Source organism: Heterocephalus glaber, unplaced genomic scaffold (genome assembly GCF_053883595.1).
Source record: "Heterocephalus glaber isolate CG9 unplaced genomic scaffold, H.glaber_assembly_v1.0 deba00001555, whole genome shotgun sequence".
Lineage (NCBI taxonomy): Eukaryota > Metazoa > Chordata > Mammalia > Rodentia > Bathyergidae > Heterocephalus > Heterocephalus glaber.
In genome coordinates, this window is record NW_028258346.1 from 7,297,458 (window position 1) to 7,441,636 (window position 144,179).

At 43.2% G+C, this 144,179-nt stretch overlaps 2 protein-coding genes and 1 pseudogene across 15 annotated transcripts; 1 reads left to right on the forward strand and 2 right to left on the reverse strand.

The window, feature by feature from the left end:
- Positions 1 to 10,039: 10,039 nt before the first annotated feature.
- On the reverse strand, positions 10,040 to 38,791 carry Ankrd46 (ankyrin repeat domain 46). Of its 2 annotated transcripts, XM_021262696.2 has the most exons (6): positions 38,685 to 38,724; positions 36,203 to 36,294; positions 19,690 to 19,784; positions 17,210 to 17,547; positions 15,900 to 16,058; positions 10,040 to 11,693 (listed from the first exon to the last, which is right to left on the reverse strand). In XM_021262696.2, the coding sequence occupies exons 4-6, from the start codon at positions 17,518 to 17,520 to the stop codon at positions 11,477 to 11,479; spliced, it is 687 nt and encodes a 228-aa protein (XP_021118355.1). In that variant the 5' UTR covers positions 17,521 to 17,547; positions 19,690 to 19,784; positions 36,203 to 36,294; positions 38,685 to 38,724; the 3' UTR covers positions 10,040 to 11,476. The 2 variants fall into 2 exon arrangements, with proteins under 2 accessions (XP_021118355.1, XP_004850224.1); XM_004850167.3 differs by lacking the exon at positions 36,203 to 36,294 and having other exon boundaries at positions 38,685 to 38,791.
- A 553-nt stretch (positions 38,792 to 39,344) lies between these two features.
- Positions 39,345 to 108,467, reverse strand: Snx31 (sorting nexin 31). Of its 13 annotated transcripts, XM_021262701.2 has the most exons (16): positions 108,311 to 108,335; positions 108,142 to 108,216; positions 101,930 to 102,065; positions 98,674 to 98,788; positions 94,983 to 95,047; positions 91,792 to 91,866; positions 85,984 to 86,094; positions 81,252 to 81,342; positions 80,311 to 80,398; positions 77,318 to 77,387; positions 70,463 to 70,555; positions 67,095 to 67,298; positions 60,644 to 60,757; positions 57,165 to 57,242; positions 53,001 to 53,057; positions 49,267 to 50,315 (listed from the first exon to the last, which is right to left on the reverse strand). In XM_021262701.2, exons 3-16 carry the CDS (start codon positions 101,945 to 101,947, stop codon positions 50,220 to 50,222), a joined length of 1,275 nt encoding a protein of 424 aa, XP_021118360.1. In that variant the 5' UTR covers positions 101,948 to 102,065; positions 108,142 to 108,216; positions 108,311 to 108,335; the 3' UTR covers positions 49,267 to 50,219. The 13 variants fall into 13 exon arrangements, 12 of the variants coding, with proteins under 12 accessions (XP_021118357.1, XP_021118356.1, XP_004850225.1 ...); XR_015442851.1 differs by lacking the exons at positions 60,644 to 60,757; positions 101,930 to 102,065 and adding an exon at positions 39,345 to 40,551 and having other exon boundaries at positions 41,341 to 50,315; positions 108,311 to 108,467; XM_021262698.2 differs by lacking the exon at positions 101,930 to 102,065 and having other exon boundaries at positions 49,264 to 50,315; positions 53,001 to 53,054; positions 108,311 to 108,467.
- A 7,732-nt stretch (positions 108,468 to 116,199) lies between these two features.
- On the forward strand, positions 116,200 to 119,818 carry LOC101720778 (ferritin light chain pseudogene; annotated as a pseudogene).
- The last annotated feature ends 24,361 nt before the right edge of the window (positions 119,819 to 144,179 follow it).

Here is a 144,179-nt window from a genome sequence, read left to right on the forward strand (position 1 = left end):
TTGGGCCTCGATGGTGACATAAGAAGGGGGGAATGTGAGACCTAAGTGACTCCATTCTAAAATTTGGTGGCATAAATTTCAGTTCTAAGAAAAATCACAAGATGTATTTTGAACACCTGCATGTGATAGTGTTCAGCCGTCCCCTAGCAAGAGCTAATCAGTAGTTAGCAACCGTTTGCAGCTTGGGTGCGCAAGGCACAATCAATCAGGTTTAATTGCCAATCTAGAACCTTGCTGTAACCACTATAAAAACCCCTGCTGATTTGGAGTTGGGGCTCTCAATCTTGACAAGCTGCGGCGGTGATGGTTGGGAGTCCCTGCTCGAGCTTGAATAAACGACCCTCATGTGTTTACATCAGAATTGGCTCCTTGGTGGTCTTGGGGACTTCGAAATCTGGGCACAACATTTGTGTTCTCAGGACCATAAGGAAGGGGCCTGTTAACTCTAGGAACTGATCTGAGGGTGGAACTAAGATGTGGGAAGAGTTTCAAGGAAACACTGTGGAGCTGTGACTTCCTGGAGGCTGGGTGGGGGTGGGGTCCAGGGACACCACAGGAAAAAGGGAAGACCAAATGAGTGGCTCAGTGACTGAAATCTGGAAGCCATGATGGAAGGAGGGGTTGAGTTAGGGAGACTTTCTCCCATTGTCCAAGATTCTGTAATCTTACCATACTCTTTTTATATTATTAAATCCAACATCTCTTGAAATTGCTCCTGGATCTTAGCTCTCTGCCCCTGGTCTTTCTGGGCAGTGACTGTCCCTCCCTGGCTCAGGGCTGAGGCTCGGAGCTAGGAGTTACACTCAGAGCTCTCATGGCCAGCTTAATAGGTTTCACCCTTGGCTTTCTGCCTCTCTCTCACTGTGCTGACTGTTGAGGTGGAGTAAGAAAAGCAAAAAGGGATTCATAAGACATCACATGGCTGGAAATGGAATAAGAAATGAAAACAACAAAGCAAAATGTTACTTTTAATTTATTTTACCAGCAACTCAGAAATGCAGGTCAACCATTTCAGAGAGGAAAGTGGGCATAATTGTGCTGGCTGCTCCAGGAGGGACTCTGGGCTGGAGACAGGATTCAGCCAGGGAAAATGCGCTCCCAGCCAGCTTGCCCTGGGTATGGAGAGGCTCTCAGGGAGGAGGGCAAGTGTTGCCCATCTTGCCCGAAGTAAGCATGTGTCCATCTGCTGGGGAAGGAGGCAGAGCTGTCTGGCAGTGGGTGGTGGGAAGGGGCCCAGCCTCCCAGAGGGAGGTCCTTTCCTCCACCCCAAAGCCATTGTCTGCCAGCGGGTGTGGCTTCCATCAGCTCCAACTGTATTTATGGTTTTACGGAATTTTCCAAATGAAGTAATTTTTTCCCCCCCGACCATTTTCTTCACTTCTGAAATTGGATCCCCAGTCCTTGGAGGCAAGCAGAACAGCATGACATCACCAGCTGCGAGCTGTCATTTCAGACCCGATTGTGCTGGTGTTTGAGATCAAATGGATGTGATCTGCCTTGTGGAGATGGCACCCTGCCCAGGCAGTGGGGGACTTGGGAAGCGGGAGGCAGCAGGTACCAGGGCCACCTGCAGGGCTAGGCAGAACAGTCCCTCTGACCCTAACTGCAGAGCTTTGGAGATGGTACACTGTTACACCAGTCAGGACAGTGATAGCCCCGGAACCCCACCCCGACAGATGTCTGTGTTTCCTCTCTCCCAGCCTCTGAGACTCAGGCAATAGCAGCCAGGTGCAGAGAACTGACCTGGAGGTTACATGGCTGGATTGTTTCTATCTTGCCTTGATAAACTTCCAGGCTCAGTTTTCTTTTCTGTAAGGAGGGGGAGGGAAAAAAATTTCAGTTCTCCTATCTTCCAAAGATGTGCCAGCTGTGGGGCATGGTGGTGCATACCTGTAATCCTAGCACTTGGGAGGCTGAGACAGGAGGATCTCTGCAAATTTGAGTCCAGCCTGTGCTACATAGTGAGTTGAAGGCCAGCCTGAACCACATAGCAAGACCTTGTAACAAAAAACAAACAACAACAGGGCTGGGGATTTAGCTCAGTGGTTTCACCACCTGCTGTGCAAGCACAAGGACCCGAGTTTGATCCCGGTACCAAAACAACAACAACAACAACAACAACAACAACAAAAAAAAGGTGTGCCAGGACCAGGTAAGATCATAAGTAAATTGAAAGAAAGCACACCCTGCTGATCCTCTTCTCACTCTCAGCTCTCTCTCCACACCGGACAGGGAAGGTTCTGTGGCTCCTCAAACATCCTTGGCTTCCTACAAGGGTGGTTTGGCAGTTAGCAGGGACTGTGTTCAACATCCTCTCAAGCTAACAATTATGGCATTATTTAATGGAAACTCAAAGGAAAACTGAAGCCATCTGGGAGCCCAGTCAGCCAGAGCTCATGGCCCAACCAATTACAAGAAAGCAGAAGTCGTCCCATCCTGTAAATAAATGCCTCTTAGTGCAGCATGGGGCTGTCCAAATTCCAGGCAGTGGTCTCCAAAAGGGGAAGGAACCACACTGATACTGTTCATGGAGGTTATTAAGCACCAAGGCCTGCATTTGTCACTGGCTAGCATGGGTCCTTGCTTCAGTGATAATGGAAATCAAAACTAAAGCATGAATTTGCAAAAAAAAAAAAAAATTCCTCAGCTTAGGTGTTAGCTACAGAGGGCAGACTCTGATGAAGTGGTTCACACAGGGCCACCCGCAAAAGCAGGCGGCCAGCTTTTAGGAATTAGTGAGGTGAGTCAGGATCCACTCAATCATTACTTTTGTAGTTCAGGTTGAATCCTTCTAACTTGTGAGCAATTCGGTTCCTAGGGGAGGAACCCTTATCCTGGTGTCCTCTGCCTTGAATGGTAATGAGACAGGTTAATTTTAGAGCTAATAAACTTTGCTTTGCCAACTTTTAGACAGACATTCTCTGAATGACTAACATGCCTATAGACAGAGCTGAGAAAGATTTGACCCAGAGGTTCACAAAATGAAGACTAAGCTTTGTTCTACTTTTAGTTACTTATTGGTTATCTGCAGACTCAAGTGAAGAGTCATTTTAGCAAAAATAACTTTGAGTTCCTGAAGAAAACACAAAGCATGAGCCTGATGGATGAGTAGCCAGTTAAGGGCCCAGGAGGTTTTGTTCTTTTGTCCTTATTGACATCTCAGTCCTGACTGTCACACAGCATTTCACATACATGATCTCACTTGCTCCTTGGGGTAGTGTAGCTGCTCCTATCTGGCAAATGATGAAGCTCAGGCTAGGGGAGAAGCTGGAAGCAGCCTGCTCCAGGCCAGCTGTCACTACTGGGCGTTAGGGGCCCACGCAGGTCTGACTGATCCCAGGCCCGTGTGTCCAATCGCCACACCTTTCTGACTCAGGGACGCAGGCAAGGTGTCTGTGAAAGGTGGCCTCAAGCACTTTGTTCTCACCTGGACCCCACACACAGTGAAGCGGAGACACTGAGTTGTGTCTGTGTGCTGCTCTTAGAGTGCTGAAGGAAGGGCATCTCAGCTGTCTTTTGTATCCATTCCTGTCTCTCAGAAGCACTGCGTTGACCCTCTGTTACAACTTAATTTTAACCAAATTCAATGATCAGGAAAGATCACATATGTTTTAAAAGGCTGGAATTGAGGGGCTGAGGATTTAGCTCAGTGGTTCCACCACCTGCCTTGCAAGCGCAAGGACCTGAGTTTGATCCCTGGTACCAAAAGAAAAAAAAAAAGGCTGACATTGAAACAAGTTAAATGGTTACATTTTTCCACATCTGGGCATGATATTTGGGAGCTATAAAGCAAAGGACTAGTTAGGCTGCTGAGTCATTAGGACTCCATCAAAGATGACAAAGAACTTTAATCAGCAGGACAAAAGGAGCTCAGGCACATGAGTCTGGAGTTGGAGTTGGTCTCTTCCACTAAGAAGGAGACTCTTGACTTAATAGAAGCTGTACTCTGAGAAGGTTCTGGTTAGTAAACGGGCATCATAACCTTGGGCATGGGGAGCTCTAGGTCCCTCCCATTTATTCTGAGCCCAGGGCAGGGAAATAGGTAACTGTTTATTTTCCCAATCTCTCTTCCTGCTGCAGCTCAAGTCTGTGGCAGGGCAGGCCTGGCCTAAGGTATACACTTTGTCAAAGGGGAAATAAGACAGGACAGAGTTCCTCTGCACTGAGGACTGGGGCTGCCACTTTCTGGAATGGGAATTCTGGAATCGTGACCTGACCACGGCTGAAGCTTGGTTGATTGAGGATGTAGGGCTTTCCCATTTTGTGTGATTAACGCAAATGCTCTATCAGTGAACTATACCCCCGGCCCCCAAAACATGCTTTTTGAATTTAAAATTTGTATTTAAAACATTCTTGTAGTCAGGCAAGACGAAGGATGGCACCACACTCTGGGGTTTTAGAGTGCCATCATAGTCACGGATGTAAAGGGTGTAAGAGGACAGCCTCGTGCTTCCTAAATGGAAAAAAGATCAAGCACAAAGAAAATACAAACTTCTAACAAGTCTCATTTACTCCGTTATCTCTAAACGTGGTGCTACTGGAGGAAGACCTTCATAGCAAATGTGACCACCAATATCTGAATCTTTTCTCATGGAACTTAATCGAAATCACTCTCTTACAGAGTATGTATTTTGCATTTTAAAACTTCACAATTGGTTGAAAACTATGCGCTTCCCTGCTCAATGCAAACCTGAGATTGGCCAGTTTGGAGGTTATGAGCCTGGGCATTTTCTTTCTCCCAGCACCGGGGAGATCTCTGGCCCCTACTGACGATGAAGGGGCCCCTTTACGGAGAAGGGGTTGATGAGTTAACGAGATGGTGCCTGGCAGGTTCCATAGTACATTCTAACATATTACTTACATTATAACATATTATTTATAATAAATATTATAATGTATTATAATATGTATAATTTATAATAAATGTTTATTACATTTTCATTTTCATTGCTATGAAAAACCATGGAAGGTTTTGCAAATAATAAAGCAATGATTAAAACTTCCTGAGCAAATCAGAAATTTTGGGATAGTATATAGATCTGTTGAGCATAAAAGGCTAGAGTTTGGTCAATAAAATACATAATTTATTCTGTCAAGTCAGGGAGAAGTAACATACGTTGACATGCTCTGAAGTACCAGGTACCTGAATAGGGATCTTATCCATCAAAAAAAAAGCAGGATGGACGGCACAGGAGTTAAGCACAAAGTCAGTGGAGTTAGACAGGTTTGTCGTCTACTCTATGACCACTCCATGACACATTTAACTCTTTAACCTTCATTTTCTGTATGGGGATAATTACAGTTTCAACCTTTGTTGAGCCTGGAACACACATAGCACTGAAATAAGGGAGTTCATATTTTTATTATTAATTATACTAAATTTGAGGTTATCATTTCTGGTTTGCATATAAAAACATAGGTTCAGAAAACATAAAATATTTGACCACAGTCAGTTCATATTAAGTAGGGTGGGGAGCTGTTAGCACCAGGTCTACATGTTTCCAGTATAACCACAGCCAACAGGATCTGATTCAAAATTGGAACTTACCTAAAATAACTAATGATAGTGTACTGTTCAGTAATGTGAAACATGGGTCTGATATCTGGCTAAATATGCTTCCCCTCTTCCCAAATCAGGGGATGTACCAAAATAAAGGCGAATGCTCCATGCTTATGCTTATAAAGTAAGAATGCAAAAGCACTTTTTGGGATAGGGTTACATTTGGGGATCCCTATATTTTACTTTCTCTTAAACTTGAATCACAGTCTAAAAGAACAGCTTGTGCTGATAGAATTGTACCAACTAGGACCACTCAGAAAGTTACAGTTTTTTGCCAGCTTTCTGTGCCAGTGACCTAGAAACTATTTCAAAACATTTTTTATTTCGTAGGGGCTGAAATTTCAGTGACACAGTCCTGAGAACTCCGACCCAGTCTTCAAATTTAGAAACTAATCCCCAAAGAAAGGGAATCCTTTCTATCGTGTCAGAAAGTCAACATTTCACAGCTTGACTAGAGGAGGAAATAACTCTGCGACCTAAGTATTTGTAATTTATAGTACAAAGATTCAAGACAATTAGGCTGGCAATTTTTCTTGAACCTTCAAAAAAAAATTTGGGCTATGAACACCCACAAATGCATGAGGATTCTATAGTTAATGTTCCGTATCATAAAATTTTAAATACCCATAGAAGGATACCTTGAAAAGGAGAGGAAAATAATTGAAGCTTTCTGAAATATATCTACTCATAAAATATTACTGTATTCCTTAATTTGTAATAATTCAAGTAAATAATTTATCTTTTAAAAAATCTCAGGAAACATACTACTGTGTATCTCAAGTTGGAATTTCCCTAGGTGGGGGCATATTTTAAAATTGATATTAAAATTAATTCAGACATTAAAAATCCCCAAAACTCATGTTAACAGCAAAACGCCATAATAAATCTTTACGGAGAAAAAAGCAAGAGGAAATTTACTGAACATCCTCAAATGAGTGATTTCTAAGCAGAGACAGTGAGTATTGTCATTGTCGTAAGTGTGGGCTGTTCTATATCCACCCAATCTCACTGTGGGGAAGCACACCCAGGAAAACACGGAGAAAGGCTCATGACACCTGGCAGGTGAGAGGACCAGCCAGTGAGTGGTATTTTCTCCCCCCCCACCCCCCGCCCGGGTCTTTTTCTTTCTTGCAGCACCAGAGGCTTCACACTGGGCTATATCCCCAGTCCTTTCTCACTTGGAGACAGTGTCTCACTAAATTGAACTTGTGATCCTCCTGCCTCAGCCTCTGAGTGCTTGGATTAAGGCATGTGCCACCATGCCTGGTTTGAATGGTATTTTTAGAACCATCCAACAGCATTTTATAGTCCCAGGGCTTAAGTCTACACATGTTCCTGTACCCCCTGATTTCCTAACTCAGTGGTGGCGAACCTATGCCACGCATGCTGCAGTGGGCTATTTGTTACCGTTGAAAGCTCTAAAAGGTTCGCCATCATTGTCCTAACTTGCATCAGAAGTATGTGGCTCACAATAACCCTAAAGAAATAGCTGCTCTTATAATATGCAAAGTGCTGTGACTGGCCAGTGGAAGAGCTGTCTGTACTGAAGCTCTGGAGCTATCTGCTTAGCATCCTGAAAGAATTTTCACGGCAGACAGGGCTTTATAGAGAAAGTCATGTGGATTTTTTTTTTATGTGGGAAGATTTCTTAAGAGAAATTGTTTAACAAGAGATGATGATAGGTTTATGGTGGCTCTCCTGCTGATAAACAAATTGAGACTGGGTTACAGGAATGTATGTTTGTGGCTCATAAGGCTATCAACTTGATAACTAGGTCATCAAGACTATTAATGTATACAGAACCCTATGGAAAGAAAGCCCATCTTCATCTCTAACACCAGACACTTGTATTTAAAAATAATATTTGGAACAGCATATTGGGGTGGGGGATGACGGAGACATGGAAAGGGTGATATGGAAAAGAACACATAAATGTTTCTTTCCTAACTGTGGGGCCAGGGTCATTCAGTCCCTCTTGGCCCCCATCCCCCACCAAGAATGACCTCTAATGTCCCTCCGTCATTAACTTTGTTAATGTCTATTTTTCAACTTTGACTCAAATCATCCATCAGAATGCTAGAACAAAACCACCTAGGACATTTGATTTCCACGGTTTAGAATAACACCCACTTAGTCAGCTGAACTTAAATCTGTGTTGGAACAAAGACACATAAATAAGGTAAAGTGACATTCTCAGGCATGCCAGAAACCATAATTGCATTTTAAATAGGTGGCAACAAAGTACTGTTTCCAATTGCAAAAGGTCAATTTATTTTTCTCCTGTTACAGTCCAGAAAAAAAAATTGGGTAGTTTCATGGTAGTCCTTTCAAGTCATACTAAAAAGGATACCTAAATATCCACCCATCATGATCTAAAAAAGAGAAATTACACAGAATAGCTTACATAAAATAATAAATCACTGTAATGACCTATTTACAATTGCTACTAGGGGAACCCAAGTTTGGTGTTAAATTTTCAGAATCCAGGGTGAAAAAGGAATTCTACCTGATCAATTACACAATTCTTGGGTAACACAAGGTGAAGTAACTGCTCAGCAGAAATGCAGCTGTTTGTGGTTTTAGGAAGCAAAATTCCTCCTCAGGGGTCTTCATGAAGCATTGTGCCCACAGCATTCTCAGTAACTTTCTTTAGGACACGGAGGCATTATGGTTTGTATCTAGGTGTCCCTCCAAGCCTCATGTGACCATACCTGGGCTTTTGGAAGGTGACTGGAATTATGGGAGCTTATAGCTGACTTCCTGTTAGGAGGTGGGGCCTGTGGGAAGAGGCGGTCACTGTGGGCATGACCTGGCTTAGATCTCCCTTTCAGGCTCCTCCCTTGACTCGCTCCTTTTCCTGGATGCCATAAGATGAGCAGCTTTCCTGTGTCCAAAGGCATAAGATGTAATGTTAGGGGGCTGGGGATTTAGCTCAGTGGTTTTGCCACCTGTTGTGCAAGTGCAAGGACCCGAGTTCGATCTCCGGTACCAAAAAAGAAAAAAAAAAGATGTAATGTCAGCCAATGAAGCACAGGAATTTTGCCAGGGGTTTCCAAGCAGTCTCCTACGAGGAAGTTATAGAAATGATGGTTTCTTCTCTACATGGTTATCAATGGATGTGATGGCTGAAAATTCTGTACTCATCTCAGAGCTACCTAGGGGAGGGGGCCAACAGGAGGGCAGGGCCCACAGCACAGGACCAAGCTGAAGACCTTGGATTAGGTCACCTTTGGAGTCTATCCTCCCATTGGAACCAATGGTTTAAGCTGCTTCCAATTTAGACTCTGGTTCTTGCAAATGAAAGGACTTTGACATACACACAAAGAAGTCAAAGATAGAGGGCAAGTTAAAACACACACACACACACACACACACACATTAAAAATATCAAAATAACGATGAAGGTGAATGTTGCTCCTGGATGTCTACACCAACTGGTAACTGCCACAGACCATGCAGCGGAGGGCCCAGTGCTCCTTAGGTAAGGACTACACAGCACCACCCTGCAGAGCTTAGGGACCAAGTGGCAGCCACAATGCGGGACAAAGAACACCAGCACAGTTCACACACGCAGCTTGTTAGGGGAACAGTGGAAGCAAAAAGCTGTTTCATTTGAAAATAAAAACATATAGTGACAGGTAAAAAAACAAAAGTAACTTTCCCTTGTGTGCAAAGAGCTCTACAGGACGCACTGTGGACAGACGGGGCTTAAACAGAGACGAAGGCTCTGCTTTCATGAAGTTATAATTGGAGACAAATAAAAAGATACAAATGTTTAAAATACATATGTTTACAGGGGTGCAGACCAAGAAATGAAAAAGTAATCACACTGAGTCCATTAGGTAGTAGGAACAGATGGGTCGGAAAGAGGGAGGGCCATGGTGAACTGTGGAAGGTTTTGCCAGGGTTTGAAGTTGAACATTAAAAGTTATTACACTGGGAGGACGCTTTAAAAAGGAGCATTACAGAGGCAGCCACAGAAGTGGAAACTTTAGTACTCCCCACTGAGATGGCAGCAGGCAAGGCTCTAGCTAAACACTACACGGTTGCCAGGTTCGTGCCAGACAGCAGGACAGTAGGACCGAGCCAACTGCTAAGTGGATCAGAGCCTCAATCGGGGATCCCTGCTCCATCACAGGCTTGCTATGTGAGCTTAGGCTGGACATGTTACCCAACCTTCCCTGAGTCAGTTTCTCATCATGCGCAATGGGAACACGTCCTGCCCGAGGGGTACAAGGATGAAATGAGGGGAGGCATGCCAAGTGGCCTGCTCATCGGGAGGCGCTTGCTCTTCATCTCACAAGCAGTTCACCTGAACTAGCTTCAGAGCACCTACGAGGCAACCACATCAGAGTCTATACATATACATTATATCAGGTTTGAAAACAAGCTTTCCTTTTTTAAATAGCCAATTGCAATCTATTATAAAATTGTAAAATTAAAAGAAAAGCTGTGATACATTAAGAAAACAGATTGTGGTTAAGGATTTATAAATACATTTATTGGTGGTATTATAGAATGATGAATGCAGGCAATAGAATACAAAGAAATTGCACTTAAAAGGGAACATTAAATCTTAAAAAAATACAACATATTTAATAAATTAATCAATTTGCATATTTGTTTAGACTTACAATGTAAAGCTAATTCCAAAGCTTTCAAACTGATTTTTTTTTCTTTTGCTGTAGTTATATGAAATACGATTATTTTTGGTTGTACCTAACCTAAAAGCAAGAATCTGAAAGGTGATACTGAAGCATCCAGTTAATCAGAAACTTTACAGGAGCTCTTCAAGAGGATAAAGCCACATGAAAGAAAAAAGCCTCACAACCACATAAATAAATACAAAGAAATACCAAGAAACAAAAGGATCATAGATGTATCAATTCTAGTGTAACTGCAATTTCTGTCTAGCAACAATTCAACTAGCATTTGTTTACATACCTGTTTCAGATATAAAACCATCAGTTTTCACTACAGTTTTCTGACTTTACTCAATGCACAATTATTAAGCCTTAGTATGCTTTTATAATAACCTAAGAATGTGATTTATACATTACAGAATTATTAACAAAAGAGTCCTTCAAACCCTGTTGAATGCTGCAATAAGTTTGGAGGCCAGATTTCAATTTATATAATGCTATCTCCCATGAAAAGTTTACAACACAAGGACAATACAGTTCAGGGCTGTTTATTCGGAAATACTGTATCTTTTCCTGGTGTCAGAGAATTACTGATCCCGTAAGACTCTTAATGCAAAGTGTAACCGCGCTCTAAATAAGACTATGCATCAAACAATTACAGCTGTGGCCACACAGTTAGCTTATGGAACCGATAATAAATAGGGCTATAGACTGTAGCAACAGTTTATTATAAGAATTAAATTACCCTAAGATAAACACCAGATCGACTTAAGCAGTTCTGGAGAAAGCGCAGCTCATTTTCAGAAGTTTTGTTTGATTTATAATTAGACTAGAAAATGTTGCAATTAAGTCAGAGGCTAACTACTAATTTGGCACAGAGGGTTTGAAAAAAGTACTTCAAGTTTTAAGCTGAAAGGTTTTGCTCTCCTCTCCACAGAGAATGTAAAGACAAAAGGGGCTTTAACAAAATTAAAAACAAAACCACTAACAACATCAAATCATACAAGAAACCCTTTTTCTTCAGTCAATTCCATGTTTTTATCAAGGAGGCCACGAACAGGTTTCTGTGGGAAGTCAGGCTGAGTCAGAGGTAGCACTAGGACGCAGTAAACTTGACCACAGCATGAAGTTCAGACCCTGTACTACACGGGTTACAAATGAAAAGATAAAAATGTACAGCCCTCACTGCCTTGCACTGAGAAAACTTTTGAGAAATGGAGAACCAATACTGGGTGCCAGGAGATAGGTTTTGGCCCATCTCCCATGAGCCCCTTTAATGCACCAGTTCCGGCTGGTTTTCCACGAAGGGCAGCACCCCGCTCACATAGTAGGCAATGCCGAGAGACAGCAAAGCAATGACAAAGATCAAGAGCAAGACCCTCCAGAAGCCCAGGTCCTCTACAAACTCCTGCCATGTGGTTCGAAAGCTGGAGAGGACTCCTTCACCCTGCTGGAGGTTGGGATTGAGGAGAGAATGGCTTTCCATAGCGCTGTGAACGAAGGAGAGAAAAGGAGGGGCATGAAATGACACGCTGCATCCACTGCAAAGAGTCAAACAACAGGAGCTAAGCTACCTAGAAAAGGCCAGCCTTATCACGCACACTTATGAGAAGAAAATGGACTCACACAGATGCCCCAGCCACCTGTGTGCTGATTTACATATCCTCAAGTGTCCGATCTACTTTAAACTACACACTCATAAACCATAATGATTATGTTTCCTGGGTTAGAATTTAGCTGAATCAAATTAAAAGTCCTAGTCTTAAAATAGCTCAAATGAGTTGTTGTTTCTATCAAGGTACTACAGGAAAACATTTTAAATTTTGAAGATTCAGAATAAAAATTCATAATCTGAGAATTCACATTAATGAAAATAAGCAAAATGAGTAAATTTTAAAAATCATTTATATAAAATGTGTGAAAGTTAAAGTAAAATTTTTATTAATTCAATCATGTGACTAATGAAGGCATTCCTTCTGTTAGTATAATCTTCTAATCGCAGTGTGTCGTACAGGTGGCCTGGGGATTCACTGAGAGTTGTTTGTTTCTTCCTGCTCATTTTGGTTCTATCTTGGGCAGTAAGACAGAAGGAGTATGTTTCTCTTCCGCACAACAGCTGAGTCAGGTTGAAAGCAAGGTAGTATGAACACTATAAAAACACCGACTGCAGCACTCTGAGCACTGTCACTGGGCACATGACCACCACAGAGAGAAACAGGATCTCTCACTGTAGCGTCTGCGACGATGCTGTGACACAATGACAGCTTGAAGGGATTAGCACTCACCGTTATGTCACAACAGGCAGACTCGGTCACAGGGTGTCATTTAGATTAAAGCCACAAAGACCATAATCACAGGTATCATCTATCTGTTGGTTGTAAAAACTCATTCCTGCCCTTCTTAAACTCTTCTCCTCATAGTCTTCAATGAAAACAGCATGAAACAACGTCCTGGAGTCTCATTTACTCTGAACTACGCATAAGCACATACAAACCTGCCAGTTATTTCTTGCCCTACATCTATTTTCCTTCTTCCTTTCCCTTGAGGCATTTTCTTGCTACACTGTGCAGGCCAGTGTGGAACTCCAGAGCTCAGGCGCTGCTCCCTCCAGGGCCTCCTGAGTGCTGGGACACAGCGTGTGCCACCACACCGGCCTCTGTGTCTCAGTACTGCTCAGCAAAGGTCCTTCAGCCTCTCCTAGTACAGTATGTCTCCTTCAGTCATGGACAGCTGGTCCTAGTGTGCTAGTGTGTTTAACATCTGAACTCTTTTCAAGTGAAACAATGGTTACCTGAATAAGAGAAGATTTTTTTCATGGGTATCTATAACAATACAAAGATTTAAGAAAACTTGAACAAATTCTAACGTACAATTACAACTTTGAGAAGGCCTAAACAAACAAAAACATAAATAGATAAAGAAATTCAGAACGTGTTTACTTTGAGCTATTTGAAATTTATTGACTATGTCTGAGCTGAGATATGAGATACTCTCACACTCAAAGATGTTAGGTCTAAAATGAGAAGAATTCAGTGATCACTCATAAAGCTCTGCCAGTCAGAATTTTTAATAGAGGTTTTATCCAGTAAAATGCTTTCTGCTGTCCAGGGAATACCAGACTCCAGCATAATGCTCTGTGTGTGTGCACGCGCATGTGTGTGTATGTGTGTGTGTGTGTGTATGTATACACATACGAACACACTTTTTCTTTTCAAACATGTCATCTATATTATTCTATCATCCTATACCTACATAATAAAAATATAATGAAAGGGAACTAAATTAAACTTAGGATAAGTAGGAGTGGGGAAATATTTTTCATCAACTTAATTTATAAGCCTTTACACAGAAGTTAGGCTGTCTTGGGAAATCATGAGGAAGACATGGCAGTAAATGCATTTAACATTTTGTGTTATCTTCTGGTCTTAAACAGGCTGTCACTCAGCTAAGCCACAATACTGTGTGCTAGACAATCCTTTTAACTTCTTTCACTTTTTTTTTTTGGTACCGGGGATCGAACTTAGGACCTTGTGCTTGCAAGCCAGGCACCGTGTCACTGAGCTAAATCCCTGGCCCACATGTGTTTCTTTTTTTTTTTTTGGTACTGGAGATCGAACTTGGGACCTTGTGCTTATGAGGCAGGTGGCAGCACCACTGAGCTAAATCCCTGGCCCTCCACTTTTTAAATTGAGATGACTCATATGCCATAAAATTCATCTTTTCAAATTGTACAATCCAGTGGCTTTTAGTTCATTCACAAAGTTATAGACCATTTCCACGATCTAATTCCAAAACACTTTCATCACCTTTAAATTTCTCCGTTTCTCCTCTAACACCATGGCTGTCTGTTTTTTTGCTTACAGCCATCCTGATAGCTGTGAGGTCTATTCTGCTGTGGTCTGCTTTGTGTTCTCCCTAATGATGCTGCCTAGAAACTCAAGCCTTGGCTATTGTACTTCTACCCTGACACTAAGGGGCAGGAGTAAGATAGAAAAAATGATATGATATTTAAAAATAAATGAGTACCATTTATAGTACCAACTCCCCACAATGAATGTAATCATTCTGTACCACAAACATGTACTAATAATAAATTTTAAAAATTTAAACATAAAAATATACAAGTATTAATTTTTCAAGAACAGACATTATATAAAGCTGTAAATTATCCAAATTCTTTATGCTGAAGCCAAATGACAGGTATTTGAAAAAAGCCAGAGTAGCATTTGATACTGAGCTGCTCAAACAACTAATCACTTCTTAGTTAATGAGTAATCACACCTGCGATAAAATAAAGCTAGAAGTATATTTCTAATAAAGAGGGACCTAGGAACTGGCTATTATCAGTATTAAAGTCCCCAAAATACACACAGCAAAAACATGTTCTTGGATATTTTTCATAGTAAAGAAGCTTAAAGTAATTGAATGGTATTTTATAGAAAGACGGAAACACATTTCAAGTTATCTGGAGTGGTCTGTAACGAATATTAGCACTGTGAGAGCGCTCCTGGCATTCTGACTGTCAATGCCGAGGACACAGCCAAGAGAGGGCTTGCAAAGTGCATCTCTGACTTCCTTTTTGCCTTAGCCACATGTCAGCTTTCGGTGATAACTCTTGAGGAGCATGAACCATCTAAGAAATGACTTTTGCATTTCTTTAGGACAACGATAAGTACTTAAAAAGTATTTACACAAAACAGTCCTCAGCTTGAGAGTGGAATTAGTGGCCCCAGGAGTATACCAGCCAGCACATGGAGGAGGAGGAATCAGAGGAAGGACAAACTATGAAAGACATTTCAAGCAGAACTCATGGAAACTATGATCCCAAAGGTCTAGGGGTTTGTGTAATCCCAAATTCAAGTCCCAGTCAATCAGATATTGGGTCAACAGCTGATGCTGGCTCCTCTTCGCTCCATCTCTATTCTACTGAAGAATGTGGGAAGAGGTTACAGTAAGCTCATCCTCCTCCTCTGCATTACCTAGAGGCAGAAACTCCACAATGGTCCAACAAGCTGTAAGCCACTAACAACTAGGTGACCTACTGACTCTACCTGTGGAGCTACATGGTCAGACCAGAGAAGACAGCTGCCTCCTTTCCAGAGCTCCCTGAACTGTGTTCCCACTGCGTCTAGATGAAAAGCGGTGAGATGTGTAGGGCCTTGTCAGACACTAATTATCAGCTTCAATTACGTAGAGAAGCCCAGAGTCCATTAGTTCCAACTTATGGAAAAGTCACTTTCAATGACTAAATTGTGTGTGTGCTAAATGTTGTCTTAGTTTCCCTCTCCTGTTTATTTCCCAGCATCCTACTTCCCTATCCTTGAAGTGACCTTTACAATCTTTCCCATCCTGTCCAAGTTTCAGCCTATTTTCTTCCTTTCTTGAAATTCCATTCTTTTTTCTGATCTGTACTTAAAATTCTCAAGCTTGTATGTATTTCCTTCCCTTGGTTCAGCTCTTAGCTGCCTTTTCTCCTTTGTACTGCCAACACAGCTGGTGGTTAAGGGCACAGTATGTATGTGGCACATAGAACTTTCTGTGGAGAGCTTGTAATCTGAAGCCACTAAGGACCTATCTGGAGATCAAAGCCAGTATCAAAACTCCACACATTAAAGGAAGGATTATAAAGTTTGCAAAGTCACCACAAAGGACCTGGTACTCAGTGACGTGCCCCTTAAACATTACATCTCAAGTACCTTTCACTCTCAGCCGTTTGCATGGTCTCCAGTTTTGAGTGGGTTCCTCTGTTAAATCCTTTCACCTCTTGTTCTTCCAAAGATTCCAGCAATCGGATCACATCTTTATTCACACCCCTGCGCTTTGCCAGAACTAAAGGAGTAGCACCTTGATGATTGCTAAGAAAAAGTTCATAAAATAAAGAGACCATTATAACAGCTAAATTACACAGTTAATGTCCATTTGTATAGATCTCAGTGAGGAAAGCATGAGACCAAATGAGTCAAAATTAAGACCCAGAGCAGAGACAATAGTCAAGCTAGAAGCTGATGCTTGAATTAGCCTATCTTTTTCTTCCAGGGAAAAGGAAAAAGAATGTAGAAAAGAGGGATAAATGAGAATAAATAAAAAAAGAGATAACATCTTTGAGATTAACTGGGAAGTTCAGTTCTGGTTTCCCTCTTATTCAACAATTCCTATGTTTTATAGGAAGAACATATATATTTTAAAATCTTAAGAATTAAAAAAAAAAGCTTCCTAATTTACATATCTATTTAACACTAGTAACAGGACAGAACTCAAACTGTACTGAATCCTGCAATCAGTTCCCCCACATTCTGTTCTGTGCTAACAGAGCCCTTTACTGTCCTGTTCAGATTCAAAGGCACTACAACAAAACTCTCTCGGCAACAGGGAACTGTAATTTAAATCTCAAGCTCAGTTTTAAAGGTGGCCTGACATCTTTCCCATTCAAGATATGGGATATCACTAAATCAAATAAGAAACCTATGACTTCCTCACACTGTTCAGTCTGAAAGGGACTTGGGCCCCAGAGAAATTATGTGACAGAAGCCACGTGAGCTTGGGAGTTAGTGGAACTAGGCTCAAATTCCCACTCTAACCCTTATAAGCTATGTGGCCTCTTATCTCTGAAACCTCTCGTGTAAAATGAAGATAGCAGGCTAACTCCAAGAGCTGTTCGTTCTGAGGATAAAACAAACTAACTTAAGTAAACATGGTCCGACTCACAGTAGATTCTCAACAAATGTTAGTTCTTTCCTTCTTTTTCCCTTGTCTTACACTACTCAATTAATTAGCATAAACTGGCAACTATTTTCACAGAAAAAAATTACAATGCTTCAGCATAAATCTAGAAGTTAATGTCTTGTTCATTCACTTTCGTAATAAGATTTTATTGTCTTCAATACCTTTCTGAATTTGTCATTACAACTCATCGATGGAGAAAGAACACCAAGACTAAAATTAAAGGATTAGTTGAAGGACGAGTGGGAAGGAATACTTAAGACTTGAAAACCCACAAAGGACTTACCAAATATCAATTTTGAGTCCATTGGAAACTAAAAACTGGATGGTGTCCACGTGGCCACAGAGGTGAAGAGCTGTGTTTCCTTGATAGTCTGTGGCCAGCAGATCTGCACCAAATTTATGCAACAGCTGGCAGATGTCTACGTTCCCTCGGGCAGCTGCAAGGTGAAGGCCGGTTCTCCCCCTGCTGTCACGGATATTTGGGTCAAAGCCACTCTCCAAAAGCCTCTTGGAATAGTTAAAGTCCCCATCAATACAGGCTTGCAGCAAGGGCACATTAGTCTGGGAAGAATCATTTACAAAAACGTAGGACATTTCTCCGATGTGACTGGTGGAAGGTGCCTGTAACAAAATACGGGTGCGTGAGATTTGATGCAGCCCAATTAAATCGAGACAATGAGGTTAATCAGAAAAGCATTATTTCTTACCCTTCTTTGCCCCCTGCCTGTAACATACTCACTACCTTACCAAAAAGAGACAATAATGAAAATATCAATTATATCTTATTTTCCATTAAAATATTTTATTCACATCTGCTGGACTGAAATTACAATTAAATTACTATAAAGCTCTTTTTGCTTTTCATCATGTAAATGGATTAAGAGATATTTTTAAAGGTAAGGAAGATATAATGGCTAAAGTAAATTATACTGTCAGAAGACACAGATAACATGATCTTTAAACATCAAAGAAATACATATATATATGTGTGTGTATGAATGTTATTGCTGGTATACATTTTTACTTTCATATAAAGTAATTCTCTTTCATGTATTTGCTTTTTTAGAAGTTATTCTATACTGTAAATAAGTAAAGTTACCTGCAGGGACAGGAAAAAAAGATAACTTAATTGGCCTTCAATAAGGACCTGCTAGAACGTTGTGTTTATAGCACTGGTTTAAAATTTTTATTCAAAAAGTTAAGTAAAAACAATTTAAAAAATTGGAGATATCACGAAATCAATGTAGATTACCTTTCTTATTACATATTAACCCTATTCTGCAGTATTCTGTTGTCCTCTCAACACACGCTTTCGCCAAACTTCCACTCCTGAAGACAAAGGAGGAAGAGCCTGCCTGCCTGGGAAGAGAGAGCAGGACGAGAGCAGCCGTGCAGCTGACATCGCCTGGCGTACCTGCTCTTGGACTCCTAGCCTGTCTCCAACACTTCCCTGCCTGGACCCTCAGGACGTTCTGCCTTAGCAAATGCAAAACCTCTTTCCTTTGGTTCGGTTAAGAAAAAGACTATCAAAAGAAACTTTACTAGGTCATCTGTAGAGAAAATAACCGAAACGAGAAACTGGAAAGGCAGACAGTGCTGCTGTCACAGAGCTGGCTCTTTACTGTACAGGAACAAAGGCTTGGTCCCAGCCAGGCTCAGCTCACACGGCTTTTCAGGTGAAGTCCTTTCCAGAACACTAGCGAAGTGAGTACTGGACCAGGGCACTCACGAAAGCAGAACACAGGGCTGCTGAGCTGGGTGGGGTTCTTGTGGTCCTGGGGCCCCTTCGCAGCACAGCCATCCTCCCTCCAGCCCTGGGCTGCATATTAATTGCTTTTCCCCAGAAGTACTGTGTTTTGGCTAAGTCACACCAGGGCTCTGGAGCCGGCCTGGGGTCTGTGGGGGAGGGGGAGGCCGAGGACCTGTTCTGGCCAGGCACCCATCAGAGGGTTTTAATGAATTTTACCTCGTCTTCCTAACAACTCTATGGTAAAGTTTATTTTCCTTGAATTTCAGTGAGAGTCACTGTAGGATTTTTAAGCCAAGTAAACAGCAGTCACATCAGGCATGGTAGAGAGAGAGGACTCCCTGGAGAGGGACACAAAACAAGCAAGGACTTGGTGGATATGAAGGGCAAGCAGGAGCCGACAAAAGAGAATTCCAAATCAGGGGAAAATCTGCTTATGATTAAGAATTACAGAGATCAAGATTAAAAAAAAACCCCTCCAGATTATAATACTGATACTTTAGAAAAAAATTAATTCCATGAGAATTTACTCAATAAGATAGTCAAGAACTCTTTTAGTTAATTTCCCCCTTTCCCCTACAGTATGCATGGATTGCATCATAAAAAAGATCCAAAGTTTATCACAAACCTTTTTAAAAATAAAATACCACATATTGAGTGCTTTTTCAAAAAGTATTATGTTTTGGCTAAATTCTGTAAGGACGGTGAAAAACAATCTCATTGGTGTTTTGATCCAAACACAGTAAGAATTCTTGTGGGCCGACTGGGAGTTTTCTGAAAGTTGGCTCCGTAAAAATGCAAGCTTTGTTGTCTCCTCTTAGGTGAGTAAGTGTTGTGAATTTCGTCAGTTTCTTTGTCCTTGAGAAATTGCTCACCTCACCCCTGTGTTTAATAAGCCCAAAGCCAGACAGCACTGCTCATCTCAACACAGAACTGAATCTGCCTGAACATAGGGCCACCAGCCACTGAGGGTTTCACATCCGGTACAGGCGTCCACAGCAGAAGTACTCACGTACCTTAAGATCTGATCTTCCCTCCGGGGTACCGAAGCACTTTCTCTCAATTCTTAAGCAGCTTCAAGAAAAACACTCAGTAACGTGCCAGCAAGGATCTACAATCAAATGAAAACTCAGTTACAACAAAGGTGTGGTGTGAAAAAGAACACGCTGTTCCCTTACATACAGACAGGCCAGCAGGGCTTGGAAATGTTCTCCAGAAAACCGAGGCAGCGACAAGAGGCCAGGGAAGAGAGGAGGCAGCGAAAAGCAGGAATGGAAGGGCTCAGGGAGCTGCTCTGTTGCCCACAAACAAGCAAGCAGGGAGAGAAAAGAGAAGAGGGGGAATCGAAGTATGTGTCACCAGTAAAAAACAAACCAAGTTCTAAAAATTCACTCTCTGTCACTGTCTGCAGTTCAAAACACTTTAGTTTTCACATTGTAAATGGAAGCTAGATCTCATATTGTCCACCAACGAGTCTGTATTTTATCTGTGGAACTAGGCTGGAACCCAGGGCCTTGTGTGTGCCAGGTAAGCACGCTACCACTGAGCTCCACCCTGCCCAAACAAGAGCATTCTTAGAAAAACTACTGCTTCTAAAACAGAAAAAAAGCCATATTTGAACCAAGCAGGATCAATTTAAGAAAAAATATTTCTAATCTTCCTGGAATGCTAATATTTATTTATTTATTATTATTATTATTTTTTTGGTACTGGGGATCGAACTCAGGTCCCTGCGCTTGCGAGGCAGGTGGCGAAACCACTGAGCTAAATCCCCAGCCCCCAGAATGCTAATATTTAAATCTCCTCCTGAGATTACCCTTCATCCTCTTTTCAGTGTGAAAGGAAATCTGGCCCAAATCTAGCTGCAGTCCTCTTTTCCAGCCCTTGCTTCTGAGCTGGGGTGTTGGTCCACCACTCTCCTTCCACGGGGTCCCCTTGAGTTGCTCCTCTTTGTACTGAGGGAGACTCTGAGAGGGACCCTGGAAGCAGGGTCATGAGCAAGCAGAATGAACAACAACAACATTAATTAACTGATTAATTAAACAAACACTGACTATATGCCTGAAACATGCCATGCTAAGTGGTGGAATATAAAGTCAAATCCCAAATTCATGGTCAGGGTGAAACTCATGTTAACCTTTTACTGGTCATTCATGTTCATTTTTACCAAATTACTTCAAATTATATAGAGAAATAATGGCACTTAATGAAGATTCATTCACAGTGTGTATGTCAGGTTGTGGCATAAAGGCTATCAGGGTTACTGATGACAAACTGGACTCGAGGAGCATTCCCACAGCAGTGTCAGTAAACGCCATGAAAACAAGGTACCACACAAATCATCTACCTTCACCCATTTCCTAGTGATCTGTGATTCCATAATACCAGTATAGACAAACTTTATATCCCTAGGCCACTTAATTCAATTTTTTGAACTAGGAACTGAATTCATTCAAAGCCTAGCACTTTACCTATCTCATTTTAACCACTGAAATAGAATCTTCACAATTAATGCCTCTCTAGTATAGGATTTTGCTTCAAATTTCAATGTTAAAAAACTGCAAGGGGTTTATTCTAAAGGTAACAGAGTTCATACTATGAAAAGAATAAGTCTGCTTTCATTTGTGTTGCTCTCCTTTAGCTGTACCTACTCCTTTCTTCTTAGACCTTGGAAACTACTACTTTCCATTCTATTTCTAATTCTCTCCTTTCAAGAATGTTGTATAAATGGAACCATATGGTATGTGAAATCTTATTCACATACCTTATTTACTCTGCATAATTCTCTGGAGATTCATGCAGATCGCTGTGTTATTAATACATTGTCACTTTTTATTGCTAAGTAGTATTCCATGACATGTTCACCCACTGAAGGACATCTGGTTTTCTCTAGTTTTGGGCTATTACGTTAAAGTTTCTAAAAAACATTGTGTACAGATTTTATGTAACTCCTAGTCTTCATTTTTCTGGGATAAATGGTTTGGAGTGCAACTGCTGGGCTATCTAAAGCCCTAAGGATTTTGACTAAAAGACTGTTAGACCAGAAGGTATCTGTGTCCCCAATGCAGGAAAGAATGTAAGGTTATTACTAGAGTCGTTTGTCTGGGTTTAACAAGTTCAGGATGGGGCCGTAAGTTGTATGTCTCGCTGCTGGGTGGCTCTGAGCCCACCAGTGGGATATGCATACTGTCCCATTGGGTGCTTGTACCCTCCTGAATGTACCACCAGGGTTTAAGCTGGCGGGAATGAATGTGTTAGGTTATTTATGGAAGCACTTGTGGAACCAAGCATTTGGAAGGACACAGGTGGGTGCCCTCAAGTTTGACAAAAGAGCACTTATGAGAACTGCCACCTTCATACTCAGAGGCATTAGTAGGTGCATGAGCAGTGAGCTAGTATCTTTCAAAATTCACCAAGGGCTGAGGTAGTTCCGCTGTGAGTGGATGTAAAGGCTAAGCATCATGAAGCCGGCTTTTAGAGGTGGGAAGAGGGGCAGGGAGAGAGATGTGATACAATCTAAGTCTCCTGAGGACTACTGTTGGCTTTCCTCCTGCTGGAGACTGTCAAAGAGCTTGGCTACTCCACTGCGTATGTGTGCAGGTGGGCTATCTGGGTCTGACCCTCAACTCAGCTACTCACCAGCTGTACAACCCAGGTACAAGGCCTACACTGTTACCCGCCTGAGACTGAGTACAGTACTCTGCAGGACTGAAGAAAGCTTGCACAGAGCAGTGGCCCCTTGGTAACAGAGCAGCTTCCAGCTGTGGGGTGACATCTAGTGGAAGAAAAGCTCTCCAGGAAAGACAAAGAACTGATTCCTGGCAGAGGAAATCACCACAGTGAGTGCCACAGGAACAGTTCATGGTGGAAGTAGCCAAGCCCCAGAAATCATGATGGTTGTTCCCGAGGGCCCTGGTAGGTTCCAAGGAAGAAAAGTTAGCAATGTCAAAGCAGAGGCAAGTCTTGGAGATCTGGTGTAGCCTGACACCTAAAACTCCCCACTCGTGTTTAGCAGCAATCTCTGACGGCCTCCATCAAGTCGCTCTTCCTTTGGGATGAGGTGGCCACCTACATCTCAGCAACAAGTGCTCCAGATGCCAAATAGCACTGTCTGAACCCAAACAGCAAACCAACACGGAGACCTTAGGAGCCCCTGACTCGATGTTCAGTTCTAACATTCCTTTCCTTTTACATCTCAAACTCTGGTTCCACAATCTTAGGTCAATCTATAAAACTCTAAGGTCTTATTCCTGGTGGTGAAGAACTAACAAAGACATTCTATTTTAGTATTTACTGTACTTACAACTAAATTGGTCTTCTATATCCAATACCAACAACCATACATAATATATTGATTTATTTTTTTATTTTGAAAGGTCACTTTCAAAATAAGACTAAGTGCTACATTTTTGGTCCAAATGGACTGACATTCCTATACAGCAATTTTAATCAGAGATCAAAGCAGCAGACACTTCAGCAAAGTGCAAGGAAAAAATGGCACAGCTGGAGACTTTATCAAATCTTGCTGCCAACAATTTCCAACGTCAAAGGAAAGTTTACACACAATGACATAATACTCTGCCATAAAGAAAGATAAATGAGTCATTTGTAGGAAAATCTTATGTACATGTACCAGATCCACAAGGAATGTAAACATTATGTACTGCAAACAGGTACTAAGAAAAATTTTTTTTAAATACGATGAGATAAAAAAGTACTAAAAGTGAGAAAATAAATGAAATTTAGTAAATGGAGCCCCTAATCTATACTCTCTATATCTCATTTGGTTATTCTTTTTAAAGAATATAGTTGTTTCAACATATACAATAACCTCAAAGAACCATGAAACAAGAACTCTCAGTGAAGTCATTAAACCCTAAATTGTGGTACTTTAGAAATGACTACCCTTAAAATCTAAACTGAGGAGCTGGAGGTATAGCTCAGTGGTAGAGCACTTGCCTTCCATGCACAAGGTCCTGGTTCCATTCCTGACACCACTCAAAGCCCAAATCAAACCAAATCCTCCCCCCAAACCCTAAGCGCTACACAAATCCTTAGTTCTTGGCCAAGGGAAAAATGTCTACAAGAAATCTAGCAGTATTTCTTTAGCCTGCTTATCTTCAGCAGCTGCATCTCTCTGGGAGGGTGATTTTAAAACTTCCAAGGTCTAGAGAGATTCTTGAGTCTGTGGCCACACTTCTGCAGGAGACACAGTGGGGCACATACCTGGTCTATAGTATTTCCAGTGTGCCATGTAGTTTCCATAAAGTTATCGAGATAGCCAGGGGAAAACAGTTCATGTAAAACTTGGTTGCTTACTCACAACCACCCTAAAATTTCTGCCAGGCCATGTTTCTAGAAGGCAGGAATTGGTGCCATTTGTCACCCACTTTGTCACACACACATCCTGAAAAACTGCACAGGGCCTGGCACGTTATTTCTTGAAATCTAGACAAAGGAGAACCCAATAATTCTTTCCCTACTGTACACTCAATGTCATAAGAATTTAAAGTAACATTCTTTCTTATGATTAATTCTGCATCTCATTATACGTATTTTTAGTTTAAAAGAAAATAAACAGAAAATAAAAGTTACTCTATGCCTACCAACTAGAAATCACTACTAATTCTATGTGGTGCTACGGTCCTCCAGTTTTTTCTTTTCCATATATGAACACATATATTTAATTCCTACCACATATACCAATGTTAAATTTTATTGCTTGCTATACTGTGAGCATCCTTCTAGGTTACTGATGTTCTAAAACAATGTTTAATGCACAAAGAATATTCTACTCATCTAATACCATAATTTTCTTACTGAATTTCTTAGCACATGAAAAAGGAATGTGCTCTGTATTTTTCCTGTTCATAAGTTCAAATTCACAGACATTTTAAGCCAATCAAAATGAAGTAAATATAAGAGAATTGTAAAATAATCTTGGAAAAAACCGGACTCTCACATGGGTTCTCAGGCAATGCCCTGGAGAGAAGTGAAAGGCGGAGGCTGACAGGGCTTCAGGTTGTGGGGCCAGCCTCCGCGCTCTGGGGCCGACAATCCCACTGCGACAGTTATCTTCGCGCAATGTCCTCTTTGCTCATCTAAAACACCCACGACTGTGGACCATAGCTCATCCTAAACTAAGCTGGTTTTAAGATCTTTATTCACCTATTTTTTAAAACACTGCAATTAGAAGGGCTGGGAAGTAAATTCCTACTGTGATCACATGGGTAGGATTCCAATTTCTAAACCTTGAGTTATCTGTCCTATGTAAGACAAAATATGTGGATGTTTGCTTTGGATTCTCAAAAGGGAAAAAGAGCACTGTCTTTCTAAAAGAATGGTAACAGGTAAATTTAAAAAGTTGTTGAGAATCCTATCCTTTCAGAACATCCCAGGATCATGAAGAACATCAAAAGGAAGAAGCGTTTAGGTAGAATCTTCTGAATTGTACTTTCAAGATATAAAACATTAAAAGTTCAAAAAGACTAATTTTTCTTTTTCTTTTTCTGTTTCTGAGACAGGGTCTTGCTATGTAGTTCAGGCAGGCCTTGAACTCACTACCTAGCCCAGGCTGGCCTTGAACTTCCAGCAATCCTCCTGCCTCAGCCTCCCAAGTACTGGGATTACAGGTGTGCATCACTATGCCTGGCTAAGAGTAATTTTTTTTATAGATCTGCATCTACCACAGATAGATTTTTATTTTATATCTAGATTTGTGGAGAGTTCATGTTTTGTGCTGTTGCTAACATTTTAGTCAAATTTGGTTGTGTCTAAAATTCCTAATTTCGGGCCAGGGATTTAGCTCAGTGGTTTCGTCGCCTGCTGCACAAGCGCAAGGACCCGAGTTCAATCCCTGGTACCAAAAAATAAATAAATTAATTAATTAAATTAAATAAAATTCCTAATTTCACGATTTCTTCAATGTGAAGCTGGCAATTATATCATAATTAAATTTCATTAATAAAGATTATTTTGAAATGTGAACTACTGAGTGATATGTTTAAAAAGCCCAGTTCATTGTATTTAACTTCATATATTAAAACTAGGTTAGTCCGTTATTATTTAGCAAATGTTTTTAGGAAACTAAGCTTAAAGAAAAGAGAAAAGTATTTTGTTTGCATGTCTGCTAGTACTATGCAAACAACTGCTTATAACATTTGAGAAACATGGTACTTGATATTTACTAAATTATACCATGGAATTGTTTTTCCTGTTAACTGATTTAATACTCACAGGACTCCTATAAGATATTATCATTATCCTCAATGTGTGAGTGCAAAAACCGAATCACTAAGTTTGTTTCCTAAGATTTTTTTTCTTACATAACAAATTAGTAAACCTTTTCATCAAAGATTACATAAGGGAAATGATTAGCCTATGATACATATCACAAATTAACTCTTCATAATCATTTCATTCAAAATGAATTTCTTTTCAAATTGCAGAAAAATATCTGAAAGTGTCTCTTATGTTACAGGAAATAGTCTAGCATGCACATTTTGAAGTAACTCTTTGTAATTATCTCAGAGTTGTTGTTTTTTTTGTGGTACCGGGGATCAAACTCAGGACCTTGTGCTTACAAGGCAGGCATGGTGCCACTGAGTTAAATCCCTGGCCCAGTTTCTCTTTTTTGTTTGTTTTTTTAATGTGGGAAAACAACAATAAAATATTTTGGAAATCTCTATTTTTCAAGAAGTGACTAAATCGGGCCGGGGATTTAGCTCAGTGGTTCTGGTACCTGCCTCACATGCGCAAAGTCCCTAGTTTGATACCCAGTATCAAAAAAAAAAAAAAAGAAGTGACTAAATCCCTGGACATACTATTCTCTACTATTCTCAAGTATTTTTTACTGGTTGGAATAACAAAGCCTTATCTCAATTTTTCTTTCTCCATTAGGAAATCTAAAAACCCCAAAGAAGTTCTTTTTTAATATTTCTGGTGCTATTTGTATTATTTAAGTTTAGTTACAAATCAACTTTGAGAAAAGATATTTTGATATAAATCAAAATTAATTACTTATAAAACCAACACTGGCTGCTTTAGATATTTTATTTTATTCTAATACATTCAATGTTCTTCAGAATCTTCATTGTATAACTTTGTCATGTTTAAAATTCTTAGCAAAGGACTCCTCCCCAGAAGTTTCCAGTTTATAACTACATAATGAAGAAATTAAACGGTCACTGGGAGGTCAATCGGAAGTCTTTCGTGCACATGTATTACTCTGTGATAAAGTTATTTGATTTTTTGAAAAAACCTTTTTCTAGCTTTAGCCCTTAATCATCTGGCCTAACAGTGCCACCTTGTGGCCTGCCTTGTTCTCAAGTTCAGTGTCAGCATCCTGCACAGGATATAAAGCAGAAGGGGTCCTTTGAAATGTTTCATTTCAGTTATTTACCATCCATAATTCTAATTGTGAAAATTCAGAGTTGGGACAAAGTTCAATTTTTCTTTTAAAAAAATGTTTACCAAGGACATTAATAGCACACATGTGATTCCTGGTATATTTCAAAATCTAAACCTCTTTAAACCTAAAATGTATGTAAAATGTTAATGGCAACATTATTCCTTTGTTTACTGTTATTTCAAAATATAAGTACTACAAATCCTGCAAAAATATTTATCTTCTAAATAGTTGATAAAATTTAAATCAGACTTCAAATAGTTTGAAGGCATGAGATTATATTCTTAGGGAAAAAAAGCCTAACTATTTCTGTGAAATTTTTAGAGGTAGAAAGATCACCCAGGGTCATCTAACACAGTTGGTTTATTTTACACAAGTATGGATACTGTGTTAATCAGCTTTCTGTCACTGTGACAAAACATCTGATATAAACTCACAGGAGGAAAGGTTTATGTTGGCTATGGGTTTCAGAGGTTTTAGTCCATGGGCTAGCTCGTTATCTCTGGGCCTGTGGTAAGTAAGGTGCCACACCATGGCTTAAGGGCATGTCAGAGCAAAGCTGCTCACCTTGGGGCAGTCAGCAAACAGACAGAGAGAGGGTCCAGGGACAAACTACACTCTTTAAGGGCTCACCTCCAGAACCCACCTCTTCCAACCAGGGCCCTCCTTCTGAAGTTTCTACCACATCCCAACGGTGCCACTAGCTGGGGAACAAGGGCACACTCCACATGTAAACTATAACAGATACTAAGAACCAGAGAGCTGTAATTTTATGTTACCAAAGCGACCACTTCCACCCCCCACCCCTAGTTTCTACAACTATCATAACTTGTGGTAGAAATACAAAGTACATCTCCTTCAACACAACAGTTTGTTTTTCTAAATTCTACTGCAATTTGTCCCCTTCCACACCCTAGTATGTGCTAGATGGGTGCTAGCATGTGCTGTATCTTCCATGCAAAACACCATCCTAGCAACGATGACGAGGGCCCTCCTCCCTAGTTTATACCAACCCAGGGAGGATTTAGCAGATGTCTCTGAGCTGTGGCCTGATGGAGTATGAAGCTACCCATATTACTCTCCCATTACATTTATGTTTAAGTAGTTCCTTAAAATTCAGGAACTCCTTATGTAACTGTATTGTACCTACTTCCCCAACCTTCAGGAACCCTTGGAAATAACTAGGATGTACAATACAAAACAACTGCAGACTTCATGAAGGAACCAACCTGGCCGAATAACCTTCTACAATGGCATGTGGACACAAAATGACCAAGAAATGGTACGGTGGTTCATGCAGTTTTAGATGTTTCCTCTTTCTTCCCACTGGATATAAGACTTCAAGATGAAACCTTTGGTGGGAAGGGAATAAGTGGCCTAAAATAGAACAAGCTGAGGAGAAGCTGAGGCTTTAAAAGGAGGTCTTTGGTTCTTTTCCTGCTTTGAGCTGGAGTGATCTATTTGGGGGAGACATCTGAAATCTAGAGAAAAAGAAGGTAGTATATGCTTAGAAATGGCTCTAAGACCAAAGATGAAAAAAACCCATAGGTTTCCTAAGCCAGATTACGGTGATAAAAATAAGTAGAGGATTACCGGTAGACTTGTATTTTTTGGCTGAAGCTTTCCTCATGCTGCCTCTTAGGACCAAGAAGTAGAAAATGCCAGTATTCTCTTTTTTAAGGTTCCTTTTACTTTATTTATTTATTTACTTACTTACTTACTTATTTTTGGTACTGGGGATTGAACTCGCGACCTTGTGCTTCTGAGGCAGGTGGAACCACTGAGCTAAATCCCCGGCCCTGCCAAAATTCTCAAGCAGAGCAGAATCAGGAGTTCTGACAGCTTCCTCCAGAGAATAATAATTTTGAGTGAAAGAGCAATGAATTGTAGCAGTTTTCTTTCTGACTGATACTCAGCCCTCAGCCTCTCCTACTAAGACAGCAGTCCTATGAGTCGGCACAGTTCCCATCTATAGACTCAAGACAGTTTTTGAGGAATCTTTCAGAAATGGGAACAGAGGCTGACAAATCCCGTAACCAGTTGTCCATGGAACTATTTTTACAGACTAAGAGACCCACCAGGCCACTGTGACTTTCGTGCGACAGACGAAGTGGTTAGTGACTCAGGGTCACATTTTAGCAGCCCCATGGCTCTTCCAAACCTGTTTTCTGGGAAAATCTTTTCAATCAATTGTTTTGGGGGGGGTTGAACACTGCCAGTTAAAACTGCTTGCTAGTTTTGGGAAATACAGCATCATTTTCCCTCTGGTTCTTATTTTTAATCTCTCAAAACTATGTAATACTCATCCTAAGGAGAATGAGTTTCATATGGTAAATGCCTTCATTTTTTTAAAAAGTTCTGTATGACCTGTAGTGATGACAAACCACAAAATTTCAGGATGCTTTTTAAGTCTGAACAACTGCTACTTTGAACTTCTGTTCTGGTATTTGAGAACCACATTGTTAAGAAAAGATAATTCCTACAGAAAACTGTTCTTTAAAATTCTATCAAAAGATGATGACTCCTTCACAGGCAGGAGAATAAGTTTCTCATTTTTAAATAGATGGAACAAATTATCCACTCAGAATTTGAAGATTGTAGATTTGGGAAGTGATATGAATTTAGTACCTTAATCTGTAGAGAAGTATAAGACACAGATAAAAACAAATTAAAGACAAACTTTCAGACTCAAGGTAACTATTAAATTTATCACTGATATTTTAGCACATCTCCTTCAGAGATGTTTAACTGACAGCGTTCAATTTAAATAGATCTAAAATCCAACACAATGTCCTTCCATACCACTTCTGTCTTCTCTGGCCCAAATTTTAGTTTGTAATTATATTTTACTGGATAGTTTTAGCTACATAAATCACCAATTAAAAAACACGAAACATGAGTTCCACAAACTTCTCACTTCAGAAATCTCCAACTCACTCCACTTACGTTAGCTGCCCTCACTTGAACTCCGTGTACCTGGAACTTGGTTCCACCATCCAGATCTTGACCCACAAGTACCTTGGGATCTTCCAGCTTTCCCACTCCCTCACACCTCCTGAAAATTTCTCATCTCTCAACCTCTTTGTTGGCCCCACTTGTGGCCACCCCAGCCAGGAGGAATTCTGTCTCCACAACTATCTCTAACTCTCTTCACCCAGTGTCTAAGGATCATGACAGATCACTGAAATTAACAATATGAAGCTTTTTGGTTTCTTTTACTGTGGAATATGGATTTAAGTTTCTTCTATTTTTCATAGCTCATTTTTCTTTGGTGTTGAATTAATAGTGCACTGGATGTACCTGTCTGTATCCATTTACCAACTGAAGGACATCTTGGTTGCTTGTGTCCAAGTTTTGCACACAAATGCAAGGACAGTTTTTTGCAAGTTTTCATGTGGACATATGTTTTTAACTCCTTCTGGTAAAACAAGGAATGACTCCTGGATTCTATGGTAGAATATATTTGATTTTATAAGAAACCACCAAACTGTCTTCCAAAGTGAGTATATCATTTTGCATTCCCACTAGCAGTGAATGAGTTCCTGTTTAATTTGCATTTACTTTGTAGCATGTGACATGAAGCATCTTTTCATACACTTGTTTACCATTTCTATATTTCTTCTGTAAAGTGTTCAGTTCTTTGGCCCATTTTTCTATTGGGTTGATTTCTTACTGTTCAGTTTTAAGAATTCTTTATGCATTCTGGATAACAGTACTTCCTCAGATTTTTATTTTGCAAATATTTTCTCCCAATCTGTGGTTTGTCTTTCCATTCTCTTTCCAAGAGCAGAAAATGTTTATTTTAATGAAGCCCAGCTTATCAACTATTTAAGATTGTATCTTTTGTGATATAGCCAAGAAGTCACTGCTTTGGGTCTACTGACCCAAGGTCCTAGATTTTTTTCTTTATTAACCTTGTATGTTGCAACCTTGTTATAACCGCTTATTAGTTCCAGTAATTTCTCGATTCTTGCAGATTTTCTACATACGTGACCATATAATCAGCAAGCAAAGATGGTTTTATTTCTTCCTTGCCAACATTTATCTTGTCTTGCAGCACTAGCTAAGACTTCCAACACAACATTGTAAATAAGCTCCTTGTTGCTGATCATAGCAGGAATGCTTCAATTTTCTCACCATTGTGTAAGATGCTGGCTCTAGGCTTTGTGTAAATATTTCTTACTGCACTGAGAAAACTTGCCTTCATTCCAAGTTTACTGAGGTTTTTGTTTTTTATCATGAGTCAATGTTGAACTCTGTTAAATGCTTTTTCTGGATTTAAGAATATCAGGTGAATTTTGTTTTTTAGCCTGCTGATGTGATTAATTACATTCACTGACTTTCAAATGCTGAACCATCCTGGCAAACCTGGGATGAATGCCATGGATGTTAGTGCATAATTCTTAAGATGGTTGGGTTTTGCTAAAGATTTCTTCATGTACATTCATGAGCAATACCATCTTATACTTTTCTTGTAATGTCTTTGTCTGGTTTTGGTATTAGGTTAATACTGACCTTGTAGAATGAGGTTAGTATTTCCACCACTTCTACGGTCTGAAAGAGGCTGTAGACAACTGGTGTAACTTCTTCCTTAAATGTTTGATAGAATTCACCAGTGAATCCATTTGGGCCTGGTACTGTTTTAAAAGGTTAATTTTTTTTTCTATTTCTTTGACAGACGCAGCCGTATTCAGATAGTCTATTTCTTCTTGTGTGAATTTTGATAGACTATACCTTTCAAGGAACCAGTCCATTTCATCTAGGTTACAAACTCTATGGACACAGTTATTCACAGTATTCTTTTATTATTCTTTTTTTTTTTTTGGTACGAGGGATCCAACTTGGGTCCTTGCACTTGTGCAGCAGGCAGCGAAACCACTCAGCTAAATCCCTGGCCCTTTTATTAGTCTTTTAACATCCATTGGCTCTTAAGTGGTGTCTTGTCATTTCTGGTATTAGTAGTTTGTATACTCTCTCATTTTTTCCACCTATCTAGTTTATTGATCTTTAAAAAAAACAAACAACTTTTGGTTTCACTGATTATACTGATTTTCAATTTCTTTGACTTTTACTCTAATTCTTATAAATCTTCTCACTTTAGATTTTACTGTTCTGTTCTCTAGCTTGAGGTGCAAACTCAGATTATTGATTTTATATCTTTCTTTTCCAACACATGCAATCAATTTCCCTCTAAGCACTGCTCTTGCTATATCCTACAGACTTTGATAAGTTGTGTTTTCATTTTCATTTGGTTCAAAATATTTATTAATTTCTCTAGAGGCTTCTTCTTTGAGGCACATGTTACTTAATCTCCAAGCTTGAATTTGAGGATTCTCCAGCTATTCTTTTATTACTGACTTCTAATTCAATTCTTTAGTGGTCTGAGAGCAGAGAGTATTATTTATATTCTTTCACATTTGTTGAGGTGTTTTATGGCCATGGTTATGGTGAATCCACCTTGACGACTGTTCCGTGTAACCTTGGGAAGAATGTGCGTTCTGCTGCTTTGGATGAAGTAGTCTATAGACAGCGATTATATTCAGTTGATTAATGGTGCTGCTAAGTTCAAGTAAGTCCTAATGATTTCTCATCTGCTGGATCTGTCCATTTCTGATGAAGTGCTGAAGTGTCCAACTAGAATACATTCATCTACTGATCCTTGCTATCATACCAGTTTTTGCTTCACTCATTTTGATGCTGTTTTGGGACACATATATCTTAAAACTGTTAGGTTTCTTGAAGAATTGTTCCCATTTATCATTACATAATGTCTCTATCCTTGTTAACTTCCTTTGCTCTGAAGTTTGCTCTGTCTGAAATTAATATGGCTGATACAGCTTTAAAAAAATAGTGTATCAGTTATGGTGTGGACCAAAAATGCCTCCCAAAAGGCGTATGTGTTCAGAGATGGGATTTTCGGAAGATTAGATCAAGAGGGTGCTAACCTCATCAACAGATTAATAAAACCACTGGGGTTAATAGTTGAATGTTAGCTGGGGCCTAGTGAGAGAAAGCTAGTACGTGGCGTGGGGTGGGGGTGGCTCTGAAGAATATATCTCTTCTTGAGTTCTTTGCCTCTACTTCTCGCTGCCATGAGGTGAACAGGCCCACCATGATTTTTCTGCCTTGGAACCAGCAGGCCATGGTCAGAAATCATGTGCCAAATAAATTTTTTAAGTTGTATATGTCAGGTATTTTGTCTCAGCAAGAGAAGGTGAAACATCCATTTACTTTTAATCTATTCATGAAATTAGCTTTAAACTGTATTTATTGTAGATAACATATAACCGTCTTGTTTTATTATTTTTTGAGACATAATATTTATATATATATTTATGAGGTACAGTGTAGTTTTGATTCATGTATTCATGGGGGGTCATGCTTTTTGATACGTTTTGACAATCTCTGTACATTTAGACCACTGACATTTAAAATGCTCATAGCTGTAGTTGGGTTAATAAGCTAGCATATTCATTACTGTTTTTTACTTGATGCCCTTATTCTTTGTTTTTAACTTTGACATTTCTTTTTTTGCTTTTTGTGATTCGAATTGAGGATATTTTTTTCCATTTTCTTTGCTCTTTTAGCATACCAAGTATTTTTCTAAACTCAGGTGAACATATTTTTTGTGAAAATTTTTCAGGCTGCTGAAAACTCTATGTTAACTAGAAGCAACATAATAGTACTCCAATTCTACATCTTCTGATTCCTTCATCTTCAAATGTTCCATCTCTTTCTTTAGGATCTTTCTCTCTCATTACTTCTTTATTTTTGCAGAAACTACAATCTTACCGATAACGAGCATTAGCTTTTGTGTCAAAGAAAAATTTCCAATTTCATCTATTAATTTCAACAGGATTACATGAATTAATATCAGTATATCCGATTTGGAACTTTGCTTGGAAAGTCTCTGAGCTTTTGTAATAAAAGTTTTGCTTTGACAATTCTTTCTTGAGATTATGGAAATACAGAAGAACACTGTTAAGCAAACATAGGCACCCCAGCAGATAAAATATTTAAGATTTAAAAAAATATGCAACCCCAACAAAGATATATCAAAAATACTTAAAAAACAGTATTAAATACCAGAACATCAGAGTGCCGAGAACCAGTGTTTCCATCATTAATGCTAGGTACAAAATAGACATATGGGCAGTACATGCCTATAATCGCAGCACTTGGGAGGGTGGGGCAGGATGATCACTGTGAGTTCAAGGCCAGCCTGGGTTACACATGAGTTCAAGACCAGCCTGAACTACATAGTGAAATCCTGTCTCAAAAAGCTGTAACAGAAAGCTATATATGGTCACAGCTACTATACTGAACAATGTAGCTCTAACACAGCTGTTCTGTCCATCAGTCTATGGGATATATATGTTTCAATAGCAAACTGTCTTAATTACTTTTGTTTTACAATAGTCCTTGATGTCTCATATGGTGAGTCTCCTTAATCTGTTCTTCAAAATCACCTTACCTACTATTTGCCATTTTTAACTCCATCTAGACATTAGGATTACTTTGTCATGTGTCACACAGACCCTACTAACATTTTTGTTTACTACACTGAGTCATCCCACCCTTGAACATAAACATATGCGTATTCTTTGCTATCTTTTAATATTTGTTTTTCCATGAAAGTATCAGACATTTAAAAAATTTTTATTTTTAAGTAACCTATTGCTTTTATATTTGCTACAATTGGGGTCTTTTGAAAAATTCAACTTTAACTTGGTTACTACTAAATGAATGCACTTATGTTGATTTCACATCAGCAACCTTGTTGAACTCTTCACTAGTTCTAGGAATACAACTAGAGGTTCTCTTGAATTTTCTATGAACTACTCATATCATTAGCTAAGTACAGTGTGGGGATTAAAAATATGCCCACAGATTCTTTGATACACTTCTCTTCAAGAGGTAGAACTTAAATCTCCTGTCTGTATAGGCTGGACTCACTAACTCATACCTAACATACAAGTTAATTCTGCATTATTATTACCAGTGACTTGCTAATATAGTCCAAGTTTAGCTGCTAAGTAGCTTAAGTTAGAAATAAAAATTTACTGTGGAAATGATTACACTGCTTTCAAATAATTTCTATATAAAAGATTCAGTTAGTTTTCCCCCAAAGACTTGCCCAATATTTGCAATTTTCAATTCCACTTGGAAAAATCTTCCTTCGTCCCTCTTCAAGCTATATCAGTCTGGTTTTTCACTTCACCGTTCTCTTGAAAATGCTCATGCAAGGTGACCAATAATCTTCCTGGTTAAGCCCAGTATCACCTCCTCGTCTCCATCCCACCTGGCTTGTGGAATCCATGGGAAGCAATATGGTTGATCACTTTCCCCCTGGAACTCTCCCTCTGGCCTTCAGCACTCCACAATCACACTTTTCCCTTCTCCCTTCAAAAGATTCTCCTCCTCAGCCTCCTCTGAGGCTCTCATCACACCAGCTTCTGAATGCAGAGAGCCACACACACGGCTCAATCCTCATTTTCTCTGACTAGATCCATAGTCCCATGGCTTTCTTCTAACAATTCCCAAATTTCTATTTCTACTCAGACCTCTCCCTTGAACTCATAACTCCACAGCATATCAGCCCTAACTAAACTAAACCGATTCCTGCTCCACCCACCTCCCAATGCCTCCCCACCCTCAGTCCTCGCCATCTCCCCATCAGCAATGGCATTGAGGCCATGAGTCCAGCCCCACTCACTTTCTCTTGCCCAACCACCCATCAGCAAATCCTGTCTGATTCATCCAAAGTAGGACAGTCTCTTACGATAGTAGGCCTCCCTTATCCAAGGTTAGTTTTCCTATTGTAATAACCCAGTCCATTGCAGTCTGAAATATTAAATGGAAAAGTCTAGAAATAATTCCTAAATTCTAACTCAAGCACTATTCTGCATAATGTGATGAAATTTCAAGCAATCTGCTCCGAACTGGACACAAATCATTCTTCATCCAGCGTATCCTCTTGGTATACACAACCAGCCCTTACTCAGAAGCCTTCTCAGCTATCACTGGGACTGCAGTGCTGATTCTCAGGGAACTTCTGTGTAGCAGCTTGCATCACAATGCTAACTGGTTTTTTTTTCTCTCAGGTCTCTCTTGTCACTTACCTGTGACATTCACCTGCTTCCTCTCACCACACAGACACTGTATCATCTCATACCATCACAAGAAAATGAGGAGTGCAGTACAATAAGCTGTTCTGAGAGAAAGCAAGAGACCCCATTCATATATGTTTTATTACAGTATAATTGCTTTACTTTATTACTGTTAATCTCTTACTATGCCAATTCACAGTCAATTCTGTCCTAGGTATGCATATACAAGACACACAGGTATGCATATACTGTACACAGAGTTCAGAACTATCCAAGGCATCTACTGGGTGTCTTAGAACAAACCCCCTGTGAGCAGCGGTGATTATGGCACCTCTGTCACTGCCACCATCATTGCACCAACCTGCTAATGGGTCTCTCCTTCCATTCTCGAACTCACAGTCCATTCTGGACACAGCAGCCAGGGCGATCCTTCAAAGATCTGTTAGATCTCCTCATTCCTCTGCTCAAGTCCCTCCAACCACCTCCCTTTCTGTCAGGGTCAAAGTCTTTGCCAGTCTTTACCCTTTAGGTCTCTGGCCATATTCCTCCCTCCTGCTCAAACCCACAGGGTCCTTGCTGGTTCTCCTCGGTCAGCAAGGTACCTGGGTTTGCACTTGCCTGGTCTGCTCCTCCTCTTGATGACCGCAGGCGTCACCCACTCCTTTAGTATTAAGAGTGCTCTCCACGCACCATTCCTCATCTACAACCGCATCTGGCACTTCCTATTCCCCTTCACTGCTTTATTTTTCTTCTTTGCAATCCTTACAACTGGACATATTTTAATTCTTTTTTTTTTTTTTTTTTTGGTACTGGGGATCGAACTCGGGACCTTGTGCTTGCGAGGCAGGCGGCAGAACCACTGAGCTAAATCCCCAGCCCCATATTTTAATTCTTAAAAAGTTATTTTGTTGATTGTCCTCACCTTCCTCCAGTGGAATGTTAGCTTCATGAGGACAAGGACTTTTGTTTTGGTCACTCGTATTTCCCTAGTGCTTGGAACAGCACCTGCCCAGGGAAGGTAGAGTGCATACATATTTGCTGTGTGAAGACTGAATATGCAAACTGTTAAATCCTGATAAAGTGAAAAGAGTTGGGACACTCATGATTTCACGGCCATTCTCCAATGCCTTTCCTATATCCCGTAAAATATTAACTTACTGCCCTGGAAAAATCTTGGCCTTCCCTTTGATGCTGCTAACAACACTGCAAAGGTAAAGTGAGCTCACTAAAACAAGCTCACAAGTAATGATGCACGTTACAACCAACCACACCAGTCTCTACTTCAAATTAAACTAGACTGATGTAGTGAGGACCTCAGTACAATTTTAACTTACTATCACTATAATCCTTAACTAGTAAACTTTTTTTTTTTTTGCTAGTTCAGGTCTCTTGCATACAGCCATGAACATTATGTCTGAGAGCAATCAATTCAGGCTACAAGTCAAATTAAGAAAAAAAAGTTGCACAGAACATGACCAAGTTTGGATAGGTAACAGTAGCAAGGAGAAAACAGAGAAATGAAATGAGACTCAAATCTAGCTCATCCTCTCCCTGCTGTCTGACCTTGGACAAGTTAATTTTGGCTCTCTGTGCCTCAGTTTCCTATTCTGCAAGCTGGAAATGGTGCCAGATACGGCTGCTGCAATGATTAAATTAAGGTAGTAACATTTAAATCACATGACACAATGTTTGAACACAAAACAAGCACTAAAGACTGCTATTCCTGTAATATAAAAATCATCCCCCACACCAGCTCTTCAACAAGGGACTAGATAACGCTGTTACTTTTTTTTTTTTTTGTACCGGTATCGAACTCAGGACCTTGCTTTCGAGGCAGGCGGAGGAACCACTGGGCTAAATCCCTGGCCCCTGCTGTTACTTTTTGAGGAGTTGGAAGTGTTACTGTTCAATGGTTTTGTTTTGTTGTTTTTTGAAAGTGAGTCTCAGGCTACATAGTTTAGGCTATCCTTGAACTCATCATGTAGGCCGGGCTGGCCACGAAATCGCGCAATCCTCCTGCCTCAGCCTCTCTTGAGTGCAGAGATTACAATGGTGCCGCCACCGCGTCCAGCTTTCAGTGGTATATCTTTTTCAGTTATTATGTTCCAAGGCCAATTCTGAACAGAGCGCGGGGCGTGCTAAAGAAGAAACCCTTTTTCTCGAGATAGTGCTGGAAAACCTGGAGAGAACCGATTTGCGTCTGGGCAATGCGAGGCCTCAGTGCAAGGTGTGCGAACCCCGCTGTCACCACTGCACCCTGAGGCTCCCGACGGCGCCCAGGCCCCGCCCGCCCAACCGCGGGTCCCCGGAGCGACCTGCCCCCGCCGCGCTGTCCCCGGCCTCGCCGCCCGCTCCGCCCGCGAGGACGCCACCCAGACCCGCGACGGCCTCCTTGGCCCGGCTGTCCCCGCGGACCGACCAGGCTCTGCGGGCCTTCGGGGCCCGCATCCGTGGCGCCCACCCAGCTGCTGCCCACGGGCCCCGGCCCAGGTACCTGCGACCTGAACAGCGGCGACGTCAGGAGCTGCACCTTCCGGGCGGCGGGAGAGGAGGCGCCGGCCACAGAAGCGCGCGGAGCCCCTGGCCAGAGCGGACTCGCGTCGCGGCGGTCGGCGCGCCCCCTGCAGGTGGGAGGCCCGCCCAGCGGCTCGGCCGGCTCCAGAGGAGGCGAAGTTCCCAGCTAGAGAAAAAAAAGACAACCTGCCAAGGTTTTCCGTTCTGAGCCCAGGGAGCATTTTGCGCTTTTCACCTCCTTTTCTACATATACGTCCTACCCACTTTCTGCTAAATGGAGGCTTCAAAGGCAAGGGCAGTTGTATTAGGTGCCATAAACATCAATTAATAGCTGCTGGCTGCGAGGCGGATCTAACAGGGAACCCAAACTGACATGTTAGCGATAGCAACGAATGGCTGGCTGCTCTTATTCCAAAATATGACCCTGGGTTTGTTTGCAAACAAATGTTCACGCCCCAATTTGTAGGACTGTTTGACTTAACTGCAACGTGTGTACAGTCAAAACTAAAAAGTTTATTTACTGCAGCATTCTTTCGTGCAAACCCTTTTTCTGTTGTTAGTTTACCAATTCGCCCCCCCCCCCCCGTGACGTCCCCTGCACAACAGCGACCATCGCTCCTCCGATTTGAGGCCCCCTCACCCCACCAAGCCGCCCTCGGGGAGTCTCTCCATCCATTCTAGGGCCATTGGCCCAGTCTAGCTTGTTCTTGATGAGGTCATGTAAGTGCTTCGACTGTTGCCAAATTTGAAGAAATCTCTATCACATTTCTTTCACATGAGAATTATAAGGCTTCGGGGAATTTTGGGTTTTTTATGCAGTGACTAATCCCAAACATTACCCTTCAGTTTGATGACACATTAATCCATCTGTCATTGAGGTCAGTGATGACTCTTTGTGGTCATTATTTTTAATATCTCTGCTGATGCCTGTAAACTGTATCAAACCAGCAGGGAATTAAAACCTTTCCTCATTGTGTTTATACAATTTATGCTTCATCAGTCGGGTTATCGGATGATCTGACAGTCTGTTCATCATTTCTCTGAAAATTTATCTCTTCCTCTTCAACAAATACTGCTTTTGTTCACTCTTTAAAAATTAGGGACGGTGATGGCAGGTTGTTTTCTTCCAATGAGAATGGGAATGAACTGCCTGCTATGCATATTTTACGATTCCTTCATGTCAACCACACCTGGGGACTCTGACACAGCGGGCCCTGGGGATCTTCCTGGGAACTATTCTTACACTCCAGCAACATCTCCATGCTGCTTGGAATAGACCACATGAATATATCCCACTAAATGCAAACCAAAGTATCCCTAACTTCTCTGCTTAGCCAGGACCCAAAAATGCCCGTGGTCACCTAGTGCTGCTCAAGCAGAGGAGGACATCTCAGGAAGTCTGAGCAGGGAGAGGCAGCTATCTTCATCGATGGTGATTAAAATATTTTAATTTTGCAAAATTTACAAAAATATACAATCACAAGAACACATTTGAGGGATCTTGGAAGTGGCCTATACAAGGAACTGCTTACATTTGTTTCCTCTTGTCACTATAACAAACAACCACAAATTTATTGTCGCTGTAACAAACTACCATGAATTTAATGACTTAAAACAATGACAATTATTTAACTTACAGTTCAGGAGGTCAGAAGGCGACAGTCACTTTTACTGGACTAAAATCAGTGTGGGCATGGCTGTGGTTTCTCTGGAGACTCTCAGGAGCATCCGAGTCCTTACTTCTCTGGCTTCTAGAAGCCACCTTGGTCCCTTGGCTTGTGGCCCCTTCCTCCCTCTTTCTGGATTCTGCTTCCATTCTTGTATCTTCTCTAACTTTGATTCCCCTGCTTTATAAGAAACCTGGTGTTTACACTTGGCACTGTGGCTAATCCAGGATAATCATCCCATCTCACAATCTTAATCGTATTGGTAAAGCCCCATATGTTGACATATTCATAGGTTCTGGGGACAAAGACATGGATGTCTTTGAGGGATGGTGAATCAGCCTTCCATAAAGGCCTTGAAGCTTAAATTTCATTCTCTTCAGGCAAATCTGTCTTTGTTCTCATTCCAAAAATCTATTTGGTCCCAAGTTCTGATTGTGAGATTTCCAGTAGAGAGGCATAAGCTTAATTGCAAGTTGGATAAAAGTTACTAATGGAAAGAAGAGCAATACTCTTGAAAGCAAACAATTTGGGACCTAATTTGAATAAAAAGGCAACAATATCTTTGAATAGTGAGTGAGAGACTGAAGGAAAGAAAACATTTGCTTGGAGTAGAAGTTTTTTGGTTTTTTGGATTTTGTTTTGCAGTGCTGGGGATTAAACCCAAGGCTTCACTCATGCTAGGCCAGCACTCTACACTGAGCTATATCCCCATCCCTTTTACAATTATATTGTGAACAAGTCTCACTAACTTGCCCAGGCTGTCCTCAAATTTTCGATCTTCCTGCCTCAGCCTCCCACACAGCTGGAAATACATGCATGTGCCACCATGCCTGGGTAGAATTTTCACTTAGGAAGTTTTCGTTTTTTAGTTCTCTTCTTTTCAGTATACATATATTCATATATACTGAATATATGTTCTTGTATAGTCTCAGAAAATACAGAAGACTTTCAAAAACATTGAACACTTACCAGAAGAGACTCAAAGCAATCTAGCCATTATCCTGGTGTAACTAGTTGCCTCTGCAGAAAGAGATGCAGAAAGAAGAGATAAAACATAACATACTTGGGCTGGGGATTTAGCTCAGTGGTTCCGCTGCCTCCCTCCCAAGCGCACGGTCCCGAGTTCGATTGCCGTTACAAAACAAAAACAAAAAACAAAACCCCAAAAAACCCCACAAAACACGCCATACTTGCAAAATAAGAGGAATGAATGTCCTTGTTTTTGAGCTTTATTTATTGTCATGTTCCAGAGTGTATGTTGTTTCTTTGTAGTACTAACGAATGACCACGAGGGGGAGACATGCTCCAAAAAAGTACAGCATTCAAGGGTCTCCCTTCTCAACCCAAGACGGGTGAGTCAGGAGTCTTTGGGCCTACCATAGCTTCCTAGCATAGCCCCAAGCTGCTGGATCTGCGGCAAGTAGCCCGTATTTATCTTCACCAGCGCTAGATTCATTTCAGTTCCTTAACAGCTGTAAACATTTAAACCACCAGAAAAAAATATGACACGTGTGTGTGCCAGCCTTCATCTTTGCAAAACTATTAGAGGAAAAACTGAAGCCTAGGAGAATAATATTTCCCTCCTGCAACCAGCATCACTAGGAAATGTTCAAGCAAAACATTCAGAATGGGCTCTCTCCCTTTGTTAATTGCAAAACAAACATCTTAGATGCCGAATTTTTGAAGCTACTAAGAAAAAAGCTGGAGCCCTAGGAGGAGGAAGGGAGCTGGTTCTGTCTGCAGAACCCTTTGTTGTTTTGGTTTGCATGCACCCACACATGCCAACACCACAGATAGAAGAAACAATGCACTTGACAGGAATAGACAGAATGCCTCACCCCAATTACCCTTCCCCTCCAAAAGTTAAGTAACTCATCTTTGGTAAAGGTTTTTGCAAAGGTTTAAGCAATGCTGTGCAAATCCTTTAAAGATGACTGTGAAATTCTGGGCCTGGGCAGGGACATAGTATAGTATAGTATAGGATGTATATAGGATATATATAGTATAGGATGACAGATTTGCACCTTACATGACTGTGCTAGGAGTCCCGGAAGTGAAGGTTTGGGGGGTGTGGAAAATCAATAAAAAGCCACAGGCTAGTCTGTCCGAGGAGTCTGGGAAGCCAAACCTGGTTTGACCTCACTGAAGTAGGAGCTGTTTCGTCTGTAGCTACTACTGCTTCTAGGGTTCTCCACCAAGTGTCTGGTGGCAGGCCTGAGGCTCTCATGTTCACCAGAGCCAGTAGTCAAGAAGAGCTGGATGTAGGGAGGGGGGAGTCAAGGACAAACTGGAAACTGCCTGGTATCTTTGCATCTGTGTATCACCCTGTGATTGTGAAAAGACCTATAGAAAGTAATGACCCTTCTCTTACTCTATCTTTGGGCCAATTCTAAACTGGAGCCATTTAGGAAAGAGGATGCTGGGAAATGTAATTCCCAATTGTTTTGTTCCCTTTTGCATCCTTGGAACAAAATACTTGACACCCACAACCAAAAGGGGGAAAGGTTTATTTTGGCTCATAGTAGTTTGTAGAGGCCTCAGTCCATCATCAGCTGGGCAGGACAGCATGACAAAGGAGCATGGTGGCAGGAAGTAGGGTGTGAAGGGAGGAGTCAGGAGGAAGATAAACCCTTCCGGCCTAGACCCCAGGGACCTGGCTCTTTTGACCAGATCCCACCTCTTAATAGTAAGTCTGTTAGCCTGGATAATCCAATCACCCTTCAAAAACCCCACCTCTGAGTGCATGAGACTTTGGAGGGATAACTAGATATAAACAATAACACCAATGTAGCCAATTTTCCAAGGAGAGCAGAACAGTGCAGCACACCCACAGGCTCTTACCCCACTTGGCCTGTGAGAAACTGAGGGCCACCTAAGTTAGGCAACTTTCCTGGACTCACATTGACAGCTAGAGGCAGAAGCAAGTTTGGGATTCAGGTCAGGGGATAATGAGGGCCAGAGGGATGTTCTCCCATCTCACTGCCATGCCTTCAGCTTGGGTGGAACTTAAACATTTAAGTATTTCAAGCGGAAATTGTATAAAATCTCCATGCCTCACTTCTGAGTTCTCCTCCTAGGCTAAGAGTCTGGGGGTAGTAGTCCGTGTCCCCTCCCTATGTATAAACTACCTTGGTTCCATACTCTCTGGCTCTTCAGTTACAGGAACTCTGGTGAAAAGATAGGCCTGTGCCCAGCAGATCTCAAAGTAACTGAACAATGGGATATGAGTTATTAGGCTGCTGAAAGTAGAATTTTGCTTGGGATGCAGGATATTTGAGAACTTGAGTTCCAATGCTCCTAAGAAATAGTCTCTTTGAAAGCATGTGCAGATCACAAAAAATGTCAATTAAATAACAAAACAAAACCTCTCCTAAGCACATAAGAAATGATGGTGTCCACATCTTTGGTCATTCATTTTTAAAACATGCCCAGAAACTGAAAATCAATAGGCTTATAAATTTTTTCAGAAGCGAGCGAAAAAGGAAGGGCAACAGAAGATAATATGGGAAATGCTCCTGGTCCAGGCTGGTCTTGCCTTTTCTCTGTTTCTTTCTAGCCTCACATTTTCTCTCAAGCCCTTTCAAAATTCTGCTCCTTAGAGACTGTGACAGTTCAGGGCTTGTTAAGTCTGGGTACAGGAAAAGCTAAGGGTTCATGCTGGTTCCCAGAAGCCTGGGGAAGTCTGCTCAGACAGATAATGAGCAGCTGAGAAGATTCCCATCGTCTGTGTTGGTAAATAGCTCATTTCAGCTTTCCTGTGAGGCTTAGGTCACCCTAGGGACTCAAACTCTGCTGCAAATTCGGGCTTAGAGGGATCTTAACTCTCTCCTTCATCTCAAAATGAGCTCCTGGTGATCATTCAGATGGAAGCAAAGTGCGCCTCTTTCTCATGTTAGACCTTGCCTCAATTCTGCTCTTTTCTCAGAATCCTGTGCTTTCATTTCCACCTGTAGAGAACTGTGCAGCCCATGCCAAGGCAGAGCTCGAGGCTACGGTCCACTGACCTTGGAGGCTGGGGCCCCACTGAGAGCCATTCCTGCAAATGCAATTGCAGTAATCCATCGTCTGAACAATATAGCTCCTGACGGCCAGGAAAGGGGACTGCTGACATTTCTAAAGGAAAATCACATGGATAAGTAATGGAAATTGCTTGGAGCCTATGCATTTGTTTTAAGACAGCCAGAATGAAAAGATTCTTAAGGACTAGAAATGATTTTAATTTTTAAAAACCTTAAAAATATTTTTTACATGTCTATCTTCTAGTTTACACAGTCTCTTACAAAACGAATTGAGTTCATTGTAGCCAAGGTCTTGAAAGGCCAAAAAATTGACTTGTTGAAACTTATTAAGAGCTGTGACATTTAGGAAGAGGTTAAGCCACAAGGGCAAAGCCCTCATGGACAGAATCATCACCTTAGAAAGGACTTGCAGAGGTGAGCTTTTTCCTTGAGTGTCTTCTGTGGCATGAAGACGCAGCAGTCTCTCTGCTCAGGGGACACAGCAGCCAGGAGCCACCTCAGAAGCAGACAGCAAATCCTCACCTGGTACCACACAGAGGGCGGGTGCTTGGTCTTCGGCGTCCCATCCTCCCCAACTGTGGGAAACAAGTATCTGTCGTTTATAAACCACCGAGTCTTGAGATGTTGTTATAGCCACAGTCTGAGATAGCTGCCTTTTGTGCTTTGGCTTCGCTAATCATCCACTAGATTTTTAAAAAGTCTCCGGTAAGGGTGTTTCCAACAGAGCAGTAAGGCTTCAGGGTTTTCCTACAGTGAATTCACTGCCTCATACCTCCTCTCTATCTGCGTTGGGAGCCCCCAGATCGCATATCATCTGGCTTTTGATTTTGATAAACAAAAAGAGAAAAAGGATGAAAAGAGGGTAAAGAGCATCCATGACACATTAAACCCATAGTTAATCGCAAGAGTAACTAATACTTAGGGGCCAGGGATGTAGCTCAGTGGCACTGCGCCTGCCTGGCAAGCTCAAGGTCCTGAGTTCAATCCCTGGTACTGGAAAAAAAAAGTAACTAATACTTAGAGGACATCAGGATAGGCATGCAGTTACCTGTAAGAATCTGAAGTTTAACTGCTGCGATACACATTCGGCTGATACACAAAAATAAACTTTGATCTAGAATTGTATTTTCTTCCCCTAAAGCGATGATGTACCCCAGCGATGGTGCGGCAGCATCTTGGGTCAACAGGATCACTGATGTTTAAAAGTACTTGTCTCCAGGCAGTCGACTTGCACAACATACATAAGAAATTAGTAATTGTCACTTTACTTCTTTCTTTTTTGGTTCAGGGAATCAAACTCAGGACCTTGCGAGGCAGGCGGCAGAACCACTAAGCTAATTCCCTGGCCCATCACTTTACTTCTTTTAGTCTTCATTTATCATCTGTGGATGATAAATGGAAAATCAAGTTCTGAACTTCCTTTGATTGGGGCCAAGATACAGTTGATTTCCGTTATCTCTTCCTCTACCAATAGACCCCATTCATTACAAAAAGGAGCTCCCCAGAAATTCTGCTGGGACCCACTTCCAGCAAGAATAAGAGCACCCCTCAGCCAGCACTCTGGGAAGCTGAAGCAAGAGGACTGCAAATTTGAGTCCGGCCTGGACAACTTAGTGACTTACTGAGATCCTGTCTCAAAATTTAAAAAAAAATTAAAAAGGGTTGGGGATGTAACTCAGTGTGAAGCAGACCCTGGGTTCAATTCCCAGCACTGTGTGCATGTGCACGCACACAAACATACACACACACACACACACACACAAGAGCAAGAACCTGCGTGTTCACAGCAAAGCTGCTCACCACTTCAGCGTGCCGTTCCACGGGCCTCCACCCACACAACTGCTGCCAGCTCACACTCATCAACTACACATTCATGTTCACAGCTGGAAAACTCATTAGCAAGTCCAGCCAACTCTGTGTCCCACATTCCTGGGAAGAAAACACACTCAGTTGTTGCAGAAGTGGTGCAAAATCACTCAGGTCAGCACCATCAAATCAGCTGAATGACTAAGCCCTTCCAAGGCAACACCACGTAAAGACCATCCAGGAGCTGAGGACTGTGCCCTCCTGAGTGAGGATTAACCCGAACCCAAGCCTTCCAGCAACATCGTGCGCTTTTCGATAGCTCTGGAACATTGTTAAACAACGGATTTGCTTCATCAGAATTTAACTACTAGCTATTAAAAGCAACTTAAAAGCAAAGTACAATTATACTTCAATAAAGTGGGCAAAGAGGACAATTACAGGGCCTTCAAAGCTATCTTTTAAGGAATAATTGGTTAGTCAGACTTTTTCCAACTCAGCTCATCTTATTTTTGGTGATAGCACAATTTACCTACCTGTTTCTTGGCAATTTCCTCTCACAATCCTGGGTCCCCAAAGCCACCCCTGCACTGTCACTGAGTCTTCTTTTTGGTTTCCTTTTGCTTTGTATTTTAGGATCATTTCAGCCACGGTTTTCTCACCAAAGCTCAGCACCTATTTGCTTTTCCACAAAGCAAGGTCACGGAGCCCTTCTCACCTTTGTTTTGGGGTGATCTTAAGGTCATTTCTAACCAAAATGTTTTACATAAAATGTGCTTAGCTGTCCATGAGGGGATGTGGGCCAGCCGTAAGGTCACCACACACTGACCTGGATGGGGACCCGGCCCGAGCAGGCCATCAGCTCTGCAAGCTCTGCCAACAGAGGCCAAGCCTGCTTCCCTCCCCAGGAGCCACAGGCTCAGACAACAGGGCTGACTGCAGTTCCATCAGCTGCCTTGTTTTTTCTCCTCATGATGATTTTTGTGCAAACTTCACACTCAAGTGTGCTTGTCTGTGGGCAAAGTGCCTCTGCTAGTCACTTCAGAATATAAACAGCAGTAAAACCATATTCCTGTCCAGTTTCCAGAGGTGATGCTGGTGAATGCAGTGCCTCAGGAGAAGGTGCAGGTGCCTGGGGACCTTTTCTGCAGGTGCCGGTGTCTGTCAGTATCTACAGGGCATCCTGGGTGGCAACCAAAATCCACGGAGGCCCAGGTCCCTGGTATGAAATGACGTCGTGTCTGCAGGTGACCCCCCCCCGACTTCCTCTGTACCCTTTGCACCATCGCTAGGTTACTTATATTATCCAATACCATATAAACACTACGTGAGTGGCTGTCATGCCACATGGCTTAGCAAATGGTGATGAGGGGCAAAGTCTGTACGTTCAGAACAGACGCCATCACTGTCGGCCTAACTACATTTTCAATCCACAGCTGGTTGAATCCATGGATCCAAAACCCACAGACACACTGGATGTGAGAAGCAGATCGCTAGACAAAAGCATCAGGCTCATCATATCTGAAGCCAGGCCACGGCCCTGCAGTTACCAGAGGCCGTCAAGAGGGCCTACAGACTCGCGGGCGGATGTCTGCTCCTGCACTGGGGTGGCCGCTCTGGGGGAGGGACCTCCCTAGACTAATGAGGGTCTCTCGCCATCTCCTGCATCCATGGCAGAGAAGGTCACTCTGGCAGTCGGGCTTCTGACTTTACCCAATGCTCAAGTGTTTTGATCCAGAAGTGACTCATGCTCCCAAACTCCTTCCAGATAAAAAGAGGCCTAGGAATCCACAAAGGGGTTAATGCAGTCACCCCTCCTGCCATCACAGGTTTACCGATCTATGTCATCTTGCAGATGAAGTTTGGAATCTTATTCCCCACTCCCCTAGTTCTTTTACTCCTCATGCTGTATACTGTAGAATGCGTGTCATCACTTGTAGTCTTCTTCTCACGTTCTGATATTGATGATAATCTCAATGTTTTGAGAAAAAATAGTTGAATACAATGCTTTTGTTTTTGCCATTCTCAATTAAGGGCTAACTAAACTGCTGCTCTCACATTATTGAGATGCTCCCTTGGGGTACGCAAGGGTACCTCATCCCTCTTTTCTCTCAGCTTTATCTGCTAACTGCTCCCTGCACCGCGAACTTTGCCAGCACAGAGCAGGTCTGCTTGCAGCTCCCGAAACATGAGCCTTGGGCCAGGGATTTAGCTCAGTGGTTCTGCCGACTGCCCTCGCAAGCGCAAGGACCTGAGTTCGATCTCCAGTACCAAAAAAAACCCCACAAAAAACCACAAGCCTCACTTTCCCATCTGGGGTGCCCTTCCCTCTTTCTAGGGTGTCCCCTCTTGGACCACCCATCTCTACTCTTTCCTCCAAGGCTCTCTTCCACTTGAGGCTTTCCTGATGGGCCCCAACTTTCTTTGACACATAAACCCACACTATACTTTTGATGCCAGCTACTCATCGTCTGTGGCTACTCATATATCAAGGTGAAACAGGAAATGGGCAACATGAAATGGTTTTTCTTACCTACAACGACTGCAATCACATATGGTTCAACTCTTCCAAACATCTTCTAACCCCCATAAAAATTCTCTTTGCACTCTTAATTTCTACAACAGCCCCTCATATTGTAGATGTGCTTCCTTTTAAGAAGAGAGACCTGTGGTGACATATGCCTGTAATCCCAGCACGCAGCTTCAGGAGGCTGAGGCAGAAGGATTGCCGCAAGGTTGAGGCCAGCCTGGCAAAATAGTGAGACCCTATCTCCAAAAACAAACAAAAAAAGGGAAAAAGTTAATCCTTGGCTATTCTTAAATTGGCAAAATAGTACGTAAGCTTCCATTTTAATCTAAAATGCTCCTAACCCATTAATATACTCTCTATGGATGATCTGGGATGTCCGTGAATCCCTCTGAAAAACATCTACTACAAAACATCTGAAAACATCTACTACAACCTAAAATATAAATATAAAACTTTAAGGTACTCAAAGTTAGGCTATAGGCACTGATTTACAGATATTATAAGGTTTTAGTGGATTCTACATTTCCAAAGACCATCCACAGACTTTTCATCAATCAATCCTCTTCAGTAGAATATAGTTCATATTTATTATATCATTATGTAAATCAGGAAAGAATATTAAGATATTGTACTTTTTCCTAATTACATTAGCTTCCTCTGTTCCTCTTCTTTATTGTGGGAATTATTGTATACCCAATTCTATAATAATTACATTAATTACCATAAAATAATAGAACTCAATAAGGAAAAACATAGAGACAAAATACACACAATTTTAAAGCAAAGGGACTTAAAAGGTATTTGATGTCAAGTACAAGGCCTTACTGCTTTCCCAAATAGAAACATTCAAAACAGCATGATGACCAGTGAACCAAATTCAATATTCTAAGGGCAGAACACAGTCTGACCCACAAAGGTCAGCAGCACATGACGCTGAGGTCACCCATGCTGGCACCTCCGGAACTAGGTAAGGAAACAAGTCCACACTGCACCCCTCCTTGTTACAGCTCTGTGGACAGGTCAGAGAAGTGTGGGTTTCTTCCCCAGCGATTCCTCTTCTTCGACAGAACCCAGTTTTTCTCAGCTGATGAATCACTTCTTTAGGACTCTGCCCCAAATGCACTGATAACATGTCAGAACCAGACTTTCATTTATGTAATACTAGAACACGCAAAAGACTTCATGAAGCCAGGTAAGCATCTATTCTAGGGGGAAAAAGGCAGTGACTTTCGCATTTAGTTGATTTGAATCTGCCACTTGTGATTTATGAGCTGTTAAGAACAAATTCTATGACTTTAGTTCTTATGTCTTTTTAATCTTGAAATGTACATAGAATGCTGTGGTAGTCTTGATGACTATAGTCTATTTTAATGTCAGAAGATATAGGAAGAAGTCAGGAAATTTCCCAATGGTCGGAAGCCCATCTCCAGTCCCCAAGCTTTTCCACTCACTGTCTTCAGATAGCTTAGGGGACATTTCAAAGGTGAGACTTTTCTTCAAAGATCTTCTTCCTTTATGGTTCCAAAAACACAGTCACCTTCAGCTCTCTTAATCTTGCTTTTTCTTGATAGAAAACTAGAATACTGTTTTTGCTGGGAAGGAAATGGAAAGGTCAGAAATGTAAATGAGAGGAAATGATTTCCATAATAACAATAACAAAAACTTCAAGGAGGTTAAACTAGTATGAAAAGGACAACAGAAAGGGAGCACCCGTTTGAACATTGGTTATTTTCAATGGTTTTATCCTGTGAAAGCTTTAATTTTGGGTCAGGTGCCCATTTGAAAAACAATCTGGGGCACCTCGCCAGGCAGACAGGCTAAATATTTTTTCTGTGAGAAATTTTTCTGGATAGAAAATCCCTGTGGCAGAGGGCTTAACAGACAAATTTTATTTGTCAACCATGAAGACTGCTGGGATGCAGAAACTGGCTCCTTTGTGCATCCTGGAGCAAGTTATGTAACTTTTCTGTCTCAGTCCATAGGCCATAAACCAAGGATGGAAACAGTAACAACTGGGTAATTATGAGGATTAAATGAGTCCCGCAGTCACCTTGCCATATCTAGGGGTTCTGCATCCATACATGTGACCAGCCTCTGATGGAAAATATATTTTTAAGTTGTATCGGCACTGAACATGTGGGCTTTTTCATGTCGTTACTTACTCCCTAAGCAATTCTGGATGACAATCACTGACACAGCGTGCATGCTGTGTTAGGCCTTAACAGGAACAGAGAGGATTTACGGTACGTGGAGGAGGTGAGTAGCTCTATGCGATACTCTGCCGTCTTTGACGAAAGGGACTGAGCACCGAGGCTCCCAGCATCCTCCGGGCGGTGAGAGGCCTGCAGACGGGGATTCTGGCTGTGGAGGCTCAGGCTGGGCCTTGCGAGATGAGCTGGAACGCAGCGCAGGCGCAGCGGACCCTTCTCCCGGCCGCCTGCTCAGATATGGGGAGGCTGCCGCAGCGTCCGTCGCAGTTACACTGCATGTCATGTCTGTGTGCGGGATAGTGGCTCTCACACTGACCGTGCAGCCTGCTCATGTGGAGGCCTTGGTGAGCACAAACAGCTGGGCCCCTCCGGTAGGTTTGGGGCCCCTAGATTTGCGTGTTCTCATGGGACGCTGACCTGCCTGGTCCAGGTATCATGACATCTGTCCATCAACAGATGAATGGATAAAGAGAATGCGGTGTTTACAGACCGTGGAGTACTACTCTGTCATAAAGAAGGACAGCCTTGAGTCATTTGAAGGAAAATGGGTGCACCTTGAGACCATAGGTTAAGTGAAATAAATCAGACACATAAAGCTTGAATATCACTTTGTTTCTCTTATGTGACAAACCCAAAATATAAGTAAAGAGCAAAATGAAAGATAATAGGAAGCAGGGAGACAGATCTTCTGCAAAAAGGTAGAGGACTAAGAGATGGAGGGAGTGAGAAGGGAAGGGAGTGTTAAAGAGAAGAAAGGATTAAAATGTGTTACATACATGCACCACCTCCCATGATGGGCGTAATCACTGTGTATACAAACACGTACTAATTTTGAAAAATTAAAAAGCCCTTCGGGAGTCCCTGGTGCACAGAGAGGGTTTTGGTCTGCCTGAAAACACACAGCCAGTAGTGGTGGAGCTGCTGCCTCCCGTCTCTGACCCGGCCAGCCAAAAACGTCACTGTTACAAAACAAAGTTTTGCACTGATGCTGTCTTGTTTTCTTAGCTCATTCACTCACGCGAAGGACCCGTGTGTCTGCATATTATAAACACTTCATCCCCACACCAGGCCCTCTGTGGGCATGAGGTCAGTAATCAATCCCCTTCCAAGGCTATTTAGAGGCCACCTTTCCTTCATTTGCCTACACTGGAGTTTGGACATAGAAAAGAAGAGCCAGGTAGTAAAGATCACAGTCCTGGGCTGAGATTGCTGACCTCCTGCTAGCACTGATTACTGTTCAGCCTTGAGGGAGTCACTTAGCCTCTCTGTACGCTGCTTCGCTCGGTGGATTCAGAGGATCATGGAGGGGACAGATGTGTTAATTCACATACCAGTGCTTGGAACGCTGTCTAGCATGATGGTGCTCAATCCTGTTACTGTGTTTTTCTACATTTATTATCGGCACACACAACTAAATGCTCCAAAGAATACTTCATAAACTTCAAAGTTGTTTTATATTGATTATACAGCACTGCTGAAAACCCATGAAACTAAAACATATCAGATATACTAAAATGCTCAAACTAGAAAGAGGAATTTTTAAAAAATGCATGGGTGCAGAAGAAAATCACCAAAAAAAAAAAATTTATGTTCTTGGAAACGTTTAACCTAAAAATGCCCTCAGCCTGGAGTGGTGTCGCATACCTGTCAGCCCAGTGCTCTGGGAGGCTGAGGCAGGAGGGTCACCAATTCAAGCCCAGCCTGGGCAACTTAGCAAGACACTGTCTCAAACTAAAAAAAAAATAAAAGCAAAAGGGATGGGGATGCAGCTCAGTGTAAAGGCCCTAGGTTCAATCAGAGAGAGAGAGAGAGAGAGAGAGAAAAGAAGGAGGAGGAGGAGGAAGAGGAAGAGGAAGAAAAGAGGAGGAAGAAGAGGGGAGAAGGGAAGGCCATGCCAGGCCCTTAGCCTGCTGACAGAACAACAAAACTACTATACTCCTGTGCCGGTCTCCAACTGGCCCAGCCACAGAATTCCAACTCACTCTTGGAAATAGGCCTTGGTTAAAGGGGCCAAGGGAGGAGATTTATCAGAATTGTGATACATCAATTATATAACTACTCACAGACCTTGCTTTGTTGAATGTGGTATTTTTTGCTTTTGCTTTTTCCCGGAACTTCAATCTGCTAAATAGATGAGTAAAATGTCAGTCAGCACCACCCAGAGGAGCCAGCACCCAAGTCACCCATTTAACCAGCATATTGCTGCCTGCAAGGTAATCCTCTTACTGGCCAGGCCACCTGCTTGTCAGCTGCCCATTCCCCTTGGTGGGCCAGGGTCTACGTGTTACAGAATCGAGTCCCCAAAAGTGAAGCAAAGCTTTGTGTTTAACACTGGTGGCTGCCTATGGATTTTGTGATTGAAAGGCCTTCACACAAAATGAAATGCACTCTACTTCTAAACCTCAAGATAATCCACAGAGCCCCAATCCATACGGGGAGTCATAGCCAAAAGGGGCTTTGCCTCATCAAAAGGCACCATTAATCCAATGAGGAACCAAACTGCAGTTCAAAGACACTTGACTACACCTCAGGTACGCAAGGTAAAAGTGATTCCAGGCTGGGGGCATGGATGCACAGCACACTCCTGGGTAAGTGAAGGCAGTATTTAAACAGGGCAGTTGAACTAGCATTTAATGGGGGTTCAAATCCAGAGGGGCTGCTGGGCCCCAAGGGGCTGCAGTGAGGGAGGGGGTGGGTGGGTTCTGGCACCTCCAGGCCTGCAGGGGTGAGAGGGACAGCTGTACTGGGACCAGAGCAGCTGTGGCTGAGGGTTGTGGGCCAGGAGCCTTCAGGACAGGAGGTGAAACCAGAGTCCCTGGAGGGCAGGAGCTGGAGAGGCGACTACCAACCTAGTTCTCCCCCAACCTAGTCCTCCCTCCACCTTCAGTCTCCTGCTGGGGTTCCCACTGGGTGACCCCAAGGAAAGCAAGGTCACAGCACACACAGGTCAGTCCATGGGGCACAGAGCAGGTGGGCAGAGGTGTCTGGCACACCCAGTAAACACGATGTCACCAGGGTTGGGAGACAGAGTGCTTAGACATCTCCCCAGGGAAAAGGGCCCTTAAAGAGCTCAGCATTCTGTGCATCTCTCCAGCGAGCCATGGGACACATCATGCCGTGGTCATAAATGTCTCTGTCCCAATTGCCTTTCTCCTCCTTGTCGCTGGATCCTGGGTTGCTAGCCACCACATGGCAAATACGGGCTTCATAAATGACAGAACACAGGGGTGAGCTGATCAGGCTGCCCAGCAGTGCTTATTACTTGTGAAAGTAGACAGTGGGAAATTTAACAAAAAATGGAATAAATGACATGACGCTGCAAACGAACATTATCCTTTGACTATGGTTAAATTAATTTTGCTGCAAAGTCAGTTGCTTTAAGGGAATATACGGTACTCTGGAATCCTGCTAGGTTAGGGTTTTAAATAGAAACGTTCACATATTTGAAGCCTATATTTCAGTAAGGTAAAAAGTCTTTGTAAATGAGAGGTTAATGCTCTGATGCCACATTTTGCTATTATTTTTATTGTTTTACAATACTGCATCACAGTTTATGACCAGGTGCTATGAAATACAGAACATGGGGGGAAAATCATAACAATTTTTCTTTCTCTTACTCTCCTTACTCTCCCAACGTCATAATAAATAAAATACAACCCACTGAAAATGTGAAGTGACCTCACGTAATCAGTTTCCTTGACCTACTGTAGAACGTCTTGAAGTGCTTTCTGCAGCAGGGGCAATAAAGTTGGGGAAAGCGAAACCTGGTTTCCCAGCCCAGTTCTCCTGCACTTTCTCTTCTTTCTACAGAGTGGTTTCTGTGAATGTGATCACTCAGTTCTGCATCTGCATCATTACTTCCCCCGGGTCTGGAACTCTGCTGCCTGGTGCACTTGGCCCATCTGTAACCGCTGTCGTGCCTGTGACTAAGACACATGCTTTGTCTTACTTTCTGTTATATGGAACTGAACCTAACCCTGACTAGTGAATTTTATTTTCAAGCAAAACAAACTTTTGTAATTTTGCTCTAGTTAAAAGCAGCAAATATTAACAAAATATTTCCGCTTTTGTATAGGGGTGTAGCTTTAAGAAGAATGTTACATCCCCTTTCACTTCTTGTATGTAGTTAATATTGCCTTTAAGTATTTAACAAGAAAGTTTTTATTGTGATTGTGTGTTGCAGCATTCTTTACCACATTTATTTTACTCAAATTTTAGTGACCTCTTCATAAACAGTTCAAGTCTTATCTTTGAAAGCATTGTCTAAAGCTAACTAGGCCAATTAACTTTCAATTAGTGCTAAGTTTCTTCTTCCCTTCATTTCATATCAACAGGAAAACCCGGTATGATTTAATCTGCTTCTGGAGACCATCTACTTTATTTGGGGGGCTCATTTGGTTACAGATTGCTCAGTTTCTCCCATTGATCCAGATTCTTCAAGATTATCAAAGTGCAGAATGCGTCTGGATGCAGAATCTGCCTCGCGGAGATGTCTGGGTCCTGATCCGTGCACACCTCCTACAAGTGACTTCCTGGTTGAGACTATGTGTTTGCCTAGAAGAAACTGAATGTCGCCATCTTACACTTACACAGCTACTTGAGGGCTCAAAATGGCGTTAGTTCCCCGTCCTTTGTGGGGAGGCCCAGCACTTGTTGTGAGGTCTAATGGCTCATCTGTTCCATCCTCCCCAGGGGTTTTGTAGACAAAGTTCTAGATTGAAATGCAGACAGACTACCCCTACAACACGCTTTGTAAACTCAATTTTCAAGAGGAGGAGTCTTAACTTTTCTTTCCAAGAATCCAAATGAGCAAAGAAATAGTTTGTGGAAATAAAGCTTAGTGACTATTTGGATAAAGCAATATAAAAGTGTTGACTAATATGCTGATTTTCTATTAGTCACAGTGGTAAATGGAAGACTTCAATTCGTGCGCAAATCTAGGGAATGTAGCACAATTCTTTTTCTTAAGGACTTTAAATAGATTATTACCTTCTCCATTTTATTGAGCTAATTCTTTAGCTATTCATTGTTCAAATATTTCCTGCATCGAGTGGCTTAGGTTTTACCTAACCACATTTGAGGGCACTTCTTCCCTTTAATGAGGCTACTTCAGTTAATTACTTTTCTCTTCCTTCTTTTTATATATATAATAATCAAAGCCTAAGAGGGTTCACCCTGACTAAGAGGTTGGATTTTATGACTCCTTTTAAAAAGAGCCTGCTTCATTTACTACTCTCCAGAACATTTTGAATTGTTCAACCACCAAGAGGCAGTGAATCTATTTTCCCTGGGAAGATATTTCAGTTCTACAAGAAAGAGAAGTAAGTATAAAACTCAATTATTTTCTTAGAAAAAAAGCTGTAAAGTCAAGTAAAGATTAAGGTTAAACTAAAGACATTATCGATCCTTTTTATAAAGGACTAAATTTAAATAAAAACACTAGGGAAGTTTCCAATTATTTTCTGTTGTATTTTTTAAAGATTGGTATAATATTAAATAATGAAGCTTAAAAATGTCAACCAGGCATTAGTACTTATAATCATTTTTAAAACATCAAACTGTACTATCTTATCTGGGACATGATTATATCATGATGGGGACAAGGTAATTAGAAAAGTTTGAAATCTCAGTAATTTTTGACTTTACAGCCTGCCCACCAACTTTTTCAGTGAGTTTCTAGTAACTGGGCCTCCAATAAATAAATGTAGTGTAGAAAAATAGAGTTAAGTTTACAGTGAGGAAAAAAAAAAAAAAGACTTGAGAGTTTCTTCTACTCTCTGGCTTCTCCCATCTGCTAAGGCGTTTCCACTTGCCACACCAGAAGTATCAGGAGGCTGTGGATTCTTTCTAGAGAAAACCAGAGCTTATTCATCTCCGCTCTGTTAAAGGTCCTGACTTTGTCATAAAGGTTTTATGATAAATCTGAAAGCTTTTGTTTAGAATAAGGCAGAAATAAAATAGTGTGACTAGAAAGTTATAGGTTCTCAGTAATCCAAAGAGGACTTTTCCCTGGAAAAATGGCTTGAATTCTAAAGACAGACTTTTTCCTGGCCCACGATCCTGACCACAGAGCCCCAGAGACCGACCTGAGGAGTAGATTTCTTGTGGGCTGGATTCTTCCCCGAGGACCAGACCTGCCAGCCCAGAATGCTGCGGGGCAGTTTGGTCTCCAGGTGTTGTTCCTCGTGGTGGGAGCTTAAAGGGGCAGTGTACACAGGTAAGAGCACTTACCATTTCTGTATTCTCAGCAGCTAGCTTTGCCATCTTCTCTGAGACCATCTTTTTCAAGCAGCTACTCAGCAAAAATGCCTAAGAAATCCAGAAATAAAAAAGACTCTGTGCTCAAGAGGTTTTCATTTTCTTCCTTCCCTCCTCATGGCACAGAACAGATTTTGAACTCTGCTTAAAATACAATAGCACACTGTTAAGAATTTAGATTTCGGGCTGAGGATTTAGCTCAGTGGTTTCGCTGCCTGCTGCGCAAGTGCAAGGACCTGAGTTCAAACCCCGGTACCAAAAAGAAAAAAAAGGGCTGGGGATTTAGCTCAGTGGTTCAGGTGCTTGCCTTGCAAGCACAAGGTCCCGAGTTCGATCCCCGGTACCAAAAAACAAACAAGCAAAAAAAAGAATTTAGATTTCTTCTTTAACTTTCAGAAATTTGCATATAATTCAATTAGCAAGTAAACATAAATTTTCTCAATTACATGGATATATTTACAGTAAAATTTAAAGACAGATAAAAAATGGTCAGAATCTTATTACCAATCTTTTTCTCCTTAAAACTCCCCACTTGCATGCCAGGTTTATTAGTTTATAGGCAGATCATGTTTTTTGAGCAATAAATAATACAAAGTACTTATTAGTATAATCAAATAAACTGATGATGGTAAATCCTATAATTGTATACATAATTACTGAGAGACTTATTATATTAAATAGTAACTGTCTGAAAGAATATATTAGCATCTTATTGCTTTTACTGAAATTTTAGAAAGTAATTGTTTTCTTCATTTCTTATTTTCCCAATGTACTTAATCATTCACTAGCAAGATGGATAGTTGCTTGCAGCTTAACTGGTGGCTTAATCATCATTGCCAGTCCCAAGACACTCACACTGGCCACACAAAGACAGGGGCTCTCTTGTTCCAAGGTCTGTACCCCTATGTGCCAAATTTAAGGTGCCCTATGATTTTCCCACGTGCTCTTCTTCCACTCATCCTTTGTCTTTCTCATCCTGCTCTTATTTCTTGCCTTGCTATTTTCTGACCCTATTAAGGTTTGAGACAATTAAAGCTCAAGGCCTGAGGCTCTAAGGCCTTAGGATAAGACTGTGTTCACGGAGGGCATGATGGAGAAGAGGGGCAGGAGACAGAGAGAAATCCAGGCCAGGGCAGTGGCCGAAGTGGAAATCTCTCAGAAGGTGGCACACAGCAGAATTAGAGGGAGAATGGTTGACATAAAGGTGACATCTTGCCATCTTTCAGGGGTGTAGAGCATGACAGGGATGAAATGTCCTTAAAAAAGGAGGGGGGAGAGGAAAAGTGGGGTCACCAAATCAGGAAAAGAGCATATACATGATATGTATACCCAGAGTTTGACTTCCTAGCATTGCTAAAAACATATATCTGCACATATATAACCTACAAAAAACCACAGTATGAAACAGTTAACCAATAAACCCTGAGATGATGCAGCTAGGAAAGGACGCTTAACAGTGTATTCCTGGAAATGCATATTGATCCCCTTTTCTTCTACTGTGTATACAAAAACAAAACAAAACAAAAAACAAAACCTCTCTGCTATAAACCAGGTCAGGTTTACTAAATATAAACTGAGCTTTTGTTTAAAAAGCATAGGAAAAGAGTTGAGCCCAAGCCTTCACTTGTATTTGCAAGGCATATAAGTCACATTTCTGCCTTTTGGAAAAAGGTGCACATCAATAAAATGTTCCAAAGGAAATAAGATCTTACTAGAAATCCTTTAAAACAATGTTTACTGTGCCTCTCTCTGCCATGGCTTAAATTCATTCACTACTGTTTAGATTTAAAAAATCATAATACAATTTGGATGTATTTAGCATTCTGAGGAGGGAGCAAATGAGCAATTAAAATGAACCCAGACTGGGTATGGTGATGCACATCTGTAATCCCAGCACTCAGGAGGCTGAGGCAAGAGGCTTGTTGTGAGTTCAAGGCCAGCCTGAACTATATAATGAAACCCTGTCTCAAATCATTGGCCCTCCCAAAGTGACCCTAAGGACTCATTTCTTTAACTAAGGATTATAGTTTAGTACTTCGTGTTTTTCAGAGGACTTTGATGTCATGACCTCAACTGTATTAGAATTAAAGTTAAAAGGGGGCTTTGGTTACCCAAAACAAGAATGTTCCATGAAACTTAGTAGGATTCAAGCTGAATATAATGAAATTTTGACTCCATTTTAAAACACCTCTGATTCTGACTCCAATTTGAAATAGCTTAGGTTCAGTAAAAGGTTTTTTAACTGGATTTGATATTTTTAAAATTAATTATTTTAGGACTTCCATTCCTATTTTAATTATAAGCCTGTAATAAATATGGATAGGTAACTATTCAACAGCCATCACTTTCTTCTTTCCTAAAAGACCTTGATTTTGTTTGGGATAAGAAGTGCTCAGCCCAGGCAATGATTCATGCTACCTATAAGTGAATCATAGATTTTGCTCCTCTTTGCTAGACACTCAATTCCCAGACTCCCTTGCAGCTAGGGTGGTTGGATGGTCCAGTTTTGACTGATGAGACAAATGAAAGTTTACTTGGAGGTTTCTGAGATAAAGCATTTGTTTTCCAAATGTGAGGGACAGTTTTTTGTCTGCTTGGAAAAGGCCAAGGGAATGATAAGGATGCCAATCATCCATTTTCAGTATTATTAGTAAGAAACAAAAAAACCCTGTATTATCTAAACCAGAGGTCAGCAACAAATCTAGCAAGCTATTTTTGTAAATAAAAGTTTTATTAGAAAAAGGCCTGTTTAGGTATTATCTATGACTTCTTTTAACAGAACTCAGCAGTTGCAACAGTGATCAAAAAGACCTCAAATCCTAAAATATTCATCATCTGGACCTTTAAGAAAAAATTTTCTGATCCCCATTATAAGCCAGTTAGTTCAATCTCCATTACTTGGTAACCATTGTGGTTTGGATATTAAATATCCTAAAAAGCTCACATGTTGAAGGCTTGGTCATAGGGAGGTGGTGAAAACTTTAGAAAGTGGGGCCTACTTGGAGGAAATTAGGTCATTCACTTGTGTGTGCCCTTGAAGGATATATTGGAACTCAAGCCCCTTCCTCTCTTTTTGCAGCTCCCTGGCTGCTGAGGTCCACAGCATTGCTCTACCATGCACTATCCACCATGATGTGCAGCTTCATGCAGGCCCAAGAGATGGGACCAAGAAACCAGGGACTGAAACCTGAACAAAAATAAACCTTTCTTCTTTTCAGTTGATTATCAAAGATATTTTGTCACAATGACAAAAAACTAACATAGTTAACTAAATTCATTTCTAACTGATGTGAAGGTTTTGGTGACCAATAAAATAAAGAAAAGAAAAAAGAAAAAAAAATTCCCACCAGTACCCTGTTCTAGCTGGCTTAAGATGATGCACTTTGTCCATCCCAGCCAGCAAGATGCCATTTCAGCACAAAAGGTGCTCATGTTCTGCCATGAGAACTCACCTGTTTGGTGTAAATGATAAACCATTGCCAGTGACTATCTTCACTGTATTGAAATCTGAGTTCTAAATTCTGGTTGAGAGTTCGCTGGGGCCCATCCATATCCAGCAGAGTCCTCTACAGAGGAAAATATATTATTTGATATTCAACAGAAATTGAAGTGCCTCTTAATGTGCTGGGCAAAACATCAAAATGAGCAAGACCATCCCTGTACCCAAGATCCTATTAGTCTACTGATGGGCCACAGCAGTGAATCACCACAGTGTTGTAGCTCTGGTGTTATTGAGGAAGCACACATAGATCTATAGAAGGAAAGAGAATGGACATGTAGGCCAGGTTAGGAGGGAAAAAAAAGGCTTCCTGGAGATTAGGGCACTGAAGCAACAGTAGGAGTATCTGAGTTTGCTGCGTGTGTGTGTGGGTTTTTTTAAGAAAGGAAGGTGAGAGGTGATTTCTGGTGGCGAAAATAACAGGTGCAAATGCACTGATGATGCCTGAGGAGCCTGGAGTCATGTTAGAGACGCTGTGAGGGATGGGGTGAGTCTGCAGAAACAGCTCTATTGTATGGATACTTGGGAGAGGGGCTCAGGGAGACGAGGTAGGGCCAGATCCTGAAAGCCTAGCAGACTTTTGTGCTGAAATTTGTGCTATACAGCACCTATCCCTCTTTCCCCATGTGAAAACCATTCCTCTTCCACTGTAGGCTATCTATGGAGGACTTTCAAGGAACAAGTCAGAGAGTGGCATATGGTCCACACTGAGGGCAACTGGACAAATACTTTCTGGGCCCCTCATTTGACAGTTGAGAGACCCAGGGAACAGTTCCAGATGGAGTTTTTATCTCCTAGACAACCTGAGCTCCTTTAGTTCCTGACTTTTTGAGGTCTCTGCTTTGGCTTTTCCTCTGAATTTGTATGCTATTCCATATCCTTCCAATGGTTTCTTTCTTTTGCTAGAGTCAGACACATTGGTTTCTGTTGCTTACCACCAAAAAGCTCAATTCTCATAGGCTTTATAAGATAGGTTAAGAATGTCAGACTTTATCCCGAGGGCAACAGACTTTCACTAAGCAATGTTAAAAGCTACATAATAATACTGGACTTATATTTTAGAGTGATTGGTCTGAAAGCATCAGTGTAGAAAATGAATTGAGCAATGGCTGCTTTCAGACATTGAATAACATGTAATGCCAAGGGCTGGGGATTTAGCTCAGTGGTTCTGCCGCCTGCTGTACAAGCACAAGGACCCGAGTTCGATCCCCGGTACCAAACAAAACAAAACAAAACAAAAACCCCACATAATGCCAGAGGACAGGAAAACAAATGAGATCAGCCCACGATTAACCCAGGTCATTACTTGAAGGAATTTCCAGGAGGTAGCACAAGGAGAGGGAACCCAAACAGAGCCCAGAGCTTTTTTTGAGTGGAGGAGAAAGAGAGAAATGTTGAAGTTGTTGAGATTAAAACGTATGGAGCAGAATACCACAAACTCCAGAGAGTTCCTCTCAACTCTTTGGCTGAATAATGATCTGGGCATGTGTGCAATGAAACTCCTTGAAGCCAGGAAAAGAACCATTGAAAAGCAGTGAGCTGACCAATTTCAGAAGTTTGGAAACAAGGCTGGAAAGAGCTTATGTTTCCGTCAGCCAGAGAAGAGAGGCCACACTGGGCGAGAGATTTTAGGGTGGAGTCAGAAGAAAGGCAGCTGATAAGAAAAGGGCTAAGTTAGCTCCAGACTAAAGATTGCTCTGGACCTAACTTAAGAGAGCTTAACAGAAATCTTTAAACAAACGAATAGATCAATAAATGCAATCCCAAGTAACTTAACTGCAAGGTAGAACAAAATCTAATCCTATTTAAAGGAACACAAAAAAATCTGGCATTCAACAATATGAAATGTACAATGTTCAGTTACCATGAAATACTACCTGGCAAGCAAAGGAGAAAGACATATGAACTGTAAACAGGACAGCAATCAATCAATAGAAACAGACTTGGAAGTAATAGAGATGAAGATATTAGTAGCAAAAATATTAACAGTTACAGTCATGCATCATTTAATGATGGAAATATTCTGAGAAATTCACTGTTAAGCAATTCTGTCACTCTGTGGCGATCATGGAGCACGCTTATGCAGATCTAGATGGCATGTCACGTGACATCGCATTCTTTGTGGGGAGGGGGGAGTTGCTGGGGATGTAAATCAAGGCCTTGGACATGCTGAGCACACGCTCCACTGCTAAGCCACACCCCCAGGCCCCCAAGTCAGCTCAACGTGGCCTCTTGATATAAGCAAGAGACACGGTATAGACATGAGATTATGAGGCTGTTGCCTGTGTAACACAGAGGCCTGGTCCACAGTAACCTTTGTTTCAGAATTTAGAAGTGCACTTTAATGATAAAAATTATAGTAAAATAAATACACAGGCCAGTAACATAGTCTTTTATTATAACTCTCAAGTATATAACTGTATATGCTATTTTTATATGACTGGCAGTGCAATAGGTTTATTTATACCAACATCCCCACAAACATGTAATGCATAGTGCTCTGATGGTATAATGGCTACATCACCAGGAAATAGTTTTCCAGCTCTGCTACACTCTGATCAGACCTCCACTGTATACACAATATCACTGTACAATGCGTGTGAGGATACAGTGAGTGTGTGGACACTTGAGAATTTAGAGAGCCAATCATGTAGCATGCACATATAATCCCAGCATTCAGGAGGCTGAGGCAGGGGAACTGCTGTGAATTCAAGGCCAGCCTGGGTTACAAAGTGAGTTCAAGACCAGCTTAAATTATATAGGGAGACTGTCTCAATAAATCAAAAAGTGAATGAATAAATATAAAAGAATTTAGAAGAAAAACTAAGCACAAGGAAGGAAATGGAAGATATAAAAAGGACCCAAATGGAACTTTTAGAGATGAAAAATACAACATTAGATGTAAAAATGCACTGGATAGGATAAATATTAGGTTAAAACAATGCAAAAAAAAAGATCACTCAAGATGAAGCTTATACAGAAAAAATAAAACTGAAATAAAGAAAATCATAATGAGATACCACCTCATACCATTAGGTTGGCTGTAACTTTAAAAATCAGATAAGTACTGACATGAACATGGAGAAACTGGAACCCTCAGTGTCTGCTGGGGAGCCCAAATGGTACTGCCAATCTGGAAGACAGGCTGATAGTTCCTCTAAAAGCTAAACACAGAATTCCCATTTGACCCAGTAATTCCACTTCGAGAGGTACAGACCCAGGAGAAATGAAAACATATGTCCACTCAAAGCTTTTACACAAATGTTCCTTGCAGCATAATTCATTACAGCCAAAGGTAGAAACAATCCAAATGTCCATCGAGGCATGAATGGATAAATACAATGGTATATCCAGATAGTGGGCTATTATTTGACCATTAAAAGCAATAAAGTGCTGATACATACACAATAAAGATGAACTCGGAAACATTACACTAAGTAAAAAGCTAGTCACAAAGAGCAGAGACTAGGATTCCGGTACCATAAAATGTCCAGAACAGGTGAATATAATCTATAGAGACAGAAAGTAGATTAGTTGTTTCTCAGTGCTTAGAGATAGGGCGGTGACAGCTAAAGGCTGTGCAGCTTCTTTTTGGGTGATGAAAATGCTTTAAAATTGACTGTGATGATGGCTGCGTAACTCTGTGAATAAATTAAATCCTAACCAATCCTTCACTTCATATGGGCAAGTTACATAGTATATTAAGTTATATTTCAATAAAACTGTTTCAGAGGAAGAAAAATATTATGTGATAGTGGTGAAGGAATAGACAGATCAGCAGAAGAGAATAGGGAACCGGCACAAACATGCCTGACTAATTTTTTGAGGGGTGTTAGGAATCAAACCCAGAGCCCTGCACATGCTAAGCACATGCCCTGCCACTGAGCTATACCCTTTGTCTCTGGAGAAAGGTACAAAAGCAGTTCAACTGAGAAAAGAAATCCTTTTCAACAAATGTGCTAGAGCAACTGGACTTCCAGAGGTGAAAACTGAAAACTTATCTCAGTTTCTGACCCTATACAAAAATTAATTCACAGTGAATCATAAACCTAGATGTAAAATACATAACCACAAAATGTAGGAAAAAAATCTTCATGGTCTAGGGTCTGGCAAAGAGTTCTTGGACTAGAGAGTGAAAGCATAATCCATTAAAAAAAAAATGATGAACCAGATTCAACAAAGTAAAAATCTTTTACCCTGCAAAACACTCTATTAAGAGGATGGAAAATTACAGAGAGAAAAATATTTGCAAAACAAATGGCCAACAGAGGACTAGCATTTAGAATACAGAAGGAATTCTCAAAACTCAACAGTAAAAACAAAACAAAGCAAAACAAAAAGAAAATGGACAAAAGAAATGAAGAGATATTTCACTGAAGGTAGACAGGTGACAAATGAGGACAGGAAAAGATGTTCAACATCATTAGCCACTAGGAAAGTCCAGATGAAAATCACAATGAGATACTATCACACCTACCAGAATGAAAGAAAAAAAATATAGTGACAACACCTAATGCTTAAGAGGATTCAAAGAAACTGGACCACTCACGTATTGTTGGTGGGGATGTAAAGTGATCCAGCCACTCTCAAAAACTGTTTGACAGTTTATTAAAAAGCTAAACATGAAATTACCATATGACCCGGCAAGTGCACTCCTGGGCATTTATCCCAGAGAATTCAAGATTTATGCTCAGACTAAAGCCAGTATATGAATATTTATAGCAGTTATTGTCATAATAGCTAAAAACTGCAAATAACTAGATGTCATTCAATGGGTGAACAGTTAAATAAATTTTAGTACACCCATAACACAGACTACTAGCAATAAAAAGAAACAAATTATTGATACAGCAACCTGGATGAATTGCCAAAGAATTGTGCTATGAAAAAAGAAAGCCAACCTCCAAAGCAATTGATATGCACAGGCTACTCCACTCTACAGGAGAAGAGTTTCTTTTCAAGTGCATGTGGAACATTACCAAGATAGATCAAGCCTTTGACCATAAAACAAATTTCCATTGTTTAAAACACATTGAAACCATACATGTATTTTCTTTGACTCAAAAGGGGGAAAAAGAAGGGAAAGAGACTGGAAAAAGAGACTGGAGCAAGGAGAAGGGTTAGGAAGCCATTTATTCCTTGCATGGAGGGAATGCCGAGACCAAGCTGCGAAGGCAGAGAGAAAGGAAAGTTTTGAGGAATAACAAGGAAGTAGATTGGCTAGGTCTCCATCAGCATTTAAATGTGTAGGACAAGAGAGAGGAAAGTTGAAAATGGTTGCCATGTTCTAGATTGGCAATCAGGACGTGGTGGTAGAAGTCCCATTTGGCAAGATGGAGGAAGAAGGTGGCCAGGTACATGAGTTTGCCACGTTGGTGATGCCCCTGGGGAAGGTGGCCAGAGGCAGCAGGGACACTGGGCCTCTGAGAGGGACCTGGGTAATTGATTTCAGAGAAGAGGTAGAGGAAAGATGCTAGGAAAGGAGCCCCAGGAAACACCAGCACTACAGAAAGGCTTCGAGGGAGAAGTGGCCCACAAAAGTAGGGGAGGAAGGAGAGGGAGTTTGGGAATGGAGGAAATGCGAACAGTTTCAAATGCTAGAGAAAGGCCAAGTCCTGGGCCAGTTAACAATTCCCTTGGGGGTTCAGATAATCCCAATTAACCCACTGTCAGAATTAATCAGTGATATCTCGGTTCATTAACTTGATTCTTGTTTTTTTGGTTATTTATTTATTTATTTTTGGTACTGGGGATCGAACTTGGGTCCTTGCGCTTGCGCAGCAGGCGGTGAAACCACTGAGCTAAATCCCCGGCCCAGTGAATTTGATTCTTTCCACAATTCTGGTCACAGAGTTTTCCCCTTATGAGGAAATTTGACTCGGTTCACATTCTGCTTGGTTTGCAACCAGAATCACGGAGAGTATTGAGTTTGTGAACCGAGGTACCACTGTAATGGGTGTGGCAGTGCTCAGCACAGCACTGGGTATAAAGTAGGCTTCAATAAGTCTGATCATTAAGGTTTGTCTTGCAAGGAGAGGCCAAGCATGATGCCAAGGCTCCTTCAGAAGGGCTCTGCTGGTCAGCATTCAGTGCCTTGGTAGCACCGAGCACACGGTAAGCTCAATCAATGGGTGTAGTTATCGTTATATTTCTCTAACTGCCCTTCAAGCAGGAGAGAAGCCTATTGATGGAAGGAGGAAGACTGATGTTTCTGTTGCCCCAGATGGGGGACCTGCACCAACTATGGGTGGCATTTACCATCAGGTGATGTTTAGTGTAGCTTAGTTGTCTCTCCCCTCTAGGTACTAATTTAAATGTCAAACCTGTCTCCCTAGTGCCAACCCTGTCCTCCGAGAAAAGCAGGATTTTAAATGATGGGCAAAGCAAGGTGCCAAGATACTCACAAGGAAAGTGACCTGCCAGCACTTCACCCTGCTCATCTGGAAGACGACGTCCTGGGTCCGGTTGTCAGGCAGGGTGATGCAGCAGTTGATCTCATCGTTGCCAACAGAGAGCACGGCCCTGCAGCCTGGCTCTGGGGAATCACAGTGGCAGGGATCCAGCTGCATGTATCCATAGTGCTGTACCTCCTGGCATAGCTGCAGGAACTGCTCCAAAAAGGAAGCAAAAGACCACTTGATGCCAATGAAAACCCCAAGTGAGAAGCTGCTGCTCCAGCAAGAGATGCGGGATTCACACAGGACAGCCTTTTTCTGCTGGGCCACAATGCCCGTTGCCCGAGGGACTGACAATAAGCCCCCAGGAAGGTCGTGGTGTGCCTGCCAGGGCTGGGACCATCCCTGCCTAGCTCATCACAGACTGTGTCCATGCTGGCACAGGGAGAGAAGGAAAATATTTGGGATGAAGTGAGAAAAAGAGTGGTGTTGAATAAAACAAATGGGTAGAAATGATTTTATCTCAGCAATATAAACAAAAAGGGTGTATTTAAAATGCCATCCTTTAAAAAAACTCAGCTGAGATCTATGTAGGAGGAAAAGTAGTTCACTTTTTCTCATTTATATAATGGCGGTATTAGTTGTCAGAGAAAAGATTTTGGAAACAGCAATGAAATGAAGGCCAGTAGGCTGCTCCCTAAGGACAGCTCCAGATGCCAAAGGGAACGTTTTTATGTCACTTGGAAATGTAGCCTTTCCCTCTGTCTCTGAAGTGATCTAAGAACACAGGACGCATGCAGCTCACACTGTGGTCCCTCTAGCTTGTCCTGTCAACGTCTGACCGGGACTTCTCATTTTTAAACTACGTCTTACCATTAGTAATTGCATTTGGATAAGCTGACGGTGGTTTGGCAACTCCACCTTATCCCTGCAGCCTCTGCTGCGGTCGTGACTTAATGGTGTGTGAGATGTGTGTGGAGACAGCAGAGTTGTCACTTCAGCATATGGTTAAATCAGAAAGGCCACACGGCCCAGGACAGCCTTGCTCTTTCTTGATCCTTTCTTGAAGCCAGGAAACTTGGTCCTTTTCAAGGACTATGTCAAGTGCTTGCTGATAAAGTGAAATATAAATGTACCAACACAGAAGCGGTGAGGGACAGCACAGCCTTGAACTCTTGCTGCCGACTGGACACGTGTGTGCAGCTATGCCCTGTGTGCCATGTGGTCTGGCTCATTGTGCTGGACCACACTTCGCTTGAGAGACGCCTTAAGCTACCGGGTCTCCTGTTGGGTCAGTGAGAAACACCAAGCACTACAGGGCTGAGTCCTCTGTCACCAAGGATGGAGAGAGCAGTGTCATGCTCTTACTATGATACTTTTTAGCTTATTATATAGTATTATATAGTATAAATCTAAAATTGCTCACTTTATGATTTAGTACCACTTTTTAAAAAAATTGCAAGAATTGGGCCGGGGATTTAGGTCAGTGATTGCAAGAATCTCTTGGCTGCAATGAATTAAAAGAAATGAAAGTGCTAAATTAAAAGTGAAGCTCCATTTTTCAAGAAAATTTGTGATAAATAACTTACTCAAAATGCTTTTGGCATCTGTCTTTCATAAGGGGACTCTGCAATATTACTAGGTGAAACCCAGAGACAAAAATTTTCCAGTGTTATTGACATGAAATTTAGTTCTTTTAAGAAAATTGTACTTGAAAAAGACAATTTAACACATACAGCTGTAGAAGCTATGTTTATATATTTTCATTTAGAGCAGGGGTTGGAAAATTGTCCTATCAAAAGCCATATATATATTTTTTGGTTGAGGGGCAGAAGGTTTCTACTGCAGCTACTCACCTCCAGCACTCCAGGGCAAAGCAGCTGTAGCTAACTTATAAAAGAGAGTGACTGTGTGCCAATAAAACTTTATTTACAATAACAGAGGCCCATAGTTAGATATCCCTCATATAAATCAAATGACTCTTCTTGGAATTAATTTCACTCATTTTCAACTATTTCAAGTTTTACTGTACAAGTACATAAAATAAAGCAATAGGGCTGGGGATTTAGCTCAGTGGTTCTGCCACCTGCCTTGCAAGTGTAAGGACCCGAGTTCGATCCCCGGTACCAAAAACAAATTAAAATTAAAATTAAATAATATTAAAAAAAACTAATAATAAAATAAAGCAATAGTTGTTTATATATTTGCTCCATTAGCAGAAGAACTCCACACATAAATAATTTGGGGGATCACTACACATAGACGTTTTGGAGAGAAAACAAATTAATTTCAATAATTCAATTTTAAAAATCTAATTCACATATTCAAAATGGTTTTTAGAAGACCATACCACATGTCATATGGTAAATTCAGATAACATATTTATCATAGAAGATAGATTTTGTTGTATGCAAAACACACACACATTTTGGTAAAGCCAAGCAGCATTGTAAAACCAGTGTTCAAAACCCATCAAAATAGAAGCTGTATTTGTCAAAATTTACAAACATAGAGAAATTAAACTTCAAACTGTTTGTGACAAAGGAAACCCAAGGTTTTAGGGGTTACTAAATTGTGGCAGTATGTGCCTTTTTCTTTTGTTTCCTTTTTCCTTTTCTTTTTTCTGTCCAATAAAAATCTCAAAATATCTGAGCCTTTGAAGAATGACTTTCAAATTAACCTAAGTATAAATGAGTCCTCTAAAGGTTTTGTCACATTTTGTTCAAAATCAATGCTGCAGTTACAAACACTGGCGAGTGAAAAAAGGCAGCCAGGAAGCAGGGCCTTTTCCTCTGTTAAATGTGTCTTGTCTGCCAGACTCAATGTGCTGCTCGGGGGCGGGAGGTATATGGGTTGGTACCACCTTTATGAAAGCTTTAAAATGGATATTTAGAAATAGCTCCTCAAGAAAACAGAGCACAGACTCGAATGTGGAGATGTTGGCTGCAGGGTTTGGGGGGACTGTACCAGGTGTGGGGGACCCAGAGAATTTATAAATTAGACACAGTCCTGGGTCTCACGGCACTCACTGCCAGAGTGATTTATTGCAGTAAAAGCTTTAAACAATCTGACTTCCAATAATAGGAAACTAGCAAGCTAAATACAACACAATCATATACTAGAACACCCTGGAGTCATTAAAAATATTGTGGAGGACCTGTATTAATTAACTTGGCAAAGCACTCATACTGTATTTTGTAGACTTTATAAAAAAGGTCTTTCTTAATTATCTACAGAAAAGTCAATGAAGGTATTCTCATTTTTAAAAAGAACCTCCCTGTTAGTGTTTGAAGGGTTTATAAATAATAGCGACAACTCACTTCTAATGTTTCTTGAACTCCCTTCCAAGGGATGGCTTGGTACAATATTTGACTCACCTTGGTTTGATTGTTTTCTTTCTGAAGAGCCTCTAATTCCTGCCTCTGTCCCTGCGTAGGTTTGATCCATTCTTTTTCAATGTCCTGCACTGCCTTAAAACAACATACATTGTACAATTAGCAACCTTACCCGAAATGAATTATCTGACAAAAACATACGCATGTCTGAAGGGCTATAAAAACAGACCAAAGTGTATCTGTATAAGGAGTTAGCATGTTATAAAGGTTACTTTTTAACTTAGTGGGCAGGAAAAGATTGACTGATAGTTTGGGAGCAACTAGTAACATGTAGCAAAGAAAGTAAAATTAGCCCTTTCCTTACATCACCCATCAAAATAATTCCACAAAAATTAAAGATTTAATTATAAAAAAACACCATAAATGAACTAGACAAAAAAGATAAAATATTTATCTCATGTTGAGGTGAGGATTACCTTTTTAAAGATATAAAGACAAAATGTATGAGCCAGGAATGATCATATATAATTACATAAAACTATAAATTTCTACACATAAAAACCACGAAGAACAACTCTAAGAAGCAGATGGTAAAACAAGGAAAATAACTGCATCATGTATGGCAATGAGTTAATATTTATAGAAAGCAATAAAAAATATAAAATTCTCAACAGGGAAATGGATGAAAATATGCACTGGCATTTGACCAAAAGGAATTCCAAATGACAAATATATATTTAACCTCACTGGTAATAAAAGGATTTTTTTCTCTTGAATTGGCACAGACTAAAACATACAACTAGAATTTTTTTTTTTTTTTTTGGTACCAGGGATCGAACTCGGGTCCTTGTGCTTGCGAGGCAGGTGGCGGAACCACTGAGCTAAATCCCTGGCCCACAACTAGAATTGATAAGGGCTTGGGGACACAGAACATTCTGCGTAGGAGTGATAGATTTAATTGGTACAACTTTCTAGAGATAATTTGGCAATACAGATCAAAAACCACCTACAAGAATCATAAACATAGACATGAGGAAAATGTATTGATAGAGGTGTTACCGTGTTTTTGTGATAACAAAAAATTTTCAACTTATTAATAGGGGCAAAACTAGACAGTGTCTTCCTTCTATATCCAGGGGTTCCACATCCATGAGTTAAACCAACTGTGGATGGAAAGTATTCTGGAATTGTATCTGTACTGAACATGCACAAACTTTACCCCTGTCATATGCAATACAGTATAACAATTAGTTTACACAGCAATTTCATCGCATCTGGCATTATAAATAATCTAGAGATTATTTAAATTATATGGGTGGAAGTGGTAGAGCATAAGGAAATACTACACCATTGTATATAAGGGACTTGAATATCCTTGGATTTTGGTGTCACAGGGGGTCCTGGTCCAAATCCTGTGAAGGCTGGAAGGACGAGTGTGCAGTGTTTATCATGGGTCAGGCAATGTTCTAATTGAGTAAGACAAAAGTCAAGGCTATAGTCGCTCTGAGGTAGGTGCTGTTATAAAATGTCCAAAAGTAGGCAATTGAATTTGCATATAATCAAAAAATAGGGAATACCATCATTTAAAAATATATAGAAAATTTAACAGGGAAAATTTAACAACATGCTAGGTATTGATATTGTGAAAAGAATATCGTTACAAAATAAGAGTATAATAGTAGACCTCAATTTTTCTAAAATGACAAAAAATATAAAACAAACCTTGCAAACATAGTTATGAGTCAAAGAAATGGATGTATATATAAATGAAATATATATATATATATTAAACACACTGAAAAAGTTAACAGTCTAAGTATAGCTGATTAGCCGATTCAAAGTCTGGGGTGGCATTTACTTTTGTTTTTGAGTCTTCCATATTTGAAATTTTTTTATAAGATGAAAACAAACAACATTAAAAAATTGAAATAGAATGTATTGTTGGGCCCTGTCCTTTCAGCTTCGGCTAAGTGCATTTAGCAAACGTTTCCAAACTCCAAATTCCTAACGGCTTCTTGGTTGTGTCCTAAGCCGTTGCAGATTTCAGCAGAGCAACACTGGGCTCAAAGGCAGGAATCCCCTGGAGGCGCATGGTCCCTGAGGAAACCGGCAGGATCCTTCTGAAGCCAGATGAAAAGCTGAAGTAACAAAACCTGCAGGCTGCAGCCCGTCTTCCCTGCTCCCCACACTGTTTCTGTATGTCGCTCCTCTCTGGCACCCAGCACTTTTCCCCCTTGAGCGAGCCTGGCCTGGGAGGCTCTAGCATCAGCTGGACACAGGGAACCGGTGCCTCTGTGATTCCCCATGACTGGAAAGCGTGTGCCCCGGCTCCGCAGTGAGACTATCAACCCTCTTGGTAGAATGTGTGCCCTTCACTCAGTGCCCCACAGCCAGCACGCACTCAAAAGTCTGTGCTTCTGTCCACCTCAGTCTGAACAGAAATCCATGTTACGTCCCTCAATGATGCTCACAGGGTGTGCTTTATCTCCAAGAGGAGAATGAAAACTAAAATGAAACTGACACTGCATTCAGGATGGGGGAAAGCAACATGGGATTTAGAAAAAAGAAGAAAAATAATGTATATTAGGAATCTGCTTTAGATAGGTTTTTTCATTGACTTTTTTCCAACTATTCTGTGGAGTAGGAACAATTACCATCATTTTAAAGACGGATAAATTGAGGCCAGGAGAGGTTTATGGTCAAGGTGACCCAGCAAGTAAGTGGCAGGAGTTAGACTAAATTTGGGTCTGGCCAGTACACCAAGCCCTCCGAGTCTTGCCCAAGCTGCTGTTCTTTTCCCAAGTGGGCAGCTAGCCTCCCTCCAGCTTTCTCTTTGTCACCACTTCTCCTTCGAAGTGCACCTGAACACCATGCCAGGTTGGAATCAGCGTGAGCATAAAGAACTGAACATCTTTATCCTTCCCGAAACCTGCTTGATGCTAGAGCCTGTAAGGACTGTTAGCATAGGACAATGATGTCAAAGAGGAGGCTGACTAAACAAACAAGATGTGGTAATCCAGATACATCAACTTGAATGGCTGAAGGAATGCCCGGCAGATTAGTAAAGTCCCGTTCTGGGTGTGTCTGGATGACTGGCATGTAGGCCGGCAAACTGAGGAGTGGAGACACTTCCTGAATATGGGTGGCACCAACCAATAGGATTGTAGCATGGATGGAATGCAAAGGGAAAGAAGGACGTGTGCCCCTTTCTGAAGAGTTCTGGTCTTCACCATTGCCTTTGGACATGAGCCTCCAGTTTCTTCAGCCTTCCAGTGCAGACTCACAATGACTCAACCTTGGACTGGTGCTGCAGCCATGATCCCTCTTGTTCTACAGATTTCATCTTCTTGGGCTGAGCAGCTACTGGACCTTCCAGCTCTCCAGCACACAGACAGCCATTGTCCACTCCCCGGTCTCTGATCCTGCAGCCCTACCTACTAAATCCCCTTGTATAGTTATACATATATTTTCTATTGATAGTGTTCCTCTAGAGAACTCTAATACATAAGATGAACAGTAATTGTGATAGTAAGTATTGACCCAAGACTTCCCACTCTACAACGGAGGACTTGAGATGCTCAAAAACTGAAATGTAAATGCCCTTCAGCAGAAGTAACACAGCCACGGTTGTCATGAGCTTCAGTCCCACATGCCCCAGTGACTTCTGCAGAAGGTATGGTCATGGAACATAGGGCTATGGGCCTCTCCAAGAAACGGGCACTGCCACTGGACTCTGGCCAGTTGAAACAAGGCACAAGATGGCAGGGAACATGGTCTGGCATAAGAGCATTCGGTTGGGGTATCATCAGCCAGCACTTCCCCCACCAAGGCACAGGGCCTGTCACACAGTGAGGCTACCTGGAAGAAGGGGTCTCTTTTTCTCATTTGCTCAAAGTTTCTTTATAGATCAGTGGTGGCTCTGCTGAAATGTAGGCCCAGAATTGACCAAATCTTTGATATTTTTGAGAAAACACAGAAATCTATATTTTTATCTCCAATTCCTCATTTTGTTAATGTCCCTCTAGTTTAAAAAGAAGGAGGAAAAAGGAACAAGTTGGCTCCTCAGGCACTGTTGGGCACACCTGTATTAGAAAAATCAAAAGGTAACTCTTAAAAGTTAGTTATGAGAACTTTGTTGTTTATCAGAACTCAGAAGATTTTCTTGCATTAACTCCTTTAAAGGATGACTACGGCTCACTCATATGTGAATATGCTAGGCACCTAGGACTGAGCAGGAATGAGATGCAGGCTGGCTAGGGAGAAATGTACATGAACCTACTTATAGACAACATTAGGTGAAAAGCACCATAATAGAGGATATGAGCAAAATCTCACAGGCGCAGAGGGAGGGGGGCACTTTCTTTTGGTGGGAACCAAAGTAGGCTTCCCAAAGAGGGCAGCAGATTGTGGTCCTGACTCTCCTGCTGACCTTGGGCCAACCTTTAGACTTCTCAGTACCTCTATGTGGATTTGGAGGATAATGATGATGGTAAGGTTATTATGACATCAACTACAATGTTTGGAAGACTCTGCTCTACAGTGAGATAAGATTTGAAAAACAGTCTATTAAAGCTGGGAGAAGAGAGACTATATGTTCAACCTTTGTGGCTTACAGGGCAGTGTGGTGGTTCAGAGAAGAAAGTGGCTGACCCAAGACCACACAGAGAGAGCGAGGTGGGAGGCAGAATAAAGGATAGAATTCACTTTTGAAACTTGTAGTTCAGTATGCTTTTCTCAAAGCCATCTGGTTTCCTAGCTACGACACAGGAAATATCATCATCCATTTCTCTCTGGTTTACAACTCCTAGTGACACATAAAAATCATGTTAGGATCCCAGCAGTCCTAATCTCTCATCACAATGAGAACTGGAAGCCAAGCCACAAACTCGGTTTCCTACAGGAACAATGTATTAGGTGATGTGTTTTTCCAACCAAGGATGTGACCTCAAATGAAGCAGACACAATTGATAATGTAGTATGATAGCAAGCATACAATGGCAATGAGGCCCAATAAACATTCAAGATGGTAAATTCCAACTCATATGACATGAATATAAGTACACTGAACATTATTATGCATGGGTAAAGTACAATAGGAATAAGCTCAAGCTACAGACTAGTCATGAAAATGCGATAGTAAAATTAAATATTTAATATGTGCTATTTTTATTTGTCTCCTTAGAATTCAGGAGAGCTTTGTGGAGGTGATTTATTAGTGGTCTTGATTTCCTAAGCCACCTAAGGAAATATGCCCCAGGTTCTTTTCTTCCTCTGCCCTTTACTACACGGAAGCATTGAAGTTCACCCACTGACCTTCCGGCCACAGCCACAACACTATGGCAGGTATTATTAATGTTTCCTGTTCCCTTGAAGATCTCATTAAAAGTAACGACTCAACCAGCATCTCTCCCCCCTTCAGTTCTTCCTTCCAAGTACATAAAAGCTACCTGCATGGAGGTATTATCAAACTCTCTGTACATCCTCTAGTCACTCAAGCCAGAACCACTCCATCCTCTGCCAACAAACTTGATTTTTCTCTTTTCTGGAAATGTGGATGGTACCAAATATCTTAGAGTTATTATTAAGTTTCAATGGAACAATGCCAGGCCCACCATGGGGCTGATGCCTATCCTGTGCCAGGACCGGTTCTAAATTCTGGGTATCCAGTGATGGGATATAAATACCTTCTTTCACAGAGAAATCATCTTAGCTGGGAGAGACAAGAAAAACACACATGTGAGGCCGTGACCACAGGCACTGTCTTGGCAGGGGGTGGAACGAGGAGCTGGGGAATTGGGTTTAACTGAGTCCTGGCAGGGTCCATCTGGGGCAAGAATTGGGCCCACAGTGCTGCAGGCACCAAGAAGAGAGTGGAAGAGCTTCCCTCCCTTCCACAGTCACACGCAGGCCCAGAAGGATCAGGTCTTCGAGGGCGGTGACCCAGGTGCGGGAACACTTGGGGCAGCTGGTGAAGCTGACGGAGAACTGAGGAAAGGGCCTGCAGCGTGATCGGGGGCAGAACTGCTGACCATTCGCTGCCTGGAAGGAACTTCGCACGAGAGACAGAGGAAAGGAAAAGACTCTAATTTCCCTTTCCTGCAGGTTAGTGGGCAGGCAGGACCAACTACCTGATTGGCAGGGCTAACTTAGTGCAAAGCGAAAATGTGGGGTCCCTTCTGCAAAAACTATTAAGAATTTCTAGTTAATTTGACAGCAGAGCATTAAACAATCCCAGGGCTCAAAGACCTGTGATGGGGATGTGCCCATGAAGCCAGCCTGGAGCAGGTGGCTGCCTGTTGCTCCAGGAAAACCAGGTTATGTTAGAGTAAGATTTAGAGGCCATGTGTAACCTGTGGTACCAGTGATATCCTTTCTAGGGCTGTCAAACTACCCTAGATAAGCGATGGCAAACCTTTGAGGGCTTTCAATGATAACAAACAGCCCACTGTGGCACGCATGCCATCACCACTGGCCTAGATGATAAGAGCATCACCTACAAATTCAGAGAGTGGTGCTTAAAATAGAGGGAGAACTCATTTTCCTCTTTCCAAACTCCTCTACTTTTATTTTTACTTTTTAAATTGTGATAAAATGTATATAGCGTAACATTGATCATCTTGCCCATTCATACGTGGAGATGAGGTGGCACTAGATACATGCACAATGTCATGTAACCTTCACCACTATCTATACCAAAGCTTTTTCATTATGCCTCCACAAAAACCATACCCAGCACACATTAACTTTCCCTTTTTCTCTCCCCTATCCCAGATAACCTCTATCCTAGTTTCTGTTTCTATGCCTCTGCCTAGTCTAGGTAAGGAGATAGACTTTTTAAGGATTATAATTTCTTAAAACAACTCCAAACCAAACAGCTCTATCGCATGGTCTGCTCACCTGCATGTAGAGCAATTCCACAGCCGATCTGCAGCCCATCAGCACGGAGTCGAAGGCCGGGTCCAGGTACCTGCACGAGGCAGGAGCATCGTTTGACTTCAGACAACACAGCCAATGGCACACCTGGGTCTCCTCTCACAGAGCCCCGCCCCCTACCCTACCCTTCATTTTTCCCTCCACCTCCTCTGTGTCCTGTCTTTATGCCATGAGCTCTTACCTGCTGGCCTCTGAGAGTAAAGAAGCAAAAGCACAAAGTTCTTGGGAAATGGTCTGCACTCCTGTTCACACCCAGCCTCACTCTGGGCCAGCACGTTCTGGATGCCTCTTGCCTGGCGCACAGCCCCCGGCACGGTCACCTGTCCCACAGGTACCCAGAGCCTACTCACCACCCTGTGCGCAGCCACCTTCCTCTCCTGCTAGCGCTGCCCTGAGAATCTCCCCAGGCCTCTGCCTCACCCTCACAAATTCTACCAGAGGGGACCTTCCAGAGACTCTGAGGTGCAGGTCATGTACCCTGTTTACTGCCAAGTCCCTTCGTGGATGGGACCAGCACGCTTTCCTTTGCACCCATTTCTTCCCATGCCCGTGCCCATCTCTGCAGTCCATCTACCTGTGGTTCCTCTCCTCCTCTCCCACCCGGAAGACCACTGCCTCCCTGCCCTCCTCCCCTGACTTACCTGCCCCTCTCCGCAAGCCTCACCCCACGTCTGCTCCTCTGGTCCCTGCTCCCTAAGGCTGTGTTAGCAACCCATCCTCTGTGATTCCCCAGCACCCTGAATTTCACCTAGTCACTGCTCTGACCAAGTTTTCTTGACACCAGCTATGAAGACCCCCAAGGCCTGCTCAGAAGTTGCTTCTCTGGTTCCTTGCAGAGTGACTTGTAAACAGTAAGGGCTCCCTGTCTGCCTATCAGATAGAGAATCAGCAGGATGAGCTGGAATTCATGGCTACACCAGCCCAGCTGCATGCTGAGGATGGACAGATAGAGACAGTCGGGAAGGATGGGCTATGGCTGGTTGACACCCAGCCACCAGCAGAGGCAGGCAGCACCTGCACCCAGCAGTAAAGGGTGACTGGACCAACAAGGGTGACTCAGATCAGGGAAAGGGTGAAAATGGAATCGGAAGTCAACTTCATCTTGGGGGTGGGGAGAAGCAAAGGAGCAGAGCATTCCTACCCCTTTCAATGTAGCTATTTGCCTACAACCCAGGGACCCCTGTGTAGCACAGAATAGCAGCTGTGGCACCAGAGGCCCAGGTCCATCTGAAGTTGGGCTTGGAGGCCCCAGAGCAAGCACCTTCTGGCCTGGAGGGAACTGTGTCATCATGGGAGAGATGCACCCAGAGACGTCAGGGATGAGAAAAATCCTTAAAGCTCTGCTGGACTCATGAAGCTCTTGAACTGATCAGCTCCCAGCCATTTAGACCTCTCTGGAAAAAGGATTCAGCACCATGGGATGCTACACCAAGCTGTCCGCTTTCACAGGCCTGACCCTCATCACCAACAACAGAAGTGGGCCTCTCTTCTCTCGGGTGCCATGAGCAAAGGGACCATCTGCCTGGATTGAGATGCTGGCTCGTGGGGGAAGGTGTTTTATCTTGCACTTACCATCTAGCATTTGCCTACTTCATGAAGACATCAGCAAAGCCTAATGTCTAGTTTAAGCTTCAAGGCAATGAGTCACCTCACCTTTGATCTCAAGCGCTCATGAAAACACATGAATGAAAAGTCTCAGCCTCAGGGATTCTTCTGGTTACCAGAATCATCATTATCATCAATATGACAATAATAAGCATGACCAAAACAGATTGAGTTTATAGGGTTACTCAAAATAATCCTAGGGAGTGGACACTATTATTATTTATTATTATAATTTTGTGCTGGCTTCGGGAGCACATATACTAAAAAAAATTGGAATGATATAATTACAATTTTATAGATAAAGACACTGAGGCATAGAGGGCTCGAATAGCTTAGCTAGAGTGATAAAGTTAAAATCTGAGCCAGATGGGACTCAGACTCACATACTCGGATCCTAGGAACTGTGCTCTGCCACTCACTCTTCCAGAACATTCTCTAAACCCTTAGACGGAGCAGAGTCCTCTCTCCTCTCCATGTTCCATGCCACAAGATGTGGACCACTTCTCAGAATACTTCCGAATAATGATGTATAAACTTCTAGCCTTGCAGAGAATATCCGTGCAAAATTCAAAGCCCCAACTGGAGCTCTAGGAAGCACCACAGACCAAGTTAACGACTACTCTAGATTTCAAAATGCCCTTCTTTAAAGCTGCTGGACTCCGATTCTAGACCAGCTGGGCTGGGGCAGCAATCCACAACAGCTATGGTGATAGATGCCGTGGTTACAGATCACAGGAAGTGCTGTGCTCCTGACTGTAATCTTCTCTTTGTTTTCCATAAGACTTCCTGTTCCTGGGGAGATGACAGTATTTTCTCCATAGGGGCCCTTGAAGGGGCTCCTATTGATGTAGGAGTATGAATGGCCCAGGTACATATCCATTAGGAATGTAAACTGAATATGTAAGGGTTCAAATTCCTTGCAAATTGGCTGAATCCACCCTTGCCTACAAAGAATACCACGTTTCAACAGATGAGTCAGATCTGTTTGTAATTACCAAGAAATCCTCCCCCTAATACAGTCAGTGTCATCCATTCCATAGCAAGCCCATGGCCAGCAGCCTCTTCCCATTACCTGCTTCAGTCCACCCCATTCACCGCCCCATCTCTCAAGCCTGCCCTTTACATTTGCCTCTCAGGGAAGGTGAGGACTGGGGGCTGGAAGTCATCCTTAACATCCTCTACTTCAGGACAGATGCTGTGGTTCATTTCCCCCTCTCTTCCTTGTTACTTTACTCTTAACCTTCCTCTAGGTTCCTGGTTGAGATCTACCCAGATGTTGAGCCGTGGGCCGGATGTGGAGGACTCTAACAAGTCCTGGTCACCAGTGGTTTCCTGTCACTGTAAATACTTACCACTTCCGGAGTCCAACCTTACAGTTCTGCACTTCAGAACTTCGAAGACTAACATAAGGGAGTTCAAAATCTGCCAACTTTTTCACAACTAGAGAAAGCGAAAGACAGTCTTACTGGTTCATATTGCACACAGAGTTTACATATAGACGCTTTAAGATGAGAAGGTAAGATATCACCACTGGAAAAAACAAAACCAGAGTTAAAATATTCTCTTGCATGTAGATGCAATTTTAACTTCTAAAGTTCATTTGTCAAATGTTATTTGGTTCTTATCAAATCCCAGCCCTTTGGTTAAGATATTTTACCCTGTGATACAGATGGAGAAATAGGTCCAGAAAGGCCAGGCCACCACAGCTCCCAGGCCCAGCCCACACCCAAAGCCCCTGACTTCCAACTCAAAACCACCTGCCAGCCACTTCTTGAGGACACACAAAGTACTTTAAGGTAATGATACCATTTTCCAGGTAAAAAGCCACATACTGTTGAGCACACGCTGGAGAGAAGAGCAATAGCCATGGAACTGGGCTACAGCTTTCACGTTCTCATTCTACCTCTTTAAGAATCTAAGAAATTTTATATCAGCCGACTTTTATAGCAAATATTCTTTAACAAGGAGACTCTGTGCTGTGGCAGATGTCACAATACCTTGCAGTGTGGCCAGGGGCAGACCCAGGGCGAGAGTGGGAGGGAATCAGGATTGGGACTGGCACCCTAAATGGGATTCAGGCAGCCCTACTCCTGACCGCGAGGCTGCCTGTTCCTGCCTATTCGGAGCAAACACATGACCTTCCATTCCCCCAAACCTTTGCGCCAGGGCTGAAGACACTGGTCCGGGGACCACAACCTGAGTGGGTGCCCAGCCCCTCAGTCAAGACTCCCAAATCTCCACACCCTGCTTATTGCTGCCCTCCCTGCCTCCTGGCTGCCCCCATGGCTCTTACCAGACAGGCTGCCCTCCTTGTAAAACCGAATGAGAAAGAGGCCGAAGTAGCCCACGAGCTCCCGACTCAGTCGGAGTTTGTGTGACACCACCTTGAACCAGAGACAAGCAGAAGGAGGACCGTGTTAGAATGCCAACCCCCACCACCCCCTCCGACTGTGACACGCAGAGGGGAAGTGATCTGGATCCATCAGTAACAAGTTGTTTTCACAGGCCACCTGGAATCCTTTTTTGGAATCTAAAAATGGTACCTACTCATTTTAGAAAACTTAGAAATACAAAAAATTACAGTGAAGAAAATGCAAACCATTTCTACCACAATGGACAACTTCCACTGAGGCCAGTGTCCTACCTCAGGTGCAGACACTGATCCATCCTGGTGCTCAATGTCCCTGGAGGGCAGCAGCCATTCCCTATAAACACCTGTCCCTCCGTCACATCTGTCCCAGGGCCGGCACAGCAGCTCACCTTCCTGTGGGCTGGATTACTACCCACTCCGAGCGGCATTTGCCACTACTCAGCTGGCATATAAAAGCGCATGCACCCCCATCTGCCCGACACCCCAGACCTACTTCTCTTTCATGCTCCTTGTGACAGTCAAGTGTCATTTACTATGATATTTGTTCGGTGAAAACTTCAGACCCCAGGCACGGGCTCCCTCCTTCCATGTTCTTCTTTGATGGTGACATCAATTGGCTGTCATTTCAACACCAGTGGTTTCCTCTTCACCACTGGGTCACCAAGCTGTGACCTCACAACTTTGGGCCTCCCTTGACCCTCCCTCAGTGGGAACTTGTACAACACACCAGACTGTTTCCCTCCCTCCCAATGCTGTGCCCCAGGGCTCTCTTTAAGACTAAATGCATGCAAATGATTTCCTGGCACTTCCAGTCTTTTTCTTTTTCAAAAAAATTGACATGTAAACATTATACATAGTTATGGCATACCATGTGTTGTTCTGATATGTGTGTAGACTGTGTATTTCAATTAGGTATCTTAGTTAATTTCTCATTGCTGAGGCACAAAACCCACAAGTGAAAGGAGGAAAGGTTTACTTTGGCTTCAGTCTATGGTCAACTGGTTCTAAAGAAGAAATAGCATGGCAGAGAGGCATAGCGGAGGAATAGCTATTCATCTCATGGTGGCTGGGAACCAGAGTCAAGGGAGGAGCCAGGAAGGGAGATTTAACCTGGGGCATGCCCACAATGACTGCCTCTTCCAACCAGGCCCCACCTCCTAACAGCAAGTTAGCTTTTTGTCCTCAGAATCCAATCACCTTCCAAAGCTCCTGTCCATGATCACATGAGGCTTTAGGGGGACATCTAGACATAAACCAGAGCATCAGGGTAAGTGATCAATTTTTCAAACATTTATCTATTTTTGTGGTGAAAACATTTAAAATCCTTTCTCCTGGTTTTAAAAAATATGCGCAGTTCATTACCATCATGTCTGGTCACCTCCCTGTACCAAGGAACACTGACATTTACCCCCCTGCCCCACTGTAACCACGCACCTGTGCCCACTCAGGCTCTGCGTGCAAGCTCCCTCTCCAACACTGACTTTCTATGCACTATGCCAGGTTTCCAGGTGGCAGCTGGACAAATACCAGCTTCTCAAAGGGGTAATTTTCTTGGTAGAGATCTGTCAGTTACCTCGCGAGACCATCTGATTAGGTGGCTGGGATGAATGTGCATTCTTGGCATTGCTTTGAAAATGAAGAATAGCCTGGGAATGGTTTCACATCTTTTACACCATGTGCACACCCTTTCCCCTGCTTTCTCTCTCACCCTTCTCTTCACGCCTTTGCAAAGCACCCAGGTCAAAGTCCAGGGCCCTTTTTTGGGAGTGAGTATGGGGGAGGAAACAGCACCATAGACATCTTTTCCTAGGTAAATCTCACGCATGTCCACTCACTCCATTTCTCTCTTTCCTGGCCCATTTAGCAAAAACCACAAGCTCCCATGCTAAGAGAGATAGAAGAGAGGAGTGGAGACAAAGGAAAAGCCTTTTATAATTGCTACAGTTCTGAGCTGGATCTCCCCCTAAAACCCATGTGTCAAAGGCTTAGTCCCCAGCTGGGTGCTACTCAGTGATAGTGGAACCGTGAAGAGTGGGATCTAGGAGGATGTCTGTCTGTCTGTGTGTGTGTCTCTCTCTCTCTGTCTGTCTCTTTGCTTTGTCTTGCAGCTGTGCCTAGGTCTCCTAAACCTTGTCACCTGTGTCACCATGATGTGCTACCCACCACAAGCTGAAAGCAATGGGACCAATGGGTCATGGACCAGAACTTCCAAAACTGAAAATAAACCTTTTCTCTGTATACACTGATTTACCTCAAGTATTTGTTATAGCAATTGAAAACTGACTAACACAATCATTTACAAAGATATAAACACAGACACCTTTTGAGAGTAAGGAACATCCACACAATAAGAAACATACTATTTTTCCTCTTCGTAAATGTTAGTGATCCTGAAAAACAAACAGCCCCTGGAGGGGAATTTCTGTCTAGATCTGGGAAAGTGCTTGTTTGCCTTCTGTGGAAATTCCTCCACTTCTGGTGGAGCCTCTGGTTAAACCGAGAAGATCTAATGTCAGTGCTGCTTCTTTGAGCTTCTCACAAGCCAATGTGATTAGATGAGAGAAAGCACATACATGATTCTAAGGCCACGGATGCAGCTCATCAATGTGCACCATTAGTTGCAAAAGCAGTGACAAAATAGATGGTACCTGAAGTGTCTGAGACCAGAAGTGTTTCATATTCTGAAATTTTAAAATTTTGGAATATATGCGTATGCAGAGTGAGGTATCTTAGGAATGGACCCAACTGTAAACATGAGATTTATCTGTGTTTCATAGACACCTCACACACATAGCCTGAAGATCACTTTATATGCTATTGTTAGGGAGCCTACATTTTGGCTGTGGCACTACATGAGGACAGGTGAGGCATTTTCCACTTGTGGCATCATGTTGGCCTTCAAAGAGTTTCAGATTTTAGGGCATTTCAGATTCTGGATGTTTGGATTAGGGATGCTGCAATCTGTACTGTGGAGCCCTAGACTTAGTGCCCTACCCAGTACTTACTCATTGCTCCCTCTAATAGCAATAACAACACAAGTGCTAGGACCTATTGGCCATGAACTCAGAAGGCTGAGGCAGGAGGATAGTGAATTTGAGACCTGCCTGGACTACTATATAATGAGTTCAAGGCTGGCCTGGATTACATAGCAAGATCTTGTTTCAAACAAATGAACATCTAGACACTCAATGCCAGTAATGATCAATACCCATAATTGCCATTGGTTATGGAATGTGGACTATTTCTACAGTTACTTAGACATTATCTTGAAAGGTTAAATAAGTTGCCAAACTCATACAGTTACTATGTGGCAGCGCTGTAATTTGGATTCAGGGCTCATCCTAACCCTAGCAGATAGGAGACCCCAAACGACCACCACCAACAACTTCTGCTGTAGGTGTGTCTAGTCTAGGCAGGGAGCCCAGGGTGTGAAAACCATGCCAATGACAATGTCTTTAGGTTGGCAAGTGCTCTCCAGGTCTGTATTATCCCAACGATTTCTAAATTACCTTCCACCTTGTAGCTGTATGTATGTCACCAGGACCATGTCATTTATGCCCCTGTATCACCTGTACCTGTGTCACTGCACCTGTGTCATCTGGGCCTCCATGTCACCTGCCTGACCCCAGTGCATCTGAGAATATGGCCCCCAACCCTTACTGTTTCTGGCCTATGTATGTGTCTATTGCTCACTTTGTAGGTCCTAGGAGGGAACTGTGGTTTGTATTTTGGTTTTGGCATACAAACCCTCTCAAGTACCAAGCATCAAGAAGGCCCTTTGATGTTTTTTAGAAAGATCATCCTGGAATTCAGAGCAGAAGATTAACAAGTCTGGTAGCAGAGACTAGCTTAGAAGTAGCTGTAGAAATCTAGCTGAGAAATGGTGAGGGCCGGACTAAGCCTAGGCACAAAGATGGAGAGGGTGATGGATGTGTGAAATGTGTGGGGCACAGGATCAGTGGGGCTTGAGGGAAGGGGAGGAGCCTAGGAAGACTTCTCCATGGTTGGCCTCAGCAGCTAAGTGCTGCTGATTCTATGTGGCCATGTTGGGAACAGAAAGCCAAGAAGAGGTCAGAGATGAGGGGTGTGCGTGATGACTTTAGTAGAAAGAAAGGGTTGAAACAATGGCTCTGGGCAGGATCAAGATCTGGAGGAGGTGTGTTTCCTAATCCAAGGCTGCAGGTAGACCCACTGAGGCAGGGTGCAAGACAGGTTTGGGCCTCCAGGCTGGGAAGAAACATTTGCAAAGTCCCCATTGCTCTCTTTCAGGCCCTGGTATGGCCCACCTGCTTATGAGTTGTTCCAGTATCAGCCTGGTACCAAAATTCTTTCCTGCTCCAAACCATGGGGCACCTATAATGAACCATTCTGCATGTGTCCAGGCCACATCCTGACTATATCCCCTAGAAAGGCTCTCTGGGATCCCTGAAAAGCTGCCACTCATAGAGTGGGTAAAATCAAGGAGGCCCAGAGAACTGGCTGTAGCTCGGGTTCCTGGGTCAGTCTCTGGGACCCCAGCACCTCCTGCAGATAAGTCATCTACTGGATATAACTAGGCAGGAAGTTCCTGAAGGTGGCCACAGCCCAGTCTCAGCTTTTCAAGCAGATTTTTTCCTAAATTTGGCTGGAGAGTTGGAGTTTAAACAAAGTTCACCTCGAGCACTCTTTCAGCAGAATCTGATGTTAGAATTTCTATATTAACGCTTCTTCCATTGGGCAGAAATATATCCAGAAAGGCTTTCTCAGCAGTGATGTTAAATGTGTTCTGTAAGGAGAAGGAAAGCAGAGTCAGTTTCCAGCACAGCACAGGGAGAGAATGGTCAGCAGCTGCCTTTCCTGTTTAGGAAGATGGGACCTGAAACACACAAGCATCCTCAGGAGAGATAAGAGGCAGTGATTCGGGGTACAGAATAGGGGAGGAGAGGGACCAAGGCAGAGCAATATTAGGAAGCTTGAATAATTTCCAAATTTAAAAAATAGGGCATCCAAGTTGGAGAAAGAGCTCTTTTGATAAAATCATCCACATCACAGTTTTTAATATTTCGAAGTATCCCTAAAAATCCCCACATCTCAGGGTTTTTTCCTGACCATGTGGCACCTCCCCTCATAGGAACCAATTCTCCAAGTTTTGGACACTGGATGGGTACTCAACAATTTAATTCAGTTCTGATATGATTTACCCACAACTGGCACCAGACCCCACAAGTCAAAGGCTCAGCCCTAAAGATCTCACCACGTCACATGCCAGCTGGAAAAGTGGTGTCCAGGCTACCCATGTTTCTGAGGAGTTGACTGCCAATTCAGGGGTTCTTGAGACTCCCTCTAGGGCTCCGTACTGTGCTAGAATGACTCAACACACTCAGGAAAATAGTTTACTTGATGGGCCGGGGATTTAGCTCAGTGGTTCTACCGCCTGCCTCGCAAGCACAAGGTCCCGAGTTTGATCCCCGGTACCAAAAAAAAAAAAAATAGTTTACTTGCTATTCCTGATTTATTTTAAAGGCTACAACTCAGAAATGGTCAAGGTAATGCGGCTCCTATGTGCTTGCTGGGCAAGCGACCCTCTCAGCACCCCACATCTTCACCAGCACAGAGGCTCTTCAATCTTTTAAGGTTTCTGGTGGAGTTTCCATACTCATGGTATGCGATCTTGTGTAAACCTGGACAGGTCACTTCCTCTCTATATACATCATTCCTTCAGCCCCCAAATAAGGCTAATAATCATGACTATCTCAGAGGGCTGGGTGAGGCTTCAGGAAGGTGATGGCAGAGGAATGTTACAAACACTCAGATGGTGGCCCCATTGTCTTGTTACTGGTGCAGCAGGAATGAGGAAGAAGTCATATAGCTTCAAGATGACTTATAGTGGCAACAGGTGAGAAATGAAAGGACAAGACAGCTTTAGGGAGGTATTTGCAACATTCAGATGCAGTCAGGTCCTGGGTCCACATAGTCCACATCTTAAATCACCTCTTGGGTCCATCTCCTTCTCTCCAGCTCCTCTAGCAGCACCTCAGACCCACCCAACACCCTGGACTCCTGCAGTGGCCTCCCCACAGGTCTCCTCTGTCCAGTCTTCCCCATACCACCTCTCTACCAGCAACCACAGAAAGTTCCTTAACTGCAAGCCTAAAAATGCTCCTTTCTTAAAACCCTCCAAACTCCTCCAGTGTCACGCGGCACAAAGGACATCAAACGCTTCGCCACTGATGAGGATGGGAGAAATCAGTGGGCTGCTGCTCATCTTTCTCTGGCCCATCGTAAGGCTGCCTCCCCCATGGAGTGCTCCCTCCACTAGAGAGGAGGAGGAAGGAAGATTGGGGCACAGCCTTGAGCTGGGGCTGCTAGTCTTGAAGCAAACAAGCATTCTTACCAGGGCATGAAGAGAGGCTCCAGGAGAATAAAGCCAAGGTAGTGGAAGGCAACCTTTGGAGTAGGGGATGAAAGTAGGCACCCAGCTGAACTTCCATGACTTTTCAGTTAAATGAATACATTTTCCTCTTTTTAAATGATTTTATGATTGAAAAAAGGCCTGGGCTTGGAGGCATAACTCAGTGGTAGAACATGTGCTTAGCATGTTACAGGCCCCGGGTTTAATCCACAAAACCAAATAAATAAAATAAAATAAAACTAACATAAGCAATGTAATTGATTTCCACCCACTAAGTGTTGAATGCTCTTGGCTTTTTCGTATTTAATTTGTTTAAAGCTCAGTTACATGGCTATGTGGAGAGTTTACTGTGAACAGCACTCCATACAAACAGACATTTGAATAATCTTGGTGCCATATTCCCCCAAAGCTACTCGAGTGATAAAAAGAACTAGAAGAGTGGCACCTACAATGGAGCATTTGGAAATGGACTCTTTACTCACAAAACTAGCCCACTATACATGCGTATCTTACAGGGATTTTAGAAGAGAGCACTGAGGCTGAAGTCTCCAAGTTCTTGTTTGATGTGACAATGCTGGCTTTGGTTGACATAACTCCTCTCAGTGGATCATGTCTGCCTCATGGGCCACCCAACGCTCTGCCACCAGTCAGATGAGCAAAGTGGTTGGCAGTGACCTCTGTCGCTTTCCTTGCCCTTTCTTGTGGCAAGTCCTACAGCCCGCCTCACTCCATGGAATTCTGACTCACATTCTATTCCAACCTTCTCCACTTACCTCAAGATGCCAACTACACCTACCTCCTTCCTCATTCCCCTCGTTAACCTCACCTCCTATAAATCACAAAAGAAAACTTAAAATGGGAACTTTTTCCACTTCTGCTCACGCTACCTCCTCACCCACTTTTTATCCTACCTTCAGTTTAAGAGGCACCCTCCATCACCTGATTCCAGATGGCATTCAGTCCCTTCCTCGAGGACTACCCAGGACCTCCAGCTCGTTCCCCTCTTCCATGCCCCTCTTGGCTTGGCTCATTCCCCCTACCAGGCAAACATACCAGAGCCTCCCTCATTTTAAACAGAAAGATGGCGCCTCTGAGTAGATCGTGTCCAAGAAAAGAAATCTGGTCTGTCTGATCGATCATAGGGGAAATTCTGTTTTCAACACTGTAGCAGGTATGCAAAGAATCACGTGTTTTAGGAGCAGCCAAGTATATATTTTTTCTTTTAAATAATGCAGTTTCAACTCAAGGAAAAATAAACATGGTTCAAGTAAGTAAAGGCAATCATAGATAGTATCTGATTCTGCAGTAAAAAATTTCCAGATTATATAATAAAGAAAACACTAATTTTTCTAAACTGCAACATTAAAAGGTTAGGGAAAGAGTAGAACTGGAAGAGGGGATAGAAGGAAACTGAAATCCTCATCCTCCTAACAGTCAGCAGAGAATGTCAAAAAATTGAGGAATATTGTACCAAATAATTTTATATGTATGGATACCCTCCAGACTTTCAAATGTCTGAAGAAAAGGCCAAAAGATTTGGAAGTCATTGCTTCCAAAAGGAGGGGATTGTTATATTATCACCTTTTTAGCACTATTTAAGTTTTAAAACTATAGGCACATTTTGCTGTGATTAAAAAATAAACATTTTAGGGCTGGGGATTTAGCTCAGTGGTTCTGGTGCCTGCCTCGTAAGCACAAGGTTCCGAGTTTGATCCCCGGTACAAAAAAATTTTTTTTAATTTTTTAAAAATTAACATTTTAAGCTGGGGATTTAGCTCAGTAGTTTCGCCACCTGCTGCACAAGTGCAAGGACCCGAGTTCAATCCCCGGTACCAAAAGAATAAAAAATAAAAAATAAAAATAATAAAAATAAACATTTTAAGCTGGGGCTCTAGCTCAGTGGTTTTGCCACCTGCTGTGCAAGTGCAAAGACCTGAGTTCGATCCCCAGTACCAAAAATAAAGAATAAATTTGGCTCTATTTGTGATATATTTGAATTTTACTAGAAGGTTTTCATGGATTACTTACATAATTAATAAAATGTAAAAGCAATAGAAAACAAAGAAAGGTCAACTTGGCGAAGCAGGTTGTACGAAATAGAAAACATTAAATAAGCTGCTATCTTGATTGAGGGTGGATCAGGATTGAAAAAGCACAAGTCACACTAGAAAACTGTGAAGAATGCATTTAGTTTTAAGACAGTGCAAAATCCTCAGTTACCAAGAGCTGCCTTGCCATTCTTTAAAACATGTGTTAACTCCCTGCAAATCAAATTTAAAAGTCAGAGAAATCTCTGAATTTCACCAGGAGCTCTGCGTGCTTTGTTGATGGTCTGTTCTGATGACCACCAGCCTGATTCTCCAGGTTTTTTAGCCAAGAAAACCCATGTGTGAATCACCAAGCTCTAAACATTCCTCAGACTCAACCATGTGCCCTAATCATTTCTCTTCGAGGGACGGGGGGACATTAAGAGGAAATGGGGAACCAGTCACTTTACAGAGCCCCAGACACAGCCACCACGGGCAGAGCCTCGCACGTAAGTCGCCTCTGACACAGGTCTCTCCAAATGACTTCTCAGTCCCCTTTTTCTCAAACACGTAACTTCACCTTGGGCCCCTATGAATACCCTGGTTTATAAACCGGGAACATAAAATAGTATTGAGTCAAAGGACATTGGTTTTACCTTTCCAAAAGTCCCTTTATCTCTAAAGCAATTGCAAGACAAAAAATCCAAAACATAGTGAGCTGAGGAAGGGAGGCTCTAGAACCACAGCACAAAAGGGACCACACAGGGATGGGGTGTGGAGCTCCCTCTCTCTAAACATGTCAAAATGTGAATGGCGTGGGGGTTCTGGGTTTGGGACCCCAGATCTTCTGCTTGTGAGAAGCACATCTTTAGGCAAGTTGTTGAACCTGGAAGAACACCACTTCCCTCAACAAACCAGGAGAAATAAAATGAAGCACAAGCCCCAACACAGAGTAGATGTCTCTTTTGGGGCAAAACCCCTTTTTTTCTTTTGGCTGGGCTTTGGCCTCTTTGATAGCAGCTTTCCTCAAAGGGGCTTCAAAGGTCTCCCCTGTCCTTGCAGGAGGCCGAGAGATGCCCTTGAATTTTCTGGGCCCTGAAAGGCCAGGCTTAGAACATGTGATTATTTGGCAATGACACCAGGAGCTGCAGGCTGCTGCACTTACCAGATGTAGTGACCACCTCCAGATGAGCACTGCCTACTCCCTGCTCCGAGGATCCCTGCACAGTCCCACACACACAAGTGTCACTGCTCATTCCAGTCCTCCCTGCCTCCCACCAGCCCTACATGAGCATGTCTCTCTCCTGCACTGACTGCATCTATGCACCTTGAACCCATCACACTAGCTGGGAAGGAGGTCAGGGCAGGGTCTGCAGGTGGTGGGAAAGGAAGAGGGGATTCACCCTCCATAAAAAGTGGCTTCTGCTTTCCTTTCAACAGTCTTGAGTCTCCTGGAACTTCTAGATATTACATCTGTTGTTCCCCTTCATGGGGGAAAAGAAGCTAGAATATATATAGTCTCTCCATCCATCCATCTATCCACTCACCCACCCACCCATCCATCCACATCCATCCACCCTCTCATCCACCCACCTACTCATCCATCCATCCATCCACCCATCCACCCATCCATCTATCCATCCATCCATCCGTCCCTTCCTGCTCACCTAGAAAACTTCAAAGACCTACAAAGGTATCACCTTTTTTAGCACACACTAGTCCTGTAGGTCCCTCCTGGCTCTCTCCTCACCAGGTCACAATGAGAAAATGACACTATTTGTGCTGCATACCAGGTAATGGGTATGAGTCCTCTGGAGGTGGTAGGCCCACAAATGCTGCACCAGGGCTGAGAGGAGAGAAATCGAGACACATCACTACCTGTCTCCTGGACCGTGGCCCCGTTTCGGAGCAATTGGTCTACAGCGCAGTGCACAGTGCACTGGGCACAGGGTCCTCCAGCACAGTGCTATCTACATTTCCTGAGGCACCGGGGACTCTTCTCTCTCCAACACAGCAAATCTGTGGGTGGCCAGGCATCACTTACTGATGTCTCCATCTCTAGCTCGGTGCTGGCTGTCGGTAACCATTCCGTACATATTTTCTGAGTGCAGGACAAGACCTGACAGGATGAAGCAGGAAGGGGTGTAATGAATATAGGACAAAATTTCTGATTTAGTATATGTGCTGCCGAAGCAAGCACGCAAAATTCCTGATTTAAATGTAATTTCATTTTTCAAATTGTAACATAAACTTCCTTTAGGGCCGGGGATTTAGCTTAGTGGTTTTACCACCTGCTGCGCAAGCGCAAGGACCCCAGTTCGATCCCCAGTACCAAAAAAAAAAAAACTTCCTTTATAGACATCTTCAGGAGTAAAGCACCTCTGTCTTGGTCTCCTTTTGGAGGCAAAGAGGAAACAATTAGAAAGGAAACCATCTTTGAAGAAACTTGAAGATAGCCCTGGGCCTGAACCACTGGGTGTTCAGGGGATCAGAGGGCTCAAGCCTGCACCAAAGTAATTCATCACAAGGGGAACTCTGAGCCCCTTCTGACAACACCCAGGTACAGGGAAGGCTGGAGAGATGTGCAGACACCCCATCTTTACTAAAAGTGATTGCTCAGCACGGTTAGGAAAAAGAACTGGTGTTAGCATGGCGGTCACCACTTTCTGAACGTTAAGGTACTGGATGATATCCAAGTGCTTCTTGAAGGGTAAGGCTTCATTTAATCCTCAAAGCAACCATGAGAGACTGGAACTCTTATCGCCATTTCACAGATGGAGAAACTGAGATACAAAGAGGTTAGACAAGTTGTCTCATAGCATATAATTTGAAAGTAGGAAGACCAAGATTTGAACCTAGACCATCTCACTCCTGAGCCTGAACTCTTAACCACTAAGCCAGCTCTGGGGCTACAGATCCAAGTCAATAAAAGGATTTAAAATGCTAGATGATGATGTGAGGAGCTGCTAGACAGACTGCTCGGGCCTTAGAGCAGAGTATTAATGAGAAAAATCTCGTAAACAAGCAGCAAGATGCAGAAATACGACAGTCACCAAGGACTCTAATTGAGCCCCTTCTCAACAGCAGGCATTGGCACACAGCTGGCACATAAGCAGTGGCCCTTCTTCAGGGGAACAATGACCTGCAGAGGATTTGCAAGGGACCGACACAAAAGCCCTGCAAGACAGGAGGGAAGAAACATGACTGATTATAGGCAAAACAAAAATGTGCCTGAAAAGTTACACCATTAAGCTGGTAAAAATGATGGATGTATTGATAAGACTATGCCACTCTGAAGAAATAGGTCAAAGACAAAGAGCTGGCAAAGTCCACAGGGAAAACAGAAAAGTAAAACCATCACAAAAATGAAAACAGCATCAGAAGAAGGGAGGAGAGATACTGCAAAATGCAGCTGAGAGCAGATGGCTTTCATATAAAGTCATAAAGGCAAAATACTAAGGTAAAAACTTTCAAATTATCAGAAAAAAAGACAGATAAAACAAAACTCCACAACACTCATATTCATGAATGACTTTTAAAAATCATTGAAAGCAAAATCAGTAATGTATGCCCTAAAGAACTAAAGTCAAACTTGGCTTTGTAAGTACAGATACATAATGGTCTGCAAGACTAACTTTTAAAAAGCAAGGTTCAAGAATGTGATCGTTAATCACAATATGTCAACTTGGATGGATTAAGAAACACCTAGCAGATTAGTAAAGCCTTGTTCTGGATGTGTCTGTGGGTGACGGACGTGCAGGCCCATAAACTGAGGCTTGTAGCCTGGATGGAGTAAAAATAGTCTTCCTGTGTGGGTGCGCCCTTTGCTGCTGTTGTCTTTGGAGGCCCCTCGGTCTCCAGTTTCTTCAGGCCTTCCAAAGCCACTCCCACTGGTGGCTCTCTAGTGAGCTTCCAGCCCTTGGCCTTGGACTGGTGCTGCATCCTTGATCCAGTTTGTTTCGTAGCTTCCATCTTCTCACACTGAACTAGTGTAAGAACTAGTGCTACTAGTTCTTCCAGCTCTCCAGCGTACAGCCAGCCAAGGGGACTCTGCCTCTGATCCTGTAAGCCTGCCCTCTAAATCCCCTTGGATAATTATACACATATTTTCTGCTGTTTCTGTTCTTCTAGAGAACCCTAACCAGTACAAAGAAGTATGCCAAGTGTATGTTCATTTGTAAAATGGACAGGCATATGTAAGTATGGAAATGTGTAGAAAGAACATGTGCACTGAGTCATAAATAGGAGTCATCTCAAGGAGGGGAACCATGGGGAAGGAAAAGTTACTTTTCATTGTACATACTTTTGTGCTGTTTGAATTTTACCATTATCACCACCTCAAAAAGAAAAAGAAAGTATGTGTATATTTAAGCCATCAAGAAAGTGTAAAAATAAAAACCACTATACAATGCAAAGCTCCAGGGCCATTTCTCAGGTTGAGAAATCACAAATATAGCTACGTCCTTGGACTCCTATCTGAATGAAATTTGCTCTCGTCTGCAGATTTGATCAAGGTCTCACCCCTCCCTCCCCTAGCGGTGCGACTCAACAGCACATTATTAACCAGCTTCAGCCCTTCCAGAGCCTTTCCATCCAGTCAAGCTCATGTTCAGGCATAAAATGTTTCCATATGTACAATTACAATGACTGATGGGCTAAAAATCAACTTAGCCAAGTTCCATCCCAGAGGGCAAGTGGCCAGTGGCTCTTCAGGCTGCCCAAGAAAAGGGAGTTGCTGCATATCTTGGCTGAGTTTTCTCCGTTTACAGGAAAGTCAGGAGCAGAGAACAAACAAGCGCTGTCATGGCTGCTGAGGCCCGTTGTCCTGTTGTCTACACCTTGGCACCCTTGGAAATTTCAGCTGCGGAACTGGGGTCACAGACTCAGGGGGAGACTCCTTAATGATTCCTAGGAACACCTTTCTCTACACTCTAAAGCTAACTTCTTGGGGGCCAGTTTTGAGATGGACAATACCTAGGCTACAGAAACAGGTATCTGCTTTTTTAAAAAATGAACCAAAAGTCAAGTGCCACATTTCATTTTTCATCAAGAGTGTAAACTTCCAAAATAGAAGCCATCCTTAGATCTATTCTAAATGAATCTACTTCACCAGAGTCCGGACTCTGTGGGGCTGAAGGCTAAAGTACACATGTGTGCATGTTCACGTATGCATGGTTAACAAGGAGATGTGTTCTGCAGAGCAGTAATGGCCTCAGGAAAGAAAAGCAAGCTTACCAGCTGTGCCAGCTTTAAAAACTCAATGAAGACATCACTTCGCAACACATTTGGGTCCGCAGTTACTGAAAAACATGGACAGTGAGCAGGGTTAGCACCGGCCAGGCTGAGCCTTGTCTTTTAAATGCTCTGGGCTCTGAGGCGCCCTCCATGCCTGCCAGCCCTCTATGGCCTCCCTGAGGGAGATGGAGGTTGTGACCTCTCAAATAAAGGAAAATCCACAAAGCTTGCTTGTCTTCCAGGAGCACTGACCCAACGTGACCCCATGGCAACAATTCAAGGTGATGATGTTCTGGAATCTCACCTCCTGCATGCACACCCACACTGCATACCTGTCTTGCTTCCCTACTGGGATGAACCTTTGATTAACATGAAGAAGCAAAAAGATCTTAAGGTTGGTTCTAGATACTTCAGTGAGACACATGTGATTTGAAAAATTTTAAACCAACCACAATCACCAATTGAGAACACCTCTTTGACTGATGGGAGCTCTCTAGGGAATACACCAAAAGTGGCAAGGCAGTCAGAGAGATTTAAAGTACTTCATTCAGCCAGGTGTGGTAGCACATGCCTGTAATTCCATCCTTGGAAGTTTGAGGCAGGAGGATTGCAAGTTTGAAGTCAGTCTGGGCAACTTAGAGAGACCCTGTCTCAAGAAAAAAAAAAAAAAAAAAAGAAAACAGCTGGGGACATAGCTCAGCAGCAGAGCAGTTGTAGTTGCCTAATATGCCCGAGGCCCTGGGGTCAGTCTTCAGCACTGCAAAACATAGTAATAGTAATAATATGCTCTCAAAAATACTGCTCCCTCCCACCAGAGCTCCAGACAGCAGTAGCCAGGTGCTGTGGCCACTGCAGCCTGCCAGATACCCATGTGAGAACACAGGCCCCGTGTTGCTGCCTCCTCCCTCCTGACTCCTCTCCCCTCCCGGTCTGCCTGGACCCTGCATTTGGCATCTTTACCAAACCGCTCTTAAATGTCTTTTCTTTTCATTGTTGTTTTACTGATTTCATCAGATAATCTCCACCAGCATTCAAAACTAGCCCTGTCTGACTTGGTTCTAGGGTGTGTCTTTCTAAACAAGGTCATCTTTCCCAAATAAACTAAAAGAGGGAGTCCCAGTAACATGAGAGACTTTTGCTGGGTGTACTGGTGCACACCTGTAATCCTACCTCTCCAGAGCTGAGCCAGGAGGACCCTGGCGAGTTTGAGGCCAGCCTGGGCTCTGTAGTGAGTTCAAAGCCAGCCTGAACTACATAGCAAGACCCTGTCTCAAAAACAAAAACAAAAAAACACGACAGACTTTTATGAAAAGAATTCCCTCTCTTCTGGGTGGTAGCTTCAGGGGTGAGGTGGGGGGCCCTTGCTTTATTTTCTGGACTTGATGTGGTGCACAGGCTGACCAACCTTGCATTCCTTAGCATGGATTACTAGGGTTGGGGAAAGATGTTGAGAAAAGGATTCATCCAACTAGCACTTGCTATATGACTACCAAGTAGTCATACTGGGCCAAGAACTTTGTATATTTTAGCTCATTTAATCTTCATAATAGACCCTGAGGGAACTATCACCTCTATTTTGCAGATAAAGATACTAAGACTTGGAGGACCTAACCTCACATGGCCAATGAGGAACAAAGGTGGATTTTGAGTCCGGGTCTGACCCTAGAGCCCAGACTGTTGAGTTGTGACATGAAGCAGCACCATGTGACTTTGTCCAAGAGGATACACAAGACACCCCGATGACACTGATCACGAACTGGCCTCGAGAGTGAGCCCTTAAGCACTGGGACCATTTCTGAAAGGCCAGGTATTAAGGGTATATTTTGCTAAGACATGAGAAAACAAACTAAGAGAGAATGGAAATTCAGAAGAGCTTACATTTTGACCTTGAAAGGGTTCATCCAACAGATCGAAAAAGAGATACAGGTTCCATTATAAAAAACAAATGGGAAATCGATGGTTTCTAGAAACTTGACTGTGTTGAAGAAGAATGTCCAATCATGAAAAACAATAAGGCAAATCTACAATTGCTGATGTAGAATGGCCTCTAGGATACACATTTTAAGAGAAGAAAGTTTTCATGCAAAAGAATAAGCTTTTTTCTTTGGTTGTGAAGGACATTCATGTGATATTTGGTGAAGTTTAAATAAGGTGTCTAGGGAGGAGGAAAAGAAGAAAGAGAAAAGGAAAAAAAAAGAATAAAAGGAAAAATGGGAACAAAGCTTTTGTAAATAAGGAGAGGAAGAGGGATAAATAATTTTATAAATAAGGAGAAGGGAGGGGAGAGAGAGGGGAAAGAAGAAGCATCAAGGTATATCATGTACAGGTATAAATTCTATAGGATGAATGTTATCATTATGTATATCTAAAATGTATCAATAAAATCAATAAAAATAAATAAATAAGCTCTCCAGACAACATTATTATGTATATGTTGATTTCCTGATTTTGATAACTATCCTGTGGGTCCATAGGAGTGTCCTTGATCTTAGGAAAGGCATGCACAAGTATTTGAAAATAACAAATAATAAAATAACAAAAGAACACCACGCTGGCACTTCAAAAGGCACATACATTCATAACATACACATAAGAATGGGGAAAAAAAAAAGAATGGGGAAGAACAATAAAGCAAATGTGAAATGTTAAGAATTGGAAAATCTGAGTGAATAATATATAGAAATTCTTCACATTATTTGTTAACTTTTCTGTAAACCAGACCTTCAGAATAAAAAGTTTAAAAATCAGGTACAGAAAAGAGTGTAAATTTACTTCAATTTGTATTGAACAAAAAAAATATCTCCATGAGCTGGGCGTGGTGGAACATGCCCATGATCCCAGCACTCAGGACGCTGAAGCAGAAGGACAGGAGCGAGTTTGAGGCCAGCCTGGGGTACATAACAAGTTCAAGGCCAGCCTCAACTAAATAGGAAGACCCTGTCTCAAAAAAAAAAAAATCCCCATACACAGACACTGGGAATAGTGTTCACATCTAGAGAGCTGGGCGTCCGGGCTGAGAGGGAGACTTCTCTTTCGTTGTTTATTCTTTTGCATAGTTTATATTTTTAAAAAATATTATGTATATGGATGAATTTCTAGTTTTAAAAATTTTAAATATTTTAATTCCAATTTTACCATGCCCCACCCCTTGTGTGAAAGCGTAGTCTAGACAGCCACCCTCCTGCTGTGGGAAGAATCTGCATGCAGCCCCAGCCGCCTGCCATCTCTCCTGCCTCTCCTGCAGCCCTGGAGCGCCACAGCTCTGTGAGGACCGAGGTGGGGGTGCCACCATGGCGCTGCTGACAAACACCTCTGCTGTCTCCAGAGCGCTTTCCCATCGCGGCTCAGTCCCTGTCTCTGTTCTGTCTTAATCCCGAGGGTGAATGTAAACAGAGCATTTTTAAACCCAATGCATATGACTGTGCACATATATGAAATGTCCAGAACAAGCAGATCTAGAGAGGCAGATTAGAGCGTGGTGGCCAGGCCAGTTGTGGGGAGCACAGGGTGACACCGCTACCAGGCATGAGGTCATTCTGGGCTGACAGCAATATTCTAAAGCTAGATTATGAAGGGTGCATGATTGGACAGAGAGCTTTAAAAGCCACTGAGTTATATTCCTCAGATGGATGAATTCTGTGATGTGTAACTTCTATTTCAATAAATCTGTTTAAAAATTCCAAATGCATACCATTTTGCAAATACTGTTCCAACTGGGCCCTCCTCTCATCAGCCATAGATGTGGTCATTGCCAGATAATACTTCGGTGGAAAGGGCGGCAGACTGCTTCCAAAGACCCGCTGGAGCTGGAAGATGCAGAACACACAGGTAAGACAAGCAAGTCACTAATTCAAGGCTTCCGAGATACTAAAGTCTCTGCAGCAAATCCCCTTCTTAGTGGTCAAAAAAAGAAAAAGTTGATAATCTTAAGAAGGAACACATTTCCGTGTATGCTGTAAAGATGCTATCAGACATATCACAGACTGATACCTCCAGCCTGGTTTTAGTAAAGTCAGGGTATATTTTAACTTTTCATTTGTTTACAAGACTATGTACAGCCCATACCATACATTTCCTTAATTCATTCCTTATCAATATCTGTGACATCAGTGATTACAGTTAGAAATTTAATTTCTCAACCCCACCTTCACCAAATATTTATCACTGTGCTATCACTATGAACACCTGAAACTTGGCTAGTCCGAATTGAGATGGGCTGTAAAATATAGTCCAGATTTCAAAGACCTAGTTCAAAGAAGAGAGTGCAAAGTATCTCTAATAATTTTTATGGTGCTTACACTTTGAAAGGATAATTCCTTGGCTACATTAAATTAAATATAGAATTAAAATTCATTCCACCTATTTCTTTTTAACTGTTTTTAATGTGGCCACCAAAGAATTTTAAATTACCTATGTGGCTCATATGATCCTTCTGCTGGATAATGCTGGCTATAGAATTCCTGTAAGGCTGACATGCACTCCCAAGGAAAACACTTCCCATCTCACCCACCCGCGTAGCCCCCAAACCATGATGGTAACTACTTTCATGGAAGAAGCATAAAAGTTAATTTTTAAGATAAGAACCCAAAGTGTGTCTTCCCTATTTCAGCCCTGTGCTTGTAGTGGCAGCCTGAAAATGAGACAGAATCAAGCTCTTTAAAACAAGAAAAGCTGAGTGTGGTGGTGCACGCCTATAATCCCAGCTGGGGAGGCTGAGGCAGGAGGATCGGCTGGGCCACACAGTGAGTTCAAGGCCAGCCTGAACTACATAGTGAGACCCTGTCTTGGAAAGAGAGAGAGTGAGAGAGAGAGTGAGAGAGAGAGAGAGAGGAAAAAAATGGGTCAGAAACCCAGTCAGGTATTAACATGGTACTTCTGGAGCAAGAGGGCTGAAATCTTAACATTACCATAGTCTGTGCATTAAATAAAACAAAAGCCAATCGAGGTGGAATGAGCCTGCAGAAAGACAAGATTTAAATTTAAAATTAGTTTTAATTACCTTTGTCACAGTGACAGTGCATTTCTGGTAGATCTGCCTCTCACAGACCCTGACTTCATAAAACATCCGGAATCTGACACCCCCCCCACCCCGATCCATCACGCTGATCCCAGCCTCTGTCATCTGTTGTAGATTCCTGCCATAGCTTTCCAGAGTGCCTCAGCTTCTGCCCTCAACCTCTTCAGAGTTTTCCTGACACAGCACCTACAGGGGCACGTCCAAAACCTCAGTGGGATCACTGTACCACCCTGCTCCAAACCCTTTGTGAGTCTTTCCATCTCACTCAAGTGAAAGCCAGAATCTTCCTGACAGCCCAGAATGGCACCATCCAATATGGTGGCCATTAGCCACCTGTGAGCAAATTTAAAACATAAATTTTTGGGCTGGGGATTTAGCTCAGTGGTTCCAGCGCCTGCTTCACAAATGCAAGGTTCTGAGTTCGATCCCTGGTACAAAAATAAACAAACAAATAAATAAATAATTTGAAATAAAGTAAAATTTTAAAATTCAGTTCCTTAGTCATACTAGCCACACTTCACTTGCTCAATGGCCACTTGAAACATGGCGAGTTGCTACTGAGTCAGACAAAGTAGATAAAGGGCATTTCCATCAGCACAGAATGTTCTGTCCAACAGTGATGGTCTAGAAAGGGTATTAAATATCTATAAGCAAAATTCAGCTCCCTGACACATTTTGTTTAGTCGTCATTTGATTTTTAGATTTTAGTTTGATGCAAGAATTTATTTTTTTGCTTTAAAAACGTATAGAAACTTATGCCCTAGGGAAAATACAAAATATTACAGGCACTTTGGAAAACAGCTTTGTAATTTCTTACAAAACCAAACAGAGTCTTACTATATAATCCAGCAATCACATTTCTAAGCATTTACCTAGCTGATTTGAAAACGATGTCTACACAAAAACCTGCCTGTGAAGGTTCTAACATCTTTATTCATAACCCTCCAAAACTGAAAGGTCAGAGATGTCCTTCAATATGTGAGTGAATAAACAAACTGTGATATGCCCTTATCAGAGAATATTATTCAGTAATAAAAAGAAATACACCATCCAACCACAAAAAGACCTAGATGAACCTCAAGTACATACTGCTGAGTGAAAGAAGACAGTCTGAAAAAGCTATGTACTGCATGGCTTTAGTTATATGACATTCTGGAAAAGGCAACTAATATAGAAAGAGTAAAAGGATCAACAGTCACCAAGGGCTTGGAGTAGGTAGGGGGATATTGCATAGATGAGGCACATGTAATTTTTTAGAGCATCACAGCTATTACACATGATACTATAATTGTGGATACAAGACATTATGAATTGTCAAAACCCACTGAATTTTACAACACAAGGTTAACATATGCAAATACTTTTAATAAACACTTAAGAAGTTGGGAGCTTCCCAGAATGGAACACAGCATGTGACAAAACAATCTAACCATATTACAAATGTATAAAACAATCTCACTGAAAGGGATGAGGGAAGAAAGTGCCACCCTAACTAACTGGAAATGAGTGGAGTCTGTGAAACTAATGGGCCAGCAACTAACAATACATAAGCATGGTACTCGAGTTGATAGAGTGGTGTCCTGTGGGAATCTGGTTTAACAATTCTACTACTACTATGAATGTGTACAGAATCAAATAAGTAAATGATCGGCAGATGGTGGGAGTCAGGTTTCTTTTTGAGGTTGTGGGAGTTTACAGATAAGAGGGGGCCAGAGTCTCCATGAGGTAAGGCACTAGTTGGATGCATTAGTATGAACTCACATTTGCCATATTGTAGACAGAGATGGATTCATGTAGAAATACTTCTGAATAAGCCTGTATACATGATCTGTGGCCATGCTTAGGCCAGTACACACCTCTACGTCCTTGCTCTGCAAGTGAGAGGGCCTAGAAGCAACAACACAGCAGTCTCAATTCACACATCTAGTACCTGATCTTGCTCTCTCATGCTATTCTCCAATAAAAACAGTCAGGGATCCATGGAGAAATGGCTGAATCCAGGACTGAGATGGGAAATGCACAAGAAGAGTCCAGAGCATCTTGTACCACTAGAAAGTAAGGAAACACTAAAAAAGAAAAGAAGAAAAGAAAACATCAACAATGGGGATGTCAAAGAGACACAGGAGCAAACTAAAACAGCTCCTCGAGCCCAAGCTGAGACACTTTGATTGGCAAAATAAAGCACTATTGGCAGAGAGCCCAAAGTATAAATACCCATCATCCCGTACAGATATAAATTATTGAATAAATGAATAGGAGGGAAGAGACAAGTCTGTGCAGAAGAGTTCCAGATCATCTATCCAGAAACTCATTCCTCAAGATAGGGAAGCATAAATCTCTGCTCTTGAAGTGTGGGTGCTCTTCGAGTGACTTCCTTCCAAAGAATGCACTTTCCAAGGAAAGAAAGCGAAGAGGGGCACCTTGCTTGGGGAAACCTGACAAACACTTCCTGAACCGAGCCACGGGTGACAGCAACTCCCATGTGACTTAGCATAGTCACGTGGGAGGTAGGCACCCCTGACGAGGTGTGATTAGAATGGTGTCTCACCTTTGATGTCTTCCCTTCCACAACCCTAAGTCCACTCATTATGTGGTAAAATACAAGATTTCAATAGGGGGACACTTCACAAAAACTAGGGAAGTCTGAGAAATGCTCAGAGTCAAAGGAGTTTAAGGAGACAAAGTGACTAAATGTAATATGGGGTCCTGCCTTGGCTCCTGGGACAGAAACAGGAAATTAGGCAAAGACTAATGAGTCTGAATAAATTATGCACTCTAGTTAATAATAATGCATCAACAGTGATTCACTAATTACAACAAATACTCCATACAAATGAAAATGTTAATAACAGAGAAAGCTGGGTAGACAGCACAGGGGAACTCTCTGTACTATCTTCTCTGTAAATAAAACTGTTGCCCAAAAAATGCAGTTCACTTTAAAAAAATGAATGTTCTGGCTTCTCTTCAAAAATCAGAAGATGTGGAATTAGTGGGTTCACATTCTCAGGCCGCCCCATACCCACTGCCTCTCGCCTGATCCTCATCTCATTCAAATTACTCGCCTGACTCCTGTTGGCCTGCTCAACCTCTCATCTAGCCCTAGTGTAAAATACCATAGCCACAACTGTGCCTTCAAACTCAAGGAAATGTTGCTGCCATACCCGAGACTGTCAAAAGGCACTCCAGATGGCGCTCCAACCCAGGCAGGGCTGCTCAAACAACCTGGGGATTTATGTATTCCATCTCTGCTAATTCCGTTCAACAGAAGCTAAAATTTGTCTTCTTTGCATGCAATTATTCCCTGCTTAACTGATTAAGTGATCTTTAAAAGGCAATTGTCTTCCTTGGCATGGGTTCATAAATGTCGCAGATGCTCCCAAATTAGTTCTCATTGCAGCAGGCTTGAGACAACAGGGCTGCCTGCGTTATCTGTCTATCTGGGGCGTGGGGGGGACGACCCCTGACCCTGAGTCCAAGAGCTAGGGGAAAGTCAACAGTGACTAAGGTTGTGATACTCATCACAAGAAAAACCCTCCCAGCTCACTCCCCAAGGACCCTTTTGCCTCCCCTCTTAATGCTATGGGGAAAGAGACACACACTGCAAATTGGGCAGTGAAGTTTGCCAAAAGCCAACCATCAACCCCAAGTTCAACTCTTCCAACCTGGAACCTTTTCCATGGGCCTCAGATAGCACATAGTTTGGCTATTAAAACCCCCAGCATACTGAGGATTACCTGGCACTAGAGTTGAGGTCAGTAAAACATTTTTAAAAAGCAAAAGGAAAACAAAACTCTTCTTTGCCTTTATTATGAAGCATTTTATTTGTTTGAGGTATTTTTTTTCCTAGAAAACTACATTCAGGCATTTTTTCAAATCCCAGAACAATCCACACCAATGCGCAGACCTCATGTAGTTCTGTCTTTTGACATGAACGGGATTGTACACACCAGTTAGAAATATCACCTCCTTTCCCTGTCTTACTGGACTCAGTCCCCATACCTACCCCAGAGTTGTGACAACCTGGGCCATGTAGAATTAAAAATATGGATGGTGTCCTTCCTGTACTCTACTTCTAACATTGACTCATTCACCTCACCTCCCCAAGTGCCCTTGTAATCAAAGCCCAGACTCATCAGACAAAGGGCCACAGCTCAGAGCAGACTGAGTTGTAGCATCTAAACACAAAATGGCACAAGAATCAGAGCAAGACACTTTATGCAATTAAGGGGGACCTTCTGGGAGAGGTGGGGTTTGAGAAAGCACAGGTTCCTGACAGGTGGACAAAATGAAGAGTCTTCCCAAACAGAAGTGAACGGCCCAGCCTGACAGGAGCAGATTGGAGTGGGGAAATGGGAGGATCCAGATGGGTCAGCTCTTGACAGGGAGGTGTGTGAAGCAGTGTGAGGGCTTGCACAGTCTTCCCTCCCTGCTACAGTGTCCTCTCTTTCCTGACTTGTCCCCACTGCCATGTCTGACACTGGCAGAGTGCAGAAGGCAGGCACCCTGTTCACAGAGCCTGGATCACTTACACAGGGCACCCTGATCGGTAACTCTGGGCCAGATTTCTTTACATCCATTTAAGAAGGGTGGTGCACACCAGGGCAGAGGCATTGATCAAACTGGTTCTATGTGTCCAAAAGTACAGAAAGAAGCTGGGCCAGCCAGTTCACATGGCAGAGGGACAGCATCTTTCAACAGCAGCAGGGCATGCTGCCACCCTCGAGCGGGCCTCACCAGGCAACAGGGCTGCAGATGACAATGCCAGTGAGCATGGGACCTAGCTGACCTCACAGCCACATACCATCTCTCCCCCGGGTCCAGTCTTGTACGCATTAGCTCTCCACACACCCTGGCTGACAAGGACGAGGGGCAGCTCACCTGGGCAGGAGCTGCTCCTCAACCCTAGAGGTATCTGATAAACAAAATGTAAATCTAGTTCTTACAGCCAAAAGTTACATGTGGTAAAGCCATAGTCTTCACATAATTTAACACAATGCATAGGATACAACAGGAGCTTCGCAAATATTGAAGAAAACATAGTGGAAATAAACTTATGCTCATCACACAAAGGGGGTGCTTTCTGATGTTTCTTTTTTTGTAGTGCTTTGCATTGAGTCAAATTATGAATTTTGGAGACATTTCCCATCCTCCATAGAACAGGAAGAACAAAAACCAGTACAGAAGATTGGGGAATGTCACCCAATCTTTCAATGTCAGACAAGATACAGGATGCCAGCTGAGTGTGCCCAAAATGGTGCACAGGACATTCCTACATCAGAAAGTTGTTTAGTTTTCTGAAATTCAAATTTAACTAGGGGTCCCATATTTCTGTTTGTTAAGTCTGGTGGCCCCACTCAGAGTCTTTCCCTATGAAATGAGAGGGATGCCAACAACGACGACAACGAGGACAATGATGTACGGACCTTACAGGCCTTGCTGAGCAGCCTCCACAAAACCCTGCGCCCGGGACTCCGGTGACAGAAAGTGAGTCAGGGCTGCCCGGGGCAGGGGTGTGTGGAGAGGACCAAGGGCAGAGAGGCCAGGGGGACTTTCCATCGAGGGAATGTCCCTGGATCTTGATTACAGTGGTGGTGAGTGCATAGATTTACTGAAATTCATCATACTGGGCTGGGGATTTAGCTCAGTGGTTCCGCCACCTGCCTCGCAAGCGCTAGGTCCTAAGTTCGATCCCCGGTACCAAAAAAAAGAGAAACAAACAAACAAACAAAATTCATCCTACTGAACACCCCAAATTGGGGGATTTCATTAGTATTCCAAAATATGGGGAAAGCAACTTAGATTTTTCTCAATCATTAGATTCAATTATTTCACTGATAGGATTTTTGTCAATATAGTAAGAAAACACATGATGTAATGGATCAGAGAAGGTTTTGAAGATCAAATCCTGGCTATAACAACAATTTAACATTGGGCAAACTGTGTCTTGGTGTGCCTTGGTTTCTTTCTTTCTTTTTTTTTTTGGTACCGGGGATCAAACTCAGGTCCTTGTGCTGTTTCTTTATTTCTTAATGAGGCTAATTATAATCCTAGCTCCTAGGACTGTTATAAAAATTACATGCAAAGTAATTTATGTAAAGTACTTGGCACTGACCATGTCACACTGAGCTGCTTAATTGTTAACTGTTTTAAATTAAGAATAAATATCAATAGCCACCTAAGATCTAATAGTTTCTTTAAAATGAAGTTGTTCATGTAGAAAGTGGAAAACTAATAGGCACAAAGTGAAGGGAAGTGAGAAAATGCACAAATAAATCTCTACTTCAGGGTTGTGAAAAGTCTGGGATAAATATATTCATTAATATCTACTTTTTACAGCCCCACAGGCAGTAAGCTGTGGGAGTCTGGTATTTTAGGGCCCACTACAGTGAATAACAGTGTCTTGTTCATGACTCCCAAAAAAGATGATCAAGAGCAAAAGTTTATTCATTGATGTTGCTGGTTCTGGACCTACTACGACTGATTTGTCACTTCCAACTTTTCCTGAAAATAAGTATTTTCTTGAATCTGTTGGTTAAGGAGGGCTAAATTTAGAAATTCTTGAATCCCTGAATTAGCAGAAATTTACTGAGCATGTACAATGTACCAGGCACCCTGGCAGGTTGACACCCATAACCATTTACAATGGGCCCTCAAGTTACAACCAGCCTGACATATGAACAACTTGGGTTACAACCGGAATTTTAGTTTTAACTTACAAAGTCTTGACTTATGACCTGTATGCTGGCCGCTTGTGCTTCCAGGTGGTCTCAGATACAGATCTAACCCTTAAAGAGTTCTGGAAGGAACATCACAACATCCTTTCCTGTGTGGGATTAATTGAGAAATCCTGGGCCAGTGTCTCTTTAAGGAAAGAGATCTGCCTGGAAGAAAGTGTGGCCTAAAATTATACAGGAGAGAGACTCTGAAGGCAATTGACCAACTTGAGTTACTTACAACCAGCCTTCGGGAACAAATTGAGTTCGTAAGTCAAGGGTCCACTGTACTTGCTTGTAATTTCTGGTGAGAAAACTGAAGGTCAGAGGGGAGCCAAGAGGCCAGCATCGGTCAGTCTGCCCCACGCTCTCCCGGTGCCCCTCCTCGTTCCCCTCACAGCACAGAAGGCAGGGTGGGAGAGAACAGTCTGACCTATGTCTCCCAGTGTCCAAAACAGGGGTCCTTTCTCTCCCCATCTGTCTGACTGCAGCCCTCACAACTCCCCAGATGGGTTTTGGTCAAAAGAAGCTTCTCACCTTTCTCAAATCTGAATTCACATGCTTCTTCGTTCAGTCATTTGACAGTCATTCCTGAAGACCTACTGGGTCGCAGGCACTAGCAGTACAACTTAGCTAGTGGTCACATTACAACCGTTTCCTTGCTAACTCAAAAGACATACTTTAATCATACCTTGAAAATGGATTTTTTTCCAAGGCACTACAATGTAAAAGCAAGAAGGATCCCGGTGGTGGCATTTTCAAGAGTTGAAAAGTCAAACTGAGTTGTCTGCTAACGGAAGACGGTCAAATAAAATCCGGCGCATCTACTCAGGAGAACCTCCGAGGCTGCGTGAAAGGACGCACCACCCCACGTCCCAGTGTTGTTCCAGGGTGGGACAGCAGTGGGACATGGCCTCCTAACTTGATCAACTACTTCTGGGGTTCCTCGGAAGTCAGAACTTGACGCCTACGAATGTGGCCTTTCGAAAACAAAAACTGGAGACACGCTTTTTTTTTTAGGCAGTAAATTCAGAACTCTTTAGAGAAAGGAGATTAAATACCCGAGCAGAAATTCCCAAAGCTGCGCCTCAGTCTGGACTCCCTTTACTCATTTTGAAGGGAAACATCGCCCCCGGGGGAGCAGCTGGCACTGAGATGAAGCCCACCACAGACCCAGCACCCCATCCGGTGGGCCGGTGGGGACCATGAGGCTGGAAGAAACACCTGTGCCTTCAGCTCACACCTGTAGGAACCCACGTGCATTCATCTGGGTGTGTGTCAAGCAATTCACAATCAGTCCTTACCCAGCCCAGTTTCAGATTAGGAACCCAGGGCCAGAAAAATCAACGCAATCTTGCAAGAGTCACACAGCCAGAGCCCTAGAGCGGTCCTCGGGCAGACGCGCTGAGCCCCGCCTCCGCCCCCTCACCTGCTCGTTCCAACGATGCAACTGGCTGTAGCGCACCCGGCAGAAGAGGAGCCCGTCCAGGTACACGGAGTACAGCTGCAGACACAAAGACCGGGTGAGCAGTGTGGGTGACAGGGGACCACATCACCTGTCCCCTCCCGGCCCAGCCCGACCCGGGCCCCAGGCGCACCACGTAGCGGCCCCCCAGCGCGTCGGGCCGCCTTTGGGACACCGGGATACAGAAGTGCGTCTTCATGTTGGAGCGGCTGCCGGACCTGCGACGCTCGGCCGGCTGCGGCTCTGAGCGGGACCCGGGTGGCTGCAGCGCTACGACCTCGCGGGGGTGGGGCGGGCTCGTGTCCCCGCTCGCCCCGCCCCCAGGTGGGTGGAGCCCACAGCTTCTGACACGCCCCTGTCACGCCACGCCCCGGCCCCGCCCGCTCCCCCCCCCCCCCCCCGCATCCTCCAATGTCCCTAGCTGCCACCGTGCTGGGTGCACAGCCAAAGGTCCCCCAGGCCCCCGAGCCAGGTGCCAGGCGGGCCGGGACATAATCAGGGTGGAGCGAAACCCTGGACGCCAGAGCTTCCCTAGGCCGAGTTCACCTTGGAGTCTGGAATTTTAGAGGTCCCTTGAGGGGCAGGTTGTGTGTGTGTGTGTGTGTGTGTGTGTGTGTGTGTGGTGTGTGTGTGTGTGTGTGTGTGTGTGTGAGAGAGAGAGAGAGAGAGAGAGAGAGAGAGAGAAGGAGAGAGAGAGAGAGAGAAAGAGAGAGCGTGTCCAGGGTTTTCATCAGATTTTCAGAGCTCCTTGAATCCACAAAAGTTAAGAATCATGACAGCACAATGAAGGAAAAAACACATTAGCCAAAAATTGTTCTCCAAGTTGGCCCCCCAAAAAGTACACATATATGTGTACGTGTGTATATACATATGCATGTAATAAGATATCATCAGTAATGTGATTACTCTAATACAGTCAATAAAAAATAATTTCATAGGCTTAAGTGGTCCATCACAGAATATTTTTGGTTTGGTTTTTTGTTTTGGTTTGGTTTTTTTGGTACCGGGGATCAAACTCGGGACCTTGCGCTTGAGAGGCAGGCGACAGCACCACTGAGCTTAATCCCCAGCCCTAATCACAGAATATTTTTACAGTGATGTCTTTAGCAACCACTTGTTTATCTTTTAATAAGTAAAAAAAGAATTAAATAAAAATTTAAAAAAGAACACAGTCGTGGCCCCAGCCTCGCGCATGACCCGTACCACACCTGGCTTCGAGGGTGCAGGCTCCCTCGGGCACTGGGGTCCACTCAGGCTCCACTCCAGGACGGCAGTCTGGTCCCTGTGGTGGGTGGGGAGGGCGCGTGTGGACACTCAGACCTACCTGGACTCTGGCTGCTGACATTTCCTGCAGAGGGTGCCCTGGTGGCCTTACAAGCTTCGGACCCATCACTCGCTGACACTGGCTCATACTGCACCCTCCACTCACCAGCTCAGTTATTGGTGTCAACCTTGTTAGATGGAACACTAATGGGATGCCACAACATATGTAACCCGCTCCGGGACTTAACCTTTTTTCCCCATTAACATATTAGAAAATTTAAAAAAACATCGAAGTGGGTTGGACCTCTTGATCCCTGAGAAGCTCTGGTTTCAAATAGGGGCCGAGCCCTACTAGTTGGACTCACATAAATACAGTTGATTCCCTGGACTACCTGTCCTGAGTTTTTTCAACCGTTTCTCATTTTCAGTTGCAGTGAAATAAAATCTTTCTAATTCTCCTATTTTGGTTAAGTCAGAAAGAGCCGCCCCTGCCCTGGTCCGGGGGTGGACGGGGGTAGCGGCCCATGCGTGGACCTCTTCTGCGCATGTGCGGGGCGGCTCCATTCTTCCTTCTCTTTTAATCTGCCTTTAAAGTTGCCTGGTAAACTTTACAGCAACATGCTACAAAGGCCATGACAGGCACCGCAAGTGGAGTGCCTTTTCCAGATCACAGGGCATTTTTCATACATCAGAGTTGGTTACTGCCGGATTTAGAACCGACTGAAGTCTTGTGAGACGCCTGTCATCGCTGGGGTGAGGGCTGACTGCTGCAGGAGGGACCCGAAATATGCTTACTGTGGGCCAGGCCTGGCCTACACTGCGCCCTTTAATTTCCACAGAGAACTGGGAGCTGGGAACCACTGACCATTTCAGCTTTACAGAAAAAGGAGCTAAGACTCAGGGTTGGGCGGCGCGGGAGAGAGGTGCCGTGCTGCAGAGGTGACGAGGAGACCACAGAAGTTCACCTCCCAGCTCTGCGGCTTCTAGGTGAAGGGTCTTGGGCAAGGTAGTGGGCTCTCTAAGCCGCAGTTTCTTCTTCTGGGAAACTGTCTTAATAACTTCGAGGGAATTTTCATCCCGGGTGGATGGCGGTAGAGGTTTTTCTCCTGCCTGTGAGTCACTGGTGATAGGGAGGCACCAAGGCCAGAGGCATCCCTGAGTGCCTCCTGGGAAAAGCTGACTGCAGAGGCCCTGGGATCTGGTCCATTCTTCAGGGCAGCAAAGCAGAGCAGCCTGGTCAGGCAGAGATGTGGCCCCGGCCTTCCCAGGAACTTTCTTCCTCCTGGAAGACCGGCCCCACCGCACGGCAACGTCCATCCAGGGCCATTTCCTTCCTTTCACTGTGCCCACCCTCCCTACAAACTAAAATGGCATGGGTCCATCCTCTGCGCGGGTCCCCTGAACTCCTCTGTCCCTGACCTCTGCTCCTACCCCGGAAGTGCTTCACTTGTTCAGCCAAGGGACGTCACTGAACTTCCGCTGTGTTCCCCGCACTAAGCGTACAATACTCCTCACATTTCCAGGCACTATTCTGAACACTTTACAAGAATGAAGTCATTTAATTCCCCCAACCGCCTGAGGGTTGGTACTGATATCATCCTCATTTTACAGATGAGGAAACTGAGGCATAGAGCAACTAAGAAACTTGCTCCAAACTGCAGATTTGCAAGTGGTGGGGTGGGGGTATAAGAAGTCTTCTGATTCTGAAGGCCAGGTGCAGGTGTTTTCAAGGGTGCCTGTATTATCTGTCCCATTACAGGCATGCCTTCACAGTTTTAAATTCTTAGTGGAGGTTTAAATAAATAATTGGGGGGGGGGTACTGGGGATCGAACTTGGGTCCTCGTGCTTGTGCAACAGGTGGCCCAACCACTGAGCTAAATCCCCAGCCCCCAAAATAAATAAATTTTTATGGTGCTCAATTTCTAAATCAATTCTATATTGTTTCCAAGAAGTATTTTCATGTACTCTGTGCCTTGCATGTGATTAGCATTCAGTAAAAGCTGGGCATTCCTGCATTCAAGGAGGGTTCGGTGAGGGCCTCTTCTGGGATGGTACTGGAGTGACACTGGTGGATATGACAGCCTCAGTCCCCCACCTCACAGAACCTACAGACCAATGTACAGATGAGAAAAGAGGCAAATTCAGTATTGTGTTCCATAGCATTACAGAACAAATATAGGATTGTTTCTTAATCTTTTTAAGTGTCGTTTGCACATAGCCTCTTACCTACTTTGTCAGTGTTTTAGTCCTGTGATGTCTGATACCCTGTATTAGTCTACTTTCTGTTCCTGTGACAAAATGTCTGAGCAAATCAACTGAAAAGAGAAAAGATTTATTTTGGCTCATGGTTTCAGAGGTTACAGTCCATGGTAACTTGGCATCTTTGTTTCTGGGCCTACAATGAGGCAAAATATCATAGTGGGAATCATGTGGTGGAGTAAAGCTGACATTCACTTCATGGTGGCCAGGAATGAGGAAGGACAAGAATAAAATATAGCCTTGAAGGTGCTACTTCCTCCAACTAGGCAGTACCTCCTAAGTTGGGAAAGTTTTCACCTCCCTGTAGCCCACTGAATTAGAATCCATTAATGGTTTAATCTATGTATGAGCAAAGAAACTTGAGCAAACTCAGAAGTTTCCTGGTCAGTAGCAGCAGATATTCTGAGCATGCAAAAGGGAATAGGAGCTGTAACATGAGGCATGTGGAACAACACCTTCTCACCCTCTTAATTCTTCCTTCATCTGTAATATCAGGCCCAAGAGTTCTGAAATGTCCTTGGTTTCTGGATGATTCTCTACTCTGGTGACTGACTGTAGTTGACTGAAGAGTGTCCTCCAAATATTCATGTCCAGTCGGAACCTCATGGTGTAACTTCATTTGGAAATAGATTTGTGCAGAGATAATTCAAGTTAGGCTCAAAATGAAATCCTATTGGAAAGACAGACCTACGGATGTGGGACCATGTTCTGAAAATAACGACAGGACCGGCAAACCTCACGTAGCACTCTTGATGGGCCCAGCACAACTCTGGGTGTGAACTTGTGCACCCAAATTTTATCGTTGCAACAACCACATGATCATTACCCCTCTTTTTTGGGAGATGAAGAGAGGCAGAGGGAAATTGACAACTGGCCCAAAGCCATCACACAGCTTGTAGGAGGGAGGCAGGAGGCAGATGTAGGCAGACTGGCTCCAGAGTCCTGGTTCCTAATCATTTTTTCACGCACAAGTAATTTTGCCATCCATCGTACTTACTAAGAAGAGGATGCTAGAATAGCTAAGGTCCCCAGATGAGGGGTATGGTGTCAGCAAGAGGTGGTTGGAGAGAAGGGAAACTGCAGGGAATGAAGCCTTTGCAGAAGTGTCACCCAGAGCGGGACGTAGCTATGCCACTGAGCTCCAGGGCGCATGCTGGAGTTAACATGAAGGTAGAGGATGGGACTCTTCAATGACCTCCACCTGGTGAAGGAAGCTGACTCCTACACCGCTGCTGGATGCCAGCACCATGGAGCAGACATGGACAGAGTGATGTCCAGTGTGCCCGGACAGCACACGAGAGGGACAACGACCCAGCCAGCATGCAGGAAGAGGGGGGCAGAAAGGGCTTTCTGGAAAGGTGATGTTTGACAGGGTTCTTTCTGGATGAGTAGAACTTAACTGGTCGGAGCAGTCCAGGGAGGCTGAACCATGAAAGCATGGATGCTTAAAGCCAGACCAACAATTTCAAGCAGTCTGTTCTTAGGGAAAACAGAGGTGAAGCCTGCCTAGGTGGAGGAAGCCTGGTAGCTTGGGGCCCCACTACCAGGCAAGGCAGCTTGGGGTTTGTCTAGTAAGTGACAGGTTCTGCAGGGCAGGGACAGATGGGGTGCATCCTAGATGGATGTCTCTGTGATGCACAGAAACTGAGTGGGGTCTGTGGCAGAACTAAGGCAGTCAGACCTGCAGGGATATCTGCTACTAAAAGGTGTTGCAGAATACAAGTTCTGTAAGGTGCTCCTCAAAAAGGTACGCCCTAGTGTAGGAGTCCTGAGGGACTTGATCTGTGATCGTCTCCACTGGAATACTCACAGGATGCTTGACATCCCAAGGGCTGAGCAAAGAAATCTGGACCTCCGTGCAGGTCACATTGTGGGGGACCAGTGTCCCAGAAAGCTGTCAGTGGGCAGGAAAAGACACCCAGGTTGGGACAGTGTGGACAGGGGTGGCTAAAACACATTCAGGAGCCAAGCACAAGCTACAGAATAGTTAGAAAGAGGCCGAGACAGCACTATTTAAAGGATTGGCAACTTGTGTGACCCTAAATTGCTTTGTTACCCTTCCCTGACCTCTGGCAAAGCTTGGCTGGTTGCCCTTGATCCACGTTGTCACATGACAAAGCCACAGAGGGGAAGAGAGAAGCAGGCTTGGTAAAAACCTGCCAGGTGTGTCTGAGGTGGCTAGAAGATAGATATCCTCTGAAACAAAGTGAACCGAGATCTGTAACCTCACCGCTTCTACCCTGCTGTGTCTGGACAGGCCTGGGCACCCTGAGGGCACTGACTAGTGGAGCCTAGGAGGAGCTGCCGGGCCTCTTCCTGCCCTCAGCCAAGTTCTGTCCAGGGAGGGAGAGAGACACTGCAGGAACATGCAGATTCTAAGTCCATCTGGTTTCTGGGCCGCCAGGGAAGGTTCACATGAGGTCATCCAGTTCCCTCTTCTTTTGTGCTGACCACATGGCCTTCTGATTAGTAACTCGGGGTTCTGGGGACTCTGGAAGGGGGTGGTGCTCTCGTGAGCCCAGAGAGGAAGATCCTCCCATGTGACGCACCTTCCTCCTGGTCGTTCAATAAAACCCGAGCCCGGCCTGTTCTTTGGTTCCTGTGGCCAGAGTCCTTGCCCCTTTGGAGCCTGTTTCCGTCTCGGTGCCATGGGAGGACTGTGGTGACCACGGGAGACAGCTGCACGACACCGTGTGAGGTCCAGAGCCGACTTTGGAAGCTGTCCTAAGGGCTGCACAGCCTCTTGTGGAAAGATGGGCGGCTTCAGTGTGGGGAGCAAAGAACAAATGCCCCTTCTTTAAGAAATAAGATAAAGTGGAAGCCTGCCATTAAGTCAGTGCGGTCACATGAATCTCAGCGTCCCAAGGACAATGCAGAACCTTAGTCTCAGGCCTCCATGGAAAGGAGTTTTCTGCCTCTCCCAGCAGGTGAGGATGCTGCTCAGGTAGGGTTCATCCAAGAGGAGTCTGAATAAGTACTGCTACTTCATCATGGGAGTGGCAGTGGGAACGATACATACCCTAATCCATCCAGGGCTCTCGGGGACAGGCAGCGTCCACTTTACGTCACCTGTACTCACTCGGTGACCAGAGGTAGGTGCCGCTGCCCCCTTTTCAGACTCAAAGAAACAGGAAGGGCAGAGTTCAAGAGCTTCCCGGGGACACACAGCCTCTGGGGGTGGCCTAGCTGTCCACACTCCTCATGGCTCCTGCCTCCCCTCTCCGCAGGTCAGCCCTCCTTGATCAGGCCAAAAGACTTGCGCAAGGCTGCTTTAGCGATGTGAGGCGCTGATTCGCCATCGAGTCCTGCCTTCCCTTTGGACTCTCGTGGGGGTCTTATTAAGAGATGGTAGAATACCAGAACACAGGCAGGACTGCTTGGGGAATCCCCCAACCCGTATGCCTTTCAGATAGGCAAGAGAATACGGTGTAGCTTTCTCCTAAGGGGCCTGTACCTGAGCCTTTTCTGCTCCCAAATCTCATCAATTTATTAAAATTAGCATCTGCTTCTGTACTGCAATATTAGCACAAGTCAGCCTCTATGGCTCATTACAGTATGAAAGCATTCAAACCCCATGGCAGTGCTGCTCAGCTTTTACTCCACATTGGAATCACCTGTGGAGCTTTAAAAACTACCAATGCCCGAGTCCTACCATACCCTCAGAGATCCTGACTTAATAGATTTGTGATATGCTTGGCCATCAGATTTATTTTTTTTTTTGACACAGGATCTCACTAAGTCACCCAGACTGGGCTTGAAATTGCCATCCTCCTGCCTCAGCCTCACAGTGTGCTGGGATCACAGGTGTGTGCCACCACACTGGGCTGGGACATCGGAATTTTGATACTTATCTGGAGAAAGATCAGAACCCACCATAGTCAGAGCTCCTCCCAGCTCTTAGTACCCTGTAGGCTGAGATTTGGGCTCCAGTTGGCTTGCTCCATGGGAGATGGGGTCTAGTCTTGCAAAAAGGGCTGCAGGAGAACTCCATGCACCAAGCCAGCAGGGACACCGCTGAAATCCATGAGCCACTGCCTGGGACTGTACTGTATTCAGAGCCTTTCTGTCTTTCTGTAGAGTGAAGATTTGTTTCCTGTGCTGGTGGGAACTTAGTGACAGTGTGCGGTCAGAGCGGAGGCTTTGGCCACTAACACACATCACAGCTCACACGCTGGGACACACTCTGTGCTGGGTGCTCTGCAGGATTAGTTTAATCCTCACAACACCCTATTTAATACACACTATTGTGCCCATTTTACTCATGAGGAACTTGACATGCAGAAAGGTTAAGAATCATCCTCAGTGATGCGTCTGGAGGTCCCGAGGATCTGTCTCTTGCTTCAACAGTGTTTGGACGGAACAGAGCCGGGGACTCCCTCTTTTTCATCCTCCATCCACCTTCCAGTTACAGATTTCGGGGCCATCATCTCACCCATCTTCTGCTTCCAGGACCAGGCAACACCGTTCTTTTGTGGGTAGCTCCTTATTGCTGACCAGCCATGACTTCTCAGATCTGTCAGAATTATTCCACCTAGGTGGAGGCTGCCGTCAACCGCCTGGTGAATCTGCACCTGCGGGCCCCCTACACCTACCTCTCTCTGGGCTACTACTTCGACCATGACGATGAGGCTCCATCAGGCATGGGCCATTTCTTCCCCGAGCTGGCAAGGAGAAACGAGAGGGTGCCGAGCATCTCCTGAAAATGCAAAACCAGCGCGGAGTCTGAGTGCTCTTCCAAGACGTGCAGAAACCTTCTGAAGATGAGTGGGGTAAAACCCTGGATGCCATGGAAGCTGCCCTGGCCCTGGAGAAGAACCTGAACCAAGCTCTTTTGGATCTTCATGCCTTGGCCTCTGCCAAGAAAGACCCCATCTCTGTGATTTCTTGGAGAACCACTTTCTAGATGAGGAAATGAAACTCATCAAGAAGATAGGCGACCACCTCACTAATGTCCACGGGCTGGCGGGCCCCAGGCTGGGCTGGGCGAGTACCTCCTCAGAAGGCTCACCCTCAAACACAACTAGGAGGCCCCGGAGCCCAGCCGCCTCTGAGGGGCTCCTGCTCACCTGGCATCAGGGCTTTGGCCTAACCCTCTCCCTCCAGCCACTAGGCAGCTTTTTCACCTCTCTGGAGCCCCCTCCCAAGTCTCGGACCAAAAGAAAATAAAGACTTTTGCAGTTAAAAAAAATAAAAAAGAATCATCCCCAAAGTTGCATAGCTGGTGAGCGCCCCAGCCAGGATTTGAGCATTGACTGGCTGCCTGGCTCTGCTGTCATAAGGGAGATGCTGTGACAGTGGGGCTGGTGGGCATAGCTGGAGGGGACTTCGTGTGAGCACACAGAGGATGCTTCTGGAATTGCCATACTTTCAAGGGGTTCTTTGCAAGGGATCAAGGTCTCGGTTGAGTGTGAACCAGTGCAAGGAATTTGATCATTCTTGGGACCTGCTCTGTCCCCATTGGCTGATAGACTGGGAGGAATTCATGTTCTGATACAGTTATTTCAAAGGAAGCTGTATGGGCAGGAAATGTTGATTTAAGAAGAATTTAGACTCATGAGTGGATTACAGAGCAAGATCAAGAATTAAGGAACACAAGGAGGTCTTGAATGACATCGCTGTCCCTTTCTCTTGGTGTCAAGTGGTCACAGCAGGCAGGGCATTCCTGAAACCATTCTGGCACAGCTCTCAGGGACAGATGCCCAGGCCGGCCAGTCTTGGTTCCAAGACTGTTTTAATGATGTTTCTGTTTGTGCACAACTGATGGCTATCTGTGTGGGCTCGAGGAAACAAGAATGTGCCTTGCTTTTCTGAGCAAAGGTGGCAATTCCATACATATCAAACATCTGTGAACTAAAAAAGTTTTCTGATTGCAAAAGCAATATACATTGATTGAATAAAGTTAAGAAAACATAGATAAGGGCCGGGGATTTAGCTCAGTGGTTCCAGCACCTGCCTCGCAAGCACAAGGTCCTGAGTTTGATCCCTGGTATCAAAAAAAAAAAAAAAAATGGATAAACCAAGAGAAGAAAGTAAAAAGATTGCAAGTCCCAGGAAGAAGCTACTGTTAGTGTTGCTTTATAACTTTGGTTCACATTCAGCAGTACTAGCTTAGTATTCTATTACTCTAGATGGATAAATTCCTTCCCACCCCCAAAATGAGGCCTTTCAACACATATGGTTTAGAGATTTGCCTTCCTTCCTTCCTTTCTCTTAAGAATCTTCTTCTTCCTTCTTTCTCCTCACATCCAGTGTTAATAGGTAAAGCAAAGTAAGCTCTTTGGTCATCAACAACTGTACTGTATCATTTATTTCTCAGTAAAACAAAAGAGCTAACAATAAGCAATAGATAAAAAATTATTCAGCGACTATGAGAAAAAAAGAAAGTATAATTGAGATCACTCCTTTGTCAAAGTAAATTGCACTAGTGGGAATGGTGTTACTTAGATTATATATCAATCATCATTGTTGCTTTTAGTTACCACTTAGATAGCATTTACTATCTTCCAAACACCATTATTATGGTCACTACCTCATTCAAGCCTCATGCTATCCCACAGATCAGGAAATGGTAATATTATAGCAATCATAGTAGTAGTATGCTGGCTTTAGAGGCTAAAAATTGAGGCAGAATTGATGGTGACATTGCCCCCAGGGCCCACTGTTTGAAAGTGGCCAAACACTCTTTTAAGGGGTTTATAGTCAGATGCTGTTCAACTTATGTTGGGTTGAACTTATGTTCAACTTATGTTGGGTTTACATTCTGCTAAGGTCATGCAACTGTCCCTCAAGGTGTTTAAATCCACTTTGCCACATCCATTTCCCCTCGTGACTGGAGAACTTTTCTAGGTATGAATTCATTTTCTTTTCCAACAATAGAGAATCATAACACAGGTGACTTAAATTTTTTAAATATGTTTTTTACTTTTGAAAATAAATCAGTGAAAATCAGGATCCCATGATTGTCAATGAGTAGTAACTCACTGTAGTATATTTAAGTGGTAAAAGACAGAAATGGTTCTTTTCTCAGCAGTTCTACTGGAAATGACCCAGACAACCCCTTTTTGAGGGCACATGGTTTTCACAGAACTTCGCCTTTTCAGAGAAGTCATGTTGTGCTGGCTTTTGATTCTTTTTTGGCCCCTCTTCCTCAGTTATGAGGTTACTGTGTGAATTACAGTGGGCCCCTTAGCTCTGAAGCAGTGGGAGGGGGACCCTTCTTGCCCCTGGGAACCCCGTGATGGAAGGGTTCATACAAAGAAGATTTTGTTTTTTCTACAAAAAAGAGAGTCACAGCTCCATGGCTGAGGGATAAAGGCAGGGCATTTTCAGCCATGCCAGGACACACCATCATAATAACATGCTTGGGGACTTCCTGCCTGCTGAGCTTGTCTTTCCATTCAGCTATCGGACTTTGATTTGGGTTAAATCAACAAGAACTTGAAGAGAGCCGGCTTTCCTGCATCTCTAGACAGGGAGTTGTAGGAGCAAAGGTGAACTGGTGGCTGTGGCAGGGCTGGCCAGGCAAGGTGGCCTGGTATCGAGCCAAGTGGAGAGAAGGGTGTTTAGTGGACACCTACTGTGTGCCTGGCACTAGGCCCAGGCTGTGGGGTTGCAGAGGATGCCACAGAGGCCATTGCTGTGCTCACACAGTGGTAAGGGGAAGCTGGACCTTCAGCAGGAGAGAACATGGGTGGAACTGACCATGATGGCCAAGTGTGGAGTGTCCAGCAGTGTCCAGTGAAGGGGACACTTAACTGAGGCCTGAAGTGAGAAGCAGATGAAGAGGTTGCCTGGAGGGTTAGCAGAGAAGCCGCAGCTGCGAAGCCCCACTTGGAGAAACAGAAATGAGTTGGTGAACTTGAGCAGAAGAGTGGGAAGTAGGTGGGAGATGGGCCCCAGGGACGAGTCACACCCAGGTCTTGTTTGCTTTGTTGCCCTGTCCAAGTCCCACCTCCTGTCACCCTCCACAGGAGACCTGAGGCTGGTAGCACCTGCTCTGGCCAGGGAACTGATGTCCCCCAGCCTTGGTAGCTGGAACTCATCTTCCTGAAGCATTTGACTCTGCTGTCTCACTTTCTCCTGGAAAATCCCTTGAAACGTGCCCCTCGTAAAGAAGAAACCGAGGCTCAGAAAGGTTTGGCTTAAGGCGACATAGCCTGAAAGCACCAGAGCCAAGAGATGTGTGGAAGTTCTCCCTCCAAACCCCCCCTTCCTCCCTCTTTCTCTGGCTCTTCCTTCCCCTCCTCCTGCTCCTCATCCTCCTCCATCTCTGTCCTCCCTTTTCTTCCTCCCCCTCCTCCTCTTTCTCTTCCGCCTTCCTCTTCCCTTTCTCCCCCTCTTCTTCCCCTTTTCCTCTTCCTCCTCTTATTCCCCTCCTCCCCATCTTCCTCTTTCTCTTCCCTCAGCAGTGACTCAAGCCGTGACTTGATTGTGAGAAAATACTGCGGAGCCTCTGAAGCAGGCAGGTCTCCAGCCACACCCCACTGCCAAGGCCTCCTGCGATCTGATCAGGGCAGCCTAGGGCAGATCTCTCGGGGCCCAACTACTTTGGCTTCCTGACCTGCAAAACAAGGAGGCAGCTCTCCTTGTCCCTGTGGGGGCCAGTGCCTAAGCCTGAAGAGTCAGAGTGGCCCTGCAAGCATAGGATGGGGCCCATCGCCCAGGCATGACAAGGGGTGTCTTGAGAGGGGCTGGGAAGTGAGGCCAGAGACTGCCCTTTACCTATGAAATCGTTATAGAACAGTGGACTCTTTAATAAAATGCAGCTGTCATCTTGATAAAAAAATTTTTTTTCCACTTTGCTAAATTTTTTAAAAATAAAATGAGCTAAAGCTTGGAAACAGCCCAAGTGCCCATCAACTGGAAACTGGATAAAGAAGATGTGGGTTTTTTTATAAAATGGAGTACTACTCAGCCATAAAGAATGAGAAACTAGAGACATTTATAGCTAAATGGATGCATATTGAGGCCATACTCTTAAGTGAAATAAATAGGACACACGTGTAAATACCAAATAGTTTCTCTAGTGTGAGAAACTGAAAGTGTAAATAAAGATTAAAATGATTAAAATGAATAATTGATAATTTGAAATAGGAAAAGGTCCAAGGATTTGGGGTGGTGGGAAGGGAAGGGGAAAGGGAAGAAGGGAAAGAAAAAATTATGAGAAAGAAAAAAAATGGAATCAAAGTCTGTGTAAATAGGAAAGGGTGGAGGGGGTGAAGGGTGCACAAGTAATGGGGGGAAAAATAAGAACTAAGATGCATCATGTTCTGGTACAAACACCCAGCGATAAATGTAAATGTATTTTATACCTAAAATGTACCAATAAATATATATATAAAAAAATAAAAAATGAAAAAAAATAAAATGAGGCTGTTGGACTCATTAGTGACATCTAAGAGCCATTATTCCACGCTTTGGCAGAATTTCCCCTTAAAATCCAAGAGATTGCCTGTTGGGTCAACATTACGAGGAGAACTGGTTAACAACCAAACCCCTGGAAGCCACCTTCTTGTCCTGCAAGGTGGGAAGGAGAGAAGGAGTAGGCAGCGTGTACTTGTTCACTCCAGACTCTGTGCTGACCTCATGGTGTCTTCCTCTCATTCAGCTTTCAGTGCAGCCCTGGGAGGTGGGATGTTTTTATTGTCCCAAGCTCAGGGATCAAGAGTGTGAGAAATGACAGAGGAATGAGATCCCCTGAGCAGGCCAGTGGAATGCAAAGGGGTACAGACTTTATTCATCTGGGTGGAGGTGGACTGAGAGCCCTGTCAGTGACGAACAAAGGAAAAGCAGGGGATTTTATAAGGGAGAGGGAGAGGGGTCTGGCACATCTATCACATATAGGGGTCAGTGCAAACATGTGTGTCAGGGTCTATGCAGCGGTCACAGCAGGGAAGATGTTGTGCTGTACTTTTGTAGTCTTATCTCTTCTACAACATCTCATTCTGTGTTTTATGTGCTTGGAGACAGCACAGTCTATATCTGGTCTGGGGGAGTCGGGTGGGTGCCTTACTGAGGGCTGCAGGCTTTTGTATCTCTTAAAACTATAGCTTGGAATTCAACAGCATATTCATTAACCATGTCATGACCAGATCAAGCCTGACAAAGAGGGTTAAGTAATTTACCCAAAGTTACACAGCAGAAGAGGGTCAGAGCCTGGATTTGCACAGGGGACAATGGTTGTTTCTCATGTTGCCCTTTGGTTAAAGTCAAGGGCAACACATTGTCTCCCCAGCCCCAGCACCAGTCTGCTGACAGTCATTCCACAGAGATGACCCAGCCATGTTGTGTGGCTTTCCAGTCCACTCTGATCTAATTTGCCCTCTCTTGGTGTGAAGACAGAATTTAGAATACCTAGGGGATTAAGTGTTAGTTTAGGGCTCTCTAGGGCAACGTAATAGAAACCTACTGGAGACAGAAGCACCAGGGGGAAATGTGCTCAAGGACACGAGTTCTTGTAGAACTGAAGTCAAGAAACAGTTGGGACTTGAGAAGGGATAAGTCATGGGATTGGGAAGCTTTGGAAACCCTCCATTTTCTGTTATTGTTTCTGCATGTCTGCAAATCAGGTCCTCTATTTTCCTAAATCATCTGGCAGAATAGAACCAAATCCCAGCTCTCCACTCCTCCGCCCTGGTTTCCATGTGATTAGACACAGTCCCAGCCTTGGAAATGCCCTAGGTGAAGTTCCTGGGAGAGAGAATTGGGTCCATTCCTGGTCAATCAGCTATGTTCTGAGAATGTGCCCATGCTATATGAATATGCCTGCCCTTAGGGTTGGGGTGTGTGTGTGTGTTTGTGTGTGTGTGTGTGTGTGTGTGTGCATGTTTGTGAAAAGAGCCACTCTATGGTAAAATGAAAAGTTGTGTCATTCTCTCATAAGTGTTACTGAGTGACCTACTGGGATATAATACCCAGGAGTTCACTTCCCCTTTCGATTCCTATTTTCCAGAATTAAAAAGAAAAGCTATTGATAATAATTGTTAAATAAAATTTATAGGAGTCCACTGGATCAGACTGAGTCCCTCCAACAAAATGGACTCACTTGTGCTGAAGTCCCACAATACCACACCGAAATGGAGCTGTTCATCTGACTTTCCAAGAAACCAGGAGAGAGAGACTAGCCATACCCCCACACAAGTTGGTTGTAGGTAGATTTCCCTCTGCTTTTATCTTTGCAAGGAAAGTAACTTTGAAACAATTTTGTGTTCTGTTTCTGCTTTTCTCAGCCTCCCCTGTCATTATAAAACCAAATTTCTAGATGAGGATGGTGGTACATGCCTGTAACCTCACGCTGAGGCAGGAGGATTGTAAATTCAAGCCCAGCTTGGGTGATTCAGTAAAACAGGGCTGGGGATCTAGCTCAGTGGGTAGGCCCTAGGTTCAATCTCCTGTACTGAAAAACAGCAAAACAAAACACAGAAACAAACAAATTTCTTTGTTTGGCTCAAAATATGACTTTGATTTTATAGAATACAGTTGCTATGGCTTATATCTAGATGTCCCCCACCAAAGCCTCATGTGCTCGTAGGTGGGGTTTTCGGGAGGTGGCTAGATCATGAGTGTGTGTTACTGGGTTAGTCCATGGATTGGTTTAGCATAGCTCTGGGTGTGGATAATGGATTTACTGAAGAGGGAAGACCCATCTTGGGTGTGGGTAGCCTAGATGGAATAAAAAGGGGAAGAAGAAGGAAATGGTGCTTCTTCTTGCCTACCATGCCATGGACTGTTTCTCCTCTGCCATGTCCCTCTGCCATGTCCCTCTGCCATGCTGCCCTGCCTTGAAGCCAGCTGACTAGGACAGAAACTTCTACAAACTGTGAGCTAAAATAAACCTTTCCTCCCTTAACTTGTAGGGGTCAGATGTTTTGTCCCAGCAATGAGAAAGTAACTAAGACAGAGGTGTTACCCAATTCTAGAATGGCCAATAAAATCCAACTAAGATCTTTACTACCTGAGCCTGTAACTCCAGCACTCAAGAGACTGAGTCAGGAGGATAGAGAGTCCAAGGGCTGACTAGAATACATAGTGAGACTCTGACTAAAACAAATAAACAAAAACAAAACTTTAAATTTGTTGTAATTTTGTCTTTTGACATAATACAGTATCATTAAACAAGCAAAAATAAAATTAAATGTACAATTGCCTTCTCAACTAGGTAGTCGTGTGATTTGTTGTTGTTGTTGTTGTTAAACATGTCAGAAACTAAACTCAGTATGACTCAGGCAAAAAAGGAAATTCAACATTCGTCAAATAGATGTTATCTGACTTGAGGCTTTCATGGATCCAAGAACTGCCTCCCTCTGGACACCTCTCAGTTCTGCCTTTCTCTGCACATCCGCTTCGATGGCTCCTGCACCACACTTGGACAGGTGACCGCATGTAGCTTCAGCCTATGGTGGCTACTGCTCAAGTCCCATAGGTCAATGCAATGAAAGGAAGGAATGCTAAGCAGCAGTCCCTAAGTAGCATCCTGGAAATCTTTTTATTTTGGTTGCATGATGGCGATGGAGAGTTAATATGTACTTGCATGCTGCCACTCATGAGATAGTTTGTACAAAAAAAGAATTCTCAGGGGCCGGGGATTTAGCTCAGTGGTTCTGGCACCTGCCTCGCAAGCGCAAGGTCCCAAGTTCGATCCCCGGTACCAAAAAAAAAAAAAGAAACAAAAAAAGAATTCTCTGGGTCCCAGATAAATTGCTAATGTCCCATTACACGTCACGTGCATGGAATGCCTATTTATATTTAGGCCTAGACTTAGTTCTGTTTTAGACGTAAAGTATTTCTTGCAGTTGTAATATGGCCTGGACTGTCCATGAATACTACTACCGTGTGTAAAGTGAGGGGAAATTGTACCTCCTTTTTTTTTTTTTACCAAGGGCTGTTTGCTGCTCTACTGTTTTAGAAATCACATCAGCACCAGCAATGCCACTCATGGAATTGCAGGTGTCATGCCACACACCCGCACCCTCCTCTCTGCCGCTGTCATCCTCCTGTGCCTCTGGAGCCAGCCTCTGCCTCTTTATTGCGTGTTCTCATGTGGCTGTGCATTTACACACCGATGCTTACTAGTCTATTACATTCTATTTGTATAAATGATTTTACGTTATTATAAGCCACCTAATTAGGCAGTTGTGTAAATTTTTAGATGCACATATATTATCTCTGAATTCCCTTTCCATACATTAAAGGAATAATAGGAAATTGTCAGAGAGGTGGAGAGCAGTCCGCTGTCTCCTACTGAACGCCATCATGCAAGCCCAAGCAAGGACCCTAGCATGGGTTGGACCCCATCCCTGAATGCAGTGAGCAGACACTCCTCAAGGCTTGCCTGGCTAGCTAGGGGGACACCCTGGGGCCTGGGAGGGAAGGGAGGCAGAGGGACAAGACCCCAGGATACCTAATCCCATGAGACACAAGGGCTTGGGGAGGCCCCCAAATGGGAAGCCGAGTACTGTTCCTACATGAAAGCATAAGAGAACCTGGATAGGCCAAAGCGGTACTTATCCACAAAAGCCAGCACACAGACACACACACACACACACACACACACACACAAATGCACATACACACAACTTAAGGGAGAAGTGTTGATGAACCATTCCCTACCACAGCCTGCAGGGCTTAACAAAACAAAACCATGCCAAACCAGATTGCTAAGGATGCACAACACCAGGAAGTTATTTTTGTTTTTTGGTACCGGGGATCAAACTTGGGTCCTTGTGCTTGTGTAGCAGGCGGCGAAACCACTGAGCTAAATCCCGGCCCAACCAGGAAGTTATCTTTAAAATGCAAGAAAAACTGCAAGAGAAGGCCAGGATCCCCTGTAAACAGCACGGATGATGTGACAGTCTCCGAGCTTCCCAGCGTTGCGTTGGCGGCTCTGCCAGGCACAGGCACAGTGGGGGCTGGCGACACCAGCAAGCAGGTCTGGCAGCCGGGCTGCTGCTGGATGAGGAATCTGTCCCTAAGAATTGCCTGTACCTCCAGCTACAGGGTGGCAGCCACTTAACTGCACACCCTAGGGAGCTGCATCCACCCACGGCTGGGAAGAACCAAGTAGCACACACACGGCTCCTACTCGTTGGTGGCCCGCCTGGATGTTCCTCCTTGAGGGTTGCAGATTGTATTTCTTAAAAAACATAAAAACAAAGCCTTTGGAGAGCTCTATGAATATGGCGTCTCTCAGTTGGGTTTTGCATAAAACTAGGGAGTGAACAATTGAGCTTGGAATATTGATATTCTAATTTACTGATGAAGGGGGTGAGCCATGGTTAATAGTTAATTTTCCTTTATTCAATAAGCATATAGAGAGCATATTTCATGGCCTGGCACAGTACCTAGTGATACAAAGGCTTGGCACTCATGGTGGGAATCAGAATCCACACGCAGATGTTCTGAGGGACACAGTGGGCTCTCTCTCTCTCTGTCCCCTCTACCAGGGCCTTCCTGTCCTCTCCTTCTGCACCTACCAAGCTGACTCCTGTCTCAGGACCTTGGTGTTTGCTGTTCTCTCGTCCTGACACACTGGGTACATCCAGCCCTCTCTTCATCCGGGATCTGCGTCCATCTCTCCATCCCCTAACCGGGTAGATTTTTCTTCTAAACCTTCTGACTAATAAAGCTAGGAAAAAGCATTCTCTGTGTCCGATGTTAAAGTACCTGATGTTAAAGTAACAGCTACTCCTTAGTGAATGTTTTCCTTTATCTGAAATTGCTAGCTTTTAAAAAATTTATTTTGAAATGAGGTCCCACTAAGTTGCCCAGACTAGGCTCAAACTCACAGTCCTCCTGCCTCAGCTCCCCAAGTGCTGGCATTACAGGTGTGCACCACTGGACCTGGTTTACATGCATTAACTACTTTTAACTTGCCCAGTAATCTTGTTATTATCATCCTTGGGGGGGGGGGTGCTGGGGATTGAACCAGGGCCTTGACACTGAACTACATCCTCTGCCCATTTTTAAATGTTGAGACAGGGTCTTGTTAAATTGCAAAGGTGCCCAGGCTGGGCTTGAACTTGCAGTGCTCTCACCCCAGCCTCCCATAGTGCCGGGTTATAGGTGTGTGCCACCACACTGGGCTCTCATAATGTAAGCCCACAAGAAAACTGGTGCACGGTGCAGAGTCCCCATCCCTGTGGTCCCTGTCCCCACACAGACACAGCCTCCCCCACACCACAATGGCCTTTTGTTATAACCAATGAACCGACATTGACACCACCGTCATCCAAAGTCCACAGTTTATGCAGTATTAGGGTTCACCTTTGGTGTTGTACTTCTGCCCTCTTCTTTTTACAAATAAGGAAACTGAGGCAAGAGGGGTTAGGTGGTTGCCCAAGTTTCACACAGAGCTGGCGTGAGACTCATTGGCTGAGTGCAGCCTCCCACCCACCGTGCTCCGAGGCTAGTCCCCATGCAGTCGCTGACCTGGTGGCTTCTCCATTGGCTGTTGACGGCCGCCTCCTAGCATGTCAGCTTCGCCAGGTACCAAATTATCCTGCAACAAACACTGGAGGAGGGCACAGTTCCCGCCTGGCCCCTGCACTCCAAGACTCTCCAGTTCTCTGAGTTTCTTTAGAAAGACTTGGGAAACGGCGGTCGCTACCTACACTGAACAAGTGTCACAACTTCCGGCAGCAGCTCTCAACCCTGGCTGCAGCCTGGAATCACCTGGATTCATACCGAGATGGTTCTTTACCACACTCCAGATCACAGGGCACCTGGTCGGGGCTTGAGGGGTCCCCTGGGGTCATTGCCCCGTGGCGTCCCTACTTTTCACACCTCCTCTCCCTCTGGGCCACGGGACACCGCTGTTCTAGAGCCCGTGCTTGGGTTCCTCTGCGTGGAATCTTTAGCCAGTGGCTAAGCTAGGCCCTCCGCAGCATACGCTCGCATCAGAGACGCCTTCCCAGAGCAGCCCGGGAATTGCTCTATGCCCTCCTGGCCTTACCCTGATTCCACTTCATAAGAAACAGACTGGAAAAGTGTCAAGAGTGCACATTTGCAGTAGAGAATGATTGCCCTCCTCGCTGGGAGTCGGTCTGCGTACACACACGTCTTCATTCTTCTTTATTTTTCCTTCTCTTGCCCTTCCTCCATCTCCTAATGTGTTGTGCCCAGATCTCGAAGTCCCCAAAGACCACCAAGGAGCCGATTCTGATGCAAACGCACGAGGGTCGTTTATTCAAGCTCAAGCAGGGACTCTCAATTGTCACCGACGCAGCGGATCAAGATCGAGAGCCCTGAATTTCAAATTAGCGGGGTTTTTATAGAGGTTACAGCAAGGTTTGGAGATTTTCCATTTAGCAGTTACATGATTGGTTGACAATTAACAAGCATGAAGTGTACATTTTTGATTGGCCAGGTGCATCGGGGGTTGAGGGGTGGCTACATGTAGGTTTTATGAGGGAAATGAGAGGCAAAGGTTGGTGGTCGACTGTCACGTACTGATGGTCAGCAGACGCGCTGACTATTAGTCACGACCATTACGCACTGACAGTCAGCACATCTACAGATTGTTCTATGGATAGCGGGCCCAGAACGTTCGTTTCTCGGGCAAACAGATGGCTGGGCAATGGACTCAGGAACTTTGTTTTGTTACAGATTGTATCTTTTGTCCCAAAGCAAGCACATTTTAACTATTAACTTGTGAGAGACTAGAGGAGTGGTGTATTTTAGCAAAATGGAGTTGCTTTGGTCTCACAAGTGTTCTTCCCATTGCCAAAAGATCTATCTCCCGCATATGAAATAGATTATATACTGAATATTACATTGCGTTCCTTTTTTAAATACTGGGTACAAAATCTGCCTTGTCTAAGGGACACGACATTGCAGTTGCTGCAGGCAGTGAAAGAGAGCAAATGGGTTGGGAAGGCACAAAGGATCCGGTTCTCGGGCCCCTGAGAATGGTGGCCTCCTCCCCAAACAGTGTCCATGTGCCTACCACTGTGCACACCATTTCGGGTGGTTTACAGATTCCTTGGAGCCTCAGAGCCTGGATGAGGAAGTCTTAGTATAAACAATGCGTTTCAGACCCTGGAAAGAGCTCTGACGGAGTATGCATCTTCTTCCTTTGAAGGGGTTTTTGAAAATAATGGTGGGCTGTGCAAGTGGGAGACTGTCTCGGTCTCATCTGAGGGAGAATAAGGCCCCGCCGTGTTTCCCAACCCCCTCTGTGCACCTCCGTCTTGTGGCTAGAGCCCCGCCCCACGGCGCTGCCGCTGTTTTTTCAGGATAATTTTTTTAGGGTGCTGCCCTGGCCATGGCACTATGCTTAGCACCATCCTTGTGTCTACTCACTTGCTGCCAGGAATGACAATCAAAAATGTCTCCCTACGTTGTCAAATGTCCTTTGGGGCCCAAATCATCCCTCTTCGAAAACCACTGACCTAGGAGAACATTTTAAAATTAAGTTTTGGGGCCGGGGATTTAGCTCAGTGGTTCTGGCGCCTGCCTCAAAAGCGTAAGGTCACGAGTTCGATCCCCGGTACCAAAAAAAAACCAACCTAAAATTAAGTTTTGTCCATATAAAAATTTATACAAGAATAATTAGGGGCATTATTTATAGTAGAATGTAGAAAAGGCAGAAACATGCATCCAAAGATAAATCATAAGATAAAATGTGGCTAGCTATGCAACAGAATATTAAATACCCATAAAAAAGCAATGAGCTAGGGGTAACCTTGAAAACACATAAAATAAAAGAAGCCATACACAAAAGATACAAAGTGCATGACTCCATTTATATGAACTATCCAGAATAGGTAATCTATGGGATTCCTCGGGGCTGGGGATGTAGGGGTGTGGGGAGTGATAGCTAATAAGCACAGTCAGTCTCTCTCTCTCTCTCTCTCTCTCTCTCTCTCTCTCTCTCTCTCTCTCTGTGCTGGAGTTTGAACCCAGGACTTTGCACATGCCAGGCAAGTATTCTACTGGTCAGCTACAGCCCCAGCCAAAGTTTCTTTTAGGAACAATGAAAATGTCCTACAATTGAATGTGGTAATGGTTGTGTAACTATAGATCTATCCTAAAAACCATTGTATTGTATGTTTAAATGGTGAATTGTATCGTTCGTAAATTATATCTCACTAAAACTGTTACCAAAAAGAAGAAGAAACAAGTCACTGTCAAGCCCCTGGGTGCCCACCTCCTGCCCCCGCAGGCCCAAGGATGGGCAGAGTCCCACGATCCCCTATGGCCCTGATGCAGGGCCCTGCGGTCAGTATTTGGGGAGCCTCAATGCGCGCCAGGGTTCTCTCCAAATTTCAGGCTTAGTGGCCAATGTTGGGTTTCTAGTCAGAAGAGGAATAAGTCAATAATGCAGAAAGAATCCCCACAGAGGTGAATAGCAGAGTCACCACTGGTATATGCAGGTGCTGGCTCTGCTCCTCTGGTGTCTGGTGATGGAACAGCAAGTTCCCCACGTTATAAACTGTCGTATGATGCCCCCTGTGGACACTGTGGCAAGAAGTTGGCATCACCTTCAGGCTTTTTACCCAACTGTCTTTCCTGTCTGCACCATTTTATTGTTTGTTCATCTCAGAACACAAAGCATGGAGCCCAGGTCAGATCTGGGAAAGCATGAGAGGAGAGAACATACCTCAAAAGAGGATGCCCCGAGCACTGGTGACAGATCCAGGGCAGCCTCCTCAAGGTGAGTGCATCTGGTCACATGTCTTCCTTTCAGATCGTGACCAACAAGGACCCCACTGCACCGGAGGCCGCTTCCGTCTGTGGAGCTTACAGCATAGCTATGTTCCCACAGCACCCTCACTGCTCCTGCTGCCAGGGAACCTCGAGGTCCCCTCCTGCCTTGGCCTCTGCCCTGCACTGGACAGATGTGGCTTCGGTATTTCCTTTCCTCTGCCCAGGCCTGGGATTCGAGTCTATGTGGGGCAAGAGGGTATGATCTTGGTCAGGGTGGCTCACATGGTAACATTTACTCCAATTCACCAAATGTCTCTCTGCCGGGCAGTTTATATATTTTATCTCCATCGATACTCCTAGTAACCTGTAAGGGTGTTGCTATCCTCATTTTGCAGTGGCGGAAACCAGGCAAGGCTGAGTGACATCAAGCAGCAGAGGTCCGATCACACTCAGGCCCTCCTGGCCCTGACATGTGTGCACACACCAGCACGTCACCGAGGTCCCCGGTGCCTCCCGAGCATAGTCCTGAGCACTTCCTGTCCGGCATACGTCTGTGCCACACCACAGGGAAGTGTCCTGTGAAGCTTTCACGCAGACTCGCTCACCCCATGTTTCCTGGAGCGTCTCTTGCTCACAGTAGGTCCACAATGCATGTGTGTGGCACACAGGGGTGTCTGGTAGGATAGAGATGGATGCAGCATTCATGTGAAATGAACCAAACTCCAAATGCTTCCCAGCAGGTAAGGGGCACCTGTCCTATGGGGATAGCAATGGTTTAGATCTAGATGTTCCCCAAAGGCCTCATGGGCTCCAAGGTGGGGCCTTTAGAAGGTGATTGGATCATCCAGTTGCCATGGATTAACCCACAGCAGAGTTCAGAGCTGAATGTGCTGTTAGAAGGAGGGGCCTAGGTGGAGGCGGGTCATCTGGGGCGGGGCCTGGATGGGTGTATCTCCCTCCATGGGGACCAGCAACAAGTGCCACATTTCTGTTGCAGCCACTAATTTGCATATGTCATCGGGCAACACACTGAGAAATACAATCCTGGTGCTGCAGGAGCCCCTGGGTGAGGTTTCCCATCGTTAAGTTCACTGTCATGGCCACACACCTGTATGGGCACAAGTACTCTTCTCATCTCGGGCCCTGAAGTGGCCAGCCAGGTGACATCTTGGCCCCAATTAAATCAGAGGTTAAAAGGACCACAGGATTAGTCCCAGCAGTTCCAGGCAACCTGGATAGTGGCAGAGGAGCTCACCTAGTTTAGCACAAGAGCATTATTTAATCTTCTTTTTGCATAAACACACACACACACACACACAAAAGCAGTTTAAATGTTTCCCCTTCGAGTCATAAAGATAAGGATCTTAAGAAAAAATGCACTGTTTATTTTAGCTGTTCCTTTTCACCTGTACCTAGAGGCCCAGAGCAAATATGTTAGCATTATAAAGCAAACTGATAAGCCAGGGAGGAGGTTAAAATAACAAGAACTGGTCTTTCAAGGTCTCCTCAGAATCGCAGCCATGTATTCATGACGAAGTAAAAGAAGCCAAATTGCACAGGATGTTTGTCTAAGAAAGCGATAGTGTCACTGATGGCGTATTCAGTGACAGATGTGAACTTGCCAGGGTTTGGTAAGTCCTAGTAAAAGAGCAGTGGTGGCTCAGGTCTTCTGTCGCAGAGCAAGCATGCAAGGGCAGGTGTCACACTCAGCCACGTACGTCTCTGTGTTCACTTGCTTTTTTTTTTTTAAGTACTGTTTTTAAAAATATGTTGGAAACAGTTCAAGTAGTGAAGAAGGGAAACCAAACTCAGAGAAAGAAACAACACTGTCTCACATAATCACAAAAAACCGGGAGTCTTGGGAATCTGTCACAAGTATGTAGAACAGTAAATTGTGCCGGCCACCAATGACTCTGAACTGGCAACATCTTGGGGTGAACATTAAGTAAATGGATGGCGCGCAGGTTGGAGTTCGCATGCTTCCTGGGAGCAGGTCTCAGGCCCAGGCCCCCTCAAAGCAGACAGCCCCCTTGGGAGCTCTACTCAGGAAAAATAACGGGTGTTTGCTGAAGCCTAGGGCCAAGCACTCCTAGAGCTTCGAGTAATAACTACTCCCATGAAATGCTCACAACCTGTGTCTGCCCCCTGCCTCTCCCCATTTCAGCACGAGGACACCCAGCCTTAGAGAGGAGACCTGCAGAACTTCCTGAAAGCCCTACAGCTGGCTGACAGCAGTGCTCCTGGGACTGGAACCTGGGCCCCCTGAGCTGCGGTACTGAACTGAGCCTTCACACTTTCTCTTTCACCTTGTTTGCTGCAGACTACTGCCCTAACCCCACTCTGGGCTGAGGCAGAAGGTGTGGTTGGAGCACACGGTGGTAACAGAGTCTATATAAAAGGGAGAGCTTGGTTAGGGTTTTGTTTGAGACAAGGGCTACATGGTCCAGGCTGGCCTTGAACTCACTTTGTAGCCCAGGCTGGCTTCAGACTCCGCATTCTGAGTGCTTGGATGCCAGGCAGGTGCCGGCATGCCCCACTTGGATAGGGGTTTTACCTTTGTGGTTCAGCTTTGGGTGGAGCATGATGGCCTCCCTGCGGTCCACATATGGGTGACTGGTCCCTTTGGCCAGCATTGACAGCAGATGCCCACGATTTCCCAGCCTGCTGCAGGGACACACAGGCTGCTCCCAAGTAAGGCCAGAGGGGCAGAGACTGCTCCCCTTCATCCTTAAAGAGGGAACACTGGGAAACAGGTCCAACTAAAAGACTGAGTTTCCCATCCTCTCTTCAGGTAGCCAGGTGTCTAAAGTCTAAGCAATGATTTGAAGAATTGTCCTGAGAGACTTTGTCCTGGGACTAAAGGGAAAACTCAAAAAAGAAATCGAGGGCCAGGGATTTAGCTCAGTGGTTCCGGCACCTGCCTCGAAAGTGCAAGGTCCCGAGTTCGATCCCTGGTGCCAAAAAACAAAACAAAAAAGAAAGCGAATCCTTTTGTCCCCTTCCACCTTTCCCATGCCTCAAATGCAGCTGGGATGGCTGTGCTCAGTGTGTCCCAAACTTTAATGTGCCTGAGAGAGACTCACCAAGGATCTGTTTAAAACTGCAGACTCCCTATTATTCTGTATAATTAATATGCACTAAGAAAAACCCATCACGAGACCAGTGGGGAATTTGAACACTGACTAGATATTTGATGACACTGAGAAACTATTATTAATTTTAAGGTGTAATAATAACACCATTGTCATGTGAAAAGAGAGTACTTATTTTGTGTAGAAACATATTAAATGACTGATAAAAACAAAACAAAGCAAAAAACCACCCTGCAGATTCAGCTGGGTGTGGTAGCACATGCTCACTCCAGGGGACTCAGAAGCTGGAGATGGGAGGATCTCAGGTTTGAGCCCAGCCTGGGCAATTTAGCTAGGCTTTCAAAAAGGGATGGGAGTGTAGCTCAGTGGTAGAGAGCTTGCTTAGCATTCATAAGGGCCTGGGTTCCATCCCCAGCACTGGAAAACACAACAATAAATCCTGGAGTCTCCAAGGCCTGGCATAGTCGCTTACACCTGTAAACCCAGCACTCGGGAGGCTGAGACAAAAGGCCAGCCTGGTTACGTAGGGAGTTCAAGGCCAGCCTGAACTACACAGACCCTGTCTCACAAGACGAACAAACAAAAATCCACAGGTCTTTTGTGCAGTGGTCCCCGATACAGATGAGCATAGCTGACACTCCAATTTGGGCTTCTAAATGTTAATGCTATTTATTGTCCACTAAAAGAATAGAATTTCTGCAGGGCTCCTTGCAGAAATGCTAATTCCAGGGTTGGAGCAGCAACTTGCAAGGAAAGACTGGAACATCCCATGCCATAAAGCCAGGAAATGATGGGGTTTATCAAGAGGACAGAGAAGCCAGGCAAAGAAACCGCCACTTGACACGCTAGGGACAACTTAAGCACTGAAATTAATGATAGTTACAGATTATAACTCACTGAATAAAATAAGAAGCCACAAATTCATACAGCAATGAATAAACTGAATGTTGAGGAACCAGGTAGTTACATAGTTTCAAAATACCTTCTCAGAAAATACTTATATTTTACAAAGAGAAAAGTAGCAACTTTAGGGCCAGGGATTTAGCTCAGTGGTTCTGCCACCTGCCTCGCAAGTGCAAGGTCCCGAGTTCGATTCCTGATACCAAAAAAAAAAAAAATAGCAACTTTACAGTGGCAGACACCAAATTCATCAAATGCTCAAAATGAAGATCATCGGCCATGGGACAAAATGACAATTGTGAGGCCACCTGGCAAGATGTGATGAGGAGAATGCAGCATGGAGTTTGTGACAGTCTCACACACACACACACACACAAACACAAGCATACACACACACACAGTGTAATCCCAATCTGACATGTAATAAGGAAACACCAGACCAATCCAAATCAAGGATATTTTACAGAATAACTGGTCCTTCCTGTCCGTAGGTACCAAGGGGAAGAAAGACAAAAAGACACTGAAGAATTGCTCCAAACTGAAGGAAACTGATAGGGCATGACAACCGGATGTAACTCCTGACTCTGAGCAGATCCTTTTGCTACAGAGGGGCTTACTGAAACAGCTGGAGACATTCAGTGGGGTCTGGGGACGGGATGGCATGAGAGTTTGGTATTGTTTATGCAAGAGAAGGTCCTTGTTTATAGGAAAGAAATGTACAGAAGAGGGTGTCAGGCTGATAGCTTACTCTCAAATGGTTTAGAAAATAAAATCACTGTAATGTATTTGCAACTTCCCACACCTTTTGTGATTCCTTCAAAGTAAAAAAATTTTTTTCAGTTTTAAAAAGAATGTGGGCCAGGCGTGGTGGCATATGCCTGTAATCCCAGCATTCACACTAAGAGCCGGGCCGGGGATTTAGCTCAGTGGTTCCATTGCCTGCCTCGAAAGTGCAAGGTCCCAAGTTTAATCCCTGGTATCAAAAAAAAAAGCATAAGAGCCAGGGATGGTGGCACCCACCTGTAATCCCAGCACTCGGGAGGCTGAGGCAGGAGGACTGCTGTGAGTTCGAGGCCAGGCTGGGCTACATAGTGAGTTCAGGGCCAGCCTGAACTACAAAGGGAGACCCTGCCTCAAAAAACAAAGAAAAGAAAAAGAAAGAAAGAGAGAGAGAGAGAGAGAGAGAGAAAGAGAAAAGGATATCAAGGAATTCTTGTCAATTTATTTTGGCTGAGACAGTGGTATTGTGGCACTGACATTATGAGTCCTCATCTTTCACAAGGAGCTTCTGAAACAGTTACAGAAAAGAAAATACGATGTCCGAAATTTGTTTCAAAACTGTCTAGGTGCATGTGGGTTGGGGGGATATGCATGAAAGAAAACTCGACCAAATGTGGAGAGTTGTTGAAAGTGGGTGATTGGAACATTAGATTTATTACATAATTTTCTCTACTTTTGCGTATATTTGCAAATTTCACAAATAAAAAGAAAAACAGAGAAAAGACAAGGGGAAGTGGAATAAGACCATTGACTGTTACACAGTTACTATATAGGAGTCAAAAGGTGAAAAGCTAAATTATTTTTAAAAATTAAGAGGCCAGAGAATAAAAGGTTTAACAAATATAAAAGGTAAAACATAACCAGAATAAAAACTACAATCTTTTCAAAGTATCAAAAGGAAAAAATTTAAATAACAAAAAAGATGGACAACATAAGGGAAAACAAATGTCACATTCCGTATCTAGTAATTATAATCCCAAAACCTGTACAAAACACTCTTGAAGAGACGCAAATCTGGATTTGAATAAACAGAAAGACGTACGTTTTTGGTTAGGAGATTTCTACATAGTTGAGATTTCAGTTCTGCATGGTGGGGTGGTGCACACCTGTAATCCCAGCTTCTCAAGAGGCTAAGGCAGAAAGATCACAAGTTTGAAGCCAGCCTGGGCAACTTAGTGAGATCTTGTCTCAAAAACAAAACAAAACAGAACAGAACAGACTGGAGGTGTAGCCAGTGGTGGAAAGCTTGCTTAGCTAGCATGTGCAAGGCCGTTGGCTCTATTCCTAGTACAAAAAAATAAAATCAGTTCTAAGTTAATATAAACATTGAATGTGATCTCAATAAAATTATCAAGAAGGTTTTTTTTCACCCTGGAGCTAGACAAATTGAAATGATCATACAGAAAAATAAATGTGCCAAGATAGCTAGGAAAATGCTAAGAAGTGAGGGCTCAGGGTAAACAGTAGACCTATAAAATAACAAATCATATTAGGCAGCTGGAACACTAAAAGAGCACTGTACAGGAGGATGGATAGACAGAGGAGGGAACAGGGTCCAGAAACAGACTCAACTACAAAGTTCAGTGTATCATAAGGTAGCATCTAAGTCACTAGGACAAAGATGGACTTTGAAATAAATGATATGAAAACAACTGGACAAACATTTGGAAAAAGTAAAATTAGATCCAATCTTCACACTGTACACAAGAATAAACTCCAGGGGCCGGGGATTTAGCTCAGTGGTTCCAGCACCTGCCTTGCAAATGCAAGGTCCTGAGTTCAATCCCTGGTACAAAAAAAAAAAAGAATAAACTCCAAAGAGATCAGAGATCTAAATGTAAAATAAAATTCTAAAAATAGCCAAAATAACATAGATAAATTTCTCCATAAAATGAGTACAGGAAAAGTCTGTGACTCAAAATCTAAATGAGCCAGGTATGGCAGCGCACGTCTGTAATCCTAACACTTGGGAGGCTGAGGCAGGAAAACTGCTGAGAGTTTGAGGCCAGCCTGGGCTACACAGTGAGTTCAAGGCCAGCTTGGACTACATAGGGAGACTCTGTCTCAAAAAAAAAAAAAATCTAAATGAAATGAAAGATTCATAAATTTGACTAGAAAAAAAAAACCTTTTGCATGGCAAAAAGCCACCATAAACAAAGTTAAAAGATGAAACAAAAAAGTATTTCCAACATATGTCATATATTTTACAATTTTTACAATTTTTACAATTAAGGAGGAAAAAGACTGAAAGCACAATAGAAAAATGGGCAAAAGGCATGCATAGACAATTCATAGGACATACAAATAGCCCTTAGATAAGTGCAAATGTTCAGCTTCACTCATAGTAAGAAAAATGCAAATTAAAATTGCACTGAGCTGCCCTTTCTTAGTCATCAGGGTGGCATAAATTCACAAACAACATTCTGAATTGATGAGCACTGTCACACATTGTTGAAGGGAATGAGAAATTCTTCTGACTAGCAATCTCATTTCTAGAAATTTACCTGAAGAAATTATTCCAACAATAAGCATTTTAATGTTTTATATATTTTTTAAATTAAATGAATAAGACTAGAAAAAGAGAAAAGGAAAGAAACCGCATTTCAATTAAATATCACAACTACTCCAGGAAGGTGGAGAAAAACTAATCCAAATAACCTGAATATGTTCAGTCCATTTGTAAGTTTCGACTGTCTTTCATAGAGGTGCAGGTGTGGCAATTATGAAACCACTGTCAGCATTTAGCACTGTTCGGAACAATGTGAGATGTTGGAAGCCAGGTTCTTATTAGGGGAGCATGGCTATACACATAGGGAATGGGGAAGGAAGGAAGGAACGTTTTCAGGATTGGATTGGGGTTTATCACTATCAACTTTTATATCATAGTCTTGTATTTCCCAGCTCTGAAAAGGCACAGAATCAATGTCAAAGTTGTAGCAATGAGAACATCTAATGCCTTCATTTTGTTTTTTAAGAAGCCTGCTAATGAAACCAGGACTCCTTAGAGAAATGTCTGGTCCCAGGGCTGGAACACAGAAGGTACAAGATAAACCCTGAACATCTTGTTAAACCAAGGAGTGAAAACGTGTTTAAAAAACAAACAAACATGATGGGAGATTCTCACAGGCACACGGGGCCCAGGGCTCCGATGGCTCCATGTAAGAAAATGTGGGCATCAAGCTAAGGATGTGTAATGCATTATAAGCGTGGGTATAGAACAGGACCTCCTGAGCTCTCACTGATAATCAGTGAATGTGGACAGGAGACCTGCTTTACACCAACTGCTAAGTGTGAAGGGAGTTATGAAACCAGAAACACCACCATTTTAAACCAGCCGAGTCACGCTGGTTCAAGTAAGAATCCATGAATGTTAAATCTAGGGAGAAACATTTGGTGAGGAACCGAATATTTGCATAGTCTTAAAGCAAATTCTGCAGAGGCTGCTAATTAGTTACAAAAGGTAAAGCAGTAATTCTATATTCCGGAAATGAAACAATATGGGTCAAGGTGAGGAACAGATGAAGCAGTGTGTCTCCAGATGTGACACACTTGGGAAGAATCCAGCCGTTATTTCAAGTGGGAATACATAGCCTGGAATCTGATTTTAAGGAAGCACAATGAACTCAAATTGAAAAACATATATTATAAAATAGGGATTAAAAAAAATAAGGATCAATTTCATGAAAGCCAAGAAAAGGCTGAAGAACAATTGCAGATTAAAGAAATCAAGAGAGAAAACAAAATGCAAAACATGAAGGACATTAGTAGAGTAATTGACAATCTAGATATGAGACTATTAAGTTTTGTATCAATGTTAAATTCCTGAATCTAGTAGCTACTACATTTACAGCAAAGGATTATCTCTGTGCATTGGAAATACACCGGGAAGTATTAAGAGGTAACGGGAAATGAAAGCAGACAAAGTGGCACATGCCTGTAATCCTAGCACTCAAGGGGCTGAGGCAGGAGGGTTGCTGAGAGTTACATACCAGCCTGGGCTACACAGTCAGTTTAAGGCCAGCCTGAACTACAAAGTGAGACTGTTTCAAAACACCAATAAGATAAAATAAATAGCTGTTGACTCAAAAGAAAAAAATTCCCAGTACCTCCAAAAAAAGAAAAGGGAAATGATATATGCAACCTGTTCTAAAATGGTTCAGAAAAGAAATACGTGAAGGAAGCAAAAAAAAAAAAAAATGTGGGAAAATGCTGAACACTAGTGAGTTTGGGTAAAAGGTTTGTGAAAATTCTCAATACTACTCTCTCAACTTCGGTTGAAATTATTTCAATGAAAACTAAAAAACAAAAATATGTCAGAAACTCATAGCCTGGGAATAATTAAACACTATAGGATGTTTGAACCATTCATTCTGGATGCTTCTACTGAATCCCTAACTCCAAGGCCTGCACGGGAGCCAGCCCAGGCTCCAGATTGCTTTTCCCTCTCCTGAAGCCTCGCTCCTCTCCTGGAGGAGCCCAAAGGCAGGGGTGGCTCTCACTGCAAAGCTGTGAACTGCTGTCATTGTCTGTGTCACTGCAGTTGTCTTCTTCAAAGAGCAAACGCCCTTCCTAACATTTCAGGTAAGGTGATAAAGAGAAAGGAAGCTATTTTAGGTTTGTTTTGAAGTCATTAATAGTTTACATTTTGAGACATTTCATCTGTACAGAGTTTACATTTTAAGAATTGCTCTGATTTTGCAGAACTTTTAAAGACATATTCCCTTGTTTGGGAATCATGAAAACATTGTCCTGAAATGATCGATGTTATATTGTCTCAAGTTTTAGACTTTGTTTCAATGCAATAAATCAAATTGTAGTTTGCTGGTGGCTGTAGCAGAGCAATTACAACTGTACCACACTATATCCTGCTCACTGCTTTCTTGTGATTCAGAGGCTTTTTCTTAACAGCCAACAATGAAAAACTTGTTTCCTTACACAATACATGTGGTATATTCTAAAATGGAATATTATACAACAAAAAAAAGCTAACTACTGCTATACACAGTGTAGATAAATCTTACACAGTTGGACAAAAGCCAAGCACATGAATCCATATTTTGTGAATTCATTTATATGAAGTTCAAGGACAGCTAACACAAATGGACAGTGATAGAGGAAGAATGCTTGCCCTTAGTGAGGACAAATAGCAACTGAGTAGAGACACAAAGGGACTTCTGAGGTACTGGAAATGATCTATATTTTTTATGTGTGGTATAAGCACTGGTCAAAATCATACAGATGTACTCTTTGGATCATTACACTCTACAGTAAGTAGTTAATACCTCAATAAAAATACAAATTAAATAAAATCTATGCAAAAATACGATGTGTAGCAAAAGCAGTTTTTTTTAAAAAAAACCCAACAAGTCAAAGAGTAATGTCCCCAAATTGTCATCCATCAAAGACATCATTAAAAAGGAGTACACAGCTCGCTTACGGCACCATGCTAAAGGCCTCCTTCCTGGATGTGTCTAAAAGTCTGCTGGGTTCTCCAAAGGGGGAGCGCCAAGGCAGATGTTTATATTCATGTGCCACAAAATATGAATCATTCATCTTGTGCAATCAGATTTTTGTCCAAAAAAAATTGTCTTCCAAAAGTTATTATACATTAATTAGTAAAAAAAAGTCTTAGGGGCTGGGGATTTAACTCAGTGGTTTCGACGCCTGCTGCGCAAGCACAAGGACCCAAGTTTGATCCCCGGTACCAAAAAAAAAACAGAAAAAACCCCAAAAAAGTCTTGTATACATATTTAGAAGTGAAAAACTAAATTAAACTAAAAGTTAACACAGACTCAGTTTCAGAAACCTGGGAGTTCTGGACCAGGGTTTGCCACTAACTACCAGTATGTGTTATTTATTTGAAAGCAAGAATTCCATTTGTTGGAAATTTCTTCAGCAGTAGCAATTGGCATTTTATCCATTTTTTTTTTCAATTGAGACAGGGTCCCATTATGTAGTCCAGGCTGGCCTTGAACTATGTAACCCAGGCTGGCCTCCAACTCACGGCGATCCTCCTGCCTCAGGACTCCCTCAGGATCCTCAGCACTCCCAAGAACTGGGATTACAGGTATGTACCACCACACCCAGCCTCCATACCTATTTCGTTAAAAAGTGTTTAGAAAATGTTGATACAGAAGTGCAACACAGTCAGAATGTTAATTATGCAGGTTTTATAAGCATTCTTAATTAAAAGATTTTTGGCTAAGTTTATCAATTCCAACAGACCCTAGAATGGAATATGACTAAGTTCAGAAAAATAAGCACAGGGCCACCAAAGGAATGTTCCCAGGTAGTCCAAGATGCTCAGAGGAAGAAAAATACTTACTTCGAATTTTATTCCCAGCATAGTTAAAGTCCTTCTTTTTCTCCTAAAGTGACTTTCTCATCCTTTTGACTGCCTTAAAATGTGTGACAGAAAATCATCATCTTGTCTCTTACTATGCACACTTGATAAATGTAAAAATTTGCCCCCCACCCCCCAGGCTGAAGGCAGCCCAGGTACTTGCTATATTATGGGTCTTTACTTTTTGGTAGTTTATGAGCAGTTTATGCTGAGCCTAAGCGCATGAATTCCAGAGCTTAAGCCTTGATTCAAATCTCAGCTACCATTGCTACTCACCAGGTAATTTGGCCAAATCACTTCTGCAGCTTCAATTTCTTCTTTGGTAAGATGGGAGTACATCCCTGAACCAATCTCTGGCTTTATAAAGAACTGAATGAGCTAGCACATTAAAGAGTTCGTTGAGGTCTGGGGTATGAATAGTCGGTGGTGCTTGCGTAGCATGTGTGAGGCTCCAGATTTAACTCCCAACACAGCAACAGGAAAAAAAATTCACTTGATAAGTTCATTTGTAGCATATGTTTAATATTAGCAGCTAAAATTACTGACTTAAAACCCAGGCTTTTTTTTTTTTTTTGGTACCGGGGATCAAACTTGCGCAGCAGGTGGCGAACCCAGGCATTTTTTTTGTTACAAAAGATGAGTTTACATTTTTCCAAACTACATATCTCCCCACTTCAAGTATCAAGGTACTCAGGTGTTCCTGACTGCTGTCTTAGTACATGTACACTTGATCCCTTGGACACTTATTTCACAACTGTTGTTATCTGCAGTGCGGCCAAATTATCAGTGCATCACAAATGGTATTGTAAAGATCTGTTAGCAAGTTTATAAATTGTTTACCTATGCAAAATTGGATCTATTAAAAATTAACTGGGCCGAGGATTTAGCTGAGTGGTTTTGCCACCTGCCCCGTAAGTATAAGGACCTGAGTTCGATCCCCGGTACCAAAAAACAGAACATTGTTAAAAATTAAAAGGACACGTGTTTAGCATAAAATCTAGCATTTGATTACTTTTATATAACTTCTTATGCTTAAGAAAATGGTGAAAATTCTTCTATAGACTTAGTTTGAGAAATATTAACATTCAGGGGCTGAGAATGGCAATTCTGATTGGGAAGTAATAAAAAATATCCCACGTACTACACACCTTGTTATACGAGGTGGGTATAGAAACAAAAAAAATCCATGACCAATCTTAAGTCCACTTGTTCACTTAGGCTTCTGCAGTGGTTATAGATTCTATGGAATCTTCCGGAAAAATACAAGTACTGTTGACTTCTGATGTGAAAAGCCTTTTTCCTATACACAAAGAATGTTACTTTGACCTAGTTAATATGCCATGCTGTTTCAAGTTTCCTGGGGACACTGTCAATAAATGTGCACAGGCACTGCACATTTTACTACCTCTATAAATGATACAATGGCCCCAGAATGAGCCATGGTTGTGGTAGTCAGTTAAAAGGCATCACCTACAATTGAAATTAGGTCACCATGTTAATTGTGCTGCATAGTTAGGCAGCACCTGAAACTAGGTGGTTGACAAGATACAGCAGAATCTGAGATGCATCCAAGTAGAGTGGGATAAAAATGTAGTCACTGGAATCCTTTTCTCTAACCTGAGATAGTTTCACTGAGGACAGATTATATTTACACAAGTGAAATAAATATGAAGTGAAGCAAAAAGATGAAAGAATCCACCAGTGTAGTGGTTTGGCCCAGAAGTCACCGTGAGGGGCTCTTGATCTCTCCTAACAGGTGTGCCTGAGTACTAAACCTTGACGGTATTAGCCAGTACACTGACCGACACACCTCATTCTGCTTCCAAGGTGAACCAAACTCCAATTACACTGCTTCCATGAAAACCACTTCCAGAACCCCTTCAAAGTCACATACTCATTGCAAATGAATAATCTGCCACCATGTCTTGTTTTTTTTTGGTACCAGGGATCGAACTCAGGTCCTTGAGCTTGCCAAGCAGGCAATGGAAGCACTGAGCTAAATCCCCAGTCCCCACCATGTCTTTTTATCAGAGTAAATCATGCCAGGGATTTAGCTCAGTGGTGCCATTGCCTGCCTCGCAAGTTCAAGGTCCTGAGTTTGATTCCTGATACCAAAAAGAAAAATTTCAAAGAGTAAATTATCAAAGTACTCTCCATAATCTCTTGTGGTCCACTGGTTTGAGCTGGAGGGAAAGGAGTGTAAAAAATATATTTTTCGTTCTTATCAAGTCTTAGTATACATATTGAAATGGAGAAAGAAAAAAATTGTAGTTATGACAGTTTCTAATTTACCTATAGAATATTACTATCATCTAGTTTATGCCTAAACTTCCAGATGATGTACCCTTACATATGGTTTATCAGGAAGACACGGTAGTGCGATGTGTTACTTATTCTGCTGTCTCAAATCCCACTATAAAACCCTGAAGTTTAAAACACCGAAGACTATGAACTACGTATTTAGCAGATATGTCTATTTTAATCATTCATGCAATGCAGTCACTTCTGTGAAGTCACCATCAACACTGAACAAGCAGGCAACAAGCAGTCCCCAGAGGAATTGTGGGTTAGATCCCTGTAAGCCTGTCACACATTTGACAACTGATCAAGTCTTGTGTTAAGTTTCTGTTTAGAAACCTTATTTAACTTTGGACTTACAGCCTACAGCACTGAAACTCATGTACCTCCTTCCCAAGCAAGACTCTTGTAACACACATAC

What these genes read in the sequence shown, in the direction of transcription:
- Snx31 (XM_021262697.2), bottom strand. Translation starts at nt 108,376, where the DNA reads ATGAAGACGCACTTCTGTATCCCGGTGTCCCAAAGGCGGCCCGACGCG. An exon ending in CTGCTGAAAGAGTGCTCGAG is followed by an intron (nt 81,343 to 85,983) that starts GTGAACTTTGTT and finishes CTCTGGTTCAAG; the next exon opens with GTGGTGTCACACAAACTCCG. An exon ending in ACCACATTCAACAAAGCAAG is followed by an intron (nt 50,316 to 53,000) that starts GTCTGTGAGTAG and finishes TTTCCTTCCCAG; the next exon opens with CAAAAACAGTATTCTAGTTT.
- Ankrd46 (XM_004850167.3), bottom strand. Translation starts at nt 17,520, where the DNA reads ATGTCCTACGTTTTTGTAAATGATTCTTCCCAGACTAATGTGCCCTTG. An exon ending in GGACTCAAAATTGATATTTG is followed by an intron (nt 16,059 to 17,209) that starts GTAAGTCCTTTG and finishes ACTTTTTCTTAG; the next exon opens with CAATCATCAAGGTGCTACTC. An exon ending in CAAACGGCTGAGAGTGAAAG is followed by an intron (nt 11,694 to 15,899) that starts GTACTTGAGATG and finishes CTTCGTTCACAG; the next exon opens with CGCTATGGAAAGCCATTCTC.